This window comes from Rhinopithecus roxellana, chromosome 6 (assembly GCF_007565055.1).
Source record: "Rhinopithecus roxellana isolate Shanxi Qingling chromosome 6, ASM756505v1, whole genome shotgun sequence".
NCBI lineage: Eukaryota > Metazoa > Chordata > Mammalia > Primates > Cercopithecidae > Rhinopithecus > Rhinopithecus roxellana.
This window is the reverse complement of record NC_044554.1, coordinates 96,179,340-96,289,956: the sequence shown is the minus strand read 5'-3', so window position 1 is coordinate 96,289,956 and position 110,617 is coordinate 96,179,340. Positions and strand designations below refer to the sequence as shown.

Sequence of the window (110,617 nt, the reverse complement as noted above, 5' to 3'; positions counted from 1 at the left end):
TCAAGCCAGAAGGCTTGGAAGCATCTTATTCCTCCCACACCCCACACCATTCCTTCAGACACCTCTGGCAGCTCTAACTTTGCCCAGATTCTACCACTTTCTCTGTCTCTCTCTTTTTTTTTCTGCTATGTGTGTTGGGGGGAGAGGGACTTGCTGCGTCACCCAGGTTGGAGAGCAGTGGTACAATCATAGCTGACCGCAGCCTCAGCCTCCTGCACTCAAGCAGTCCTCCCACGTCAGCCTCCTGAGTAGGTGGGACCCTAGGCGCACATCACCTCACCCGGCAAATTTTTAAAATTATTTGGCCAGGTGCAGTGGCTCACGCTTGTAATCCCAGCACTTTGAGAGGCCGAGGTGGGCGGATCACGAGGTCAGGAGTTCAAGACCAGCCTGGCCAACATGGTAAAACCTTGTCTGTACTAAAAATACAAAAATTAGCTGGGTGTGGTGGCAGGCGCCTGTAATCCCAGCTACTCAGGAGGCTGAGGCAGGAGAATCTCTGGAACCTGGGAGGCGAAGGTTGCAGTGAGCCAAGATCACACCATTGCACTCCAGCCCGGGCAGTAGAGCGATACTCCATCTCAAAAAAAAAAAAAAAAAAAAAATTATTTGTAGAGGCTGGGTGTGGTGGCTCACACCTATAATCCTAGCACTTTGGGAGCCCAAGGGGGTTGGATTGCCTGAGCTCGGGAGTTTGAGACCAGCCTGGGCAACACGGTGAAACCCCGTCTCTACTAAAATACAAAAGAAATCAGTGGCAGCAGGCGCCTGTAGTCCTAGCTACTCAGGAGGCTGAGGCAGGAGAATTGCTTGAACCCAGGAGGTGGAGGTTGCAGTGAGCCGATATCACACCACTGCACTCCAGCCTGGGTAACAGAGCAAGACTGTCTCTACGAAAAAAAAAATATATGTATATATTTGTAGAGACAGGGTCTCCCTGTGTTGCCCAGGCTGGTCTCAAATTGCTGTTCTCAAGGGATCCTCCTGCCTCCTTCCTCAGCCTCCCAAACTGTTGGGATACAGGCATGAACCACCGAGCCTGGCCTCTACCACTTTCTGATGGCCCCCACTACCACCTCACGAGTCCAAGCCAACACTGTCTCTTGCTATAGACTCCTAATTTCTCTCCTTAATTCTGCCCTTAACCCTCTTCCATTCTCAACACAGTAACAAGAAGAATCTTGTAAAATGTAACTCATTTCACTCTTCTCAAAAATGTCCATTTCAGAGTAAAGGTCCTAATTTACGCTTCTGTCCAAGACAAAGTAACAAAGACCAGATTTACCCTCCCAGCTGCAACAATAAACAAAAAAATGCATGAAACAATGTGTTTTTCAAGACACTAGACATGAGGTGACAAAAGATAGTGTTGGAGAGATGGTAAATGTGAGGTGAGCTCTGCAATTGCTTAGCTGGAGAACTAAGAGGCCAGCTGACTTCTTTGGTTGTAACAGAGCTGAGTCCAGAAAGAACAAGGTAACTGCAGCTTATAAGGAAGGGTACCACAGAGAGAGTTCTGCACAGAGAGAGAACCCTAGAGATCTGCAGAGAAACCCCTGGATATGTAGCAGAGTACATCAGCACACACGTGTGACATACTTACTTGCTTCTAGGGAAAGAACCATCTGAATGCATTGAAATAGTGCTTGACACTCAGGGCCAAGAATGGTGCCTGTTCAGAATTCACAGGTCATTGGGTAGAGGACTAAGCAAGGTCTTGCCTCATTAGAGGGGAAAATTAGCCTTAGGTTGCACACTGCCTAATACCCACCTAATGGCATAACAGCAATAATTGAATGCGTCAAATGGTTCCCAAGTAATTTTTTTTTTTTTTTTCTGAGACGGAATCTCACTCTGTCTCCCAGGTGGGAGTGCGGTGGCATGATCTCGGCTCACTGCAACCATTGTCTCCCAGGTTCAAACGATTCTCCTGCCTCAGCCTCCCTAGTAGCTGGGATTACAGATGTGCACCACCATACCCAGCTTTTTTTTTTTTTTTTTTTTTTGAGACAGAGTCTTGCACTGTTGCCCAGGCTGGAATGCAGTGGCTGAATCTCAGCTCACTGCAACCTCCGCCTCCCACGTTCACGCAATTCTCCTGCCTCAGCCTCCCAAGTAGCTGGGATTACAGGCGCACACTACCACACCCGGCTAATTTTTTGTATTTTTAGTAGAGACAGGGTTTCACTATGTTGGCCAGACTGGTCTCGAACTCCTGACATCGTGATCTGCCCGCCTTGGCCTCCCAAAGCCAGCTAAGTTTTTTGTATTTTTAGTAGAGACGGGGTTTCACCATGTTGGCCAGGCTGGTCTCAAACTCCTGACGTCAAATGATCCTTCTGCCTCTGCCTCCCAAAATGCTGGGATTACAGGCATGAGCCACTGTGCCTGTTTCCAAGTAACTTAACTGTATTCCAGAACAAAGCTCAAGAAGAGTTATGGTAATACAAATATACCCAGCTTCAAGAAAGGTAAAATTCACAGTGTCTGGTGTCCAAGCAGATTACTGACATACAAAGAAACAGGAACATGTGACCCGTAATGAGGAGAATAAACAATGTAAATCAACCCAGAACTCACCCAGATATTAGTATTAGCAAAAAGGACATTAAAACAATCATTATAACTATTTCAAATGCTCAAAAGTTAAGTAGAGGCATGGGAAATATTAAGAAGACCCAAATTGAACTTCTATAGATAAAACCTACATGAGGTTTTTTTTTGTTTTTGTTTTTTGAGACACAGTCTCGCTCTGTTGCCCAGACTGGAGTGTAGTGGCATGATCTTGGCTCACTGCAACCTCTGCCTCCCGGGTTCACGCCATTCTCCTGCCTCAGCCTCCCAAGTAGCTGGGACTACAGGTGCCCGCCACCACGCCCGGCTAATTTTTGTATTTTTAGTAAAGATGGGGTTTCACCATATTGGCCAGGCTGGTCTTGAACTCCTGACCTTGTGATCTGCCTACCTCAGCCTCCCAAAGTGCTGAGATTACAGGCGTGAGCCACCGTGCCTGGTCAAGGTTTTTTTTTTTTTTTTTCTGCAGCGGAGTCTATCTCTGTTGCCCAGGCTGATGTGCAGTGGTGCAATCTCAGCTCACTGCGTCCTCTGTCTCCCAGGCTCAAGTGATTCTCCTGCCTCAGCCTCCCAAGTAACTGGGACTACAGGTCATGCCACCACGCCCGACTAATTTTTGTATTTTTAGTAGAGATGGGATTTCACCATGTTGGCCAGACTGGTTTCAAACTCCTGACCTCAAGTGATCCTCCCGCCTCAGGCTCCCAAAGTGTTGGGATTATAGCCGTGAGCCACTGCACCCAGCCTACAACGAGATTTTTTTCTAAAAAGTACACTGGATGGGATTAATGACAAATTAGACATTGCAGAAGAAAAGGTTAATGAACTCGAAGGCACAGCAATAGTAACTATCAGAAAGAGAAAAACACACAGAGAAAAAAGAATTAGAAAAGTAAAAGCATTAATGAGCTTTGGGACAACTTCAAGTAATCTAATACACAAATAATTGAAATCTGCAGAGGAAAGGAGAGACAATTGTCTGAACATAATAAAAACTATAAACCAGGCCAGGTGCAGTGCCTCACGCCTGTAATCCCAGCACTTTGGGCGGCTGAGGCGGGCAGATCACTTGAGGTCAGGAGTTGGAGACCAGCCTGGCCAATATGGTGAAACCCCGTCTCTACTAAAAATACAAAAAATTAGCCAGGCAAGCGCCTGTAAGTCCCAGCTACTTGGGAGGCTGAGGTGGGAGAATCACTTTGAAACCCAAGAGGTGGAGGTTGTAATGAGCCAAGATCACGCCACTGTACTCCAGCCTGGGGAAGAGAGTGAGATCCTGTCTCAGAAAAAAAAAAAAAGAAAGAAAGAAAGATAAAGAAAAGGAAAGAAATTAATAACAGAAGGTGCTTGACAAATCCCCAAATATTTGGAGATCAAATAACACACTTCTAAATAAACTATGGAATAAAGAAGAAATGAAAAGGGATATTACAAAGTCTTTTGAACTAAATGAAAATAAAAAAACACGCACACGTCAGAATTGGTGAGATGCCGCACAGAACACCTATATTAGGAAAAAGGAAATGTCTTGAATTAATAAATTCAGCTACTTAAGACACAAGAAAAATAAGAGAAAATTAAATACAAATTAAGCAGGAGAGAGGAAAGAGACTCAATAAAGGTAAAATCTGAACTCGATGAAACAGAACACAGAAAAAATAATAGAGAAAATCAGTGAGCCCAAAGCTGCTTTTGTGGGATGGTTTATGAAACTGACAAACTTCTAGCTAGACTGGACAGAAAAGAAAATGAAGACACAACTTACCAATTTTAGGAATTAAAGAGATGAAATCACTGCAGATTCTACAGACATTAAAAAGATAATAAGGGAAAACTATAAGCAAGATTATGGTATTAAGTTCAACAACTTAGATGAAACGGACATATTTCTTGAAAGACACCAATTACCAAAGCTCACTCAAGAAGAAAAGGATAACCTGAATAGCTCTATAACTATTAAAGACATTGAAATTATAGTTAGGCCGGGTGCGGTGGCTCACACCTGTAATCCCAGCACTTTGGGAGGCCAAGGCAGGCGGATCACCTGAGGTCGGGAGTTCAAGACTAGCCTGACCAACATGGCAAAACTCCATCTCTACTAAAAATACAAAATTAGCTGGGTGTGGTGGCGCATGCCTGTAATCCCAGCAACTCAGGAGGCTGAGGCAGAAGAATTGCTTGAACCTGGGAGGCGGAGGTTGCGGTGAGCTGAGATCGTGCCATTGCACTCCAGCCTGGAAAACAAGAGTGAAACTCTGTCTCAAAAAAAAAAAGAAATTATAATTAAAAACCTTTCTACAGGTCAGGTGCGGTGGTTCACGCCTGTAATCCCAGCACTTTTGGGAGGCCGAGTTGGGCGGATCACTTGAGGCCAAACTGGCCAATGTGGTGAGATCCCATCTCTACAAAAAACAAAAACAAAAATTAGCCGGGCATCGTGGTGGGTGCCTGTAATCCTAGCTACTCAGGAGGCTGAGGCACAAGAATTGCTTGAACCTAAAAGGTGGAGGTTGCAGTTAGCTGAGATAATGCCACTGCACTTCAGCCTTGGCAACGGAGTGAGACTCTCTGTCTCATAAAAAAATGTGTATGGAATCCCAAGGGATGATGAATAGCCAAAATAGTTTCTAAAAGAAAACACAAAATTGGATGTTTCACAGTTCCTGATTTCAAAACTTATTACAAAGCTACTGTAATCAAAACAGGTTGGTACTGGCATAAAGGCAGACATATGGAATAGAATAGAAATCCAGGATATAAACCCTCACACGTATGGTCAGATGATTTTTGACAAGGTTACGAAGACCATTCAATAGAGAAAGGACAGTCTTTTCAATAAATGGTGCTGGGAAAACTGGATAGCCATATGCAAAAAAATGAAGTGGCATCTTTACCTTACCTTGAATGATATATAAAAATTAATTCAAACTGGGTGAAAGAGCTAAATGTATTAGCCAAAATTACAAAACTCTTTCCCTCTCTCCCTTCCTTCCTTCCTTCCTTTCTTTCTTTCTTTCTTATTTTTTTTTCTTTTTTTGAGACAAGGTATTGTTCTGTCACCCAGGCTGGAATACAGTGGCACTATCATGGCTCACTGCAGCCTCAATTTCCCAGGCTCAAATGATCCTCCCACCTCAGCCTCCTGAGTAGCTGGGACTACAGGTGTGTGCCACCATGCCCAGCTAATTTTTATTTTTGTTTTTTATAGAGATGGGGTCTCACCATGTTCCCAACATTGGTCTTGAACTCCTGGGCTCAAGTGATCTGCCCACCTTGGCCTCCCAAAGTGCTGGAATTACAAGCTTGAGCCACCATGCCCAGACTATACAACTCTTCAAAGCAAATGGGGGAAATTTTTGTGACATCAGATTTGGTATAGGTATATTGAACTTCATCAAAATGGAAAAATTTGTGCATCAAAGGACACCATCAACAGAGTCCCACAGGATGTGAGAAAATATCTGCCAATTTTATATCTGATAAGGGATTAATATCCAGTATATATAAAGAACTCCTATAACTCAACAACAGCAGAAACAACAATACCCCACACAACCCAATTCTAAAATGGGGAAAGGGGCTGGGAACGGTGGCTCGCGCCTGTAATCCCAACACTTTGGGAGGACAAGGCAGGAGGGTCACCTGAGGTCAGGAGTTCAAGGCCAGCCTGGCCAACATCGTGAAACCCCATCTCTACTAAAAATACAAAAATTAGCCTGGTGTGGCGACTCACGCCTGTAATCCCAGCTACTCAGGAGGCTAAGGCTGGAGAATTGCTTGAACCTGGGAGGCAGAAGTTGCAGCGAACTGAAATTGTGCCACTGCATTCCAGCCTGGATGACAGAGTGAGACTCCGTCTCCAATAAAATAAAATAGGCAAAGGGTGTGGTGGTTCACGCCTGTAATCCCAACACTTTGGGAGGCTGAGGTGGGCAGACCACTTGAGCCCGGGAGTTCAAGGCAGGTGGATCGCCTGAGCTCAGGAGTTTGAGACCAGCCTGGGCAACATGGCAAAACTCTGTTTCTGTTTAAAAATACAAAATTAACCTAGCGTGGTGGTGCTTGCCTGTAGTCCAAATGACTCGGGAGGCTGAAGTGGGAGGATGGCCGGGAGTGGTGGCAGGAGACCGGGAGGCAGAAGTTTCAGTGAGCTGAGATTAAACAAAAAAAGGAATGAAATTGTGCTACATCTTACAACATGAAAGCACCTTGACAGCATTATGCCACATGAAGTAATACAGACACAAAAGGACAAATGTTGCTTTGGGAGGCTGAGATGGGAGGATTGCTTGAGGCCAGGAGTTTGAGATGAGCGCGGGCAACATATCAAGATAACATCTTTACCCCCGCAAAAACTTTATCTATTTATTTATTTATTTATTTATATTTTTTTGAGACGGAGACTTGCTCTGTCGCCCAGGCTGGAGTGCAATGGCTGGATCTCAGCTCATTGCAAGCTCCGCCTCCCGGGTCCACGCCATTCTCCTGCCTCGGCCTCCCAAGTAGCTGGGACTACAGGCACCCGCCACAGCACCCGGCTAATTTTTTGTATTTTTAGTGGAGATGGGGTTTCACCGTGTTAGCCAGGATGGTCTCGATCTCCTGACCTCGTGATCCGCCCGTCTCAGCCTCCCAAAGTGCTGGGATTACAGGCTTGAGCCACCGCACCCAGCTATTTATTTATATTTTTGAGATGGAGTTTTGCTTTTGTTGCCCAGGCTGGAGTGCAATAACACGATCTCGGCTCACTGAGGCCTCCGCCTCCCAGGTTCAAGCAATTCTCCTGCCTCAGCCTCCCGAGTAGCTGGGATTACAGGCACCTGCCACCATGCCTGGCTAATTGTTTGTATTTTTAGTGGACACGGGGTTTCACCATGTCAGCCAGGCTGGTCTCAAACTCCTGACCTCAGGTGATCTGCTTGCCTCCACCTCCCAAAGTGCTGGGATTACAGGTGTAAGCCACCGTGCCTGACCAAAAAAATTTATTTTTAAAGTTAACTGGGTGTAGTGGTGTGTGCCCATAGTCCTAGCTACTTGAGAGGCTGAGGTGGGAGGATCCCTTGAGCCCAGGAATTTGAGGCTGCAGTGAGCTGTGATCGTGCCACTGTACTGCCTGAGCAACAGAGCAAGACCCTGTCTCTTTAAAAAAGAAAGAAAGAAAGAAAGAAAGAAAGAAAGAAAGAAAGAAAGAAAGAAAGAAAGAAAGAAAGAGAAAGAAAGAAAGAAGTGTTATTTTACTTATATGAAGTATTTAGAATAGGCAAATTCATAGAGACAAAAAGTAGATTAGAGGTTACCAGGAACTGGGTAGAAGAGGAGAAAGGAAATGTTGCTCAGTGATTACAGAGTTTCTATTAGGAGTAAAAAGTTTTAGTTTGTTTTTTTTCCCTGACTGGTCTCGAACTCCTGGTCTCAAGAGATCCACCCACCTCAGCCTCCCAAAGTGCTGAGATTACAGCTGTGAGCCACTGCACCCGGCCACCACTACTGTTTTTAATGAGAGCAAATGGATTAAAAACCACAAGAAAATATTTGCTTTAAAATTATTTTTTTCTTTTCTTTTTTTCTTTTTCTTTTTTCTTTTTTTTTTTTTTTGAGGTGGAGTCTCGCTGTGTCTCGCTCAGGCTGGAGGGCAGTGGTGTGATCTCGGCTCACTGCAGCCTTCACCTCCTGTGTTCAAGGCATTCTCCTGTCTCAGCCTCCTATGTAGCTGGGACTACAGGCATGTGCCACCACACTCAGATAGTTTTGTATTTTCAGTAGAGACAGGGTTTCACCATGTTGGCCAGGCTGGTCTCAAACTCCTGACCTCAGGTGATCTACCTGCCTTGGTCTCCCAAAGTGCTGGGATTACAGGCGTGAGTCACCGCACCCGGCCACCACTACTGTTCTTAATGAGAGCGAATGGATTAAAAACGAAAATAAAATATTTGCTTTAAGACTATTGTTCCTACAAACATTTAAAATAAAAATACTTTTAAAAGAAAAAATAAAACTATTATTTATTTAATATTTATCATATTTAACATATTCCTTTGTATATTTTATAAAATATGTATTAGTATAATAGTGTATGTAAATAGTTTATATGTATTTTTTCATGCTTGCAAATTTTACTCATAAGGATCAATTTAGCCAGGTACAGTGGCTCACATCTGTAATCCCAACACTTGGATCATGAGGTCAGGAGTTCAAGACCAGCCTGGCCAACATAGTGAAACTCTATCTCCACTACAAATACAAAAAATTAGTGGGGTGTGGTGGCAGGTGCCTGTAATCCCAGCTACTTGGGAGGTTGAGGCAGGAGAATTGCTTGAACGCTGGAGGCAGAGGTTGCAGCAAACGGAGAGCACACCACTGCACTCCAGCCTGGGCAACAGTGCGAAACTCGGTCTAAAAAAAAAAAAAAAAAGAATGAATTTAAGCTCCCCCCCGCTTTTTTTTTGAGACAGAGTCTCATTCTGTTGCTCAGGCTGGAGTGCAGTGGCACAATCTTGGCTTACTGCAACCTCCACATCCTGGGCTCAAGTGATCCTCCCACCTCAGCCTCCTGAGTAGCTGGGACTATAGGCTAATTTTTGTATCTTTCTGTAGAGACAGGATTTTGCTATGCTGCCCAGGCTGGCCTCAAACTCCAGGGTTCAAGGTATCCACCTGGCTTGGCCTCCCAAAGTGCTGGGATTACAGGTGTGAGCCACCACGCCTGGCCAGGAATGTGTAATCAAAATAATTTGGAGACCACTGTCCTAAAAAATAGGCAGATTATGTTCTCAGAAAATGGAAATAATTTATCTACAAGCAGAGACTTGAATCCACTGAAGTAGAAGACTGAAGCCAATCTTAACATGTTTCTTTTTTCTTTTTTCTTTTTTTTTTTTTTTTTTGAGTCAGAGTCTCTCTCTGTCACCCAGGCTGTAGCGCAGTAGCACAGTCTTGGCTTACTGTAACCTCCTCCTCCTGGGTTCAAGTGATTCTCCTGCCTCAACCTGCCGAGTAGCTGTGGTTACAGGTGTGCCCCACCACGCCTGGCTAATTTTATTTGCATTTTTGGAAGAGACGGGGGTTTCACTATGTTGGGCAGGCTGGTCTCGAACTCCTGATCTCAAGTTGTCCACCCACCTCGGCCTCCCAAAGTGCTGGGATTACAGGCAGAGCCACCACCAGTAGGTACCACATTTCTGAATGGGAAGACTGAAGATTGTAAAACGTGATTTCTCCTAGTTAATTTCTTGCAGTGAGCCAATGAATTTAATGTAATTTCAATCAAAATCCCAGTGGGATTTTTAATGCAGTTTGTCAAGATGATTTAAAAATTTATATGAAAGTAAATGTTATGAATAGCGAACGCATTTTTGTAAAAGAATAGACAGGAACAAAGAAGACATTTGACTGAATAAAAATCAGAACATATTATAAAGTTGCAGCTGTTGAAACCTCATCACATTAGTATAAGAATAAAGCAGTAGAAATAGTTTCCATAAAATTGACCTATGTATTTTTGGAAATTAGCCATATGTTATAAATGGCATCTTGAATCTTCAGATAAAGTCCTTACTAGCCAATAAATTATTTTGGACAATCTGACATGCCTTTGGAAAAGCTATTAATAAGTGTGCTGCCTGGCATCATGTCATTCATAAAAGTCAACTCTAAACCTGAATATAGCCAGGCGTGGTGGCTCACGCCTGTAATCCCAGCACTTTGGGAAGCCAAGGTGGGCGAATCACAAGGTCAGGAGTTCAAGACCAGCCTGGCCAACATGGTGAAACCCCATCTCTACTAAAAATACAAAATATTAGCCGGGTGTGGTGGCGGGCGCCTGTAGTCCCAGCTACGCAGGAGGCTGAGGCATGAGAATTGCTTGAAGCCAGGTGTCAGAGGTTGCAGTGAGCCAAGATCACGCCATTGTACTCCAGCCTGGGTGACAGAGCAAGACTCTGTCTCAAAACAAACAAACGAAACTGAATATAAGAAATGAAAGTAGGTCAGCCACAGTGGCTCAGGCCTATAATCCCAACACTTCGGGTGGCCAAGGTGGGAGGATTGCTTGAGCCCAGGAGTTTGAGACCAGCCTGAACAACATGACGAAACCCTGTCTCTACAAAAAATACAAAAATTATCTTTATACATTGGGTAATAGACATCCTTCATTAACATGATACAGAAAACCAAAATGCTAATGAATAGGATTAATAATGCTGACTACATCATCAAGATAAAATTTTCTACGACAAGAGACAAAATGAATTAAGTAAAAAGTGCTGGGTGCAGTGGCTCACACCTGTAATCCCAGAACTTTGGGAGGCCAAGGCGGGCAGATCACTTGAGGTCAGGAGTTCGAGACCAGCCTGGCCAACATGGTGAAACCTGTCTCTACTAAAAATACAAAAAAAATTAGCTGGGCGTGGTGGCAGGCGCCTGTGAACCCAGCTACTTGGGAGGCTGAAGCAAGAGAATCGCTTGAACCCAGAAGGCGGAGGTTGCAGTGAACCAAGGTCGAGCCACTGCACTCTAGTCTGGACAACAGAGTGAGACTCCATCTCAAAAAAAATAATAATAATAAAAAGACAAAATATTTAGACAGGTAACAAAGGGGTTTATGGAAATATATCAAGTACTCCTACAAAGTAATAAGAGACAAACAACCCAGTCTGGGCATGTTGGCTCATGCCTGTAATTCCAGCACTTTGGGAGGCTGAGGCAGGCGGATCACCTGAGGTCAGGAGTTGGAGACCAGCCTGGCCAACATGGTGAAACCCCGTCTCTGCTAAAAAATACAAAAATTAGCCGGGCGTGGTGGTGCACACCTGCAGTCCCAGGTACTTGGGAGGCTGAGACATGAGAATCGCTTGAACCCATGAGGCGGAGGTTGTGGTGAGCCGAGATTGGCACTTCAGCCTGGGCGCTGGGCCACAGAGTGAGACTCTGTCTCAAAAAAAAAAAAGAAAGAGACAACCCGATAGAAATGTCACCAAGGATATGAGTAGATTTGCAATTCTCAGTAGAGGAGACATGAAACTATAAGATGTTCAACTTTTCCAGAGATTACAGAAATATAAAGTAAATAAAAAATGAGATATGTTTCAGGTAGCACACTGGCAAACATTTAAAAAGTGTGGGCCGGGCGTGGTGGCTCACGCCTGTAATCTCAGCACTTTGGGAGGCCGAGGCGTGCGGATCACGAGGTCAGGAGATCGAGACCATCCTGGCTAACACGGTGAAACCCCGTCTCCACTAAAAATACAAAAAATTAGCTGGGCGTGGTGGCGGGCGCCTGTAGTCCTAGCTACTCGTGAGGCTGAGGCAGGAGAATGGCGTGAACCTGGGAGGCAGAGCTTGCAGAGAGCCGAGATGGCGCCACTGCACTCCAGCCTGAGCGACAGAGCGAGACTCTGTCTCAAAAATAAAAAAAAGTGTGGGCCGGGCACAGTGGCTTTTGCCTATAATCCCAGCACTTTGCGAAGCTGAGTCAGGAGACTTGCTTGAGCCCAGGAGCTGGAGTCCAGCCTGAGCAACATAGAGAGACCCCTGTCTCTGCAAAAACTTTTTTAAATGTCCAGGTGTGGTGGGGCGTGCCTGTAGTCTTGTAGCTACTTGGGAGGCTGAGGTAGGAGGATCACGAGAGCTGGCGAGATTGAGTCTGCAAAGGCTGCAGTGAGCTACGATGGCACCACTGTACTCCAGCCTGGTTAACAGAGTGATACCCTGTCTGAGAAAAAGAAAAAAAAAGTCGTGTATCAGGTTTTTTGGGGGATATGTAAAAACAAATCCCACTCATAATATTGAAGCACAACTTATGAAAAACAAATGGAAAACATCTATTAACGTTTTAAAAATTATTTTTATTTTTTGGTCATCTCTTAGAATATGTATATTAACATGTTTATTTATCATTGTTTTTAAATTTTTTATTTTACTTTATTTATTTAATTTCTTTCTTTTTTTTTTTTTTTTTTTTTTTGGAGACAGAGTCTCGCTCTGTCACCCAGGCTGGAGTGCAGTGGTGCGATCTTGGCTCACTGCAAGCTCTGCCTCCCAGGTTCACACCATTCTCCTGTCTCAGCCTCCTGAGTAGCTTGGACTACGGCGCCCGCCACCACACCTGGCTAATTTTTCTGTATTTTTTTTTAGTAGAGACAGGGTTTCACCGTGTTAGCCAGGATAGTCTCGATCTCCTGACCTTGTGATCTGCCCGCCTCAGCCTCCCAAAGTGCTGGGATTACAGGCGTAAGCCATCGCACCTGGCCTATTTTACTTTATTTTTTGAGATGGGAGTCTTGCTATGTTGCCCAGGCTGGTCTTGAATGCCTGGGCTTCCCAAGTAGCTACAGGCACACACCATCACACCAGGCCGACTAAAAAATTTTTTTTAGGGACGGAGTTTCACTGTTGCCCAGGCTGGTTTCAAACTCCTGGCCTCAAGCAGTCCTCCAGCCTTGGCCTTCCAAAGTGTTGGGATTACAGATGTGAGCCATGACACCTGGTCAAAATAATGTTTTTTATATGGCAAGATGTATATGTGAGACTGTGGTTAAAGAAGCCTTTAGCCATACCCATATATAATGTTTTTAAATTTATTATTATTATTATTTGAGATGGAGTCTGCTCTGTCGCCCAGGCTGGAATGCAGTGGCGCAATCTTGGCTCACTGCAACCTCCACCTCCCAGGTTCAAGTGATTCTCCTGCCTCAGCCTCCCAAGTAGCTGAGATAACAGGCGCCCACCACCACGCCCAGCTAATTATTGCATTTTTAGTAGAGACGGGGTTTCACCATGTTGGCCAGGCTGGTCTTGAACTCCTGATGCAGGCTGATCTGCCCGCCTCAGCCTCCCAAAATATTGGGATTACAGACATGAGCCACTGCTCCCGACCAATTTATTATTATTTTTAAACAAGGAACTGCATGATACATTAATTGTATAAAGTCAATAGTAATACAAATTGAAACATGTAAGGTTAGGCTGGGCACCATGGCTGACGCCTGTTATCCCAGCACTTTGGGAGGGCAAGGCTGGTAGATCACTTGAGGTCAAGAGTTCAAGACTACCCTGGCCAACATGGTGAAACCACGACTCTGCTGAAAATACAAAAATTAGCTGGGCGTGGTGGCAGGTCCCTGTAATTGCAGCTACTTGGGAGGCTGAGGCAGGAGAATCGCTTGAATCCTGGAGGAGGAAGTTGCAGTGGGCCAAGATCCTGCCACCACACTCCAGCCTGGACAACAGAGTAAGACTCTGTCTCAAAAACAGAAAAACAAACAAATGTAAGGTTAGTTAAGTTCACTCTTTCCCAGACTAGAGAATTTCAGCTACATCAAACGTCAAAATAATTAGAATGTGTACAGGAAAGTATCATAAGTGGTGAAGAAATTAGCTTGGCTAACATTAGCAGACATTTGGATACTCTGAAATAGCTGATAGTTTGACAGTAGTACCATCTTTTCCAAGCAAAAATTTGGACAGAAATGCAAGTATTTTCTAGCATAGAACTAGTCTATAAAACTAGTCAAGTTTTTTTCATTTTTGTTTGTTTGTTTTTGAGCCGGAGTCTCTCTCTGTCACCCAGGCTGGAGAGCAGTGGCGCGATCTCAGCTCATCGCAACCTCTGCTCCTGGGTTCAAGCATTTCTCGTGCCTCAGCCTTCTGTGTACCTAGGATTAAAGGCGCCCGCCACCACGCCCAGCTATTTTTTTTTTAGTAGAGATAGCATTTCATCATGCTGGCCAGGCTGGTCTTGAACTCCTGACCTCAGGTGATCTACCTGCCTCGGTTTCCCAAAGTGCTGGGATTAGAGGCGTGAGCCACTGCGCCCAGCCAGAAAAGCAAGTCTTTTCTTTTTTTTTTTTTTGAGACGGAGTCTTGCTCTGTCGCCCAGGCTGGAGTGCAGTGGCCAGATCTCAGCTCACTGCAAGCTCCGCCTCCCGGGTTCACGCCATTCTCCTGCCTCAGCCTCCTGAGTAACTGGGACTACAGGCGCCCGCCACCTCGCCCAGCTAGTTTTTTGTATTGTTTTTAGTGGAGACAGAGTTTCACCGTGTTAGCCAGGATGGTCTCGATCTCCTGACCTTGTGATCCGCCCGTCTCGGCCTCCCAAAGTGCTGGGATTACAGGCTTGAGCCACCGCGCCCGGCCAAAAAGCAAGTATTTTCTAGCATAGAACCAGTCTTCAAAACCAACCAAGTTTTGATAGCAAAATAGAAAAGTCCAGCTGGATACAAATCCAGCTCTTTATTGGCCAAATAGACGTTTAGGATGTTTTATCCGTTCTTAAGAGACAGAATTGGTGGGTAAGTATTGCCACCCCGTGGCTGTCGTTCACATTGCAGTTTGTCCTTTTGTCTTCAAAATACTAAACCAAGGCTTATGTCCTTTGGATATCCCTTAATAGTAAAATGTTTTAGAAATTTGAGAGACTCACATAGGGTTATTAAAATATTGACAAATTGGCCGGGCGCGGTGGCTCAAGCCTGTAATCCCAGCACTTTGGGAGGCCAAGACGGGTGGATCACGAGGTCAGGAGATCGAGACCATCCTGGCTAACACAGTGAAACCCCCTTCTCTACTAAAAAATACAAAAAACTAGCCGGGCGAGGTCGCGGGCGCCTGTAGTCCCAGCTACTCCAGAGGCTGAGGCAGGAGAATGGCGTAAACCCGGGAGGCGGAGCTTGCAGTGAGCAGAGATCCGGCCACTGCACTCCAGCCTGGGCGACAGAGCGAGACTCCGCCTCAAAAAAAAAAAAAAAAAAAAAAAAAATATATATATATATACACATATATATAGACAAATTAAAAAAAAATTAAAACCTACTATCCTATCGTCATTATGAGTTTGTAAAAGACCAGACGTTGGGCCAGGCGCGGTGGCTCATACCTGTAATTCCAGCACTTATGGAGGCCAAGGCAGGTGGATCACCTGAGGTCAGGAGTTCGAGACCAGCCTGGCCAATATGGTGAAACCCTGTCTCTACTAAAAATACAAAAATTAGCCAGGCGTGGTGGTGGGTGCCTGTAATCCTAGCTATTTGGGAGGCTGAGGTAGGAGAATCACTTAGAACCCAGGAGGCGGAGGTTGAAGTGAGCTGAGATTGTGCCACCGCACTCAAGCCTGGGTGATAGAGACTCCGTCTCAAAAACAAACAAAAAAACAGATGGCACACTTGACACAGCAGCTATGAGTTGGACCATGCACTTATGCACTCGCCTAAATGTATGGTGGTCCCCTGTTCCCTACCACAATCCATCTTTTTTTTTTTTTGAGACGGAGCCTGGCTCTGTCGCCAGGCTGGAGTGCAGTGGCACGATCTCAGCTCACTGCAAGCTCCGCCTCCCAGGTTCAAGCGATTCTCTTGCCTCAGCCTCCCGCATAGCTGGGACTACAGGTGCATGCCACCATGCCCAGCTAATTTTTGTATTTTTAGTAGAGACAGGGTTTCACCATGTTGGACAGGATGGTCTCCATCTCTTGACCTCGTGATCTGCCTACCTCAGCCTCCCAAAGTGCTGGGGTTACAGGTGTGAGCCACTGTGCCTGGCCAATTCATCATTTTTTTTAGGAGCCAAACAGGTGAACTCAATGGAGTTCATTGGATAGGAATCACCATCCCTCTGAATCCTTTACATCTTTGAAGGTGGCACTAGCGTCTACAATTCCATGTGGCAAACAGTGTGTGTTTTGATTGAATACTGGCTGGGTCGAGACAGGGTAAGGGGACCAATGTGAGCGGCTAAGTGTATCTATCCCAAATGTGTCCTTGGGTGCCAGGGGACTTACTACCAGGTGGGTCCATGGACACATTTATTTTTACTTTTATATTTACATTTAATTTAATTTTTTTTTTTTTCAGAGACAGGGTCTCACTCTGTTGTCCTGGCTGGAGTGCGGTGGTGCAATCATGACTCACTGCAGCCTCAAACTCCTGGGCTTAAGCCATCCTCCTCCCTCAGTCTCCCAAGGAGCTGGCACCACAGGTGCACATCATCACGCCAAGCTAATTTTTAAATTTTTTTGTAGAGAAAGGGTCCACTATGTTGCTCAGGCTGGTCTCGAACTCTCAAGTGATTCTCCCACCTTTGTCTTCCAAATTGCTGGAAGACTCGGTCTGCCGCAGAGAAAAGATTTCATAGCCAGGCAGACTGGTGGTTTCAGTGCCTTCATGAATTTTACTCCCTGTAGTAAGAGGCTTTCCATGAGCAGTCTTGCGGTCACCACATTTTATCAGTGGGTGTTCCCCAGTCACCTTCCATAAAACAGGCCTGCACAGGCCGGGGGCGGTGGCTCATGCCTGTAATCCCAGCACTTTGGGAGGCCGAGGTGGGTGGATCACTGGAAGTCAGGAGTTCAAGACCAGCCTGGCCAACATCGTGAAACCCCCGTCTCTACTAAAAATACAAAAATTAGCCGGGTGTGGTGGCGTACGCCTGTGGTCCCAGCTACTCGGCAGGCTGGGACACGAGAATCACTTGAACCCGGGAGGGGGAGGTTGCAGTGAGCTGTCTGTCTAAAGGTGAGTAATAGGTTTGAGGGGACCTGGGCAGGGGAAGCGAAGGCAGCAGGGAATCGCCCACTCCAGCTCGCTGTGGCTGGAGGACGGCCTGGGGCGGCGTGGGAGCAGACAGGAGCACGGACGGCTGCAGCAAGGCCAGGTGAGAAATGTCGAGGGGCAATAGCAAGGGAGCAAAACAAGACACGGAATTTTCCTAAGGGACAAGAATCCTAATCACGCCCCTAACCCCGCCCCTCATCATCGCCACGCCCCTCCTAGCCCCGCCCCGCCCCCTGAGTCTTGGGCTGCCGTCAGCGCCTTTGCCTTCAACCAGGAGTAAAGGTGGCCGCAGCCTCTTCCGCCGAGGCGTGGTGTCAAGGGTCACGCAAGATGGCGGCGCCCAGAGGCTACTGAGGCGTGGAGCGGAGGATGGCGCTGGTGGCGTTGGTGGCTGGGGCTCGGCTGGGGCGGCGGCTGAGCGGGCCCAGGCTGGGGCGAGGGCACTGGACGGCGGCCGGGCGCTCGCGGAGCCGGCGCGAAGCGGCAGAAGCCGAGGCCGAGGTGCCCGTGTTCCAATACGTGAGCGAGCGCGCTGCCCGCGCCGATCGCGTCTTCGTGTGGGGCTTCAGCTTCTCCGGGGCGCTTGGCGTGCCCACCTTTGTGGTGCCCAGCTCCGGGCCCGGGCCCCGCGCCGGCGCCCGGCCGCGCCGCAGGATCCAGCCCGTGCCCTATCGCCTGGAGTTGGACCAAAAGGTGCGGGCCGCGGCTTCCTCCCTCCCTTCCTCTGTTGCGCACTCCCGGCCTCCCTCGACCTATTCGGCTCTCTTCAAGAAGCTGGCTCTTCTGGGTGGCCAGACTTCGGGGAGGACGACTCTCGAGCTGGCTGCAAGCCCGGGAGGGGAAGGCGTTAGGGTGGCCATCAACATTTATTGGGTGGCAGTGCCAAATGTTGTGCCGGGTCGTGTCATTCGCTTAGCACCCACTGAGTCGACAATTGTTATCCCCAATTACAGGGGAGGAAGGAGAGGCCCAGAGAGGTTGAGGCCCGAGGCCCCACCGCTGCTAGGTGTTTATATGCAGTGGGATTCTCACTCAGGCCAGCGTGACTGCAGGAGTTGTGATGTTAGGAAAGCAAAATTCGAAAGTCCATTGAAAATGTATACCAGCTGAGGTGTTTCGATGAACAACTCAGAAAGGGGATTTTTTTTTTAAATTTAATTTTTAGAGACAGGGTCTCGCTCTGCCACTCAGTCTGGAGTGTAGTGGTGTCATAGCTCATTGCAGCCTCGACCTCCTGGGCTCAAGAGATCCTCCTGCCTCAGCCTCCCATGTAGCTGGGAATACAGGTGTGCGCCAACATGCCGGGCTAATTTTTAATTTTTTTTTTGTAGAGATGGGTCTTGCGATTTTGCCCAGGCTGGTCTCGAACTCCTGAGCTCAAGTGATTCTCCCGCCTCAACCGCCCAAAGTGCTGGGATTATAGGTATTATAGGTATGAGCCACTGCACCTGGCCTTTTTTTCTTTGTTTCTTAGACTGGCCAATCTCAGTTGGCCTATTTTCAAATTCACTGATTCTGATTCTTTCTTTTGCCTGCTCACATCTGCCGTAAAGCTCATTTAGTAATTTTGAGGTTTTTTTGAAACAGGGTCTCACTCTGTCACTGAGGCTGGAGTACGGTGGCTTGATCTCTGTTCATTGCAACCTCTGCCTCCTGGGCTCAAGTGATCCTCCCCCCTCAGCTTCCTGAGTAACTGGGATTGCAGGCGCATGCCACCACACCTGGCTAGTTTTAAATTTTTTTTAGAGCTGTGGGGCGGGGGGTGGGGGGGTGGGGGGGGGGGGGGGGGGGCAGGTCTCATTATGTTGCCCAGGCTGGTCTTGAACTCCTGGCCTCAGGTGATTCTTCTGCTTTAGCCTCCCAAAGTGCTGGGATTACAGGCGTGAGCCACAGTGCCTGGCTGACTTTCCTCTTTTCTGTGTTTCTGAATGCATGGCAAGGGGCTGTCTCCTGCCTCCCACATAGATTGTTTTGGTGGTACTGGAGCCATTCCAGAGGTGTAGGGGGGCTCTAGGAGGCCAGAGAACTGAAGTTTTTTTGACTAGCACAATTATGCAGGCCTATATATTATATTCCAAATGCGTATTACAAGGGAAAATATCACTCTTGGATGACTTGATTAAACAAGGTGTCAACACATCAAATTTAAAGAAATATTTAGCTAGCTTTCTTCAAGAAATGCTGGAATGAAAAAAAAGAGTTCTTGCCGGGCGCGGTGGCTCAAGCCTGTAATCCCAGCACTTTGGGAGGCCGAGACGGGCGGATCACGAGGTCAGGAGATCGAGACCATCCTGGCTAACACTGTGAAACCCCGTCTCTACTAAAAAATATAAAAAACTAGCTGGGCGAGGTGGCGGGCGCCTGTAGTCCCAGCTACTCGGGAGGCTGAGGCAGGAGAACGGCGTGAACCCGGGAGGCGGAGCTTGCAGTGAGCTGAGATCTGGCCACTGCACTCCAGCCCCGGCGACAGAGTGAGACTCCGTCTCAAAAAAAAAAAAAAAAAAAGAAAAAAAAGAGTTCCCAGCGTTTGTTCATGATTAGTGCTGAAGTGGCGTTTTTCCAGCAGGCATTTTGGTATGGGTTTACCACTGATCATGTTAGGATTAGGTTAGATTTACATATGGTCCCTGAGAGACACTACAGAGGCCTCTGATCAACTGTAAACAGCCAAGAGGTAGCAGGGGATGGTTAGTGTGACCATATAATTTGTCATCCAATTTGAGAGTGAACACCGGGACATCATCTGTAAACCAGGACTGACCCAGGCCAACCGGGAATATGGTCACTCTGGGTGGTATGGAAAGAGGGTTTATTTTATTTATGTATTTATTTTTTTGAGATAGAGTCTCACTCTGTCGCCCAGGCTGGAGTGCAGTGACATGGTCTCTGCTCACTGCAACCTCCACCTCCTGGGTTCAAGAGATTCTCCTGCCTCAGCCTCCTGTGTAGCTGGGATTCCAGGCGCCTGCCACCTCGCCCAGCAAATTTTTGTATTTTTAGTAGAGATGGGGTTTCGCCATGTTAGCTAGGCTGGTCTTGAACTGAACTCAAGTGATCCACCCGCCTTGGCCTCCCAAAGTGCTGGGATTATAGGCGTGAGCCACTGTGCCCGGCCAAAAGAGGGTTGATTTTAAAATCAAACCATCTTTGGTCTGTATCCAACCCCACTGGAAGCCCTGGTTTTCTCATCAGGTCAGTGAAGGTGAGGATTGATGAGAGTGTAGTTAAAACACCCAACAAAGACCTTGGGGTTGTCACTGTGTTAAATTCACAGTAGCTGTAGTACTGAATTTTCCTTTTCATGGTAATAGCCTGAGAATGTAACGGTGCAGTGTCAGGGTGAAAAGCATGTAGTCAAGTTACTCAACCTCTAGGAGCTACACTTTCTCATCTGCCTTATACTACTGCTGCTAACAGCAATAAGAAATAGAACATAGAAAAACAAAAAAAGCAATTACAAAAAAAAACCCTATTGCATTGGGGAGTTATACATGATATAAATGATGAATTGATGGGTGCTGACGAGTTGATGGGTGCAGCACACCAACATGGCATAAGTATACATATGTAACAAACCTGCACGTTATGCACATGTACCCTAGAACTTAAAGTATAATAAAAAAAAAAAACCCTAAACAACAATAAAAATGAAACGTAAAATATAGGCCAGGTGTGGTAGCTCATGCCTGTAATTCCAGCACTTTGGGAGGCCAAGGCGGGAGGATCATTTGAGCCCAAGAGTTTGAGACCAGCCTGGGTAACATAGTGAGAACCCTCTCTCTCTCTCTCTCTCTCTCTCTCTCTCTCTCTCTCTCTCTCCTCTCTCTCTCTCTCTCTCTCTCTCTCTATGTGTGTGTGTGTGTGTATGTGTGTATATATGTGTGTATATGCATATATACACGTGTCTATACACCTATATGTGTGTATATATACGTATAGACCTATATGTGTATATGTGTATATATATACCTATGTGTGTGTATATATATATAGCTTTTTTTTTTTTTTTTTTAATCTGGCTCTGTTGCCCAGGCTGGAGTGCAGTAGCATGATCATGGGTCACTGCAGCCTCGATCTCCTGGGTTCAAGTGATCCTCCTGCTTCAGCCTCCCATGTAGCTGGGACCATAGGCATATGCTACCACGCTCAGCCTAAATTTTGATTTTTGCATAGAGACAGGTTGTCACTTTGTTGCCCAGGCTCAAAATATAGCTCTTACATTGAGTTGGGTACCATTCCCTATAAGGGCTTTAGCTATGTTAACTCGTTTAATCTTCACAACAGTTCAATGAGAGAGATGGTACTATTATCATCTTCACTTTTTAGAGAAGGAGAACAGATACAGAGAGATAAAGTAATCTACTTCAGGTCACACAGTTGGTCAGGATGGAGCCAGGATTCAGTCTAAAGGAGATCTGTCAACTTACCTACCACGGTAAGAGATGGTGATGTTTTTTTTTTTTTGTTTGTTTGTTTGTGAGACAGAGTCTTACTCTGTCACCCAGACTGGAGTGCAGTGGCACCATCTTGACTCACTGCAACCTCTGCCCCTGGCTTCAAGCAATTCTCCGGCCTCAGCCTCCCGACTATCTGAGATTACAGGCACACGCCACCATGCCTAGCTAATTTTTGTATTTTTTTTTTTTTTCTCGAGACAGAGTCTGTCTCTGTTGCCCAGGCTGGAGTGCAGTGGCGCGATCTCAGCTCACTACAAGCTCCGTCTCCCAGGTTCATGCCATTCTCCGGCCTTAGCCTCCCGAGTAGCTGGGACTACAGGTACCCGCCACTGCGCCCAGCTAATTTTTTTCTGTATTTTTAGTAGAGACGGGGTTTTACTGTGGTCTCGATCTCCTGACCTTGTGATCCGCCCGCCTTGGCCTCCCAGAGTGCTAGGATTACAGGCGTGAGCCACCGTGCCCGGCCAATTTTTGTATTTTTAGTAGAGATGGGGTTTCACCATGTTGGCCAAAGTGGGTCTCGAACTCCTGACCTCAAGTGATCTGCCCGCCTTGGCCTCCCAAAGTGCTGGGATTACAGGTGTGAGCCACTGTATTCGGCTGCTAGAGAGTGTCTTGGTTTTGGTGAATGGGGATGGTAATACCTAGTGGTGAGCTGACATTTACCACTATATTTATCGTCTACATGTGAATCACCCTTCATAGAGTGATTATAAAGATTAAATGAGGCCGGGCGCGGTGGCTCAAGCCTGTAATCCCAGCACTTTGGGAGGCCGAGACGGGCGGATCACAAGGTCAGGAGATCGAGACCATTCTAGCTAACCCGGTGAAACCCCGTCTCTACTAAAAAGTATAAAAACTAGCCGGGCGAGGTGGCGGGCGCTTGTAGTCCCAGCTACTCGGGAGGCTGAGGCAAGAGAATGGCGTAAACCCGGGAGGCGGAGCTTGCAGTGAGCTGAGATCCAGCCACTGCACTCCAGCCTGGGCGACAGAGCGAGACTCCATCTCAAAAAATAAAAAATAAAAAAAAATAAAATAAAGATTAAATGAGATAATACTTGTCAAACATATAGTAAATGCTCAATAAATGCTAGTTGCTGTCTTAATATGTGTTCTTGGGCCGGGCATGGTGGCTGATGCCTGTAGTCCCAGCACCTTGGGAGGCCAAGGTGGGCAGATCACTTGAGGCCAGGAGTTCGAGACCAGCTGGGCCAACATAATGAAACTGTCTCTACTAAAAATACAGAAGTTAAGAAGTTAGCCAGATGTAGTGCACACACCTGCAGTCCCAGCTACATGGGAGGCCTGAACTTGGGAAATGGAGATTCCAGTGAGTCAAGATCACGCCGCTGCACTCATCCTGGGCAACAGAGTGAGACTGTCTCAAAAACAAAAACAACCCCCCCCCAAATAGTCTGTGTTCTTGGATTTGATAAATAACCTGTCACTTATTACTGAGCAAACTTGACATTACAAATCAGTTCATGCTTTGTGGGAACTGCTTTTCAGATTTCGTCTGCTGCTTGTGGCTATGGATTCACACTGCTGTCCTCTAAGACCAAAGATATTACGAAAGTCTGGGGGATGGGACTCAACAAAGATTCTCAGCTTGGATTTCACAGGAGCCGGAAAGATAAAAGTGAGCATCCCTACCTTGTCTCATCTCTGCCAGGATTGGTCTGAGAAAGCTCTTATTTTTTGAGACAGAGTCTCGCTCTGTTGCCAGGCTAGAGTGCAGTGGCAAGATCCTGGCTCAGTGCAACCTCCACCTCCCAGATTGAAGTGATTCTCCTGCCTCAGCCTCCTGAGTAGCTGGGATTACAGGCGCACACCATTATGACTGGCTAATTTTTATGTTTTTAGTAGAGTTGGGGTTCCACTATGTTCACCAGGCTGGTCTCGAACTCCTGAACTCAGGTGATCCACCCTCCTCGGCCTCCCAAAGTGCTGTGATTATAGGCGTGAGCCACAGCACCCAGCCCTCCCTTTGGTGTTCAAGAATATGGTTTCATAAACCAAACCATAGCAAAAAAATAGACGAAGACTTAAAGGGATGTTGTTTGAAACCATCTGGGCTAGATTATTTTTTAGCCTCTTTGGTATCGATGTTGAACCATCAGGCAAAGGGCAAGCACCTGGCCTTTGCAGATAAGTAAAGATGTTCTTTTGTGGCCTAAAAGAGATGACCTTTTTTTTCCTAGCTTGGAGACAGACAGCCTGAAGTACTCTGCAGTGCCTAGAATATGTTTTTTTGGGGAAAAGTCAGTGAAAACATTAACATGGAGGCTTTAGTTCAAATGTTTGAGCCTTGGATTGTAAAAATGTTAGAAATAACTTATAATGGCATTTTAAAAAGTAGACATTAGCCCGGCTAGGCGTGGTGGCTCACGCCTGTAATCCCAGCACTTTGGGAAGCCGAGGAGAGCGGATCACTTGAGGCCAGGAGTTCGAGACCAGCCTGGCCAACAGGGTGAAACCCCGTCTCTACTAAAAATATAAAAAATTAGCCGGGCATGGTGGCACGCGCCTATATAGTCCCAGTTACTTTGGAGGCTGAGGCACGAGAATCTCTTGAACCCGGGAGGTGGAGGTTGCAGTGAATCGAGATCATGCCACTACACTCCAGCCTAGGTGACAGAGTGAGACTGTCTGAAACAAACAAACAGACAAACAGAAAAGTAGAAATTAACTAAAAATTACTATGAGAACAGTATGAAATATTTCCTAGGCCAGGCACAGGGGCTCACACCTGTAATCCCAGCATCTGGGAGGCCAAGGTGGGAGGATTGCTTGAGACCTGGAGTTCCAGACCACCCTGGGTAACATAGCGAGACCCTGTCTCTGAAAAAAAAATGAAAAAGAATTAGCTGAGCATGGTGGCATGCACCTATAATCCTGGTTACTCCAGAGGCTGAGGTAGGAGGATTGCTTGAGCCCAGGAGTTTGAGGCTGCAGTGAGTGGTGACTACGCCACTGCACTCCAGCCTGCGCAACAGAGCAAGACCATGTCTCTTAAAAAAAAAGGAAAAAAGAGGCTGGGCACGGTGGCTCACGCCTGTAATCCCAGCACTTTGGGAGGCCGAGGCAGGTGGATCACAAGGCCAAGAGATCAAGACCATCCTGGCTAACACAGCGAAACCCCATCTCTAATAAAAAATACAAAAAAAAAATTAGCCGGGTGTGGTGGCGGATGCCTGTAGTCGCAGCTACTCGGGAGGCTGAGGCAGGAGAATGGTGTGAACCCGGGAGGCGGAGCTTGCAGTGAGCTGAGATCGGGCCACTGCACTCCAGCCTGGGGCATAGAGCCAGACTCCGTCTCAGAAAAAAAACCAAAAAAAAAGGAAAAAAGAAAGAGTTCCTAAAATAGGGAGGAAATTACCCAGAAATACATACTGGACAAACCTCTCATTTTTTTTTTTTCCTGTTCCCTTGTTCACAGACAAATACATTTTTACATAATTTTAATTGTAGCATATATTTTGTTTTCTGTCTTTTTTCATTTATTTTATATCAGATGTCTTTTTTTTTTTTTTTGTTTGAGATGGAGTCTTGCTCTCGCACAGGCTGGAGTGCAGTGGCATGATCTCAGCTCACTGTAACCTCCGCCTCCCTGGTTCAGGTGATTCTCCTGCCTCAGCCTCCTGAGTAGCTGGTACTACAGGCACCCGCCATCACACCTGGCTAATTTTTGAATTTTAGTAGAGATGGGGGTTTCACCATGTTGGCCAGGTTGGTCTCGAACTCCTGACCTCAAGTGATACACCTGCCTTGGCCTCCCAAAGTGCTGGGATTATAGGTGTGAGCCACCATGCCCAATCTATGTATCAGATGTCTTTTATGAGTCAGTATTAAAGTCTTTATTAGCTGTAAGATGTTACATTACATTTTTTTTTGAGTCAAGAGTTTCACTCTTGTTGCCCAGGCTGGAGTGCAGTGGCATGATCTCAGCTCACCGCAGCCTCCTCCTTACTGCAGCCTCCTCCTCCTGTGTTTAAGCAATTCTCTTGCCTCAGCTTCCCGAGTAGCTGGGATTACAGGCATGTGCTATCACACCCGGCTAATTTTGTATTTTTAGTAGAGATGGGCTTTCTCTATGTTGGTCAGGCTGGTCTCAAGCTCCCGACCTCAGGTGATCCGCCCGCCTCAGCCTCCCAAAGTGCTGGGATTACAGGCATGAGCCACTGTGCCTGGTCTGTATTACATTTTTTATACCTTTTATCCAGAGCAATTTTAGATGTCCAGAAGTGTACAGAGGCTGGGTGTGGTGACTCATGCCTGTAATCCCAGCACTTCGGGAGGCCGAGGCAGGTGGATCATGAGGTCAGGAGTTCAAGACCAGCCTGGCCAAGATGGTGAAACCCCGTCTCTACTAAAAATACAAAAAAATTAGCCAGGCGTTGTGGCAGGCGCCTGTAGTCCCAGCTACTCTGGAGGCTGAGGCAGAGAATTGCTTAAACCTGGAGGGGCGGAGGTTGCAGTGAGCCGAGATCGCGCCACTGCACTCCAGCCTGGGCGACAGAGCGAGACTCCGTCTCAAAAAAAAAAAAAAAAAAGTATACAGAGTAGTATGATGTAGCATCACCAGCTTCAGGCGTCATCAACTCATGCCAGTCTTGTTTTCTTCATTTTTCCCACCTTCCCCCTCAATAAATTTGAAGCAAATTCCAACAGTTTAATTTTTTGAGGGGGTGGGGGCCAGGGTTTTGCCCTGTCACCCATGCTAGAGTGCAGTGTCATGATCACTGCTCACTGCAGCCTTAACCTCCCTGGCCCAAGTGATCCTGCCACCTCAGCCTCCCATGTAGCTGAGACCACAGGCATGCACCATAATGCTCGGCTGATTTCTGTATTTTTGTGTATATATATATATATATATATATAGTTTTAAACCGTGTCTCGCTCTGTCTCCCAGGCTGGAGTGCAGTGGTGCAATCTTGGCTCACTGACAACCTCTGCCTCCTGGGTTCGAGCGATTCTCCTGCCTGAGCCTCCTGAGTAGCTGGGACTACAGGTGCCCACCATAATGTCTGGCTAATTTTGTATTTTTAGTAGAGACGGGGGTTTCACCATGTTGGCCAGGTTGGTCTCGAACTCCTGACCTCAGGTGATCCGCCCACCTTGGCCTCCCTCCCGTGCTGGAATTACAGGCATGAGCCACTGTACCCAGCCAAGATTTCTTTAATAAGAAGACCAAGTATGCTTCCCCACCCCCTACTTCCCCCCTCCCCGCCGCACCCCGCATGAAGTCTCAGCTCTTTTTCCCCAGGCTGGAGTGCAGTGGCGCCATCTCGGCTCACGGCAACCTCCGCCTCCCGGGTTCAAGCATTTCTCCTGCCTCAGCCTCACAAATAGCTGGGATTACAGGCGCCTGCCACCACGCCCGGCTAATTTTTGTATTTTAAGTAGAGACAGGGTTTCACCATTTTGGCCAGGCTGGTCTCGAGCTCCTGACCTCAAGTGATCCGCCTCCCTCGGCCTCCCAAAGTGCTGAGATTACAGGCATGAGCCACTGCGCCTGGCCAGAAGACCAAGTATGCTTTTCTGGAACCTGCTTGTGTAACTCCCATGGCATGAGCTGGGAGTTGGGCTGCTGGTACTTGCTCTGCCCGTTACTTACCTGCCTTGATGAGTCTTTCCTACCTCCGACTCTGTTTTTTCCAGTGTAGTAGTGTGGAGTTGGACAGTATGATTCCCAGTGTTAGAAATGCATGCCTCTCAATCAGTGTCCTGTGTCTTTTCCAGCGAGGGGCTATGAGTATGTGTTGGAGCCCTCACCCGTCTCCCTGCCACTGGACAGACCTCAGGAGACACGGGTGCTGCAGGTCTCCTGCGGCCGAGCTCACTCTCTTGTGTTGACTGACAGGGAAGGAGGTAAGTTGACCTACTGAAGGGTGGTGGAAGAGTGTGGGGACCATTTCACTATGAACTGGAGCCTCATATCAGGCCTGGTGGCTTGTTCGATTGAACCACATCTAATGAGTGAACCGTGGCATTTCCTGAGCAGATCGGTGGGATTGCTCAAGACAGCTGGGCACAGCTTGTTGATTCTTATGTGGTCCACTCTCAGGTTCTTGGAAAATCGTATGTATTTATAAATATAACTGCACACAAGGCAGCCTGATCCATTTGCTGTGAAGTCACTGAACTGGGTGGTGTGTAGAGGTGGCTTTTTCTATTTTTTCTTTCTTTTTTTTTGTTTTTTGAGACGGAGTCTCGCTCTGTGGCCCAGGCTGGAGTGCAGTGGCACGATCCCGGCTCACTGCAAGCTCCGCCTCCCGGGTTCCCGCCATTCTCCTGCCTCAGCCTCCCAAGCAGCTGGGACTACAAGTGCTCGCCGCCACGCCCGGCTAATTCTTTGCATTTTTAGTAGAGACAGGGTTTCACCATGTTAGCCAGGATGGTCTCGATCTCCTGACCTTGTGATCTGCCCGTCTCAGCCTCCTACAGTGCTGGGATTACAGGCGTGAGCCACCGCGCCCGGCCTTTTTTTTTTTTTGAGACAGTCTCGCTCTGCTGCCCATGCTGGAGTGCAATGGCATGATCTTGGCTCACTGCAACCTTTGCCTCCCGGGTTCAAGTGATTCTCCGGCCTCAGCCTCCCGAGTAGCTGGGATTACAGGTGGCCGCCACCACGCCCAACTAATTTTTGTATTTTTTGTAGAGATGGGATTTCACCACGTTGGCCATGCTGGTCTTGAACACCTGACCTCGGGTGATCCGCCTGCCTTGGCTTCCCAAAGTGCTGGAATTAGAGGTGTGACCCACCATGCCCAGCCAAAGGTGGCTTTTTCTGTTGGTATTGAAAGAAGCTTATTTGCTAACGTATCTTCTAAGTGGTTGGGGGCTTTCAGAGTCTGGGCCCCTGGGTAACATGGCCCCTTTTTAGAAAAGGGGTTCTTTCCAGGGAAAGGTCAGTGTGAATTACATTTTTCACATTTCATTTTCTTTTTTTCTTTTTCTTTTTTTTAATCTGTGACAAAGTCTTGCTCTGTCACCCAGGCTGGAGTGCAGTGGCAGGATCTCGGCTCACTGCAGCTTCTACCTCCTGGGTTCAAGTGATTCTCCTGCCTCAGTCTCCCGAGTAGCTGGGATTACAGGCACCCACCACTGCGCTCAGCTAATGTTTGTATTTTTAGTAGAGACGAGATTTCACCATATTGGCCAGTCTGGCCTTGAACTCCTAACCTCAAGTGATCCACCTGCCTTGGCCTCCCAAAGCCCTGGGATTAGTCATGAGCCACTGTGCCTAGCTTCAAATTTCATTTTCTGGCTGAGTGTGCACTGTAGGAGAAGGCGGAGGTGGCGTTTAGGAGCTCTTTCTAGAGAGGATTGGTGTTAAAGGCAGCCTGGTGACAGGTACAGGGAGTGCAATTCTAGCCTCAGAAGGTGGAATTCCCAAGAGGTGGATCTAGGGCCAGGAGGGGAGGGTGGATCTAGACCTCCACACGCCTTTTGGGAGTTTCTGCAGAGCCTAAGAAAGTTGGAGAAGGAAACCCAGGGGCTGTTGGAGGACGGGGGTGAGCTAACCAGGACGGGACCACCAGTGAGACCCCTTCCAGTCCTCACATTCTAGGATCCCACAAACCTGCAGAACTGATTTAATCGGTGGTGGTATTTTTAGTCTTCAGCATGGGAAACAATTCTTATGGACAATGTGGAAGAAAGGTGATTGAAAATGAAATTTACAGGTGAGTTCCCAGAAGGCCTACCCCTTCCCCATGTTGGGTTAAATGTCAAACATTTCTAGGGAGATGACTGTGGTAAACCCATGGGACGGTCAGAGGCATGCCTGAGAGGGGGCCGTGAGAACTCAGCAGAAAGCTGGGGGAGTCCTGTCTGTTTCAGGTTGAGTGCCATGCATTAGCTTGGTGGGAGAAGAAGGGGCGTGAGCATTGGTTTTGATGTGTAAAACTTCTTTGGATAAATCTTTTTTTTTTTTTTTTTTTGGGATGGAGTCTTACTCTCTCTCCAGGCCAGAGTTCAATGGCGCGATCTCGGCTCACTGCAACCTCCGTCTCCCAGGTTCAAGTGATTTTCCTGCCTCAGCCTCCCAAGTAGTTGGGACTACAGACACACACCAGCACACCCAGCTAATTTTTGTAGTTTTAGTAGAGACGGGGTTTCACCATGTTGGCCAGGATGTTCTCCATCTCTTGACCTCACGATCTCCCCACCTTGGCCTCCCAAAGTGCTGGGATTGTGGGCGTGAGCCACCGCTCCCGGCCCTCTTAGGATGAATTTTTACAAATTGAGTTTTTATTTTATCAAATTGATTTTTAAACATTCCCCTTTATTTCCGGTTTTTTCATTTTATTCATTTTTTGTTTGTTTGAGACAGAGTCTCACTGTGTCACGCAGACTGGAGTGCAGGTGAGATCTCGGCTCACTGCAACTTCCACCTCCCAGGTTCAAGCGATTCTCATGTCTCAGCCTCCGAAGTAGCTGGTATTACAGGTGCCTGCCACCACACCTGGCTAATTTTTTGTATTTTTAGTAGAGATGGGTTTTCGTCATGTTGGCTGGTTTCAAACTCCAGACCTCAAGTAATCCACCCGCCTCGGCCTCCAAAAGTGCTGGAATTACAGGCGTGAGCCATCGTGCCCAGTCAATTCTTTTCATTTTAGTGTTTAAAAACATTTCCCTCTAGTTCCTTGTATGATGTTGGAGGGCCTCAATACCACTCTCAACTTTGGCCGCGTGTCAAAATCACCTAGGATTTTGTTTTGTTTTACTTTCATGCCCAGGCCTGACTTGGCCTCAAATTTGACCTTGAGAGTTACCATAACAGTTACTGTGTGTGCGGAGGGGACAGACCATCAGTTGGGGTGACAGGGAAAAGGCTGCACAGTGCTTGTCATGACCGCATCCCTTGCTTCTTCCCAATTTGTTCCTGGCTGTAGTGAAAGTCACAGAGTCCACAGAATGCAGGACTTCGATGGCCAGGTGGTCCAGGTAAGAGAGATGGGCCGAGAGCTGCTTATTCTGTTCCTGGGGTGCTTTTGAAAAGTTGAGATTTGGGTCGGGTGATGGCAAATTTGTTAGGGGAATTTTCTGAATTAAATTACTTTAGTAAAAATTATAGCCTACCTACTATAGGCCAGGATTTATACTAGATTCTAGGGATACCAAGTTTAATAAGATTTTGGGACCAGACGTGGTGGCTCATACCTGTAATCCCAGCACTTTGGGAGGCCGAGGCAGGTGGATCACCTGAAGTCAGGAGTTCCGGACCAGCCTGGCCAACATGGCGAAACCCCATCTCTACTAAAAATATAAAAATTAGCCGGGTGTGGTGGCGCATGCCTGTAATCCCAGCTACTCAGGAGGCTGAGGCACAGGAATTGCTTGAACCTGGGAGGTGGAGGCTGCAATGAGCCAAGAGATTGCACCACTGCACTCCAGCCTGGACAACAGGGCAAGACTCTGTCTCAAAAAAAAGATTTTTGGGGATGACGCTCTAGTGGGTGAACAAGTTAAAAAGCTCACTGAGGCCAGATGTGCTGGATCACGCCTGTAACCTCAGCATCTGGGGAGGCTGAAGCAAAAGTATCACAGCACTTGCTGTATTCATGCATATATGCATTTAAATATTTATTATAGGTACCTACCATGAGCCAGGCACTATTCTGGGGATGTGAATAAAATGGAGAGCAAAATACAGCTGGCCTAGAACACCACAGCACTAATTATACTGTGATATGGCTTTTTGGTTTTATTTGAAAAAAATTTTTTTTTTTTTTTGAGATGGAGTCTTGCTCTGTCGCCCAGGCTGGAGTGCAATGGCACCATCTCAGCTCACTGCAAGCTCTGCCTCCCGGGTTCATAGCATTCTCCAGCCTCAGCCTCCCGAGTAGCTGGGACTATAGGCGCGCACCACCACGCCCGGCTAATTTTTGTATTTTTAGTAGAGACAGGGTTTCACTGTGTTAGCCAGGGTGGTCTCGATCTCCTGACCTCATGATCTGCCCGTCTTGGCCTCCCAAAGTGCTGGGATTACAGGCGTGAGCCACCGCGCCTGGCCATATTTGAAAATTTTTTAGAGGCAGGGTCTCACTCTGTTGCCTAGGCTGGAATGCAGTGGTGCGATCATAGCTCACTGCAGCCTTGAACTCTTGGGCCCAAGTGATCTTGCCTCAGCCCCCTGAGTAACTGGGTCTACAGGCATACATTGTCCTCGGCTAATTATTTTATTTTAAAGAGAGAGATTCTCACTCTGTTGGCCAGGACTCAAACTGGTCTCAAACCCTTGGCCTCAAACCATCCTTCTGCCTTGGCCGTCCAAAATGTTGGGATTATGGGTGTAAGCCACCATACCAGGCCTCCTTCACCTATTAGACTGAGTGACTTTGTACAAGTTACCGGACATCTCTAAGACTGTTTCTTTTTCTTTCTTTTTTTTTTCTTTTTTTTTAGTGCAGTGGCGCGATCTCAGCCCACAGCAACCTCCACTTCCTGGATTCAAGTGATTCTCGTGCCTCAGACTCCCGAGTAGTTGGGATTACAGGCATGCGCCACCACACCTGGCTAATTTTTATATTTTTAGTAGAGATGAGGTTTTACCATGTTGGCCAGGCTGGTCTTGAACTCCTGGCCTCAGGTGATCCACATGCCTCAGCCTCCCAAAGTGCTGGGATTACAAGAGTGATTCGCTGTGCCCAGCTGAGATTCAGTTTCTTACTCGGTGGTTTTGGATATTGACTTAGCACAGTGCCTGGTATAAAAATCGTTCAGTAGATGGCGCTTTTCATTAGGCAGTTAGAAAAATGAGTCTGGAACTGGGGAGAGTGGTTGAGACCAGAGATCACAGTGCAGAGGCCACAGTTAAGCATTGGGAGTGGCTGCCATCTCCCAGGGTAGCATGAGGAGTGAGGAGAGGGGAGGGCAGGAGACAGACCCTGGAGAGAGATCCCAACAGCAAAGGGTCTGAAGTAGAGGCTGAGTGCACGAGCAAGGCTGGAAGCTGTGAGAGAGTAGAAGAGAGGGCTGGGAGGAGAAGGGTTATGGAGGAGGGGTGGTTCTTTGGAGATGGTGTGGGATGGACGGCAGAGCTCTTGGATTTGCCCCTTTGGAGATCTGCATTTTACTTTAACGAGCAGTTTCAATGCAGTGGGAGACTGGTGGATTGACAAGGAGTAAGATGAGCGTGGAGCAGCCTGCCTGGCCCGTGCTCCAGGTCCCCAGGAGTGGCAGGCGATGGTGCTGGTCCTTCTTTGGATGAGGACACCAGGGTTCTAAGCATTTCTTCTCATCCCCCTTACCTCTGTTTGTCTGCTAGGTCGCCTGTGGTCAGGATCATAGTCTGTTCCTGACCGATAAAGGAGAAGTCTATTCTTGCGGATGGGGCGCTGATGGGCAAACAGGTAGAGTTCTTTTCATGCACTGGGGTCGTGAAAGTTCTTGGTCCATGTCATGTGGAGCTGTGAGCTGTAGGGCATTTATGGAACCCTTCTTCCTTTTTTTTTTTTTTTTTTGAGACGGAGTCTTGCTCTGTCGCCCGGGCTGGAGTGCAGTGGCCGGATCTCAGTTCACTGCAAGCTCCGCCTCCCGGGTTCACGCCATTCTCCTGCCTCAGCCTCCCAAGTAGCTGGGACTACAGGCGCCCGCCACCTCGCTCGGCTAGTTTTTTTGTATTTTTTAGTAGAGACGGGGTTTCACCGTGTTAGCCAGGATGGTCTTGATCTCCTGACCTTGTGATCCGCCCGTCTCAGCCTCCCAAAGTGCTGGGATTACAGGCTTGAGCCACCGCGCCCGGCACCCTTCTTCCTTAATTCAGCTCTTACCTCTTATCACTTTCTGAGGAACACTGTTCTTGGCTCCATCGCCCAAGCTGGAGTGCAGTGGCGCGATCACATCTCACTGTAGTCTCAAACTCCCAGGCTCAGGTGATTCTCCCACCATAGCCTCCAGAATAGCTGGGACAGCAGGCGTAAGCCAACAAGCCCAGCTTATTTTTTGTAGCAACAGGGTTTCGCCATGTTGCCCAGGCTGGTCTTGAACTCCTGACCTTAAGCAGTCTGCCTGCTGTGGCCTCTTGGTGTGCTGGGATTCCAGGTGGGAACCACTGTGCCCTCCTGTAATACTATGTTTTTGCATCTCTTCCATTCCCCTCAGCACTGGCTCCCACAGAAATAAACTGAGAGAAGGCTGGGTGTGGTGGCTCACACCTGTAATCCCAGCACTTTGGGAGGCCAAGGTGGGTCGATCACTTGAGGTCAGGAGTTTGAGACCAGCCTGGCCACCATGGTGAAACCCTGTCTCTACTAAAAATATAAAAATTAGCCGGGCGTGGTGGCGCATGGCTGTAATACCAGCTACTAGGGAGGCTGAGGCAGGAGAATTGCTTGAACCTGTGAGGCAGAGGTTGCAGTGAGCCAAGATCTCACCACCGCACTCCAGCCTGGGCAACAGAGCGAGACTCCATCTCAAAAAAAAATGAACTGAGAGAGCATTGGGGTATCTTTGGCCACTCAACAGAGGAGTTCTGAGTCTTTTAGCAACAAGAACAAGCTGTTTGAGGCTTTTAAAAAGTTTTAAAAATTTTATTTATTATTATTATTATTTTTTTTTGAGACAGTGTCTCATTCTGTCACCCAGGCTGGAATGCAGTGGTGCGATCTTGGCTCTCTGCAAGCTCTGCCTCCCGGGTTCACGCCATTCTCCTGCCTCAGCCTCCCGAGTAGCTGGGACTACGGGCACCCGCCACCATGCCCGGCTAATTTTTCGTATTTTTTAGTAGAGACGGAGTTTCATTGTGTCAGCCAGGATGGTCTCGATCTTACCTCATGATCCGCCCGCCTAGGCCTCTCAAAGCACTGGGATTACAGGCATGAGCCACTGTGCCCGGCCCCAGTCTTTTTACTATCTGCATAGTTTGTCTTTTTCAGAATGCCGTATAGCTAGAATCCTATAGTATGTAACCTTTTCAGATAGGCTTATTTTAATCAGTATCATGTATTTTAAGTTTCCTCCATGCCTTTCCATGGCTTGGCAGCTTACTGCTTTTTAGTGCTAAATAACAAACATTACATTGTCTGGATGCACTATGGTTGATCCATTCACCTGCTGAGGAACAGGCCCCTTTGAGGACCCCGGTTGAAGGCAGGAGTCTACAGTTCAATGTTCTGCCTTGGGCTGCTGCCCAGGGGTTACCCCCATAGCAAGTGCCGCTAATGACTTTTGCTTTTGGGCAGGTCCTGCCTGTCCTTTTCTCTGCTGTTTTTGTTTGTTGGTTTGTTTGTTTTTGAGACGGAGTCTCACTCTGTCACCCAGGCCAGAGTGCAGTGGCGTGATCTTGGCTCACTTCAACCGTTGCCACCTGGGTTTGAGTGATTCTCCAGCCTCAGCCTCCCGAGTAGCTGGGATTACAGGTGCCTGCCACCGCACCCAGCTAATTTTTGTAGAGACGGAGTTTCACCATCTTGGTCAGGCTGGTCTTGAACTCCTGACCTCATGATCCACCCACCTCGGCCTCCCAAAGTGCTGGGATTACAGGTGTGAGCCACCACGCCCGGCCTCTCTGCTGACTGTTAACCATGCCATTTTAAGTTCCCTGTTTTTTGGGAGTGGTGTTGGGGATGGCATGGGCTCTTAGAGATTTTCTTTATTTCTAGCAAGACCACCAGTGCATTAGAAATTGCTTGTTGTGATCAGGCAGGTGGTGCACACCTATAATCTCAGCACTTTGGGAGGCTGAGGCAGGAGGATTGCTTGAGCCTAGGAGTTCGATACCAACCTGGGCAACATAGTGAGATGCTGTCTCTATTTCAATAAAAAAAAAAATTTTAGACCAGGCACTGTGGCTCACGCCTATAATCCCAGCATTTTGGGAAGCTGAGATGGGCGGATCACCTGAGGTCAGGAGTTTGAGACTAGCCTCGCCAATATGACAAAACCCCATCTCTACGAAAAATACAAAAATTAGCTGGGTATGGTGGTGCGTGCCTGTGATCTCAGCTTCTTGGGAGGCGGCTAAGGCACAAGAATTAAAAAATTGCTTGAACCCAGGAGGTGGAGATTGCAGTGAGCTGAGATCACGCCACTGCACTGCAGCCAGGGCAACAGAGTGAGACTCTGTCTCAAAAATAATAAATAAGTTGTATGAGCATGCAAATAAGCAGATTAGGATTTCCTTCCTTCTTTCCTTCCTTCCTTCCTTTCTTCCTTCCTTCCTCCTTCTCTCTTTTCTTTTCTTTCTTTTTTTATTTTTTGAGACAGTCTCACTCTTGCCAAGGCTAGAGTGCAGCGGCACAATCTCGGCTTAACTGGAACCTCTGCCTCCCAGGTTCAAGCAATTCTTGTGCCTCAGCCTCCTGAGTAGCTGGGATTACAGGCATGTACCATTATGCCCTGATAATTTTTGTAATTTTTTTTTTTTTTAATAGAGACAGGGTTTTGCCATGTTGACCAGGCTGATCTCGAACTCCTGACCTCAAGTGGTCTGCCCACCTCAGCCTCTCAGTGTTGGGATTGCAGATGTGAGCTACTGCACCCAGCCCAGATTAGGATTTCTGAGCTGATATTTGTTAAGTGCTTAAAACTGCACTTGGCATATAGTAAGTCTGTGTATGTGTTTGTTAAAAGAGCAAATAATTAAAAATCCGTCTTTTCCACTGTGTTAGGTCTGGGTCACTACAATATCACCAGCGCGCCCACCAAGCTGGGTGGAGACCTGGCAGGAGTGAACATTGTCCAAGTTACCACCTACGGTGATTGCTGCCTGGCCGTGTCCGCCGACGGAGGAGTTTTTGGTTGGGGAAACTCGGAGTACCTGCAACTGGCCTCTGTCACTGACTCCACACAGGTATGCGGTCACCGACGGCGTGGTGCTGGGAGGTTTGGAAACATTAAAATGTTAAGGGGCCGGGTGTGGTGGCTCACACCTGTAATCCCAGCACTTTGAAAGGCCGAGACAGGCAGATCGCTTGAGGTCAAGAGTTCAAGACCAGCCTGGACAACATGGCAAAACCCCATCTCTACAAAAAAAATACAAAAATTAGCCAGGTGTGGTGGTGCATGCCTGTAATCCCAGGTACTCAGGAGGCTGAGGCATGAGAATTGAATCGCTCGGAGAGTGCAGTGAGCTGAGATCGCGCCACCGCCTTCCAGCCTGGGTGACAGAGCAAGACTCTGTCTCAAAACAAAGCAAATAGGCTGGGCACGGTGACTCATGCCTGTAATCCCAGGGGCCAAGTCGGGCAGATCACCTGAGGTCAGGAGTTCAAGACCAGCCTGGCAAACATGGTGAAACCCCGTCTCTACTAAAAAAAAATACAAAAATTAGCTGGGTGTGGTGACAGGTACCTGTAATCCCAGCCACTCAGGAGGCTGAGGCAGGAGAATCGCTTGAACACAGGAGGTGGAGGTTACAGTGAGCCGAGATTGCACCATTGCACTGCAGCCTGGTGGACAAGAGCAAGACTTCGTCTCAAAAAAAGAAAAAAAAGAACAACTAAAGGAATAAAGAATGACTACTCCATAGCAGGGCAGCCGCCCCACACTTTTTTTTTTTTTTGAGACAGTGTGTCACTCTCTTGGCAGGCTGGAGTGCAGTGGCGCAGTCTTGGCTCACTGCAACCTCCACCTCCCGGATTCAAGCAATTCTCCTGACTCAGGCCCCCGACTAGCTGGGACTACAGGTGCCGGCCACCATGCCCGGCTAATTTTTGTATTTTTAGTAGAGACGGGGTTTCACCATGTTGTCCAAGATGGTCTCGATCTCTTGACCTCGTGATCTGCCCCCCTCAGCCTCCCAAAGTGCTGGGATTACATGCCACACACTTTTAAGTGACCAGATCTCAGGAGGACCAAAGTGGATGAGGTTAAACCATGAGAAACCACCCCCCGTGATCCAGTCATCTTCCACCAGGCCCCACCTCCAGCATTGGAGTTTACATTTTTTTTTTTTTTTTTTTTTGAGACAGAGTCTAGCTCTGTCTCCCAGACTGGAATGCAGTGACCCGATTTCAGCTCACTGCAAGCTCTGCCTCCCAGGTTCACGCCATTCTCTGGCTCAGCCTCCCGAGTAGCTGGAGGCTGCCAACACACCCAGCTAATTTTTTGAATTTCTTTTTTTTTTTTTTTTGAGACAGAGTCTCGCTCTGTCGCCCAGGCTGGAGTGCAGTGGCCGGATCTCAGCTCACTGCAAGCTCCGCCTTCCGGGTTTACGCCATTCTCCTGCCTCAGCCTCCCGAGTAGCTGGGACTACAGGCGCCCGCCACCTCGCCCGGCTAGTTTTTGTATTTTTTTAGTAGAGACGGGGTTTCACCGTATTAGCCAGGCTGGTCTCGATCTCCTGACCTCGTGATCCGCCCATCTCAGCCTCCCAAAGTGCTGGGATTACAGGCTTGAGCCACCGCGCCTGGCCTGTATTTTTTTTAGTAGAGACAGGGTTTCACCATGTTAGCCAGGATGATCTCCTGACCTCGTGATCCGCCCATCTCAGCCTCCCAAAGTGCTGGGATTACAGGCTTGAGCCACCGCGCCTGGCCTGTATTTTTTTTAGTAGAGACAGGGTTTCACCGTGTTAGCCAGGATGATCTCCTGACCTTGTGATCCGCCCGCCTCGGCCTCCCAAAGTCCTGGGATTACAGGCATGAGCCACCGCGCCCAGCCAGGGTTTACATTTCAACGTGAGATTTGGGTGGGGACACAGATCCAAACCATGTCAATTGTGTAACTAATCTGTTTCGTCCCATCACTCATGTTCCACAATTACCAACTAACGGCCAATTCAAAAAATAGAGATATGATTCACACACCGTAATTCACCATTTTAAAGTTTACAATTTAGTGGATTTTAGTATTAACATATTCACAAAGCTGTGCAACTGTTACCACTATCTAATTTCAGAACATTTTAATGACTCCTCCAAACAACCCCATATTGCTAATGGCTAGTTTTTTGTTTATTTGTTTGTTGGTTTTGGTTTTGTTTTTTTTTAGACATAGGGTCTCACTTTGTTGTCCAGGCTGGAGTGCTATCATAGCTCGCTGCAGCCTCGAACTCCTGGCTCCAGCAATCTTCCCAGCTCAGCCGCCCTAGTAACTGGGACTATAGGTGCACACCATCACACTCAGCTAATTTACAAAAAATTTTGTTGTAGAGACAGGGTCTCGCTTTTTTGCCCAGCCTGGTCTCAAACTCCTGTCCTCAAGCGATTCTCCCACTTCAGCCTCCCAAACTGCCGGGATTATAGGCATGACCACTGCTGTACCTGGCTGGTGCAGTGCTGCGGTTTGAGATTGCAGTGTGTTGTGATCATGCTGCTTTGAATAGCTGCTGGACTCCAGCCTGGGCACCATAGTGAGATCCCATCTCTAATAAATAAACATACTACATTCCTTGATATGATCAAATTTCTGACAACATACAGCAGGGTTTTAAATATGTGTTAATAGAGAAATCTGCACAAAGGGAAAGTAAAGGTCAGCTAATAAGATTTTAAAAAGCCTCCCCTGTGGTCAGGTACAGTAGCTAGAAGTGGTTGCAAATTTGGCTATGAGCTTCCTAGTAGGGAAAGCAAAGAAGAAACATGGCCATTTAAATGATTCTTTGTTTCCGTAAGATAAACGGCAAATAAGGTGTTGGGGAGAAGTATGGCTCTCCCAGCTACCAAGACCTGAGAGAAATGTCACTCATGGCCTTCCTGTGGGGGACAGATCCAGTGGCATGCCATTGTTATATATTGCCACATAACAAAAGGCCCCAATACTTAGCGGATTAAAACAATACACTTTATTTATTTATTTAGAGATAGGATCTTGCTCTGTCACCCAGGATGGAGTGCAGTGGTGTGATCACGGCTCACTGTAACCTCCACTTCCTGGGTTCAAGCGATTTTCCTGGCTCAGCCCTCCGAGTAGCTGGGACTACAGGCACTTGCCACCATGCCCAGCTAATTTTTGTATTTTTAATAGAGACGGGGTTTCACCATGTTGGCCAGGCTGGTCTTGAACTCCTGATCTCAAGTGATCTGCCTGCCTCGGCCTCCCAAAGTGCTGGGATTACAGGCGTGAGCCACCACACCTGGCCACAGATGTCATTTCATGTTAACTTTGGTTGACATCTGCCTCCTCCACTAGACTACAACTCTCTGAGCGTGGAAACTGGGTCTCTTTTGCTTACCATTATACCCCAGCCCCTAGTATAATGCTTGGCATGTGATATTCAGGAAGCATCTCTGGAGTGAATGAATGAACTGGGACTCAGCTACTCTGTACCTAAGACCAGAACACTTCCCGGTCCTTACTGGTTTGCTTTCCTAACAGTGTGGCTCCTTTCTTTGGTTCAGGTGAATGTGCCCCGGTGCTTACACTTCTCAGGAGTGGGGAAGGTGCGACAGGCTGCGTGCGGTGGCACGGGCTGTGCAGTGTTAAACGGTGAGGCCTTCTTTCCGGTGGTTCATTGGGAAGCTGTAGGTAGATTGCATAGGGAGTGGTCAGTGTCCATTGGATTTGCAGGCTGTAGACCTCAGCCTCAGGAGGGTAATGTGGCTGGGTGTGGTGGCTCACATCTGTAATCCCAGTACTTTGGGCAACTGAGGCAGGAGGATCGCTTGAGGCCAGGAGTTCCAGACCAGCCTGGGCAACATAATGAGACCCTGTCTCTACCAAAAAGTGGAGAAATTAGCTGGAAGGCTGGGTGTGGTGGCTCACACCTGTAATCTCAGCACTTTGGGAAGCCAAGGCAGGCGGATCACCTGAGGTCAGGAGTTCAAGACCATCGTGGCCAACATGGTGAAACCCTGTTTCTACTAAAAATAGAAAAATTAGCCAGACATGGTGGTGCATGCTTGTAATCCTGCTACTCGGAAGGCTAAGGTGGGAGAATCACTTGAACCCAGGAGGCAGAGGTTGCAGTGAGCCGAGATCGCACCACTGCACTCCAGCCCGGGTGATAGAGCGAGACTCTGTCTCAATAAAAAAAGAAAAAGAAAAAATGAAAAATTAGCTCGGCATGGTGGTGCAGGCCTGTAATCCCAGCTACTCAGGAGGCTGATACAGAAAGGTCTCTTGAACCCAGGAGTTCGAGCTGCAGTGAGCTATGATCATGCTACTGCACTGGGCAACAGAGCGAGACCCTGTTTCAAAAAAGGAAGGAACTATGGCCATGGGAAGATGTCGTTGGATTGAGCTCAGTCATTACAGGGTGTGAATAAAGTTCTTAACAAAAAGCAGATAGCCTGCTATTTATCTTTAGACACATGACCACAGAGCTGAGTCATCCTAGAGCAAACCTCTGGAGTGGAGAGCGAACTACTTCATTCCCCTCCTTTAACCGGGGCCCAAGAGACTCCAGCTCTGCCTTCTCCGGCCAAAAAATCAAAGGCAGATGGGAGAACAGCCTTTAGCTTTGGATAGCGATGAAATGTCTGGCACCACTGATGAATATTAAACTTTCTGTATCCAAAACATCATTTCTAAGAGTTTTAAGAATCTGGCCAGACATTGTTGATGTGTTTGGCTTTGCTCTTCCGATCAGTGCGAAACACAGAGCTGTCATTAGGGAGAGAAGACATCCTCCCTTCTCTGGTATTCGTATGGGTTTTCTGGCTGATTTATGCACTGATCCCCTCCAGGTTACTAACCCTCAAGATGTGGGAAGTTTGTGTTCTGAGCCAGGAGAGCTGGCGAGACAGACTCCCCCAGCAAGAATTTAAGCAGGGGAGAGTGAATTATTCTAAATCTCTGTCTGCACATTCTTGCCAAGCAAGGAGGAAAAAAAAAAGAACAACAACAAAAAAATTCGTGTGGATGTCATAAACCTTGGTGGTGTAGTTGGAGTTTCTGGTGAGGGAGGGTTCTTATTTGGATGGACTTGCTGACCCTTGTTTTTACTGTAATGTAGGAGAAGGACATGTTTTTGTCTGGGGCTATGGAATTCTTGGGAAAGGCCCAAACCTAGTGGAAAGTGCTGTCCCTGAAATGATTCCACCCAGTCTCTTTGGCTCGACGGAATTCAACCCAGAAATCCAGGTTTCCCGCATCCGATGTGGACTCAGCCACTTTGCTGCACTGACCAGTAAGTGACCAAGCCCGATGGCCCCGGTGTAAGCCCGGCAGAGGTTCTCTCTCTCTCTCAAGTTCAACCCCAAACTGAGGCAGCTCTCAGGTTCCACCCATCCAACAGAACGGCGCCTTTGTACTGATAACTCAAGCGAGGGCTAAACGAGAAGTTGTTTGCCTCGAGGTTGTATAATGTTTCCTGTTTTCCCCCCTGGAGTTTTGGGTTTGGTTTGTTTGGTTTGTGGGTAGGCTAATGTGAACATGCGTTTTCTCAAGAGAGCACCCGTCGGTGGTAGGAAGGGGCACCGCGAGTACGTCGGGTGCCGGAGGAAACCAGCAGAGGCTTGGCGGATCCACGGGTGGGTGATTAGGAAGTGATTGTGTGGGGCTTAATCCCACTATTCCCCGGCCGAGCCCAGACCCTGAGCTGACCCAGGATATGGGATGGCAAAAGGCCGATTTGTCACACTGTCCCGTGGTTTCACGGAGGTAAATCTACTGGTTTCTCCAAAGTGCTGGGGCAAAGAATGATGAAAGGGGAGAGCGAAATGGAGGTTTTTCCCAAAGGCCTGCCAGATTACAAAGCCACAGAATATCCGCTTACCCTGCAGGGTAAGGGTAAGGAATGTGTCCTTTTCTTGGTTAAATCTCCTACTCCACCACGGTTACTGTGGATTCAATTTGCTGCTCTCTAGTTGACTTGAATAGTCAAACTGTCCTGAATTAATTTCATTCTGTGATTCTCAAGTAAATTAGTTATTTCCTTGCAATTAGAAGAATCTTTTCATCTCATGGCAAGTAATTGTTTTCTTTTCAAACATCTGGGCCGGAACAGTCAGTTCGTGTCATCTTCAGTTGAGTTCTCTGGCCTCATTCCCACGTGGGGCCTGTCCCAGTTGCCTGCCCTCTGTACCAGGGTCCTAACTGCTATTCCCTTATTGTCTGAATTCCAGGCTTCAGAGGCCGTCAAACAGGCAGGCCTGGGTTGTTACGGCTGTCAGCTGGAGTTTTGTCTGGATCTAGGTTGAAGCACTGAAGTCGCAGTGGTCATGACTAAGCCAGAGAATTCCTTGCCACTGCCCCGCCAGAGCAGCCACTTGCATTTGCAGCTGAGTGTAGGTCTCATGAATTCTTTTTTTTTTTTTTTTTTTTTTTGAGACAGAGTCTCACTCTTGTTGCCCAGGCTGGAGTGCAATGGCACGATCTTGGCTCACCACAATCTCTACCTCCCGGGTTCAAGCGATTCTCCTGCCTCAGCCTCCCGAGTAGCTGGGATTACAGGCACCCTCCAACATGCCTGGCTAATTTGGTGTCATGAATTCTTAAAGCTATTTTGATTTGGCAAGTAAGAGTCGTATGGACTAATTTTTGGAGAAACAAATATCTACTTTCCAGAAAGTTCTTAAGGCCTAAACTATGGGCAGCGTCATGTGTTTAGAAATCTGTGTGAAGTGTTTGATTAGAGCAGAGGCTTTTCTATTTGCCCTCATGCCATGTAGCCATTTCAGGTCACAGCAAAATGAAATTCCTTTCTGGATTTCTCCCCGAGACCCAACAGGCCTCCTTCTAAGGGTGAGTTACTGCCTGTTGGTAGACAAAGCGTGGCTGTCTTCCTGCCTGTGTGCCTGGCATTTGCAGATAGCCATCTGGGAATTGGAGTTGATTGGTTTATCCTGTGGTCTGCTAGCATTTTGGGGAGCCAGACCAAACTGTTCTGTTCAACACCCGAGGTCTAGCTGGATGCAGTGGATCATGCTTGTAATCCCAGCACTCCTCGAGCCCAGGAGTTCGAGACTAGCCTGGGCAACATAGTAAGATTCCGTTTCTACAAAAAATACGGTAGTGAGCTGGGTGTGGTGGTGCACGCCTATGGTCCCAGCACTCTGGAGGCTGAGGTGGAAGGATTGCTGCTTGAGTTTGAGACTTCAACGCTGCAGTGAGCGGTGTTTGTGCCACTGCATCACAGCCTAGGCAATAGAGTGAGACCCTGTCTCAAAAGCAAACAAAAACACACACACACACAAACTATCTAAAGGTCTGAGTGTGGAGGACAAGGGGCACGCTCAGATCAGGGGGGCTAAGATAGCTTGTAATTATTCCGTACTTCATCAACCCCGGGTCTTGTAGTCTTGGCTTTTCCATGTCACTTCTTCTGCCTCCCATGACCCAAGCCTTTTGCCCGACAGCCGGTGGTGACATGGGCCCAGGAGTGCCCCAGCTGGTGCAGACAGAGTCCCACCTGAAGGCCGGGCTAGGAGAGGCCATCTCCTGGGTTGACCTCTTACAGCATCCTGTACTTTTTCTTCCTGACAGTTTTTACAGTTTGTAAACATAAATTAAAATCATTTGTCTGTTCCATCTCCAGCCTGTCCCCAGCTCCTGGAACACAGACCTAGACCCAGCACAAGCAGGCACTCGGTCATTAGATGCCCTGTGGCCAAATGCTCCCAAGATATGGACAGTCAATCCAGGAATGACAAATTGTCCTACTTTTCACTGTCAAATCAGGAAGCCTAGGGTGTCGCCAGGATTTGTGGAGGGCAGAGTTTGGTGGCACATGATTGTGGGCGGGGCACAAGGGGTGAGCAGAGTGGGCTGTGTGCACCAGTGACCTCCAGCCCCGTCCACTACCCACATACCCCAGCTCCATGCACCACCCCCAGCCCTGTCCACCACCCCCAGACCCCAGCTCCATGCACCATCCCCAGCCTCCATCTTCATTTACATGCTCCTGGGCGTGGACCTGTTTTCGATATGGAGACAGCATCTCAGACCCTTACTTTTGCCTTCAAAGACAGCATGAACACCTGGTGAAAGCTGAACAGTGGGCTCTGTAGGTATCTGGTTCTAGAAAGCCTGTTCTCATGACCCATCCTCTCCTTGGAGACTTGTTCTTCACACAGTGCCAACCAACCCGTTTTCCTCCCTATGCAGACAAAGGAGAGCTGTTTGTATGGGGCAAGAACATCCGAGGCTGCCTGGGAATCGGTCGCCTGGAGGACCAGTATTTCCCATGGAGGGTAAGGCTGACCGGGGTGGTCTCGAGAATGGATACTGAGAGTAGAGTCACCTGACGTCACCTCAGGCACCTCGCATGCAGCTGGGCCAGGACGAGGGCCACGGGACCTGCTCCCCCTTCCGGGTCCTGGCTACGCTCCTCCAGTGCAGCATGCCATGCCATAGCACACTCTGTGGTGACACCCATGAGATACCCGTGGGACATCTGCATGGTGTGATGGGCGGGGGAGTGACACCAGGCTCTTGGGGTGCAGGAGCTGGGTCAACCCATCCCGGCCTGCTGAGTGGGAGGTTGGAGGCAGTGGCTCACCCAAGCATCCAGTCCTGTAAGAAGCCCCATTGGAGGCCGTCCTTGGGGTGGATCAGGGAAACAGAGGCACGATGGTGCAAGGCTCTGGCAGGGTGCCGTGAGGCTCCAGAGAGGGGGAGATACTCGATGAAGTCGGCACACTAGGAGCTGTTTACAGAAGCCCACATAGGGGAATGCTTCACAATGAATTTAAAAGAAAGCAGGATGTTTAATATTTAGATGGTCCAACCGCAGCCATGAAGTGAAAAAATACAGTCGCTTCCTTAGGGGCGGTAGTATGCAATTAGACAAAAAGGCTCCTTCCAGAATTACAGGGGAAGAGAGACTCGTTCTAAAATTGTAGTTTACCTTTGCGTTGTTTACTAAGTCAGTTCTTTAAGGCATTCTAAAAAAGGAGGTTTTTGGGGTTTTTTGAACATGAAACATATGTTCATGGTACAAAAAAATATACTATGGAAAATAAGTCTCCCACCACCCAGTTTTGTTCCAGGGTTTTTGTTCCAGTTTTGGTCCTGGTTTCTTTTTCTTTTTTTTTTTTTGAGACGGAGTCTCGCTCTGTCACCCAGGCTGGAGTGCAGTGGCCTGATCTCAGCTCACTGCAAGCTCCGCCTCCCGGGTTTATGCCATTCTCCTGCCTCAGCCTCCCGAGTAGCTGGGACTACAGGCGCCCGCCACCTCGCCCTGGCTAGTTTTTTTTGTATTTTTTAGTAGAGACGGGGTTTCACCGGGTTAGCCAGGATGGTCTCGATCTCCTGACCTCGTGATTCGCCCATCTTAGCCTCCCAAAGTGCTGGGATTACAGGCTTGAGCCAGGTCCTGGTTTCTTTATGTTCTTTTCCAGAGATAGTCTCTGCGTAGAAACTCGTATGCGTGTGTGCGTGTGTGTGTGTGTCTGTGAGTGCATCCATGTGTGTGCAGTATGCATATGGGTGTACTTTATCAGGTTGCATTTTAATTTGTTTTGAAATTGTGAAAAGCATTTTTAAAAAGGACTTGCACTGGGTGTGGTGGCTAATGCCTGTAATCCCAACGGCAGGCTGAGGCAGGCAGATCACAAGGTCAGGAGTTCGAGACCAGCCTGACCAACATGGTGAAACCCCGTCTCTACTAAAGTACAAACAAATTAGCCAGGCATGGTGGCAGGCGCCTGTAATCCCAGCTACTCGGGAGGCTGAGGCAGGAGAATCACTTGAACCCGGGAAGCAGAGGTTGCAGTGAGCCGAGATCGCGCCACTGCACTCCAGCCTGGGCGACAGAAGGAGACTCTGTCTCAAAAAAAAAAAGACTTGCAAAAGAAATGTGTGTGTGTGTGTATATATATATATATATATATATATATGTATGTATCTGTGTATGTGTGTGTGTGTATATATATATATATATCTATATATCTTTTTTTTTCAAGACCATTGGTGGAGGCTCTGAGAAAGCAAGTTGAAATGGAGACTTTAACTTTGTTTTTTATTTTTGCTTTTTTTTTTTTTTTTTTTTTTTTTGAGACGGAGTCTCGCTCTGCCGCCCAGGCTGGAGTGCAGTGGCCGGATCTCAGCTCACTGCAAGCTCCGCCTCCTGGGTTTACGCCATTCTCCTGCCTCAGCCTCCCGAGTAGCTGGGACTACAGGCGCCCGCCACCTCACCCGGCTAGTTTTTTGTATTTTTTAGTAGAGACGGGGTTTCACCATGTTAGCCAGGATGGTCTCGATCTCCTGACCTCGTGATCCGCCCGTCTCGGCCTCCCAAAGTGCTGGGATTACAGGCTTGAGCCACCGCACCCGGCCTATTTTTGCTTTTTGTGAGACAGAGTTTCACTCTATCACTTGGTGGATTACAATGATGTGATCACAGCTCACTGCAGCCTTGACCTTCCTGGGCTCAGGTGATCCTCCCACCTCAGCCTCCTGAATAACTGGGACCACAGGCGTACACTACCACACCTGGCAAATTTTTGTATTTTTAGTAGAGATGGGGGTCTCGCTATATTACCCAGGCTAGTCTCAAACTTCTAGCCTCAAGCAGTCTGCCTCCCTCAGCTTCCCAAAGTGCTGGGATTACGGGCATGAGCCATCACACCCGGCCGACTTTAGCCTTGTTGGAAAAGTGTTTGTATAATAGAGTTGTTCCCAAGGTGGTGGGCCTTGCCAGCTTTCTCCTGGGCCTGGAAACTGCCGGTGTGAGGAACGGAGAGTCGGGCAGTGGACGCAGCTCAGATAATGTGAGCGTCAGTCATCTACATGCCCACTGCTTTCTCACTGACTCCTCTCTTCTCTCACTTAGCCCTTCCTTTTGAAAAGGACTTCCTTCTGAGGGCGGGCTTGGGAAACAGTTAAAGCAGCCGGGTTTTGGGTGAAAGAATGCTGACGAGGGTCTGCCCCCTGCCCTCATTTCCTTCAAAGCAGAGTGATCAGCCTGAGATTTGACTCAGGTCATGTTGCACCTGCCACAAGGGGCTTGTGCAAAGTGCTGGTCCCTGTGCAGGCAGGGAGTGGCTGGAGCCCGATTCCCTTGACATTCCGTCTGGGTCACTTGCCCTGACTCTCCACACACCAAGTATCCTTCTGGTCATTTGCTTTTTATTTTTATTTTATTATTATTTTTTTGAGATGGCGTCTTGCTTTGTTGCCCAGGCTTGAATGCAGTGGCACGATCTCAGCTCACTGCAGCCTCCACCTCCCAGGTTCAGGTGATTCTCCTGCCTCAGCCTCCCTAGTAGCTGGGATTACAGGTGTGTGCCTGGCTATCATTTGCTTTTTAAACACATTTGTACCGTTGGGAAAAGAGCAACCCAGCCTGTCCCCGTGATGGCGGCATTTGGCGCCAAACCATTGTCCTGCCTCTTGCACATTCAGGGAGCCCCTAAGCGTTTGTGCAGGAAGTGGCCTCGACCCCTGTCCTCTTTGGATTGGGGATGGGAGGGTCCAGTTCCTTCAGATGTCTCACTTAAAAAAAAAAATTACAAGTGATTTTTCTTTTCTTTGTTTTGTTTGTTTGTTCTTTTAGACAGGGTATTGCTCTGTCACCCAAGCTGGAGTGTGGTGACAGGATCTAGGCTCATTGCAGCCTCTGTCTCCCAGGTTCAAGTGATCCTCCCATCTCAGCCTCCCAAGTAGCTGGGATTACAGGCTTGCACCACCACACCTGGCTAATTTTTGTATTTTTTGTAGAGATGGGGTGTTGCTGTGTTGCCCGGGATTTTTTTTTTTTTTGGAAACAGGGTCTTGCTTTGTCGCCCAGGCTGGAGTACGGTGAGATTACAACTTACTGCAGCCTCAAACTCCGAGGCTCAAGCGATCCTCCTGCCCCAGCCCCCCAAGTAACTGAGATGTGGGATGGGATGACAGGCACGTGCCACCACATCCAAATAATTTTTTTTTTTTTTAAGAGATGGGGTCTTATGTGTTGATCTCAACCCCCTGGGCTCAAATGATCCTCTTGCTTCATTCAGCCTCCAGAATAGCTGAGATTACAGGCATGTGCCACCACACCCGGCTTATTTTATTATTTATATTTATTTGTTTTATTTTATTTATTTATTTAAGAGATGGGGTCTCACTATGTTGCCCAGGCTGGTCTCAAACTTCTGGCCTCAAGCGGTCTTCCCACCTTGGCCTCACAAAATGTTGGAATTACAGGGGTGAGTAGCTGTGCCTGGGTGATCTTTATTCTTTAAAACAACTATGTTCAAATTAATGGTCCGTAGGGGATATATTACATCATTTAAGAAGTATTCCAGAAAAGAAGAGAAAAAAAGAGTGAAACTTAACTTGTAGCTCGTACACTGGTACCAACTAGTTATTCTCAGACTCACAGTATTTGGCCTTTTCTGAGTATGTGGGCCCGGGAGGTGACATCTGAGCCACCTGATTCAAACCTCTGCTTCCAGAACCTTTCAGGACCTGTTTTTTTGCTACATGTTGAGACTCATCACTCAGAGAGGTTCAGTAGTTCCCCCAGGATCACACATCTAAGTCGGAGTCAGAGCCAGGATTTGGACTCAGTTACCTCTGAGTTTTAAGATAATGGTCTTTCCGGCCGGGCGCGGTGGCTCACACCTGTAATCCCAGCACTTTGGGAGGCTGAGGCAGATGGATCACAAGGTCAGGAGATCGAGACCATCCTGGCTAACACGGTGAAACCCCGTCTCTACTAAAAATACAAAAAAATTAGCCGGGCGAGGTGGCGGGCGCCTGTAGTCCCAGCTACTCGGGAGGCTGAGGCAGGAGAATGGCGTGAACCCGGGAGGCGGAGCTTGCAGTGAGCCGAGATCACGCCACTGCACTCCAGCCTGGGCGACAGAGTGAGACTCTGTCTCAAAAAAAAAAAAAAAGAGAATGGTCTTTCTACAGTCACCCACCTCCCTGGGCAAACCTGAAGCTGGTGTGGAGATAAGACAGCACGCAGTGGCAGGGAACTTTCGACCAGATGTTGTCTGGCCTTTCAGGACCCTCCGACCTAAGTGGGGTGCTGTGGACCCGTGGCAGGTGACGAGGGAGCGTGGAATGGCCGTCATCCCTCATCCCCCAGGGAGCACCCTGGCTTTCTACAGACAAGCATTCCAGCCTGGCTTCGGGGAGGACAGGGCATGGACAGCGTGCTGGGCACCTGACGTCCATTCTCTCTTATCCTCCAGACACCTTGAGGGTGGGGTTGCTCCCTCCACAGTGCGCACACGGGGACACCGATGTCAGGAGCGAAGGGGCTTGCCCCAGGTCTCACGGCCCCTGAGCGGGTTGGGTACAATTTGAACCTGCGACTCTGCCTATAGACAGTGCTTCCCCTCCCCGTGGGCCCCGCAGGTCAGGACTGATGGGGTCTGGAGACACAGCTGGGGAGCTCGCTGACTTCCAGCCTCGCTTATACGACTGCCTCCGTGGCCCCGGGTCTTAGGTGGTGGTTCTTTTTGTTTGTTTGTGTTTTGAGATGGAGTCCTACTCTGTCACCCAGGTTGGAGTGCGGTGGCACGATCTCGGCTCACTGCAGCCTCCGCCTCCCGGATTCAGACGATTCTCCTGCCTCAACCTCCCTAGTAGCTGGGATTACAGGCATGTGCCACCATGCCTGGCTAATTTTTGTGTTTTTAGTAGAGACAGGGTTTCACCATGTTGCCCTGGCTGGTCTCGAACTCCTTACCTGCCTCGGCCTCCCAAAGTGCTGGGATTATAGGCGTGAGCCTCTGCTCCTGGCTGGTGGTATTTTTTTTTTTTTTTTTTAAATTATTGGCCAGGTGCGGTGGCTCATCCCTATAATCCCAGCACTTTGGGAGACCAACGCGGGCAGATCACGAGGTCAGGAGTTCGAGATCAGCCTGACCAACATGGTAAAACCCCATCTCTACTAAAAATACAAAAATTAGCCAGGCATGGGGGTGCACACCTGTAATCCCAGCTACTCAGAAGTCTGAGCAGGAGAATCACTTGATTCTCCTTGAACCTGGAGGCAGAGGTTACAGTGAGCCGAGATTGCACCACTGCACTCCAGCCTGGGCAACAGAGTGAGACTGTCTCAAAAAAAAAAAAAAAAAAAAAAAAAATTTTTTATTCGTCTATGTATGTATCCACCTAGGTGGTTCTGACTAAGCCGGAGAGGAGTGAGGTTAAAAGCTGGGCACAGGCCAGGCGTGGTAGCTCAGGCCTATAATCCCAGCGCTTTGAGAGGCAGACGCGAGAGGATTGCTTGAGGCCAGGAGTTCGAGACTAGCCTGGGCGACATAGTGAGACTCCATCTCTACAAAACACAAATGACCCAGGTGCAGTGGCATGTGCTTGTAATCGCAGCTCCCTGGGAGGCTGAGGCAGGAGGATCACTTGAGCCCAGGAGTTGGAAGCTGCAGTGAGCTATGATCACACCACTGCACTCCATCCGGGGCAACAGAGCACGACCTGGTCTCTAAACAAAAATTTAAAAATACAAAAGTGGCCGGGCTCACGCCTGTAATCCCAGCACTTTGCGGGGCTGAGGTGGGCGGATCACGAGGTCAGGAGTTTGAGACCAGCTGGGCCAACATGGTAAAACCCTGTCTCTACTAAAAATACAAAAATTAGCCAGGTGTGGTGGCACGCGCCTGTAATCCCAGCTACCTGGGGGGCTGAGGTAGGAAAATTGCTTGAACTCGGGAGGTAGAGGTTGCAGTGAGCCGAGATTGCACCTCTGCACTCCAGCCTGGGTGACACTGAGACTCCTTTTCATTGAAAAAAAAAAAAAACATACATACATATATATATATATATATATATATATATATATATATGCAAAAGCTGGTGCCATTGAACCGCAGAACTGGGCGCCAGAGCAATCTCCCTTTCCAGGGCTCTCTTGTCCCCACGAGGGACTCACCGCTCAGGGTTCCTTCTTCCCGCACCCCTGTCTTTCACCTGATGGGCGTTTGTTTTAGCAACTTGTAATTGTGGATAGGAATGTTCCTAAATGGATTCTGCTGAGACTTTTAAGAGAGTCACTGAGACTAAATATGGTTCTGGTTTTTGGATCTGTTTCCCTCAGCAGTGGAGCTGTGAGTGTAAATTGGCTTAAAAGAAAAACGCCATTTAACCTTGCCTAGGACAAAAATAAAACATGGTTGAGGGCGGTCTCCTCTTGGACTCAGTTCAGAGACTGAGTTGAGACTCCCCCTGATTGTCCGCCAGGGGGAGCTGGAACCTTGGGGAGCCTCTCACTGGTCCTCAGGGAGGGCTCCCAGGAGCCTAGCCTTCGCTGCCCACACCAACCACAGCAGAGACCATCCTGGCTTCCTCTGCTTTGGGCTTGAATGGCCAGAGCCCTAGGGGAGCAAGGACCTGGGGGCTTAAGTGCAGCCGATGAGTGAGGAAGCGCACTTTCCCGGGAAAGGTAAATAAAGTGCTCCCTAATGGCTGGGGAGGTTGCTAAGAGGCGGTCGGGGCCCAGTCACCGCAGAGGCAGCCTGTTGTCTTCTCCCGCCGGCCTCGCACGCTTTCTGCATCTACGTGCCTTTGTGATTCACTGGGCCCCGTTCTTGTTTGTTTAGTGATTCCTGTAATAGGTTCTGCTAAAGACATTCATTTGTTTAGGGACAGGGCTAGGGGCGGACAGCATGACTTGGTTTCCAGCATCCATCTGCCTGTGGCCAGGAGTCCCTAATGGTCTTGTCTCCTGGTGTAGGCACAAAGCTCCAGGGTCGGCGCCTGCTGCCTCTCGGCTTTTAGGGCCAGGCCATCTGGATTAGGCGGTTTCCCTCTTAAGCTCGGTAAACTCCATAGACTGTGACAGATCCCCTTTCCAGCTGTCACACCACCTGGCTGCATGCTGCCACCAGGGGAGGGTGGTCGAATTTGGACCTGGTCAGTCGATCAGGTGCCAGCATCCTGGCAGGAGTCTTCGGGCCAAGCCAGGCAGGGGCACTTTCTTTGCAGTCGGCACTTAAAGGAAGAGAAGGGGCACGGTGGCTCACGCTTGTAATCCCAGCACTTCGGGAGGCAGGTGGCTCACGAGGTCAGGAGATCGAGACCATCCTAGCCAACATGGTGAAACCCCATCTCTACGAAAAATACAAAAATTAGCTGGGCATGGTACTGCGTGCCTGTAATCCCAGCTACTTGGGAGGCTGAAGCAGGAGAATCGCTTGAACCGGGGAGTTGGAGGTTGCAATGAACCGAGATCATGCCTCTGCACTCCAGCCTGGCAACAGAGTGAGACTCCGACTCCATCTCAAAAAAAAAGAGACGCATATCTGCTTCTGTGCATAAAGAACCTCTGGAAGGCCAGGCCTGGGGGTCACGCCTGGAATCCCAGGACTGCGGGAGGCTGAGGCAGGAGAATCACTTGAGCCCAGGAGTTCGAGACCAGCCTGGGCAACATGGCAATACCCTGTCTCTACAAAAAATACAAAAATAAGCTGAGCGTAGTGGTGCACGCCAGTAGTCCTAGCTACTTGGGAGGGTGAGGTGGGAGTATATCTTGAGCCCAGGAGTTCGACATTGTGGTGTGAGCTACGGTTGTGTCTGTGTACTCCAGCCTTGGCAACATAGTGAGACCCCTGTCTCTACAAACAAACAAAATTAGCCAGGCATGGTGGCACATGCCTGTGGTCCCAGCTACTTGGGAGGCTAAGACGGGAGAATCGCTTGAGCCCAGGAGGTTAAGCCTGCAGTGACTGCACCACTAGACTCCAGCCTGGGCAATAAAGTGAAGCCCTGCCTCGTTTTTGTTTTTGAGCCAGAGTCTTGCTCTGTTGCTCAGGCTGGAGTGCAATGGTGCGATCTTGGCTCACTGCAACCTCTGTCTCCTGAGTTCAAGCAATTCTCCTACGTCAGCCTCCTGAGTAGCTGGATTACAGGTGTGCGCCACCACGCCCAGCTAATTTTTGCATTTTAAGTAGAGACGGGGTTTCACCATGTTGGCCAGGCTGGTCTCAAACTCCTGCCCACCGCGGCCTCCCAAAGTGCTGGGATTACAGGTACGAGCCACTGCACCCGGCCTAGATCCTGTCTCTTAAAACGAAAACAAACCTCTGGAAAGTTAATAAGAAATCAGTTAAAAGTAGTTTTCAGTTCAGAGGCAGATGGGACTGGGGCAGCTGGTGATACGGGTGGTAAAAAAAAAAATTTTTTTTTTTTTTTTTTTTTTTTTTGAGACAGTCTTGCTCTGTCACCCAGACTGGAGTGCAGTGATGCAATCTCAGCTCACTGCAATCTCCATCTCCTGGGTTCAAGTGATTCTCCTGCCTCAGCCTCCCGAGTAGCTGGGGTTACAGGCATGTGCCACCACACCCAGCTAATTTTTAAATTTTTAGTAGAGATGGGGTTTCACCATGTTGGCCAGGCTGGTCTTGGACTCCTGACCTCAAGTGGAGTCTGCTTTGGCCTCCCAAAGTGCTGGGACACAGTTGTGAGCCACTGTGCCCAGCATAAAAGCCATTTAATAGCTTTTTCTTCTTTTTCACTGAATGTCCTTTTATCTTGCAGCTATGTGAATGCACTGCCTAGTCATAATAAACAAGAAAGAGAAAGCAGAGCACCCCTTTCCTGGATAGCTGGCTTGGCCATGACCCTGGGCACACCTGGAGTTGTTGGGGGTGTCTGTTTCCATGGCGAAGTTATAGAACAGTGGGCGCCCTTCAAACGGGCTAGAGTCTCCATGTCTCAGCGAGGCCATCTTCTTGCTCTTTTGAGGTTTTGGGCTGTCCTCTGATGCCATGTTGTCAGCCCAGACAGGCAGTGTGGTCAGGGCTCCTGGCAAGGGCCTTTGAGACACAGCCACTGCCCCTCCTTGGTGGTGGTGACTTGGGATGCAACCTGCCTGTGACTGGAGCTGGGGTGACGGGTAAGATGAGTGGAGATGTGGCCTGGCGTGGGGACTCACGCCTGTAATCCCAGCGCTTTGGGACGCCAAGGCGGGCGGATCACGAGGTCAGGAAATCAAGACCGTCCTGGCTACCGCGGTGAAACCCCATCTCCACTAAAAATACAAAAAAATCAGGAGGTGGAGACCATCCTGGCTAACTCGGTGAAACCCCATCTCTATTAAAAATACAAAAAATTAGCCGGGCGTAGTGGCAGGTGCCTGTAGTCCCAGCTACTCAGGAGGCTGAGGCAGGAGAATGGTGTGAACCCGGGAGGCGGAGCTTGCAGTGAGCCAAGATCACGCCACTGCACCCCAGCCTGTGCGACAGAGCGAGACTCCATCTCAAAAAAAAAGAAAAAAAAGAGATGAGTGGAGATGCTGGGCCAGTGAGGTCTGGTTCCCAGACTGGACCTGCAAAGCAAGAGAAAGGGTTTCTGGAGCTTTTTTTTGACACGGAGTCTCACTCTGTAACCCAGGCTGGAGTGCAGTGGTGCAATCTTGGCTCACTGCAGCCTTCACCTCCTGGGTTCAAGCGATTCTCCCACCTCAGCCTACCGAGTAGCTGGGATTACAGGTGCATGCCACCATGCCTGGCTGGTCTCAAAACTTCTGACCTCTCGTGATCCGCCTGCCTCAGCCTCCCAAAGTGCTGGGATTACGGGTGTGAACTACAGCGCCCGGCCCCTGAAGCTTCTTAGTGAGCCATAGCGGTAGCTTCCAGGAGAGATCTCTGAACACCTGGTCTGGGGGCATGGAACCTGGTGGGGTTAGGGTCAGAGGGGAGCAGCCCTTGTGGGGTGTGCAGGTTCCAGGGATGCACACAGGCCTGTGTTCCTGCCCAGCGTGGCCTCTCAGGCTGATGTGAATGGCGATGGCTGCCGTTCACTGGAGGGAGTTGGGATGGCCTTATCCACATGACCAAATGCAGTTGTCCTGATGGACCTGCTGGGAAGGCGTAAGCGCCCCCATTCCCAGAGGGGAGGGAACCACGGCTCAGAGAAACTGTCTCCTCCTGAGAGGTAGGGTCAGGTCGGCCAATACCAGTGCCTGCCTCCTCCGGGTGCACCACCCCCACTCATGGTATGCTGGGTCTTATTTTTCAGGTAACGATGCCTGGGGAACCCATGGATGTGGCATGTGGCGTGGACCACATGGTGACCTTGGCCAAGTCATTCATCTAAACCTCCCTCACCTGCTTGGGTGACCCTGGCCTGGGAACCACTGGCACTGCTTGGCAGAGGCCAGTGTGTGACCAGCCCCCCAGAGTTCTTGGATGGTGGTGGCAGAGGACCCTGCGTGCAGTGTGATGCTGTCTCCTGAATCCCTTAGTGGGTACCTCCCAGGAGGATTGGGGTAAGGTCCCTCTCCAGTTGCGGGTGAGGCCTGCGGAACTCAGCACAGGACAGCAGCCTTTAGTGGGTCACTGTGGCCCGCGTGTCTCTGCTCTCTCCAAGTAACATGCGACGGTGTCTGGTGTCACGTCTGGCCTGAGAAGCCCGTCTTAGGAAAGCTTAGCTTGAAGGCAGTGCTCGGGAGGTTTCTCGTCTCTCTGTCATGGCAGTCTCTTGGTTTGTGTCTGGCCAAGGCCATGCGTGTGCTTCGGACCGAGCCCCAGCTTAGGCGAGGGAGCCAGGCTGACTTCAGCCCTCGGTTTTCATTCAAGCCAGTCTGCTTATGGCCCTTCCTGGCCGCCTGCCACACCGCAAGCTCACTGGGGGGACACCAGAAGCACCATGGCCTGGGATTCCATCTGGAGCTATCTGCGGGTGCCAGCCCCAGCCTCCCACCACGCTCACTGCCTGGCTTGGAAAAGTTAAGAATCCCCTCAGGAAGAGAATCGAGGCCAAGTTCTTGTGGGCCAAGGGCCCCGAGCACATCCGCCAAGGCTCAGCTGCAGTGCCAGGCAGAGAAGGGAGATCCAGAAATTGTGAACAACGTTTGATTCAGTAGTGTGACTTGCCTTTCCCTTTAAAAACATCTTTTACAAATCTGTCTTGGAATAAAGTCTATTTTCTGTCTTTTGGATTTTAAGATCTGAGGAGGTCTTCTTAAAATCTTACTTGATCATTTAGAGTTTTGCTTTTATAAACAAGCCTTTTGATACGGAGGCAGAAGCCAGTGAAAAATACTTTTATAGAGATGAGGTCTTTTGATTTTATTTTTTTTTATAGAGACAAGGTCTTGCTATGTTGCTTAGGCGCAAACCCCTGGCCTCAAGCCATCCTCCTGCCTAGGCTTCCCAGAGTGCTAGGATTATAGGTGCAAGCTACCGTGCTCAACTGAAAAATAGTTTAGAAGACAGTCCTACTTGACAAATATTTTCTTTTTTCTTTTTTCTTTTTTTTTCTGAGACGGAGCCTTGCTCTGTTGCCTAGGCTGGAGTGCAGTGACTCAATCTCGGCTCACTGCAAGCTCCGCCTCCTGGGTTCAAATTATTCTCCTGCCTCAGCCTCCTGAGTAGCTGGGTCTACAAGTATGCGCCACCACACCCAGCTAATCTTTTTTCTTTTTTCTTTTTCTTTTTTTTTTTTGAGACGGAGTCTGGCTCTGTCGCCCAGGCTGGAGTGCGGTGGCCGGATCTCAGCTCACTGCAAGCTCCGCCTCCCAGGTTTACGCCATTCTCCTGCCTCCGCCTCCCAAGTAGCTGGGACTACAGGCGCCCGCCTCGTCGCCCGGCTAGTTTTTTGTATTCTTTAGTAGAGACGGGGTTTCACGGTGTTAGCCAGGATGGTCTCGATCTCCTGACCTTGTGACCCGCCCGTCTCGGCCTCCCAAAGTGCTGGGATTACAGGCTGGAGCCACCGCGCCCGGCCATCTTTTTTTTTTTTTAGTAGAGATGGGTTTTGCCATGTTGGCCAGGCTGGTCTCGAACTCCTGACCTCAGACAATCTGCCTGCCTTGGTCCCCCAAAGTGCTAGGATTACAGGTGTGAGCCACTGCACCCAGCCATACTTGACAAATATTTTCTGAACAGATTCTACTCCCATAATTCGGTTGGAAGAAAATATTTGGTGCTCCTGTCACAGGCTGGACTCCCATGCCCTGTCTGCCTTTATCCTGTTCCTTTTATGCGTTCACAACAGATACTTGTCCTGTGCCCCTTCGGTGCTCGGTACTGTCCTCATGCTGGGGAATGTGGTGACAAAAAATCCCCGCACTGTGAAGCTTACGTTCTAAGGAGGGAGACAGGAAAAACGAGAAGCAGCATGTGAAATGATTCTGTGGTCCGTGGAGAGAAAGCAGGAGGAGGGGACAGAATCTTGGGAGGGCTACACTTTATTTATTTATTTATTTATTTATGAGATGGAGTCTCTCTCTGTCCCCCAGGCTGGAGTGCAGTGGCACGATCTCGGCTCATTGCAACCTCTGCCTCCCGGTTCAAGCAATTCTCCTACCAGTAGCTGGGATTACAGCACCCGCCACCACACCTGGCTAATTTTTGTATTTTTAGTAGAGACAGGGTTTCGCCGTGTTGACCAGGGTGGTCTTGAATTCCTGACCTCAGGTGATCCGCTCACCTCGGCCTCAAAAAGTGCTGGGATTACAGGCGTGAGCCACCGTGCCCGTGTACAGCCTAGAGCTGTACATTAAAGTAGAATGGTCACCCAGCCAGCGGTGTCCTTGCGGCCATGAGAACTAGCTACTTAGATATCCAGGCCAGGGGCCCTTCACCGGGGCTGTGAACCCTATTCTTAGGTTTATTACAGTCAAGTTTTCTCATATACTTGAAATAGAAATTGAAAACCGTGTGTCATTTTTCCTTCCTGAAACTTCTACTGGGGCCAGCTCTAAAGTCGCCCCTGCCATGAAGCAGGGTAATCCGACCTCAGTGAAATTCAAGCCGCGAAGTGAAGCATGTATTCATCTAGAGATGGTAAGTGCCCCTGGAGGTCAGATGCAGGTCACACTGGGCGGGGTTCAGGATGGCAGGTGAAGATGGCGGATGGAGGGTCTCTGGAGAAGTTGGGTTTTTAATCCTCCCACCCTAATGGCAACCAAGATACAGATCTAGTAATGATCTTTTTTGTTTGTTTGAGACAGAGTCTCTCTGTTGCCTAGGCTGGAGTGTAGTGGCGTGATCTCAGCTCACTACAACCTCCGCCTCCTGGGTTGAAGCGATTCTCTTGCCTTAGCCTCCCGAGTAGCCAGGACTACAGGCATGCACTACCACGCCTGGCGAATTTTTGTATTTTTAGTAGAGATGGAGTTTTGTTATGTTGGCCAGGCTGGTTTCGAACTCCTGACCTCCAGGGATCCGCCCGCCTTGGCCTCCCAAAGTGTTGGGATGACAGGCGTGAGCCACCAGGTCCGGCCCTAGTAATGATCTTGACTTTGGACATAGCAACCAGTGTAGAAGCAGGGATGTCCTTGAGCTTGTCTTTTCTTTCTCTTCCAGCTGGGCTGTGTCTGCCCAGGAGGGCTGCTTGGCTGTGCCCTCTATGGGTCACGAGGGCTCCTGGTTGGAGCTTTTCTGCCGTGAACCAAGCCCTCTCCCCAGTTGTCACCAGTGCCTGTATCTCAGCGTCTGTCCTGTCTTTCCCTAGTGCCCTCCCCGACCCCAAACCCCAGCATTTGACACACACATCCATAGAAACCCTACTATGCCATTAGCTCCGTTGCTAGGCTCGATCATCGTGTTCCCGTGAAAAATCAGTGTTTGCAAGCTCCTGTCTCCTCTCGCTTTAGTGAGCATGTGAACAGCACCCGCGATGAAGTGAGCCTTGTACCAACCCCATGTGTCCCCAGGCCATTCTCCATATACGCGGACTCTGTCCCTTTCTCTCTGATGAGGTCGGTAACCAAGGTCAGAGAGGCACCCGGGTGGAAGACGTAGCGTGTCCTGGTTGTCAGGCTTGAGGAGGCCACCCCCATCTCCCTTGGACAGTTGCAGGGGCCGTAGGTCCAGTTTTCCATCCTCTTTGCCCCTGCAGGTATGTAGGCCACCACTCCGCACTGATTTCTGCGGGGAAGAGCTGGGCCTTGCTGGCATGAAAACCCTTCACAGCTCATCAAAGCTTAGGTTGTCAACCTCAATAGAATGCTGTCGTCACTTGTTTCTTGAATATATGGTCAGCTCACGTTTTCATTAATTCAGGAAATACGCACTGACTGCTCTGCATGACAAAGTCAAATCCTGACAAATATACCCTAAGGAGAATGCTCGGTCATGGCCCAGCAGGTTGCAGTCCAAGGCCAAGTGCTCAGTACCATGCCTGGGCCAGGATCAAAACTCAGGATGCGCTTATGAAATCCCACATTTCTCTCGCCTCCCACCCGGTGCCAACATCTAAAGGAGGCCTGGCCTTCGCCTGGACGGCAGCAGGAGCTGCTTAAACTGTTACGGGAGGCCGGGTGCAGTGGCTCACGCCTGTAATCCCAGCACTTTGGGGGTCCGAGATGGGCAGAGCACTTGAGGTCAGGAGTTTGAGACCAGCCTGGCCAACATGGCAAAACCCCGCCTCCACTAAAAATACAAACATTAGCTGGACGTGGTGGCACGCACCTGTTGTCCCAGCTACCTGGGAGGCTTAAGCGGGAGAATCATTTCCCTGCCCTACTCCACTCTTTGACCTTGGGAAGAGGCGTTGCTCTCCTGAGACTGGGTTTCCCCATGGAGGCAGGGTGTCATCTGCCACTGGCACAGGCAACTTCACAGGGCTCAGTGAGCTGCCTCCCAGGGACCCACCCTTGCCATGGAGCCATGTTCTGAGCTCTTCAAGGGCCGCCTGGTGGGTGCCAGTCTAACCACTGCAGCATCTGAGGATGCAGTCACCAGACTACCCATAGGCCCTGATCCAGTTAGTCCCAGCTCATGGGCTGTCGTCCATCCACCCCTGCCTGGTCTGACTTCCCATCTAGGCACTCCTGTCCCTGCCCGTGGAGTAGGAATGAACCCTGGTCTGTGCACGGAAAAAAAAAAACAGAAAATGGCGGGAGGCGGAAGTTGTAGTGAGCCAAGATCACATCCCTGCACTCCAGCCTGGGTGACAGAGCAAGACGCTGGCTCAAAATAAATAAAATTAGCCGGGCATAGTGGCATGTGTCTGTAATCCCAACTACCCGGGAGGCAGAGGTGGGAGAATTGCTTCAACTGGGGAGGTGGAGTTTGCAGTGAGCCAAGATTGCACCACTGCACTCCAGCCTGGGTGACAGAGTGGTGAAACGCTGTCTCTACTAAAAATACAAAAATTAGCCGGGCGTGGTGGCGGGCATCTGTGGTCCCAGCTACTCGGGTGGCTGAGGCACACCCTCCTGGGTGTGAACCCAGGAGGCGGAGCTTGCAGTGAGCTGAGATTGCACCACTGTACTCCAGCCTGGGCATCAGAGCGAGACTCCGTCTCAAACAAACAAGCAAACAAACAAATAAACTGTTCTGGGGTCTTCTCTATGCAATCCATGGCACCAGGACTGACCTAGTGGCCCATCTTAACCGCCTGATGGGACAGACCCTTTCAGAGATGGCCATGAGGGCAGCACCCGTCACTGGCCTGGCCCCGCCCCAGGCAGCATCTGCTCTAGGCCCTGTCCTGCCTGTGATCGTGCACCAGGTACCTGTCCCTGCTTCCAGGACCCCACACTTGCTTTCTCTCTCCCAGGGGGCACTATGCGGCTACCCAAGACACTACTGCAGCACCAACCAAGGGGTCCGAATTCATTAAACACCAGCCCCGATATTTAACATGGAGACAGCAGCAGCCCGGGTTAAGCCTGAGCTGGAGACAGTGTTGGGAGTCCTGATAGCTGTGCTTTTCTAGGATCTGGGGCCACAATGAGGTGCATCCTCTATGGTCATGTTTAAGCAGTTAAACCATGGCTGGGCGTGGTGGCTCACATCTGTAATCCCAGCACTTTGGGAGGCTGAGGCGGGCTGATGACGAGATCAAGAGTTCAAGACCAGTCTGACCAATATGGTGAAAGCCTGTCTCTACTAAAACTACAAAAATTAGCTGGGTGTGATGGCGCGTGCCTGTAGTCCCAGCTACTTGGGAGGCTGAGGCAGGAGAATCGCTCGAATCTGTGAAGCGGAGGTTGCAATGAGCCAAGATTGAGCCACTGCACTCCAGCCTGGGAGACAGACCGAGACTCCGTCTCCAAAAAAAAAAAGGGATAAACCATGGCTGGGCTCAGTGACTCATGCCTGTAATCCCAGCACTTTGGGAGACCGAGGTGGATGGATCACCTGAAGTCAGGAGTTCGAGACCAGCTTGGCCAACATGGTGAAACACCGTCTCTACTTTTTAAAAATATTAAAATTAGCTGGGCGTCATGGCGTGCACCTGTATCCCAGCTACTTGGGAGGCTGAGGCAGGAGAATTGTTTGAACCAGGGAGGTGGATGTTGCAGTGATTCGAGATGACACCACGGCACTCCAGCCGGGGTGACAGAGTGAGACTCTGTCTCAATAAATAAACAAACAAATAAATAAATGGGTAAACCTAGACACTGTTGTCACCTCCAACCAGAAGGTAGCTGTTTTGCTGGGGAAACATCTCGCTCTTGCGCTGGTAGCAGGTTGCAGCTGAATGCCAGGAAGCCAGAGTGGAGCATATGAAGTCATGCCGGTAGGAAAGATGCCCCGTTTGAGGTCCCTCCTTGGGGCCTCAGACTGGTTAGGCTCAGGCTAATGGTGGTAGCTGGTTCCACAACTCCAGCAGTTGGTGTGCATTCCAGGAGGAAAATTACATATATATATTTTTGAGACAGAGTCTCACTCTGTCACCCAGGCTGGATCAGTGAGATTGCAGTGATGCTCCCTGAAAGCTCTGCCTCTCGGGTGGTTCAAGTGATTCTCCTGCCTCAGTCTCCCGAGTAGGTGGGACTACAGACGTGCACCACCAGGCCCAGTTAATTTTTGCTTAATATTTTTAGTAGAGACGGGGTTTTACCATGTTGGCCAGGCTGGTCTCGAATTCCTGGCCTCATGTGATCTGCCCACCTCAACCTCCCAAAGTGCTGGGATTACAGGCGTGAGCTACCGCGCCTGGCCCCAGGGGAAAATACTGAAGATGAAGAAGATGATTGATAAACCACGTGCTCCCCAGCACGTCCTGTATGTCAGGAGTTGCAGATGGGGTGGTGAGAAGGATGCCTGCATTCAAGGGTGTGTATCTTGGGGCTGGTCCACCACCTGCCCTGCAGAGCAGCCAAGTGGTTCACACCAATGGTGTTCATAAGAGGGACTTTGGGCAGGGTACGGTGGCTCACGCCTGTAAATCCCAGCACTTTGGGAGGCCAAGGCAGGCGGGTCACCTGAGATCGGGAGTTCGAGACCAGCCTGACCAACATGGACATGGAGAAACCCCGTCTCTACTAAAAATACAAAATTAGCTGGGTGTGGTAGTGCATGCCTGTAATCCCAGCTACTCAGGAGGCTGAGGCAGGAGAATCGCTTGAACCCGGGAGGCGGAGGTTGCAGTGAGCCGAGATTACGCCATTGCACTCCAGCCTGGGTAACAAGAGCAAAACTCCATCTCAAAAAAAAAAAAAAAAAAAAAAAAAAAAAACGACTTTGGGATTCCTTGGAGCAGATTCTATCCCTCAGACCTGGGGTTCTCATTCTCAACCCTGCTTGTATAATACTATTTCATAGAATCATCTGGAAGCTTTTATTTTTTGAGACAGTCTTGCTTCTGTTGCCCAGGCTGGAGTACAGTGGCGCGATCATAGCTCACTGCAGCCTTGAAGTCCTGAGCTCAAGCGATCCTCCTGTCTCAGCCTCCTAAGTGGCTGGGATTACAGGCACGCTAGGCCATGCCTGGCTAATTTTTAAAATTTTTTGTAGCGATGGGGGGACCTCACTATGTTGCCCAGGGTGGTATTGAACTCCTGGGCTCAAATGATTCTCTTGCCTCAGCCTTCCAAAGTGTTGGGATTGCAGATGTGAGCCACCTCGCCCAGCCTTTTTTTGTTTTGTTTTAAATATATGATGTTTTGCATATTTATTCATCGGTTGCTGGACATTTGGGTTAGTTTCACTTTTTGACCATTATAAATAATGTCAAAACATTCATGTATAAGTTTCACATTGGCCCAGTGTTTTGTTTCTGGAATGTTTTTGTGTGAACATAAGTTTTCAATTTTCATGAATGTATACCTAGGAGTGGAGTTGCTGGCTCATTCATTTAAATTTTTTGAGTTTTGACATTTGCATCATTTAATCTACAACACCCTCTGTAAGTTCCAAGATACAGAATATTTATTTCCCTGCGTACAACTTGGGCTATTCCTTACAGGCTCTTGGCAGGCTTTCTGCCTGCTTTTCTTGTGTTTCTGCCTCTAACCTAGGGACCCAGGCGGGGCGCGGTGGCTCATGCCTATAATCCCAGGGAGTTAGGGAGGCCGAGGCAGGTGGATCACTTGAGGTCATGTGTTCGAGACCAGCCTGGCCAACATGGTAAAACCCCATCTCTACTAAAAATACAAAAATTAGTCAGGTGTGGTGATGTGTGCCTATAGTCCCAGCTACTGAGGAGGCTGAGGCACGAGAATCACTTTAAACTGGGAGGTGGGGGCTGCACTGAGCTTAGATTATGCCACTGTACTCCAGCCTGGGTGACAGAGCGAGACTCCATCTCTAAATAAATGTAAATAAATAAATTAGGGACCCCTCTTGGTGCCCAGTAGTCATCAGAGCTTATAATGACCATGTACATAGAAATGGGCCCTGGGCATGGTAGCTGATGCCTGTGATCCCAACACTTTGGGAGGCTGGGGTGAGAGGATCACTTGAGCTCAGGAGTTCAAGGGCAGCCTGGGCAATATAGCAAGACTCCTATTTCTACCAAAAAAAAAAAATAGCCAAACGTGGTGGTGCACGCCTATAGTTACAGCCACTCTGGAGGCTGAGATGGGAGGATTGCTTGAGACCAGGAGTTCGAGGCTGCAGTGAGCAAATACATTTAAAGAAAAAAACAAACAAACCAGGCCCTGGGTCTAGCTGATGCTGCTCGAGTTTCCTGCTCGGGTCAGGTAGACATCTCTTGGAAAAACATCTCAAATGTGATGTTCTGCTACCAACCTTTACAAGGTGAAGACCACATTCAGCTGCCAAGAACCATCAGAGCAATCACCTGTTTTGTTTTTAGAGATAGAGTCTCGCTCTGTTGCCTAGGCTGGAGTGAAGTGGCGTGATCTTGGCTCGCTACAACCTCCGCCTCCCTAGTTCAAGCGATTCTCCTGCCTCAGCCTCCCAAATAGCTGAAATTACAGGCACACATCGCCATGCTCGGCTAATTTTTTGTATTTTAGTGGAGACGGGGTTTCACTGTGTTGCCCAGGCTGGTCTTGAACACCTGAGCTCAGATGGTCTGCCTGCCTCGGACTCCCAAAGTGCTAGGACCACAGGTGAGTCACTGTGACTGGTCACAATCACCTTTCTTTCTCAGCTGTCCTCCACACATGCATCCAGACCTATTGCTTTTTCTACCACATTCCTTCTTTAAAACATCAAGATGTAACTCACATAACATAAAACCATTTACAGCACACAGCTCAGTGGTTTTTCGCAAACTGTGTTGTGCAGCTGTCACCATGATTTCATTGCACACATTCCCTTTTGGTGCATATTTGTTTTCCGCTTTCTTTACCATGTGAGCTGACCCGACACTCCCTCCCCTGCCCCAGTCAGCTGAAATTCACATGACAAAACCAGGGTCGGCAAAGTGACCAAAAATGATGCCCTTTCCTTTTGTGGCCTTTGCTTTAGTTTTTAATTAATTAATTAATTAATTAATTAATTTATTTATTGTATTTGTTGCTTTTTAGAGACAGGGTCTTGTTCTGTTGCTCAGGCTGGAATGCAGTGGTGCCATCATAGCTCACTGGAGCCTCCAACTCCTGGGCTCAAGTGATCCTCTGGCCTCAGCCTCTGAGTGATTGGGACTACAGGTGTGCACCACCACACCTGGCTAATTTTTTTTTTTTTTTTGGGGGACAGACTCTCATTCTGTTGCCCAGGCTGGAGTACAATGGCATGGTCTCGGCTCACTGCAACGTCTGCCTCCCGGGTTCAAGCTATTCTCCTGCCTCAATCTCCTGAGTAGCTGGGATTACAGGCATATGCCACCATGCCTGGCTAATTTTTGTATTTTTAGTAGAGATGGGGTTTCGTCATGTTGGCCAGGCTGGTCTCGAACTCCTGACCTCAGGTGATCCGCCCGCCTCGGCCTCCCAAAGTACTGGGATTACAGGCGTAAGCCACCATGCCTGGCCTAATTTTTTATTTTTTGTAGAGACAGGGCCTCCCTATGTTGCCCAGGATGGTCTTGAACTCCTGGGCTCAAAGGATCTGCTCACCTCGGCCTCCCAAAGTACTGGGGTGACGGGCATGAGTCACTGCACCTGGTCCACCCCACTTTTTTTTTTTTTTGAGATAGTGTCTCACTCTGTCGCCAGGCTGCAGTGCAGTGGCATAATCTCTGCTCACTGCAACCTCTGCCTCCCAGGTTCAAGTGATTCTTCTGCCTTAGCCTCCCAAGTAGCTGGGATTACAGGTGGCTGTCACCACACCTGGCTAATTTTTGTATTTTTAGTAGAGACAGGGTTTCACCATTTTGGCCAGGCTGGCCTTGAACTCCTGACCTCGTGATCTGCCTGCCTTGGCCTCCCAAAGTGCTGGGATGACAGGCGTGAAGCACTGCACCTGGCCCACCCCACTTCTGAGTTCCCACTACGGGTCCTTCTTTGCATTCTACCCGCTGTGTTTCTTGTCTCACTAAGTCTAACTCCTCTGTCCCTCCCTGCTTCTCAAAGTCCTCCCTCTACTATTGGCTGGCGGCTGGTCATTTCCTGGTCCAAGCACAACACCCCCTTGTGGTCCATCCTAGCACTGCACCCCCTGTAATGCTCAGGGACGGACGCCTGGTGCAGGGGATATGGTGGGCCCCCAGCACCAGCACAAGGGGATGGTTTTGAGAGTTCTGGGACAGTCAAGATCCCCCATGGATGTTCCTGCTCCAGTGGAATTATCTTTTTTTTTTTTTTTTTGTCTGAGACAAGTCTGATGCCCAGGCTGGAGTGCAGTGGCACAATCTCAGCTCACTGCAACCTTCACCTCCCGGATTCAAGCCAATCTCCTGCCTCAGGCTCCCAAGTAGCTGGGATTATACAGGCACCCACCACCACACCCAGCTAATTTTTGTATTTTTAGTACAGATGGGGTTTCACTATGTTGACCAGGGTGGTCTTGCCCAACCTCAGGTGATCCTCCCACCTCCACCTCCCAAAGTGCTGGGATTACAAGTGTGAGCCACTGCACCCGGCCCTCCTGTGGTATTATCTGAAGGCCAGAGTGACAGGACTTGTCTTCAGACCCCAGGCATAAAACTTTCCCAGCAGCTAGAACTCTCCTGGGCTCGGGGTGATGGAAGAATATTCAGATTCCATTTTCACTATGGTCTCCAGGTTCTGTTCCTGTGGCCAGTGGTGAGGCAGGGCTGGGGCGGGCGCTGATGGGGCCTAGGGCAGGTATGGGTCTTCAGCACTGCCCTGCTCATAGCTACCCACCATGGAAAATCTCAGAGAGGAGAAGGGGAAGGGTGTCAGGTCTAGAACCTGCTGGTCTCAAGCCCATCTTTTCTTGCTGGCACAGCCCCAGTGCCCCGCCTACCAAGAGGGCAGGAGCCAGAAGCATGGTGCCCCCTCTCCTGCCCGCAGGGTATCTAATCTGGAGGTATCAGCTCCTGGGCTTCTGGAACTTACCTCTTGTTGTGATGTCCATGGCAGGGCTCCAGGTTTGGGTCAGAGACTCTTCGGCTGGGCAACCAGCCCCTGACCTTCCCCTACCATCAGAAAGGCCCTGTCCAACTTCTTCCCCGCACTGTCCCCAACTCCCAGGCCTGCCTCTGCCCAAGGTCTGGGTGGAGATGCTGGGCATAGTAGTTGGTCTCCGAGATGGCCCCCAGTCATCTTTACCTCCTGGTTTCTACCCACTTACGTAGTTCCCTCCCATGTCAAATCAGAGCTGGGGTGTATCACACCAGAGCATGATGGAGGCAATGGTGTGTTAATTCTGTGGCTAGGAATAAAAATAACACTTTGGTTTCTAACCTGGACCCTTGCATCTCTTGCTCTGGGGGAAGCCAGGCGCCATATTGTGAGGACACTCAAGCAGCCCCGTGGGTTGGCCCACGTGGGGAAGGACTGAGGCCTCCTGCCTACAGCCAGGCCTAACTTAAAAGTGCATCCTTCAGTCCTTAGCTAAGATTTCAGACAACGGCAACCTCATGAGTGACTCTGAGCCAGAATCGCTCAGCCAAACTTCCTGAATTCCTGACGCACAGAAAATGTGATCCATAAACAATGATCATATTAAGCTGTTAAGTTTGGGGACAATTTGTTATGCAGCTCAGGTAACTAATACAACCCTCTGGCTCTGGGGGCCCTTCCTCAGATTCTGCATGTTTTTCTACCCACCTCTAGCCCCTGGTCTGTGTTCCCCCGACTAGTGTGGAGGAGAAAGTTGAGACCAGGTTCTGGCTACATCAGCAAAAAACCAGACAGCCACCAGCCAGCATCGTTTTTTTTTTTTTTTTTTCTTTTCATTTTAATTAACACTTTACAAAGTACAAAATATACTGTCTTTTTGGGGGGAACATTAGGTAATTTTTTTTCTCTCCAACATACAGTACATGAATCTCGAGGGTTTTGTGTTTCTTCAACAAAATAAGCTTGAGGGCCCCGGCGGGTAGGGATAAGATGGTGGGTTCTCCCCTTCACCCAGATCTTGGGACTGACAAAACGCCGCTGCAGCTGCTGGTGACCCGGGCAAGCCAGGTGAGGGCTGGAGGGGGCCGTGGGCAGGAAGTCCCCTGTCCCCACTACGATGGGGGGCTCTGGGCAGGGCAGAGGTCCCTCAGTACACCATTCATCCAATCACCCCCATCTCAGGATAACGGAAATGATTTTGGCATAGAGAAAGAGGAGGGCTTGGGACTGTTATCAGCTCCCTACTCCTTTAGAGGGAACTCTGCTCAACTCCTCCTGGACCGTCTTCTGAATACAGGTAAACTGAGGCAGTGGAAGGGAAACCGCATTGGCCTTGGCCTGTCTTGGGACCTGAACTTGGTCTGCTGTTCACTCTGCCACCTCCAAAGTTGGGTGAGGGGCGGGGGTCTCCAATTCTTCTGGTCCTTCTTCCAGAATGAGCCCCAGTAGATGAGGGAGCGCCGAACCCCAAAAACTCTCCCTGTGAACACCATCTTCAGGATGGACCTTTGGAGAGTCGGCACGGGCAGCCCCAGTCCCTTCAAGTCAGAGCTGGGCTGTATCACACCAGAGCATGGTGGAGGAAACAACGTGTGAATTCTGAGGCTAGGGATAAAAATAACACTTCGGCTTCTACCCTGGGCCTTTGAATCTCTTGCTGTGGGGGAAGCCAAGCGCCATATTGTGGGGACACTCAAGCAGCCCCGTGGGTTGGCCGACATGGGGAAGGACTGAGGCCTCCTGCGTTCAGCCAGGCCTGACTCAGAAGTGCATCCTCCAATCCTTAGCTAAGATTTCGGACAATAGCAACCTCATGAATGACCCTGAGCCAGAACTGCTCAAACTGTTCCTGACACCATTTGCCCCCCTCCAGAGTAGTTCTGACAAGTGGGGTGAGGCCATCCTACCAGAGATGCCCCACCCTCTCCCCTGGAGCCAGGGCCTGCATTCGAGTCCTAACCTCACTCACCTAATTTCTGCACTCGAGGCCCGAAAGCAAGACTGCTACTGAGAACTCAAGAAACTCCAAGAGCCAGTCCCATTATCTCAGGTGTGGGCTCGGCACGCGTGCACGCACACACTCTAAATGCATAGGAACACATCCGCGCTCACACGTACATGCACACGCGTGTGCACAAACCACCCAGACCTGTGTCCCCACTCCTAGCACACAGGCCGCCCTGCACTTCCAATTTCCATAGCTCCTCTTCCTTTGTAGCGACAGCCACAAGCTCTCGGCCACCAGGCTGCCCCCGGATGCCAGGGCTCAGGCCTCAGGCTCCTGCCTCTGCTCCAGGCTGCACCTGGCTGGCTTCCTTCCCTGGGGCCTCTTGTTATTTTTTGTAGAGGCAGGGTCTTGCTATGTTGACCAGGTTGGTCTTGAACTCCTGGCCTCAAGCTCTCTTCCTGCCTTGGCTTCCCAAAATGCTGGGATGACAGTCCTGAGCCACCAGGCCTGGCCTCCTTTGAATGGGCCCCCGCCAGGCCTAACCCCCTCCCTCAGCATGGTACCCAAAGCCAATGTATTTTCTCTGTTGGAGAAGCCCACCGGCCTCACTCAGGCTCTGCCTATTACACCATTCACTGTCTCCACTGCTCCAGGCCTGCTCAGAGCGGGTTAGAAGGTTGGGGGTGCTTCTTCCCATCCCCATGCAAAGTGCTTCACTCAGAAAGTAGTGTGAAAAATCCCATTGGCTGGGCGCGGTGGCTCACACCTGTAATCCCAGCACTTTGGGAGGCCAAGGTGGATGGATCACCTGAGGTCAGGAGTTCGAGACCAGCCTGGCCAACTGGCGAAACCCCATCTCTACTAAAAATACAAAAATTAGCCAAGCGTGGTGGCAGGTGCCTGTAATCCCAGCTACCTGGGAGGCTGAGGCAGGAGAATCGCTTGAACCTGGAAAGCAGAGGTTGCAGCGAGCTGAGATCGCACCATTGCATTCCAGCCTAGGTGACAGGGTGAGACTCCGTCTCAAAAAAATAAAAAAAAAAAAAGACCCCCCCCCCCATTGCAGGGCTGGGGTGCTCTTGCCTTAAAGCCCCCTCTCTTAGCTGGGGCTGGGAAAAGCCCTGGTTGTCCCCACATCCAGATCTCAAGGCTCAGAAAGGGGCTCAGGGTGGCCTTAGGACTCCCCAGGGCATCCCTGGAAAATGTGGCCAGGAGGAGGGGGCTGGTGGGAGGGGGTTGGGGTTCACCTTTGAAGATCACCAGGCAAATAGTGCCTTGGGCTTTGACAGGGGCCTGGCCCTACCTGTCTTCCCAGTCTTCTCTCCTGACCTCCAGGGCATCCTCTGTCACCTCAGAGGGGCAAGCCCCTCCAGACCAAGCCTCCTCCTGCTAAACAAATGTCACTGTGGCTATGCTGCTGCTTCCGGAGGCTACACTGGGAGCCTCTGATCTCCCAGCTCCTTCCTTTCCTACCAACAGCCTGGTGCCTGGAGGTGAGAATGCCGGTGGTTTGGAGTGAGGCTCTGGGCCCCCGCCTCTGAGTCTTGGGGATGGGAGGCTACCGGGGTCAGGCCTGCAAACCTCTCCAGCTCGGATGCATGCCCTGGGCTGAGGACAGTGGCATGGGCAGTGCCCCTTGAAGGGGGGCGGTCCTAGAGATGCCCATGGAGGAAGGAGGTGCAGAGTCAGCAATGCCCAGATCTTTGCTGGATCAGGATGAGGGAATGAGGGAAAAAGGGGTGTCTTGGAAACCAGGGGAGCCCCACAACGAGGCAGAACTTATCAGTGGCAGGGAGGGGGTGGTCACTACTCTGTTCCTCCCCATCCTTCAGTTCCCACTGGTACTCCATGTGCAGCAAGGGAAGAGGGTGGGGTTGAGACTGTCTGAGCTCTTCCTACTGGAGAACCACATAGGGGCCAAGACACACACTCCAGGAGCCCAAGTGGCAGCCCCAGGGTCACCTGCTCGCCCCTAGAAATTCCACGAGGCCAGGCACGGTGTCTCACGCCTGTAATCCCAGCACTTTGGGAGGCCGAGGTGGGCGGATCACTTGAGATCAGGAGTTCAAGACCAGCCTGGCCAACATGGTGAAACCCCGTCTCTACTAAAAATACAAAAATGAGCCGGGCGTGGTGGCAGGCGCCTGTATTCCCAGCTACTCGGGAGGCTGATGCAGGAGACTCGCTTGAACCCAGGAGGTGGAGGTTGCTGCAGTGAGCTGAGATCGTGCCCCTGCACTCCAGCCTGGGCGACAGAGCAAGACTCCATCTCAGAAACAAAACAAACAAAAAAATCCACATCATGGATGGAAAGCCCTCTTCCTCCCCGCCAGGCACCTGCCCCATCCGCCAGCACCAAGATAACGGGCCCACTCCTCTTGATTACCTCCGAGGGATGGACAGCAAATAGGTACAGAGTTCCATGCAACTGCGGATGGAGCCCCTCTGAGAAACACACCCACCTCCAACTAGGGTCTGGGGCCTGGAGAGATGCTCCCACCCAGCAGACCAGGAGATGGCTGGGGGACAAGGGCAGACGGCCCCTGCCTAGGAAAAATCACACTCACGCCCCACTCGCGAAGAGCTGTGGAGACCAAACCAAAACTACACTACACACAGAACGCCGAGAAGATCAACCAAGCTTTACATGAGCAGGATGGGGACGGGAAAACTAAAGCGGCCCCCTGTGACCGAGGAGCGGGGTCCCCGGGGGGCAGCTCCCGTGGATCGGGCTGGAGCAGGGACCACCCCTGCAGAGCCAGCCAAGGCAGAGAGCCATACCCTGGCCATGGCGCGCCCCGACATGCGTGCTTTTCTCCATTACACGAGGCCAGTCCCGAGGAGGAGCCCCGGGAGCAGAACCTGAGATTTCTAAGCTTGCAGGTTACAAAAAACAACAAAAAAACAGATAAGCCACCTGTGTAAAAACTGCCACCCACGGAGGCGGGATGCAGGCAGCGTGTGGCCCATTCAGTAGGCCCAGGTCTTCAGGGTGAGGCCACTGGTGGGGGGCAGGGGAGAGGGGGTATTCTGATTAAAAGCAAGAAATTCCAAATACTCCTCCCATGGGATCAACGTCCCCCCAAATAAAACAAGGGTACCCAGGGACCTTGGCTGGGGAAAGCGGGCTGCGGGAGGCATGACCCACGCCACAGCGGGCTCTCAGCACCCATCCCACGTCCCGTGTCGCAGGCTCTTTGAGCTGCTGGCTTTGTTCTCTCCAGTCAGGTCTGAGGGAACCTGTCGGCTTCTGTAATAATCGTATTGCCTATATACTGGAATTAAAAATATATGGTGGCTCACGTGCCCACGTGCATGGCAGACTGGCGCGGGGTGGAGGCCATCACGCCCACACACGTGTGCACACACAGCAGGGAGCTGTGTCCACGGACTGCGCACACAGTATATATTAACATATATATTGCTCAAGTATATATGCTATTTACAGTATATATCTCTATCAACATAAAACACAGTATTTATAGGTGTGTACAATAGATACGTCCTAGGAAGTCTAGGGGACACACGACTCGGGGGTCACGGGGCCGACACACTTGCACGGCAGGAAGGAAAGGCAGAGAAATGACACCGTCAGGGGTAAATGACAGAAAGGAAAATCAAGGCCTTGCAAGGTCAGAAAGGGGACTCAGGGCTTTCACCACAGCCCTGCCCCACTCAGCCGCCTCCCTTTTGGGACCAGTAATGTACGAGTTTTGTTATGGAGTTTTGTGCAAAACGAATTAACTTTAAAAAAAAAAAAAAAAAGTTGGTTTCTAATTCATGTGGTGGGTCCCGAACACCCACAAGGATCTTAAAGAACAGCTTCTCTATCTGGTAGGCTTCCAGGGCACAAAGGGTCCCACTCAGCTCAGAGCAGCAGGGAGCACTTTGCCAGGACTAGAAAATATCCCATCTCCTCCGACCTCAGAAACAGCACAACTTGGCTGGGTGCAGTGGCTCACGTCTGTAATCCCAGCATTTTGGGAGGCCGAGGTGGGTGGATCATTTGAGCTCAGGAGTTCAAGACCAGCCTGAGCAATGTGACAAAACCCTGTCTGTATTAAAAACACAATAACTAGCCAGGTGTGGTGGCACGTGCCTGTAATTCCAGCTACTCGGGAGGCTGAGGCAGAAGAATCACTTGAACCTGGGAGAAGGAGGTTGCAGTGAGCCAAGATTGTGCCACTGCACTCCAGCCTGGGCGACACAGCAAGACTCCCATCTCAAAAAAAAAAAAAAAAAAAAAAAAAGCACAATTCAACTGCCAGAGCTAAAGCCACAGGGGCCCTTGGTCCTCCTCATCCAGAAAACCACCCCACTGGAAGGGACACCCTGGCTAACCCCATGCCTCCTGGACATGAACACTGAGCTGGCCTGCCACCCGGCTGTCCACCTCCCCATGGCCCTCGGGTTCCCTCACCCCTTCCGGTGCTCAGACAGAACCACAGCTGGTTGGGGGGGTCCTATGTGGGCTGCCAGCGGCTCCAGCGTCTTGCAACAAATCTCTGCTCCCAGCTTCCCTTCAGAAGACAGGGCCAAGGCTCCTGTGACATCTCCCCACTCCTATGCCTGTCCCTGGAGCCACAGACCACCAGCCTAGTGACACGGAGCCTCCAGGCCCCCTTGACAGAACTCAAATAGGTCCTATCCTGGCCAAACAGAAACTACCGCCAACAGCAGCCTGGGTGCAAATACATTAAATAAAAAACTAAAACAAAGTATGGTTTTCTCTATTAAGGCTCAGTTAAGCTGCCTCCTGGGTCAAGTACTCATGAATGCCACAGCCCCCAACCGAGGGGCGGGCGGGCAGGCAGGTGAGTTGGGGGCACGCGAGGGAGGAGGACGGCGGGGAGTCCTATGCTGGTCTAGTTGTCTGTTGGGGAGGTGGGACACCACCTAAGAGACCCCAGGCCCGGAAAGCCAGGGATGTCCCTGCTGGGGGAAACTGAGGCCCCACCTGCCCAAGTCTGGTCCAGGAAGAGCCGAGGGGACAGGAGCTGGTGCTCCAGGCTGGTGGGTCTCCTGGGACCCTCCCTCCTCCCCACAAAGACTGGGTGCTTGTGGGGGAGGGTCTGGACAGGGCCCTCTTGGCAGTCTTGCTGGGAGTCGGGCCCAGGCCCTGTGGTTGGCAGGGGAGGTACAGGGGGAGTCTGGGTCCTTCCCAGCTCGAGGATCCCACCTGGGCTCCTGTCTGAGCCTCACCAGCCCCGATGACCTGAGGGGGCCGCGCTGGCCTCCATTCTGAGGGAACCAGCCCTGAGCTGATGGAAGCAGAGACCAGTGACCCCAGTACTCACCCCCAAACCCTCCCGGGCGCCCCAAACTCGGCCCCACCCTGCCAGCTCCAGCCCTGCAAGGTGACATGACAGCTGGCACGCCGGTGTCTCGGAGGAGGGACCGGCTTCCCTCGGCATCTGCTCCTGGCCATGGGTGAGGCCAGATGAAAAGGCGCATCAGCTCACAAGCTCCCTGGGCCTCCGAAAGCATTTTCTGGGGTGGGGAGGCGGGGAAGAGAAAGGTCGTCCTCTGGAGGGCCCGGGGGGCTCCGGGAAGGCAGGAGGGCATGGGGAGGCCTCGGTGTGGGCCCCTGGCCTGGAGGGATTGGCAATCGACAGAGTCTCCCGGAGATGCCCCTTTCTCAGGGTCCCCAGGCCGATTTTCCAGTCTGTAGAGAAATACTGCAAGATCAATCTTCGGGGTTAGGGCTGGGCCTGGGCGGTGGCAGGGAGGAGCAGAAGAGGTCCTTCTAGTGCTTCTCTGCTTGGCTGACCTTCAGGGCACTGATGACACCATTGATGTTCTCTTCTGGGACCTGTGCGGGGGGAGAGGAGGCAGATGCCTGCCTGTGAGCCCAGGAACCCGCTTCCCCACCCCGGCCCTGCCCTGGAGGGGGCTGGGTCTGGACACTCACAAGTGCATGATCAAACTTGAAAGTACTGATGTAGTAGGCTGGGATGTCCGCAGCGGCCAAGGGCTCCGAGATCTGGGCCACGATGCCACACTCATCTAGGGATAGGGGAGACCGTCCTTAGCCTCTGTGTAACCTGGCTACCCTTGCCTATGTGGCTCTTCAGCCTCTACCCTCAGTGGGCAATGCCTACCCTGCACCCACCATCCTCCTAGAGATTCTCATCTGCCATCCCTTTTATTTTTTTTTGAGACACGGTCTTGCTCCATCACCCAGGCTGGAGTGCACTGGCGTGAGCTCACCTCAGTACAACCTCTGCCTCCTGAGTTCAAGCAATCCTCGTGCCTCAGCCTCTCAAGTAGCTGGGATTATAGGCGTGCACCACCACGCCCAGCTAATTTTGTTTGTATTTTTAGTAGAGATGGGGTTTCACCATGTTGGCTGGGCTGGTCTCGAACTCCTGACCTTAAGTGATCCATCCACCTCAACTTCCCAAAGTGCTGGAATTACAAGCATGAGGCACCGCGCCCGGCCTCCCACTTGCCATCCCCATCCCTCTTGAAGGCTTAACCCAGATGTCCCCCATCCAAGAGTCTTCTCTGGTTGCTGGCCAGTGACATAGTTTGGCTTTGTGTTTCTGCCCAAATCCTCCAATTGTAATCTGAAGTGCTGGAGGTGGGGCCTGGTGCGAGGTGACTGGATTATGGGGGTGGATTGCTCATGAATGGTTTAGCATCATCCTCTTGGTACTGTTCTTGTGACAGTAAGTTCTCATGAGATCTGGCTGTTTAAAAGTGTAGCACCTTGGCTGGGCGTGGTGGCTCATGCCTGTAATCCCAGCACTCTGGGAGGCTGAAGCGGGCGGATCACCTGAGGTCAGGAGTTCGAGACCAGCCTGGCCAACATAGTGAAATCCCATCTCTACTAAAAATACAAAAATTTGCCGGGTGTGGTGGTGCATGCTTATAGTCCCAGCAACTAGGGAGGCTGAGGCAGCAGAACCACTTGAACCTGGGAGGCAAAGACTGCAGTGAGCCAAGATTGTGCTATTGCACTTCAGCCTGGGTGACAGAGCAAGATCCTGTCTCAAAAAGAAAAAAAAAGCAGGCCGGGCGCGGTGGCTCAAGCCTGTAATCCCAGCACTTTGGGAGGCCGACATGGGCAGATCATGAGGTCAAGAGATCGAGACCATCCTGGCCAACACGGTGAAACCCCATCTCTACTAAAAAAAAATACCAAAAAAAAAAAACCTAGCTGGGCGTGGTGGCGGGCGCCTGTAGTCCCAGCTACTAGGGAGGCTGAGGCAGGAGAATGGCGTAAACCCAGGAGGCGGAGCTTGCAGTGAGCTGAGATCCGGCCACTGCGCTCCAGCCTGGGCCGCGACAGAGCGAGACTCCGTCTCAAACAAAAAAAAAAAAAAAAAAATGCTATCCACCAAAGACACTGTCTGGACAACTGTGGAAACAGAGGAAAGACTGAGTCTGAGGGAATGACTGACAATTTTCTCCTGTGGAATCCTGTCATTGTGGTTATACAGGAGAAAGTGCTTCTTCCCAGGATAGAAAACGTGAGGCATTTAGGGGTAAAGTGGTGGGTGTCAGACTCTCTGGGAGATGTCTGACAATTACATGTATTTATGTGAAGAAAACACATTAAAAAGTTGCCAGCAGCTATTATCTTTGAGCTGTGGCACTAAGTAGTGATTTTTTTTTCTCTTTAATTTTTATCACAGCCCCAATTTATTCTTTTTTAAATTTAATTTATTTTTTTTTTTTTGAGACAGAGACTTGCTGAAGTGCAATGGCATGATCTTGGCTCACTGCAATCTCCACCTCCTGGGTTCCTGCAATACTCCTGTCTCAGCCTCCTGAGTAGCTAGGATTACAGGCGCACGCCAGCATGCCTGACTAATTTTTTGTATTATCAGTAGACACGGGGTTTCATCATGTTGGCCAGGCTGGTCTCATACTTCTGACCTCAGGTGATCCACCTGCCTCGGTCTCCCAAAGAGCTGGGATTACAGGCACGAGCCACCTCGCCCGGCCTCTTTAATTTTCAGAGACAAAGATTTGCTCTGTCGCCCAGGTTGGAGTACAATGGCATGATCATGGCTCACTGCAGCCTTGAACTCTTGGGCTCAAGTAATTCTCCTGCCTCAGCCTCCTGAGTAGCTGGGATTACAGGCGCCGGCCACCATGCCCAGCTAATTTTAAAACTTTTGGTAGAGACAGGGCCTCGCTGTTTCCCAGGCTGGTATAGAACTCCTGGGCTCAATGGATCCTTCCACCTCGGCCTCCCAAAGTGCTGGGATTACAAGCATGAGCCACCGTGCCCAGTTGTTTAATTTTCTAATAATAAGCAACACATTAATTTTCGAGAGGGGGCAAAATAAAAGCGCTCTGATTGAAGCCTGCTCCCCCCCGTCCCCAAGAGGCCTGTGTACACCTGCCGCACCCTGGGGAGCAACAGAAACTTCAGGCTCCCCAAGTCTCAGTCTCCCCATCTGTACCCCCCAGCAGGGGCTGAGTCACCGCGGACAATGTATGTGAGTGAGCTCAGCAGTGCCAGCTCCCCTCAATCCCCCGTGCAATACCCCCAGGACTCACCAAACCCCAGGGGCTGTCCTCCAATCCGGACCATCTTCCAGAGCTCTCCGGATGCGCTTGTGAACAGCAAGTTACTAGGAAACCTTCGAAAGGATCGAGAGAAGAATCCCCGAGGCTGATGTAAATTGCGCTCCCTCCTTGGCGTGCTGGTGCACCAGCCAGGGCGAGGCATGGGGCTGGCCAGGCAGGTGGGCGGGTTGGGCAGAGCTCAGGACCCCCCAAAGACAAGCCCTGCCAGACACCCTGGACCCATTCGGCCTGCAGCCTCCTCGTCTTGCCGGGAGGCAGATGGGGAGGGTGATGTCAGGCTGGGCTTTGGAACAAGACCAAACCCTTGCTAAGGCTGGTCTAGACACCTCTTCCCAGGTCCAGAGCAGAAGCTGAGGGAGAAATAGCACCGGGGCTGCGGTTCAAATCCCCACTTTGCCACCACCCCAGAGTAGACCTCGGACAACCGCTGCACCTCTCTGAGCTGAGGGGCCAGTTCACTTATGATGAAGGGCCGTGGTGAGGGTTTATTAGAGACAAAGTGGCCGGGTGCGGTGGCTCACGCCTGTAATCCCAGCACTTTGGGAGGCCGAGGCTGGCAGATCACTTGCGGTCAGAAGTTCGAGACCAGACTGGTCAACATGGCGAAGCCCCATTTCTACTAAAAATACAAAACCCGGCCAGGCGCGGTGGCTCACACCAGTAATCTCAGCACTCTGGGAGGCTGAAGTGGGTGAATCACTTGAGGTCAGGAGTTCACGGCCAGCCTGGCCAACATGGTAAAACCCTGCCTCTAGAAAAAATAAAAAAAAAATAGGGTATGGTGGTGTGCGCCTGTAATCCCAGCGACTCAGAGGCTGAGGCAGGAGAATCACTTGAACCTGGGAGACAGAGGTTGTAGTGAGCCCAGATCACGCCACTGCACTCCAGCCTTGGAGACAGGGTGAGACTCCGTCTCCAAAAAATAAATAAAAATACAAAAATTAGCCAGGTGTGGTGGCAGGCAACTGTAGCCCCAGCTATTCAGAAGGCTAAAGCATGCGGATTGCTTGAACTCGGGAGACAGAGGTTGCAGTGAGCTACGATTGCACCACTGCACTCCAGCATGGGTGACAGAGCAAGATCCTGTCTCAACAAAAATAAAAATAAAAAAAATCACACCTGTAATCCCAGCACTTTGGGAGGCTGAGGTGGGCGGATCGCCTGAGGTCCAGAGTTCGAGACCAACCTGGCCAACGTGGCAAAACCCTGTCTCTACTAAAAATACAAAAATTAGCTGGGCATGGTGGTACGTGCCTGTAATCTCAGCTGAGGCAGCAGAATTGCTTGAACCTGAGAGGTAGAGGTTGTGGTGAGCCGAGATTGCACCACTGCACCCCAGCCTGGACGAGAGAGCGAGACCTCGTCTCAAAAAAAAAAAAGAAAAAAGACAAAGTGGGTGATGTGCCCTCACATAGTCCTCCCAGATCCTGGGGCCCACCCTGGGTTGAACGTTCACCCCAGGGCCTGGCTCACCTCTGCTGTGTCTGCACGTCCATCACCAGGGAGATGTAGCCCTCGATGAGGGAGAAGGAGAAGAAGCGGATGTGGTCACAGTCATCCCCGGTGGCCATGGGGTCCTTCACTCTGGGGACCGGGGACAGCTGGTAAGGATGGGGCCCCTGTGGCCCCTGCACATTCACACCAGCCCAGGGAAGCTGGGCCCTGCCCAGGCTTTGATGCCACCTGGGTGACCCTGGGTCAGCGTCCTTCTCATCCTGCTTGCTATGCAACGGGGATGATTTCATGGCATTCACAGAGGCGGGTGCTCCACCTTGCAGTGCTGGAGGCCCGGCTGGCCTCCCACGCAGGCTACAAGGGCCCCTTCCCAGGTCTGCCCGCATCTCAGAGCACAGGCTGTGGTGGCTATCAGCATGCTGGACCCCGGCCCGCCCCACCTCGTGTTGGCCTCAACTTTACAACACCCGCGGGGGAGTGACACAATGTCTGCTGTTCACCAAATGAAACAATCTGAGCTCTCAGCTCCTCAGCAGACTGGGCCTGTCCTTGGAGCTCAGTGGGGAGTGGGGAGTTGGTTACAGCTCCCAGTGTGTCTTTGGGGCTTCACCAAATTTTGGGGTTCCCAGGGTAGGATGTCTCCCCCCTCAGACTGGGGCTTTTAGGTAGAGCTGTGTCTCCTCCTCAGCCTCAGGCAGGTCCGTGTCTCCCCCCTCAGACTAGCTCCAGGGCAGGTCTGTCTCCCCCCCCAGACTAGCTCCAGGGCAGGTCTGTCTCCCCTCTCAGACTAGCTCCGGGGCAGGTCTGTCTCCCCCTCAGACTAGCTCCAGGGCAGGTCTGTCTCCCACCTCAGACTAGCTCCGGGGCAGGTCTGTCTCCCCCTCAGACTAGCTCCGGGGCAGGTCTGTCTCCCCCTCAGACTAGCTCCGGGGCAGGTCTGTCTCCCACCTCAGACTAGCTCCGGGGCAGGTCTGTCTCCCACCTCAGACTAGCTCCAGGGCAGGTCTGTCTCCCTCCTCAGACTAGCTCTGGGGCAGGTCTGTCTCCCTCCTCAGACTAGCTCTGGGGCAGGTCTGTCTCCCACCTCAGACTAGCTCCAGGGCAGGTCTGTCTCCCCCCTCTGACTAGCTCCAAGGCAGGTCTGTCTCCCCCCTCAGACTAGCTCCAGGGCAGGTCTGTCTCCCTCCTCAGACTAGCTCTGGGGCAGGTCTGTCTCCCCCTCAGACTAGCTCCGGGGCAGGTCTGTCTCCCACCTCAGACTAGCTCCAGGGCAGGTCTGTCTCCCACCTCAGACTAGCTCCAGGGCAGGTCTGTCTCCCTCCTCAGACTAGCTCTGGGGCAGGTCTGTCTCCCTCCTCAGACTAGCTCCGGGGCAGGTCTGTCTCCCACCTCAGACTAGCTCCAGGGCAGGTCTGTCTCCCCCCTCTGACTAGCTCCAAGGCAGGTCTGTCTCCCCCCTCAGACTAGCTCCAGGGCAGGTCTGTCTCCCTCCTCAGACTAGCTCTGGGGCAGGTCTGTCTCCCTCCTCAGACTAGCTCTGGGGCAGGTCTGTCTCCCACCTCAGACTAGCTCCGGGGCAGGTCTGTCTCCCCCCTCTGACTAGCTCCAGGGCAGGTCTGTCTCCCCCCTCAGACTAGCTCCAGGGCAGGTCTGTCTCCCCTCTCAGACTAGCTCCGGGGCAGGTCTGTCTCCCCCTCAGACTAGCTCCGGGGCAGGTCTGTCTCCCACCTCAGACTAGCTCCGGGGCAGGTCTGTCTCCCCCTCAGACTAGCTCCGGGGCAGGTCTGTCTCCCCCTCAGACTAGCTCCGGGGCAGGTCTGTCTCCCCCTCAGACTAGCTCCGGGGCAGGTCTGTCTCCCACCTCAGACTAGCTCCGGGGCAGGTCTGTCTCCCACCTCAGACTAGCTCCAGGGCAGGTCTGTCTCCCCCCTCTGACTAGCTCCGGGGCAGGTCTGTCTCCCACCTCAGACTAGCTCCAGGGCAGGTCTGTCTCCCTCCTCTGACTAGCTCCAAGGCAGGTCTGTCTCCCCCCTCAGACTAGCTCCAGGGCAGGTCTCCCCCCTCAGACTAGCTCCGGGGCAGGTCTGTCTCCCACCTCAGATTAGCTCCGGGGCAGGTCTCCCCCCTCTGACTAGCTCCAAGGCAGGTCTGTCTCCCCCTCAGACTAGCTCCGGGGCAGGTCTGTCTCCCACCTCAGACTAGCTCCAGGGCAGGTCTGTCTCCCACCTCAGACTAGCTCCAGGGCAGGTCTGTCTCCCACCTCAGACTAGCTCCGGGGCAGGTCTGTCTCCCCCCTCTGACTAGCTCCAAGGCAGGTCTGTCTCCCCCTCAGACTAGCTCCGGGGCAGGTCTGTCTCCCCCCTTAGATTAGCTCTGGGGCAGGTCCATGTCTCCCCCCTCAGACTAGCTCTGGGGCAGGTCTGTCTCTCTCACCTCAGACTAGCTTCTGGGTGGGTCCGTGTCTCCCCGCTCAGACTAGTTCCGGGGTGGGTCTTTGTCTCCCCCTTTAGACTAACTCTGGGGCGGGTCTTTGTCCCCCGTCTCGGACTAGCTGCGGGACGGATCTTTGTCTCCCCCCTCAGACTAGCTTTGGGGCGGATCTTTGTCCCCCTCTCAGACTAGCTCTGGGGCAGATCTTTGTCCCCCCCTCAGACTAGCTCTGGGGCAGATCATCGCCCCCCCCCCCCCACCTCAGACTAGCTCTGGGGTGGATCTTTGTCCCCCGCCTCGGACTAGTTGCGGACTAGCTCTGGGGCGGTTCTTGTCCCCCGCCTTGGACTAGCTGTGGGGCGGGTCTTTGTCCCCTGCCTCGGACTAGCTGTGGGGCGGGTCTTTGTCTCCCCCATCAGACTAGCTCTGGGCTGGGTCCTTGCCTTCCTACTCAGACTAGCTCCAGGGTGAGTCGTCCGTGTTTCCCCGCTCAGACTAGCTCTGAGGCAGGGCTGTATCTCTTCCCTCAGATGAGCTCCTGGCAAAGCCTCCCCTCTCAGACTAAGACTCCTAGGCGGAGCCGTGTCTCCCCTGGCCCACCCTGCGGCCTCTCATGCCCAAGGTGGCCCTACCCATTGGAGTAGAACATGACATCCATGAGGAGTGTGGCAACAGCAGGCAGCGTGTCGGGGTCCAGGCTGGTGACACAGAACCTGTTGCTTGGGCTGGACAGTGGGTGGATGACCGGCCTCTGGACTGTAAGAGCACAAAGATATCAGGCACTGAGGCTGGGACTGAAAGCAGCAGCTTGGGTGGGTGCAAGGCCTGGGAAGAGGGCTGGGGAGGGCTCAGTCGCAAGCCCCGAGAGACTTAGTCACTGCTGCTTCTCCAGCCTCTACCACCAATTACCACTGTCTTCATTCTCCATCTCACCCTCAGGCCCACGGGCCTTTGCACATGCTATGCTGGCTGTCTGGGATGCCCTTCCCAACCAGCACCACCTGGCTCCGTTCCTATCTGTGTTCCAGGCTTCAGCACCACCCAGCACCACCTGGCTCCGTTCCTATCTGTGTTCCAGGCTTCAGCACCACAGTCCCTGCCCAGAAAAACCCACCCTGACGCCTGGGCTGCAGCAGGAGTGGCCTCTGGCCATTGCTGTCTGCGTGCACGTCCACCACCCTTGCTAGACATGGCAGCAGGGCCTGCCTAGGACCTTTGCGTCACATTTTTTTTTTTTTTTTTTTGAGATGGAGTCTTGCTCTTGTTGCCCAGACTGGAGTGCAATGGCACGTTCTCGGCTCACCGCAACCTCCGCCTCCTGGGTTCAAGCGATTCTCCTGCCTCGGCCTCCTCAGTAGCTGGAATTACAGGCATGCACCACCATACCCGGCTAATTTTGTATTTTTAGTAGAGACGGGTCTCTCTATGTTGGTCAGGCTGGTCTTGAACTCCCGACCTCAGATGATCTGCCTGCCTCGGCCTCCCAAAGTGCTGGGATTATAGGCATGAGCCACTGCGCCAGGCCCTTTGCATCCCGTTCTGCCTGGCACTCCATTCACGCTCAGTGGGCAGAAGCCTGTGCTGAGAGCAAGGCTGGTCTGCGGCTGGGTCTGGTAACTTCGTGAGGTTTCTCCTGCACAAACCCCTGCCCCCAGCTCACCCAACTTGGGCTTCACGAAGCCATTGGTGATGCCAAGGTTCTCGGCTGCCACGGTCTCGCCGTTGACGACCCGCAGGATGGTGAACTCTGATGACAACGTGTGGGTGACAAAGGGCAGGTCCCGCTCACGCACCTAGGGGCAAGAAGTTGAGGCCGTGTGTGCCTGGTGGCCCTGGGGGATGTGGGCCTGGGGCACCGGCCTTTCACCCTGAGACTCTGCCCCCACCCTGGAGTAGCATGGAAGGGCGAGGCTGCAAGGGGTGGGAGATGGGAATGAGTGTGTGTGTGAGAGGCGGGAGTGAGTGTGTAAGGTGTGCCTGTGATGGTCGGCTCACCAGGATGAAGTCTGTCTGATACGTGGACAGCATGAACACGGAGATGTTCTGGTCGGCCAGTGGGGCGATGACTGACTTGGCGATCTTGGTCACGCCGATGGGCTGGGAGCTGGAGAAGCTGCCACCGCCGGACACCACGTTCAGGGCCAGCCAGGTGGCATCCGCCACACTCAGGTGCTCCGAGGAGGGCAGCTCTGGAGGGAGACACGGAAGGCAGCCCTATGACTGCTGGGGTTCCAGCTGTCCCAAGGGCAGGGCAAGGCAGGCCAGAGAGGTTAGGAGTGAGGCTCTGGGGCCAGCTCCACCTTGTGCCTTGCCTCACTTTCCAACAGGATGGGACTTTTTTTTTTTTTTTTTTTTTTGAGACAGAGTCTTATTCTGTTGCTAGGCTGGAGTGCCTGGAGTGGCACAATCTTGGGTCACTGCAACCTCCACCTCCTGGGTTCAAGTGATTCTTGAGTAGCGGAGATTACAGGTATGCAGCATCACACCCAGCTAATTTTGGTATTTTTAGTAGAGATGGCAGTTTCCCATGTTGGCCAGGCTGGTCTCGAACTCCTGATCTCAAGGGATCCTCCTGCCTTGGCCTCCCAAAGCGCTAGGATTACAGGCGTCAGCCACTGTGCCTGGCCTTCAACACGATGGGATCTGAATCAAAGGCTGCTTCCTGGGAGGACTGGGTAGGGAAGGCCCTCAGATGACGCAGGACATCCCAGGCAGCTTGGCAGAGCGGGAGCCACGTGGGCAAGTGGTTGATCTGAGCCGAGCCTCAGTTTCCTCAGCCATAAAATGATGGCGTCAGTAGTGGGTAATGCCTTTATCTTTAGTTCTTACACCCCTTTTGTGGGTCTGGTGCTGTCATCACGCCCAGTGTCCCACATGCAACTGGCTTTCAAACTGGGTTCCTGGAGACCTCCCAGGGAGGCTCTGGGTGGAGATGAGGCCAGGAGAAGGCTGGGTGGGGCTTTGGGGTTTCTCTTCCTGCTTCAGCCAGCCCTGCACGTTGGGCTTCTCTGGAAGAACAGGCAGCTCCAGGAGGGCCCCCGAAGATGCTGCATCATGGGGGGCAGTGACTGTCACCCATGTTCCTGCTGAGAGCCTGGAAGTCCCGGGGGCTGGCACTGACTTTGGCAGCGTGGGGAGGCCAGAGCAGCAGCAACTAAGGCTCCTTACCTATCTCATGAAAACCCAGAATCCAAACGTCTGAGCCATCCCTTCCACCCTGTCCTGCAGACAGAGTCCCTGAGTAGCCCTGAACATGGGACACAGGCACACACTATGTGTGTGTCCACACACAGCCGCAGACTCGAGCCCAGGCTGCACACGGGACTCTTCATACATCACCGGGCACCTGCCTAAACCCACCCAGTTCCAGGCCCTGAGTGGGGAGGGGGCACGGCACAGGGAGGTGGATTCTGACACTGCAACCCACAAGGAGGCAGGGTTTTTTTTTTTTTTTTTTTTTTTGAGAAGAAACCTCACTCTGTCACCCAGGCTGTAGTGCAGTGGCATTATCTCGGCTCACTGCAACCTCTGCCTCCTGGTTCAAGCAATTATCCTGCCTCAGCCTCCCGAACAGCCGGGATTACAGGCGCCCACTACCATGCCCAGCTAATCTTTGTATTTTTAGTAGAGAGGGGGTTTCGCCATGTTGGCCCGGCTGGTCTCGAACGCCTGGCCTCAAGTGATCCACCCGCCTCGGCCTCCCAAAGTGCTGAGATTACAGGTGTAAGCCACCGCGCCTGGCCAAAGCAGGGTTATTTTGCTCACTGTACACTCAACAGTCCAGAAACCCTGGAAGGCTCAGGGATTTGCCTAAGTTCACTTAGGAAATAACAGAGCCAGGATTCCAGTGCAGGTCTGACTCAAAAACCCAGGCTTGTCTTGGGCATCAAATGAAAAGTACCAAGTCCCTAAGAAAACAGGGGGCTAAAAAGAGAGGGGCTGAGGCTGGAGGTGGTGGCTCATGCTTGTAATCCCACTGCTTTGGGAGGTCAAGGTAGGAGGATTGCTTGAGGCCAGGAATTTGACACCAGCCTGGGCAACGTAGCAAGACCCCATCTCTAAAAAAATAAATAAAAAATAAATGAGCCAGGCATGGTGGCACTTGCCTGTGGTCCCAGCTACTTGGGAGGCTGAGGTGGGAGGACCGCTTGAATCTAGGATGTCAAGGCTACAGTGAGCTATGACCGCACCAGTGCACTCCAGCCTAGGTGACAGAGCCAGATCCTGTCTCAAAAAATAAATACATAAAAAGGGAGAGAGGGGCTCAGAGATGGGCAAGCTAAGGTAGCTGTGATGATGAAGATTCCTGGGGAAAGGCGAGCTGGGCTCTGCTGGCAGGCAAGATGGCCTGAGAGGAGGGAAATTGAGTGAGGCCCATGGCTGTTCCTACCTGCCCAGCTCTGGTCACCATGGTGACCGCAGCCCAGGGAGCCCATTGGTCCTGCTGGCTGAGAAGGATCAGTGGTCAGCCAGTGGGTGGCTAGAGAGGCAGACGGCTGCACAGAAATGGGAAAAGGCAGCCCCAATCTTGAGCAGTGGAAGGCCTATCTCTTATCAAAGGCACAGGTTTCGGGCTCTGAGGGGCCAATCCTGGCTCTGTCCTCCCCAGCGGAAGCGGTGGCTGATACAGCCTCCGAGGCGGTGAAGTGCTGGGGTGCATATGTGCACCCTGAGGGGGTGCTTACATAACCAGGATTCTGCCCCTAGGAGTCTCTCAGCAGGTTTGGACGATTCCCAGAGTGGTCTTGGGGAGAAGCCCAGGCCTGAGACCAGCTGGAAACATGGGTGTGGGGGAAGAGCAGCTGCTGCTGGCTGGAGAATTTTAGGTCAATCAGCAGCTGGCCAGAAGCAGGCAGCTTGTCTGATGGATTGGTCTACCCGCCCTGCTCACGGCCTCAGCCCTGGGCGGAACCCAGAACTGCTGTTTTTTTTTTTTTTTTTTTTTGAGACAGTGTCTTGCTCTGTCGCCCAGGCTAGAGTGCAGTGGCACAATCTTGGCTCACTGCAAGCTCTGCCTCCTGGGTTCAAGCGATTCTTGTGTCTCAGCCCCCTGAGTAGCTGGGACTACAGGTGCATACCACCACGCCTGGTTCATTTTTTTTTTTTTTTTTTTTTTTTTTTTTGTATTTTCAGTAGAGATGGGGTTTTACCATGTTGGGCAGGCTGGTCTCGAACTCCTGACCTCAAGTGATCTGCCCACCTTGGCCTCCCAAAGTGCTGGGATCACAGGTGTGAGCCACTGTGCCCAGCCCCAGGTGTTATTTTAAACAACGGGGCTGACCTTCCAAATGCAGGTGTGCAGTGAGCCCTGGTTTGTGCTCACGGCCAGGGCTGGATTCAGGGTACAGTAAGAACCACCGGCCCTGAGGCTTGGCATCCATTCTGACCAAAATGCAAGCTCCTTTACTGGCTTGACTCTCACGTAGAGGTGACCCTCGCCGGCGATGCAACTTTGCACCTTGGCTTACTGACACAACAGATTTCGGGCTAGAGCTCGGAGGAAGACGCAGGAGCTCTGATGTGCACTGCTACTGGATGCAGAGAATGAACTTGACAATTCCCGGGCACTTACTGAGCATCTACGGAGTTGCAGAACTGAGAGGGAGGTGCGGTGATCCCCGTGTCACAGACAAACACACGGAGGCTCCAGGTTGTGGAGCAACTCGCCCAGATTCACATGCAGGGAAGGCTGCAGAGTTTCGATCTGAACCTATCTCTTCCCATCTTAGCACGAGGGGAGGCCAGGAGTTCTTTTTCGAGCTTCCTCTCTCTACCTCTTTTTCTTTCCTTCTTCGTTTTTTGTTAGCGTCAGGGTCTTGCTTTGTTGCCCAGGCTGGAGTGCAGTGGTGCAATCACAGCTCACTGCAGCTCAAACTCCCAGACTCAAGCGATCCTCCCACCTCAGCCTCCTGAGTGGCTGGGACTTCAGGCGCACGCCATCACACCTGGCTGATTTCTAATTTTTTTGTGGAGATGGAGTCTTGAGATGTTGCCCAGGCTGGTCTCAAATTCCTGGCCTCAAGCGATCCTTCTGCCTTGGCCTTCCAAATTCCAGGGATTGTAGGTGTGAGCCACCTTGCCTGACCACCTCTCCACCTTTTGATTGGTCACTGCCTGCTGACCATGCCTTGCCACACGTGGCATGGACCACAGTGATGTACCGCTGTCCCCAGTTCACAGGCAAGGGGACTGTGAAGGGTGAGGGCTGGTGATGTGGAGACCAGATGAGCACTGGGTCCCTCTAACTCCAAGTCTTAAGCTTCTACCCACTACCCAGAGGCTTCTAACATTTTTCTGAATCTGTCAGGACACCTAGCGCTGCAAATGGTGCTCATTAAATACTTAAAAGAGGCCGGGTACAGTGATTCAGGCCTGTAATCCCAGTAATTTGGGAGGTCAAGACAGGCGGAATCACCTGAGGTCAGGAGTTCAAGACCAGCCTGGCCAACATGGGTGAAACCTTGTCTGCCCTAAAAATATAAATATTAGCTGGGCGTGGTAGTGGGCACCTATAATCTCAGCTACTCAGGAGGCTGAGGCATGAGAATCGCTTGAACCGGGAGGCAGAGGTTGCAGTGAGCAGAGATTGTGTCACTGCACTCCAGCCGGGGTGACAGAGCGAGACTCAGTCACACGCACAGACACACACACACGTAAAAAATCAGAATATACACATGTACAACCCCTCTGTCTGCCACACAGACATACTGCATCCATCTGAGCCAAGATCTTCTTTTTTTCTTTTTTTGAGACAGGGTCTTGCTCTGTCACTCAGGCTGGAGTGCAGTGGCACAATCATGGCTCACAGCAGCCTCAACCTCCCAGGCTCAAGTGATCCTCCCACCGCAGCCCACTGAGTAGCTGGGGCCACAGCCATGCGCCACCACACCAGATTAATTTTTGTATCGTTTGTAGTGACGGGGCTTTGCCACGTTGCCCAGGCTGATCTTGAACTCCTGGGCTCAAGTGATCTACCTGCCTCAGCCTCCCAAAGGGCTGGGATTTCAGGCATGAGCCACTGTGCTCAGACCAAGAATCCCTTAACAACGTTCACACTGAACAAGGAAGGCACTCTGCTGGTTAGTGTCATTTACAAGCCATCCTCCGCCCTCCCAGGAAAGACCCAGGGTCCACTGAACCATGGCCAGCTGCTAGCTTCTAACTGTCAAAGCTGCCCGTGAACATGCACCCCGGCTCATGTTAAGAGTGGCAGAAGTGGCCCTTTCGTGGGAAGCAATGTCTGTCGCGCTGCAGGTTAGTAGAACAGGGTGACAGGGCACTGGCCTTCCTTCCCCATGCTAGAGCCAGCATCCTTCTTCCTGCGGTCACGCCTGTAATCCTCCCACTCTGGCAGGCCAAGGTGGGAGGACTGCTTGAGGCCAGGAGGTCCAGACCAGCGTAGGCAACACAGTGAGACTCCTCTACAAAAAAACACAAAAACTAGCCAGTGGGGCCGTGCACAGTGGTTCACGCCTGTAATCCCAGCACTTTGGAACTCTGGAAGGTTGAGGTGGGTGGATCACTTGAGGTCGCGAGTTCGAGACCAGCCTGGCCAACACGTGAAACTCTGTCTCTACTAAAAATACAAAAATTAGTTGGGCATAGTGTTGCATGCCTGCAGTCCCCGCTACTCAGGAGGCTGAGGCAGGAGAATTGCCTGAACCCAGGAGGCGGAGGTTGCAGTGAGCTGCGATCGCACCACTACACTCCAGCCTGGACAACAGAGTGAGACTCTGTCTCAAAACAAAACAAAAAAAGAAAAAAAACCCTAAAAACTACCCAGTGGGCCAGGTGCAGTAGTTCACATCTGTAATCCCAGCACTTTGGGAGGTCGAAGCGAGACGATCATCTGAGGTCAGGAGTTCAAGACCAGCCTTGCCAACATGGTGAAACTCTATCTCTACTAAAAACACACACAAAAAAGTAGCCAAGTGTGGTGGTGCACGCCTGTAATCCCAGCTACTCAGGAGGCTGAGGCAGGAGAATTGCTTGAACCCAGGAGGTAGAGGTTGCAGTGAGCCGAGACTGTGCCACTGCGCTCCAGCCTAGGGAACAGAGCAAGACTGTCTTGAGAAAAGCAAGCAAACAAAAACTAAACTCTCCTTCTGAAACAGAGCCTCCAAGGCGATGAGGGGTAGAGCTTGCCCTCCTAGCCTCACACTGCAGTGCCTAGGCCCACCCCAAATCCTGCCGCAGCCAACTGGGAGTCCTGGGCCACACACGGTGGTATACCCTTCCTTCTCACATTACTTTCCGGCAGCCCTTTCTCCTTATTTAAGCTAGAGACGCCCTGAGAGCATTTCCTACTTTCCATCCTGGCTTGGTTGTCACTAACTCTGGGCAAGTTAATGTCTGCTTTCTCGCTTGTAAAATGGGTCCTCACTCTTTTTTTTTTTTTGGAGACAGAGTCTCGCTCTGTCACCCAGGCTGGAGTGCAATGGCGTGCTCTCGGCTCACTGCAACCTCCACCTCCTGGGTTCAAGTGATTCTCCTGCCTCAGCCTCCTGAGTAGCTGGAATGATAGGCATGCGCCACCACACCCAGCTAATTTTGTATTTTTAGTAGAGACGGGGTTCCTCCACGTTGGTCAGGCTGGTCTCGAACTCCTTTTTTTTTTTTTTTTTTTTTTTTTTCCAGATAGAGTCTTGCTCTGTCGCCCAGGCTAGAGTGCAGTGGTGTGATCACGGCTCACTGCAAGTTCTGCCTCCCAGGTTCATGCCATTCTCCTGCCTCAGCCTGCCGAGTAGCAGGGACTATCGGCGCCCGTCACCACGCCTGGCTAATTTTTTTTGTATTTTTAGTAGAGACTTGATTTCACCGTGTTAGCCAGGATGGTCTCGATCTCCTAACCTCGTGATCTGCCCGCCTCGGCCTCCCAAAGTGCTGGGACTGTAGGCATGAGCTACCGTGCCTGGCCTCGAACTCCTTTTTTTTTTTTTTTTTTCTTTTTTTGAGATGGAGTCTTGCTCCCTCGCCCAAGCTGGAGTGCAGCAGCATGATCTTGGCTCATTGCAGCCTCGAGCCTCGGCCTCCTGGGTTCAAGTGATTCTCCTGCTCAGCCTCCTGAGTAGCTGGAGCTACAGGCATGCGTCACCATGCCTGGCTAATTTTTGTGTTTTTAGTAGAGACGGGGTTTCACCATGTTGAGCAGGCTTGTCTTGAACTTCTGACCTCAGGTGATCTGCCCGCCTCAGCCTCACAAAGTGCTGGGATTACAGATGTCAACCACTATGCCTGGCCAAAATGCTAATATTTTGGCAGCACTTTGGGAAGTCAAGGCAGGTGGATCAGTTGAGTTCAGGGGTTTGAGACCAGCCTGGCCAACATGGTGAAACCAAACCCCATCTCTACTAAAAATTCAAAAAAATTATCCTGGCGTTGTGGTGGGCGCCTATAATCCCAGCTACTCAGGAGGCTCAGGCAGGAGAATCGCGTGAACCTGGGAGGTGAAGGTTGCAGTGAGTCGAGATCACGCCACTGCACTCCATCCTGGGTGACAGAGTGAGACTCTCTCTCAAAAAAAAGAAAAAAAAAAAAAAAGAAAAGAAAGAAAAAACAAATGCACTCAATAATTGTTTTGTTTCTTGGGCAATAATGGATTTCCAAGCAGCCTGGTTTGCTAAACAGAAAAGCACCCTGGAAGGGAAGCCCTTACCCTGAAGTCACAGAGGTAAGCCTGGCTGGCTAGCCTCAGGCCTTGCTGGGCTAACTGAAACCTGCTTTCCCAGTGCTCCGCGTTCCTCACTGAGCCTGCGCCTGTGCCTGCTGTGCCTGCGGCTGGGAAAGGCTCAGGGAGGGGCAGGGCAAGGCAGTTTCAAAAGTCACAAGGCCATTATGGATGCCTCTGGGGAATGGCAGGGTTGAGGGATAGAGGGCAATTCCTTCCCTGGGCCAGCTGAGGGTCTCAGCCTGGGCCCAAGGACCTCTATTTGAACAGAGCTTACTCACCCCCGGGAATTTCCTACTTCACTCCCTGTTCCCTCTCCTGCACACACACCTCAGCAGACTCTACCCCAATTCAGCCCTAACCCAGCCCAACAACCTTCAATGGCTCCCCAGTACCTAAACAGTAAGATCCAAACTTTCCCTGCCTACCTCTGTCTTCTCCTTTTTTAGAGACTGAACCTGGCCCTTGCTTCTGCTCCTGTACTTTCTCATTCAACTCTCCTCTGACATGCTTTCTTCCTTCCCCACAAGGCCAGCAAAAATATCACCTCCTCCAGGAAGTCCTCCACGACCATGTGAGCTCACCAGGAACTTCCTCTTTTGAGCCCCCAGAAACAGCCATGCTGCAGAAGTCTCCCCATGCTTCTTCTAACCCAAATAAAGTATAAGAGGGGAGTTCAGGAAAAAGTCTAGAGCCAGGCACGGCGATACACGCCTCTACTCTCAGCTTCTCGGGAGGCTGAGGTGGGAGGATTGCTTCAGCCCAGGAGTTTGAGGCTGCCATGCACTATGATCACACCTGTGATTAGCCACTGTACTCCAGTCTGGGCAACATAGCAAGAACCTGTTTCTGGGGAAAAAAAAAAAAATTTCAGTGCCCACATGCCAGGTAGAAACCACGAAGGAAGGGGTGCTTTCCAGTCAGAGAAGCCCATGTGTGTACAGCCACATGAAGGAATCTTTCCTGATCCCCCCTCCTCCAGGCAAGCCCTGTTCTCCTATCTCTCTTCTCACACTGTAGTTCCCTGGGGATGCCAAGTGTATCCCCAGTACTGGAAGCTGTGGCTGTACACACATGGGGCCTGGAAAGTGCCCCTCCATTAATGTTTTCTACCTGGTGGGGGGGCACTTATTTTTTATTTTTTTTTATTTTTTTTATTTTTTATTTTTTTTTTTTTTGAGACGGAGTCTCGCTCTGTCGCCGGGGCTGGAGTGCAGTGGCCGGATCTCAGCTCACTGCAAGCTCCGCCTCCCAGGTTTACGCCATTCTCCTGCCTCAGCCTCCCGAGTAGCTGGGACTACAGACGCCCGCCACCTCGCCCGGCTAGTTTTTTTGTATTTTTTAGTAGAGACGGGGTTTCACCGTGTTAGCCAGGATGGTCTCGATCTCCTGACCTCGTGATCCACCCGTCTCGGCCTCCCAAAGTGCTGGGATTACAGGCTTGAGCCACCGCGCCCGGCCATTTTTTATTTTTTAAGAAACAGGTTCTCAGGCCGGATGCAGTGGCTCATGCCTATAATCCCAGCAGTTTGGGAGGCCGAGGGGGAGTGGATCACCTGAGATGAAGTGTTTGAGACCAGCCTGGCCAACAGGGTGAATCCCCATCTCTACTAAAAAAATACAAAAATTAGCCGGGTGTGGTGGCGGGCGCCTGTAATCCCAGCTACTTGGGAGGCTGAGGCAGGAGAATGGCTTGAACCTGGGAGGTGGCGGTTGCAGTGAGCCGAGATCGTGCCATTGCACTTCAGCTTGGATGACAGAGTGAGACTCCATCTCAAAAACAAAACGAAAAAAAAAAAAAAAAACACCAAGTTCTCATTACGTTGCCCAGGCTGGAGTGCAGTGGTTATTCACAGGTGTGATCATAACACACCACAGTCTCATACTCCTGGGTTTAAGCAATCCTCTCGCCTCAGTCTCCCAAGTAGCTGGGAGTAGAGGCGTGCACCACCATGCCTGGCTCTTTACTCTTAGCTGTGTTCACTGCAAGTGTTGCCTTCTCCGGGAAGTCTTCTTAAACTGTGTCCTTGCCATCTAGACACTTCTCTCTCTCTCTTTTTTTTTAAGAGATGGAATCTCGTTCTGTCTTCCAGACTGGAAAGCAGTGATTTAATAACAGCTCATTGCAGCCTCCAACTCCTGGGCTCAAACAATCCTTCTGTCTCAGTCTCTCAAGTAGCTGGGACCACAGGAACATGCCAGTTAATTTAAAGTAACTTTTTAGTAGAGATGGGGGGGGGGGGTCTCACTATGCCCAGGCTGGTCTCGAACTCCTCGGCTCAAGTGATCCTCCCACCTTAGCCTCCCAAAGTGTTGGGATTAAAGGCGTAAGTCACTGCGCCCGACTGAGGATATTTTAAGGCACTTTGCAGGCTTCAGTGAAACATGTTCCTTTTCCTTCTTGGTTAATCTAATTCTCAGCTGGGTAGCGCCATACCAACTAACTCTTTTAGCTCAGAAGTCTTTCCTGGGGCAATCTCAAGAGCAGGAGGGGAAGGGACCCTCCAGAACCCAGGGAGAGCAGGAAATACACTCTGCTGTTTTTCTAGCCGACCGGTAGATGGGGGAAGAAATAAGGAAGTAGGTGAGAGCAGAAATAAGGAGGTGGGCAGCCAGCCCTGACTTCAGGGCGTGGTCCAGCCGAGTCTCTAGGGAGAGGAGCACTTACCTAAGAATCCCTCCTCATCGACAATGATAGTGTAATCCTCTGGCGTCTCAGTCAGACTGAAGAACTTGCACCTGGATGGACGGACAGACAGACACAGAAGATCTCATTAGTCCAGGCAGGTCCCCTGGGGCAGCTGCCCACCCGTGCCCCGGGGATGATGACTCAGTTTACCCAGAGCTCCGGCCCCAGGCTGCTGGGTGACTTCAGGTAAGTTGTCTGTCTCTCCCTTCATGTCCCCCTACTCAGTGCTGACTCTGGAGAGGCACAGAGATGTCAACTGTCCCCACTCTGCCACCCCCCAATCTTTGGGGACCTCTGAGCCAGTCAGCCCCTGTGATTCTGTCCAGGCCTGAGGGCCTGAGATCCCACATTTTCTCGGAGGGAAGAAGTGGCCGAAGGGTGGCTCCAGTGTGGGTCAGGCAGAGCAGCCGTCTTTTCCACGGCCCTGCCACTGTAACCTCTAGGTGTCTGTCCCCATCTCCCTTCCCAATGTCTTGGCCTCCAGTTCAGCAACTCTGGCGCTCCCAGTCACAAAAACGCCTAATTCCCACCAGCTGACTGACAGCCCAGCCTTTGGTTTACTTTCCATCCCTGAAGAGGGAGGAGTGCGGCCACCCGTGACATTTCTGGGACATGGATCTCTGCCCCACCTCACATCACCTCTGATATCACCGCTCAGCCTGGGAGGTATGTTGCTCATCTACCCCCAAAACGAGACCATCAATTCCCCAAAAACAGGGGACAGAACCCTGACCCTGCTGGCCTCGGTCCTGGGCATGCTCTTGGTACCCAGGTCTGTGTCCAGGTGGCCCTTGGGCTGGGCTTCAAGGCTTTTGGTCCTTGGGTGATTGAGGGGGGTCATCACCCTCTCAACGCCCGTGTCCCTGTTCCCCATTTAGCCAGAACCACCCCCACTGCACCCTAGAGAGTACTGCAGGCAGAGATGGCAAGTCCAAGCACACACAGGCAGAGGCTTGCAGGAAACTGACCCCTGGTCACTTATCTGGTGTTCCAGCTCTCCAGCACAAAGCCAGGCATGGGCTCTGCACGCCCACCCGTTGAGGGGAGCCGGGACAGAAAGAGGTCCATGAGTAACCCAGGTGTATTCGTCTGTTCTCATGCTACTAATAAACACATACCCGAGACCGGATAATTTATAAAGGACAGAGGTTGAACGGACTCACAGTTCCACATGGCTGGGGAGGCCTCACAATCATGACAGAAAGCCAAGGAGGAGCCAAGGCACGTCTTACATGGCAACAGGCAAGAAAGCATGTGCAGGGGAACTGCCCTTTATAAAACCATCAGATCTCATGAGACTTATTCACTACCATGAGAACAGTATGAAGAAAACCATCCTCATGATTCAATTATTTCCACCTGGCTCCACCCTTGACACGTGGCAATTATAACAATTCAAGGTGAGATTTGGGTGGGGACACAGCCAAACAGTATCACCAGGCAAAGGGCAAGGATCCCTCTCTCAAAGATGCAAATGGAAATGGGATCTCTGAGTGGACAGTGTTGCAGGGGATGGGGGTGGCTGGTGTATCCATGGGTCGCCCTCCTTCCTGGCCTCCTCTCCTGCCAGCTTCCCTGCAGCCCCCTCATCTACAGAGCCTCTGCAGCTCCGTTTTAAAATTTATTCCTGAAAATTTTCACAAGGATGTGGAGCCACTGGAACTCTCTTATACTGCTGTGGGAGTACAAAATGGCCCGGCGCTTCAAACATTCATTTGGCAGTTTCTTTCTTCTTTTTAGAGACAGGGGCTTGCTCTGTCACCCAGTCTGGAGTGCAGTAATGCAATCACAGCTCATGGAAGCCTTGAACACCTGGGCTCAAGCATTTCCCCTGCCTCAGTCTCCTGAGTAGCTGGAACTACAGGCACACAATACCATGTCCGGCTAATTTTTTTTTTTTTTTTTTGAGACAGTCTCGCCCAGTCGCCCAGGCTAGAGTGCAGTGGCACGATCTCAGCTCACTGCAACCTCTGCCTCCCAGGTTCAAGTGATTCTCCTGCCTCAGCCTCCCAAGTAGCTGGGCTTACAGGCGCTCACCACCACATCTGGCTAATTCTTGTATTTTTAGTAGAGACAAGGTTTCTCCATGTTGGCCAGGCTGGTCTCGAACCCCTGACCTCAGGTGATCCACCCGCCTCGGCCTCCCAAAGTGCTGGGATTATAGGCATGAGCCACTGTGCCCAGACTGTCCAGCTAGTTTTAAAAGTTGTTTGTAGAGATGAGATCTTTGCTACATTCTCTAGGCTGGTCTTGAACTCTTGTCCTCAAGCGATCCTCCCACCTTGGCTTTCCCAAGTGCTGGGATTACAGGCGTGAGCCACTGCATCCAGTCGGCAGTTTCTTATAAAGTTCAGCACACACTGACCATCCACAGCCTCAGCTATCCTGCTCCTGGGTATTCATCCAAGAGAAGTGAAAACAGGTGCCCACACAAAGACCTAGATGCAAATACGTATTGCCTTTGTTTGTATTTACCCTAAACTGGAAACGACCCAAATGTCCTTCCTTCAACTGGAGAGAGGATAAACTACAGCACATCCACATGAGGAAATACGGGTCGGTAATTAAAAGGAATAAACTACTGATTCATGCATTAACACAGGCGGATCTCAAGTGCATTTTGCTAAGTTAAAGTAGCCAAGCTCAAAAGATTCCATACTGTATGATTCTATTCATACGACATTTTGGAAGAGGCCAGACTATAGGGGCAAATGATTAGCAGTTGCCAGGGGACGGGTAGGTGCGGACTAGAGAGGGGCACGGGGAAATTTTGGGGGGGATAGTCCTCTTGATTGTGGCGGTGGTTACAAGATCATATAAATTTAGGCCGGGTGCAGTGGCTCACGCCTGTAATCCCAGCACTTTGGGAGGCAGAGGTGGGCGGATCACCTGAGGTCAGGAGTTCGAGACCAGCCTGGCCAACATGGTGAAACCCTGTCTCTACAAAAAATGCAAAAATTAGCCGGGCATGTCTGTGGGCGCCTGTAATCCCTAGTTACTTGGGAGGTTGAGGCAGGGGACTCGCTTGAACCTGGGAGGTGGAGGCTGCAATGAGCCAAGATCACACCACTGCACTCCAGCCTGGGTGATAAGATTTAGACTCCATCTCAAAAAAACAAAAAAAAACCTCACAAGATCATATGAATTTGTCAAAACCCGAAGAACTGTCTGCTAAAAAGGGGTGAATTTTGCTGTATGTCAGTCATCCTTTGATAAACTTGAACGTAAAGAAAATCCTTGGCCTGCCGGGGTGGCTCAGGCCTGTAATCCCAACACTTTGGGACGCTGGGGTAGGCAGATCACTTGAGGTCAGGAGTTTGAGAACAGCCTGGCCAATATGGCGAAACCCCATCTCTACTAAAAATATAAAAGTTAGCCTGGCATGGTGGTGGGCGTCTGTAATCCCAGCCGCTTGGGAGGCTGAGGCAGGAGAATTGCTTGAACCTGGGAGGTTGCAGTGAGCTTGGATCGTGCCACCGCACTCCAGCCTGGGCAACAGAGCCACTCTATCTCCAAAAAAAAAAAAAAAATTGCCTGTGCTAGGGTCATCCATGAGGTGGCTTCTCCCGCCCTGGGAGGGGTGTAAGGCGTTCTGCTGGAACAACAGCCCATGCTCATCAATTTCCCTCCGGCTCTTTGGTTTTCAAATTACATCTCTGTCCCTGCCTGTCCCATATCCAATTTGCAAGTATTGCCTGGATACATGAAATCTATAATTGCTTCGAGGACAACAGCAAATTATCATCACAGTAAGTGGCAATCACTGGTCAGGCCTGGACCCTTCCTAGGGACCCCCATGCACTCAGAAAGAGCCTTGGACCCCCTCCCCAAGTCACCAGATTGCCATGAGCTGGTACTCCCTGGGTGGGGCGGGGCTGCCCAGCTGCCCGAGAGCCCCAGGGAGGCAAACAGACGCGGCCCTTGCTCTCGGCGCCCTCGGCTGTGAGGGACGCTCCAGAAATAGACCACACAAATTATTCCGGAGGGCATACACACCAGCAGAAGGCAACAGCGGCCTGAGTGTAAATGGAGTATAAATATGTTGTTGAAGTGACCTGTCCCCAGGGGCTGAGCGATTCTGTGGCTCTGCCAGCTATGGGACATCTCAGAATGTGCACCTTGGCATGGGCAGGCTTCCGGGAGGGCAGATAAGCTGGAGGCACCTGCTGCCATCGCTCTGGTCACTACCCTCAGGAGTCAGCCCCCAGACTCCTCCCTCTCCTTGACCTCCATGTCGGGTTTTTTTGTTTTTTGAGACGGAGTCTCACTCTGTGACCCAGGCTGGAGTGCAGTGGCGCGATCTCTCGGCTCACTGCAAGCTCCACCTCCCAGGTTCATGCCATTCTCCTGCCTCAGCCTCCTGAGCAGCTGGGACTAAAGGCGCCCGCCACCATGCCCGGCTAATTCTTTGTATTTTTAGTAGAGACGGGGTTTCACTGTATTAGCCAGGATGGTCTCGATCTCCTGACCTTGTAATCCACCTGGCTCGGCCTCCCAAAGTGCTAGGATTACAGGCGTGAGCCACCAGCCCGGCCTTTTTTTTTTTTTTTTTTTTTTCTTTTTTGAGACAAGCTTTTGCTCTGTTGCCCAGGCTGGAGTGCAGTGGCGTGATCTTGCCTCACAGCAGCCTTGACCTCCTGGGCTCAAGCAATCCTCCTAGCTCAGCCTTCCAACTAGCTTGGACTACAGGTGTGCACTATCACGCCTGGCTGGCTAATTTTTTATTGTTTTGTAGAGACAGGGTCTCACTATGTTGCCCCAACTGGTTTTGCACTCCTGAGCTCAAGTGATCCTTCTGCCCTGGCCTCCCAAAGTGCTGGGATTACAGGCGTGAGTCACTACACCTGGCCCACACCACTTCTTAATTCAAGCTACAGGTCCCCCTTTGCCTTTGAATTACATCTGCTGCGTTTCTTGTCTTACCAAGCTTACCCCTCCTATCCGCGCTTCTCGAAGTCGTCCCCATACTGCCAGGCAGTTGGCCATTCCCCAGTCCAAGCACAGCACCCCCTTGTGGGCCATCCTTAGCCTCCCAAGTACCCGGGATTACAGGTGCATGCCACCACACCCGGCTAATTTTTAAAATTGTTATAGAAATGGGATCTTGCTATGTTGCCCAGGTGGGTCTTGAACGCCTGACCTCAAGCGATCCTCCCACCTCCACCTCCCAAAGTGCTGGGATTATGGGCGTGAGCCACTCCACATGGCCCCATGTCTTCTTTACTTGAAGGTCACTCAGATCTGTTTTTGCCTCTCCATAACTCCCTACAAAGCAAACTCAAGGCTGGACTACCCTCCTGTCGTGTCTCCCTCTTCCATTCCTGGGCTCAATGCCCCTTGCTCTTGTTGCCCAGGCTGGAGCGCAGTGGTGTGATCTTGGCTCACGGCAACCTCCGCCTCTGGGGTTCAAGCAATTCTCCTGCCTCAGCCTCCCAAGTAGCTGGGATTACAGGCGCCCGCCACCATGCCCGGCCAATTTCTTGGAATTTTTAGTAGAGAGAGGGTTTCATCATGTTGGCCAGGCTGTTCTCAAACTCCTGACCTCAGAAAATCCACCAGCCTCAACCTCCCAAAGTGCTGGGATTACAGGCATGACCCACTGCGCCCGGCGTGAATGTTCTTTCAACTACCCGGCATGGCCTCCCAACTTTGTTGGCTGAAGACTTCATGCTCATCCTTTAAGATCCAGTTCAAACATCTCCTCCGGGATAAAACCTCTCCTGGCCAGGCATGGTGGCTCATATCTGTAATGCCAGAACTTTGGGAGGCGGAGGTGGATGGATCACTTGAGGCTCAGAGTTCGAGACCAGTCTGGCCAACATGGTGAAGCCCTGTCTCTACTAAAAATACAAAAAATAAAATAAAAAAACCTTGCCTGATCAACAACACCAGCCACTTCCTTTCCCTCATCTCCCATCATCGAGGTTGTCCTCCTTTGACAGCCTACAGCCCCACACTACATCTATGAGATGACTTTCCTGCCACTATGGACAGCGGGGCTGTTGGTGCATCACAGCCCTAGGAGATAGTTCATCTCACAGTCTATGTGAAGTATGCCCTTAGAGTTGTGCAGTGCACAACCCGTGCAACTGTGCATGACGGTGCCAAGTGCTTCCCACGATCTATTACAAATTATACTTTAAGGGTCTACTTCCCTCAGTAGACGATCACAGCTCTCAGAAGCAAGGATAGACGGTCCTCCGTACATACACCTCATATCTGACACTGGCTGGGCATGGAATCAACACTCAAGGATTGCTGAGCAAAGGGATGGACTGTGGCCACACACTTGCCTTCAAATTCAGAGACGTGTCAATGAGAACAAACCCTGCCCGCCCTCGTGTGGTATCACCTTGACTTAATCCTCCTCTGGGACAGGCTAAGGTCTCCAGTTATAATTCTCTCTCTGCCTTTTCTAATGAGTCATGGCCGGGTCCACATCCCAGATTCCAGGCCCCTGGGGTTTGTGGCCTCTCTGTACTCTGTCTACAAAGAACTGGAAAGAGGAGCAAATGCCAGAAAGTACCCAGTGTGGTGCTAAGTGCTGTTAAGAAACTCCAAGCGGGAGGCCAGGCCAGGGGGATCACTTGAGTCCAGGAGTTTGAGACCAGCGTGGGCAACATGGCAAGACCCCATCTCTACAAAAAAATTTAGGCCGGGCGCGGTGGCTCAAGCCTGTAATCCCAGCACTTTGGGAGGCCGAGAAGGGCGGATCACGAGGTCAGGAGATCGAGACCATCCTGGCTAACACGGTGAAACCCCGTCTCTACTAAAAAATACAAAAAAACTAGCCGGGCGAGGTGGCGGGCGCCTGCAGTCCCAGCTACTCGGGAGGCTGAGGCAGGAGAATGGCGTGAACCCGGGAGGCGGAGCTTGCAGTGAGCTGAGATCCGGCCACAGCACTCCAGCCTGGGCGGCAGAGCGAGACTCCGTCTCAAAAAAAAAAAAAAAAAAAATTAAAAATTACCTGAGCATGGTCGTGAGCCCCTGTAGTCTCAGATACTCAGGAGGTGAAGGTGGGAGGATCACTTGGGCCTGGGAGGCAGAGGTTGCAGTGAGCCATGATAGCACCACTGCACTCCAGCCTGGGTGACACAGTGAGATCCTGTCTTAAAAAATAAAAGACGCAAGTCTGATTCCTGCAGGGTCACTATGCCCTGTGTCAGCCAGACTCTGCCAAGGTCACCTACTAGCTTGTCTGGGAACAAGCCAGGACCTTTGGAATTAACAGCCTGGCCTGCCGGGTGCGGTGGCTCATGCCTGTAATCCCGGCGTTTTAGGAGGCCGAGGCAGGCGGCTCACCTGAGGTCAGGAGTTCAGGATCAGCCTGGCCAACATGGTGAAAACCCCATCTCTACCTCTACTAAAAATACAAAAAAATTAGCCAGGCATGGTGGCGCGCACCTGTAGTCCCAGCTACTCGGGAGGCTGAGGCAGGAGAATTGCCTGAACCCCGGAGGTGGAGGCTGCAGTGAGCCGAGATCGTGCCGCTGCACTTCAGATTGGGTGACAGAGCAAGACTCCCTCTCAAAAACAAACAACCAAAAAAGAGCCTGGCCAGCGGGGTTTTGAAACAAGCCCAGGGCCTTCACTGCTCAAGTCACCCACCCACCCAAACCAGAGAGGCTCTGCAAACAGGCCTCAAGACAGGCATCTTGGATGTTACGGGCACCTGTTTACAAAACCTTCTCGGGACTTACTTAAAGCAGGTCCTTTCTCAGCCCACTTGGGATCACAGCACAAGCGTGGAAGGACAGGGGTGTTTCTTGCAAAGTGTGGCCTGTTCTGTCTGGAATGAGGGAGGTCTGGCCACATCTCCTACAGCCTGTGCAAGTGAGGGAATGAAGGGATCAGGGCCTCACCTGCTTCCGGAGACCGCCCACCCTTGCCCCTGCCAGCCAACTTCTGGCTGTCTCCCTGCTGATGTTTTTCTGATGTGGCTAATAGTAGCGTTCATTCATTCATTCATTCATTCATTCCTTTAGAGACAGGGTCTTGCTCTGTCACCCAGGCTGGAGTGCAATGGCATGATCATAGTTCACTGTAGCCTCCAACTCCTGGGCTCAAGCGATCCTCCCACCTCAGCCTCCTGAGTAGCTGGGATTATAGATGTATATCACCATGGCTGACTAATTTTTAAAATTTTTGGAGATGGGGTCTTGCTCTGTTGCCCAGGCTGGTCTCAAATTCCTGGCCTCAAGCAATCCTCCCAAGCCTCGGCCTCCCAAAGTACTGGGACTACAGGTGCGAACCAGCGCGCCTGGCTGACAGGGGCCTTTTAAAACATGCAGTGAGCAGCCGGGAGTGGTGGCTCACGCCTGCAATCCCAGCACTTGGGGAGGAAAAGGCGGGAGGATCACGAGGTCAAGAGATGGAGACTATCCTGGCCAACATGGTGAAACCCCGCCTCTACTAAAAATATAAAAATTAGCTGGGTGTGGTGGTGCGCACCTGTAGTCCCAGCTACTCGGGAGGCTGAGGCAGGAGAATCACTTGAACATGGGAGGCAGAGGTTGCAGTGAGCCAAGATCACACCACTGCACTCCAGCCTGGTGACAGAGCAAGATTCTGTCTCAAAAAAAAAAAAAAAAAAAAAAAAAAAAAGCAGTGATAGAAGTGTTTCAGGGGCCACCGTTGTTCATGGGGTTTTTCTTCCCAGAGGAAAATCAGGGGGAGGGTGAGTGCCTGGCTTTGTTCTAACCAGCTGCAGTGTTTTAATGTTTCTCCCGGGTTTTCAATGGGTCTCTCATGTTATTTACATTTCATTTCTCCTGTCTTCGTAGCAACTAGAAGCTGCCCTTTCAAGTTTTACTTAGAAAAAAGCCCTTAATTGGATCTGCAATTGGAAGGGCGATCCTGAACAGGAGTTATTTTCCTTAAGACAGAAAATAAGGCCGGACGCGGTGGCTCATGCTTGTAATCCCAGCACTGGGGGAGGCCGAGGTGGGCGGATCATGAGGTCAGGAGATGGAGGCCATCCTGGCTAACATGGTGAAATCCCGTCTCTACTCAAAAAAAGAAATACAAAAAATTAGCCGGGCTTGGTGGTGGGTGTCTGTAGTCCCAGCTACTCAGGAGGCTGAGGCAGGAGAATGGTGTGAACCCAGGAGGTGGAGCTTACAGTGAGTTGAGACGGCGCCACTGCACTCCAGCCTGGGCGACAGAGCAAGACTCTGTCTCAAAAAAAAAAGAAAAAGAAAATAAAATGTGCTTGTGTCACAGGTGACCAGGAAAATCCAATCAGACAGTGTGGGTGATGGTGCTTGGCAAATTCCAGGGTGATTATGGAGCAGCAGGACTACCAAAGGGGACGGATAGGGCAGAAGAAATCACAAATATCTGGGGAAAGCCCCGGGGACCCAGGCTTCCTCCCAGGAGAGTATACCTTCTGCTTGTCGGCTCTTGGTGCAAAATGATCACTGATTTCGGGTCTCCCCAATTCTCACAACCCCCAGCCTCACTTCCTTTCACCCCCACCAGCCTATCGCCTCCCCAGCCATGGCGATATCCATCATAGTACTGAGATTAATCATTTCTAGGTCTGTCTGCCTCTTTTTTTTTTTTTTTTGAGATGGAGTCACTCTGTAGCCCAGGCTGGAGTGCAGCGGTGCGATCTCGGCTCACTGCAACTTCTGCCTCCCAGGTTCAAGCAACTCTCCTGCCTCAGCCCCCCAAGTAGTTGGGATTACAGGCGTGCGCCACCACGTCCGGCTGATTTTTATATTTTTAGTAGAGACAGGGTTCTGCCATGTTGGCCAGGCTGGTCTCCAACTCCTGACCTCAGGTGATCCACCCACCTCAGCCTCCCAAAGTGCTGGGATTACAGGCATGAGCCACTGCGCCTCATTTCTGTCTTGGCGAGCAAGAGACAAGGCTGCATCTCCGCCCTCCAGGACCCGCATGCCCAGCACAGGGCTTGGTATGAGGTCTGTAATCAGTGTGACCTGAATGAATGTGCTGTGGAATGATTCCCATTTCACAGACGGGAAAACCGAAGCTTAGCTAGGTTAAAGCAGTTAGCTGCCTGGGGTCTGCCGAGCCGGGGCTGAGCTGCCTCTACGGGTTGGGGGCTTCCTGAAGGCAGGTGGGACTTGTAGCATACGCACCATGACTCAGCGTTTCCATTCTGAGACATCCACCCTTTACAGATGTGTAACGAGAGACACGGACGAGAGGATCTGTGACAGCCTGTTCTCGGTAACAAAAACCTGGCCACAGCCCAGACGCCCATCGGCAGGAGAGGACATGAAGAATGGCAGAATATTACCCAGCAGGCAACATGAACCATCCAGTGTTAAGCAAACAGATAAACAAGTGTCAGCAATATCACAGCACTGAGGGTGGAAAAACAAGTCCCCAAACATTGTGTAAGGCAGGGTACACTTTTTACAGAGTTACAAGTACCTATGATTAAAAAAAAAACAAAAAAAAACACTTGGCCAAGCACAGTGGTTCATGCCTGTAATCCCAGCACTTTGGGAGGCCAAGGCAGGTGGATCGCTGGAGGTCAGGAGTTCGAGGCCAGCCTGGCCAACATGGTGAAATCCTATCTCTACTAAAAATACAAAAATTAGCTGGGTGTAGTGGCACATGCCTGTAATCCTAGCTACTGGGGGCAGAAGAATCGCTTGAACCTGGGAGTTCGAGGCTGCAGTGAGCCGAGATTGTGCCGCTGCACTCCGGCCCAGCGAGACTCTGTCTCAAAAAAAAAAAAAAAACAAAAAAACAAAGCAATGCTTTGGAGTTGGCGATCCGATCCTGTGGTCTTGGGCATATTTACACAGCTCCTGAGCCTGTTCCCCAAACTTCCTATATACTGTCTGCCTTCAGGAACCAGGGTGGGGAATCGGTATCACTTTGTAGATAAAAGCACCAGGTGACTAGCCTGGGCAACATAGTGAGACCTTGTCTCTACAAAAAGTAATCTAAAAAAGAAAAAATTAATAGGGCCTGGTAGCATGCACCTGTAGTCCCAGCTACTCAGGAGGCTGAGGAAGGAGGATTGCTCGAGCTCGGGAGGTCAAGGCTCCAGTGATGAGCTGTGACTGCACCACTGCACTCCAGCCTAGGTGACAGTGTGAGACCTTGTCTCAAAAAATAAAAAATAAAATAAAAAAAGCACCAGCCAGCCGGGCACAGTGGCTCACACCTGTAATCCCAGCACTTTGGGAGGCCGAGGGGGAGTGGATCACCTGAGGTCAGGAGTTTGAGACCAGCCTGGCCAACATGGTGAAACCCTGTCTCTACTAAAAATACAAAAAAAAAAATTAGCTGGGTGTGGTGGTGGGCACCTGTAATCCCAGCTACTCAGGAGGCAGAGGCGGGAGAATTGCTTGAACCTGGGAGGCGGAGGTTGCAGTGCGCCAAGATCGCACCACTGCACTCCAGCCTGGGTGACAGAGCGAGAATCTGTCTCCAAAAAAAAAAAAAAAAAAAAAAGCACCAGACATGCTGTGGTTGCTTTCATAAACGGCACCATTTCTGTTTTTGGATAATAGCACGACACTTCCCTGGTCTTCTCCCGACATAACCGGAAGCTCATTCAACCTTCTGTGTTCCTTACACCACAGCTGAGAACACACACCGAGACACACAACCTCTGACCTTTCCAAGCATGCAGACAGTTTGTGTCAACACGCTGAAGACCACAATGGAAATATTTGACCCTAAAGCAACCTGCAGTCCTGCCCTGACACTATGAATTGGGACGCAACATTCTCTGGAGGCCTCGCTATTAAAGGACTTAGGGGACATGCTGGGGCATGGGCTGGAGTTGTTGTCCTGTCACCTGGTAACTCTGGGAGTGGCCCTGGTTCCTGGTCACACTCATCTCCTGCGGCCACCACCACTCCAACCCTACCGTGTACTGCTGGCCTGTGGGGCTGGGTGTTCCTGGGAGCCCCCTCGGCTGGACCCATCCTTAGATGACCCCTGCCCAAACCACCCTCAGCAAAGCCCTCCAGCTCAGAAATCCTCCTCCCTGCCACCGGGGCCCATCCACCCCTTGCTGGGTCAGCTTAACCCTCCTTCCCCCAGACCTCTTCCACCCCTGCCCCTCTGCCACACTCAGCAACCCCAACACGCACCCCAGATTTCCTAAGACACAGGCCAAGTGGGGAGGGCACCCTCTCAGAAAGTCTCGCCCTTTTTTTTTTTTTTTTTTTGAGATAAGGTCTTGCTCTGTTGCCCAGGCTGGAGTGCAGTGGTACAATCACAGCTCACTGCAGCCTCAGACTCCTGAGCTCAAGTGATCCTCCCAACTCAGCCTCCCAAGTTGCTGCAACTACAGGGACACACCACCATGCCTGGCTAATTTTTTTTTTTTTTTCTTCATTTTTTTAATAGAGACAGGGTCTCACTTTGTTGCTCAGGCTGGTCTCGAACTCCTGGCCTCGAGTGATCCTCCCGCCTCAGCCTCCCAATGTGTGAGCCACTGTGTCCGACCTGTCCATCCATCTTATCCCTTCCCTTTGGCCTCAGGAATCAGCACCCTGGCAAACTCCTTCCCCTTTTTGTGACTCTCCCAAGCACCTCCCTGAACTGTCTGTTTCATACTTGGCTTCTTAGTCTTAACAACAAACAGGATCAAGTTTCTTCCGTCCTAAAAAAAAGTCTTCCTTCATCCCCTTACCCTGACCCTCTGCCATTGAGTCAGCTCCTCAAGCCCTCCAGGGCATCCCGCTCCGTTCATCAGTGACCTCCCTGAGCCCAGCCCGATGACGTCTTCCCTCACGCCTTCCTGCCCTTGACCTGTTGCCTGCACCCACATGGCTGGTCAAGGCCTCCCTGGAATCTGCAATCTCCCGCACAGTCTCCTCTGACGTCTTGGACACTGACAATCCTCTTTTGCTTCCTGTGGTGGCTGCTCTTCTCCTCCCCAGTGTAGGCAGCTCTCAAGGGGTCCTCTCTCATCTCCTATTACACCCTCTCCCCAGATTCTCACTCCTGGGCTTCCAACCACTGCGGCCCAGGCTCTCCCTGCAGACTTGCACTTCTCTGCCTGCACCCTGGCTTCAATAACCTTGGTTCATTCTTTTTTTTTTTTTTTTTTTTTTTTTTTGAGACGGAGTCTTGCTTTGTTGCCCAGGCTGGAGTGCAGTGGCGCAATCTCAGCTCACCGCAACCTCTGCTTACCGGGTTCAAGCAATTCTCCTGCCTCAGCCTCCCAAGTAGCTGGGATTACAGGCGACTGCCACCACGCCCGGCTAATTTTTGTATTTTTTAGTAGGAATGGGGTCTCAAACTCCTGATTTCAAGTGATCCACCCTCCTCGGCCTCTCAAAGTGCTGGGATTACAGGCATGAACTACCACACCCGGGCGGTTGATTCATTTCTCCCATCAACTCTCTGACATAGTTGTTGCTGCCCATTTGACAGATGAGGAAACTGAGGCTGAGAGACTGAGCCACCACCCTACAGATGACCCAGGTCACAGCTGGTCCCCTCAACCCTACCAGAGTTGTTGACATGTACCCTTACCCTGACGGGGTGAAAGAGAATTGCACACCAGTCGCTGACTCTCAAAATCCATTGTTTCCCCCAGCACCCAACCCTGGGCTTGGCCCGGAGCCAAGTACCAGGGCAGAGCTGAGGCCCAGGGCGGCCCCTGATCTGGGCTGAGAAGCTGAGTAGCTGAGTCATCTCTGAGAAGAACATTCCCATCTTCAATCGCTGCGGCTGCCTGTTGTGGACGCCCGGCTGACACGGGTAACTTGATCTGTTTACTCTGGGATTCCTAAGCCCGCAGAGTGAGGCCCTCACACGGGGCCTCTCCCCGGGCATCCTGGGCGAGGAGCCCTGGCCCAGCCAGAGCCCTGTTCCAGCAACAGACCTGAAACCCCAAGGCAGACGGGGAGGGCGGGTGCAGCAGGGGAGAGACACTTCCAGGTAAACTTGCCTGGCAAAACCTTTTCTGAGACGTCAGATTTAACCAGCTAAAGTAGCAGACAGAAGAGAATTACAAGTGTTTTTTGTTTAACCTGTGGCACAGTTCGCCATCAAATAAGAAAGGGGGGTGCCAGGCACGGTGGCTCACACCTGCAATCCCAGCACTTTGGGAGGCTGAGGCAGGTGGATCACTTGAGACCAGGAGTTTGAGACCAGCCTGGGCAACATGGTGAAACCCTGTCTCTACTAAAAATACAAAAATTAGCTGGGCGTGGTGGCAGATGCCTGTAATCTCAGCTACCCCAGAGGCTGAGGCAGGAGAATCGCTTGAACCGAGGAGATGGATGTTGCAGTGAGCAGCGATCACACCAGTGTACTCTAGCCTGGGTGACACAGTGAGACTCCGTCTCAAAAAAAAAAAAAAAAAAAAAAAAAAAAAAACCAAAACACAAAGGAGGACCTTCAGGGAGCCACCCAGATGTAGGGGTGGGGCACGAGGAAGCCCAGAATCAAGTTTGGAAAGCTATTCTGTGTTGCCTCCTCCAGCAATGCAATCCTGAACAGACAGTGGCCCAGCCTGCATTTACATACACCTAGGGATGGGGAACTCACTTCTTTCTGGAGCAATTAATTCCATCTTGGGGAGATGATTTCTAGAAGCTCTATGTGGCTTCCGTTTTTTTCTTTTTCTTTTTTTGAGACGGAGTCTCGCTCTGTCGCCAGGCTGGAGTGCAGTGGTGCGATCTCGGCTCACTGCAACATCCACCTCCCCCGGTTCAAGCGATTCTTCTGCCTCAGCCTCCCAAGTAGCTGGGACTACAGGTGCGTGCCACCACGCCCGGCTAATTTTTGTATTTTTTAGTAGACATGGGGTTTCACCATGTTGACCAGGATGGTCTCGATCTCTTGACCTCATGATCCACCCACCTCGGCCTCCCAAAGTGCTGGGATTACAGGCGTGAGCCCCGCGCCCGGCCCCTTTTCTTTAAGAAACAGTGTCCCACTCTGTCGCCCAGGCTGGAGTGCAGTGGTGCTATCATAGCTCACTGCAGCCTTGCACTCCTGGGCTCAAGGAATCCTTCTGCCTCAGCCTCCCAGGTAGCTGGGACTACAAGCATGTACCACCATACCAGGCCAATTAAAAAAAATCTTCTCATGTGGAGACAGGGTCTCACTATGTTGCTCAGGCTGGTCTTGAATTCCTGGCCTCAAGCCATCCTCCTACCTTTGCCTCCCGAAGAGTTAGGATTACAGGACTGAGCCACCATGCAGGGACCCAGAGTCCCTTGATCAGCACCTTAAGGGGCAAGAATTTTAGCATGGAATAGATCATCTTTAGACAAAAACCCAGGATCAGAGAAGGGATGGGATCTGCCAGAGGTCACACCCTGCATAAGCCAGGACCAGAACTGGGAAGATCTTTCACCTCCAGCAGTGACCCATCCCCCTGACCCCCATCCAGACTCTTCCTGGTGTCCACCTGCTGTGTGCCACTCGATTCACCACGCCCCTAGACTGCCCTTCACCAAACCCTCTTCGATCGACCCCTTGGGGACCTCAAATCCAGCCTTTTTCATCCCTGCTGTCATCTCCCAAGCCTCTTCCTGGGTCTCCTGAGACCCTGTCCGTCCACGCTGTACAGTACAGGCAAAGGCACTTCTCAAAGCACATATGTGATGACCTCGCTCCTTGGGTCAAGCACCTCCCATGGCTCCCACTGCCTCCGCGAGAACACCAAGGGCCCCAGCATGGCTCCCAGCTCTGTGATTTAGGTTGTTTCCGTCCAGCCCCCATGTGGCCACTGCTGGGCCCCTCCTCGTTCCTTAGTGTGCCATATCCTCCCCGTGGGACCCTCACTCCACTCCCCAGCCTTCAGGTCTCAGGGTGGAGACCTTCACGAACCACGCTCCACTACGTCCCCTCCTCAACACTGCCCACATCTCCCCTCCAACCATCAGTGCCTACGTAGGGAGGTTTGGCCATTAGGTCACAGCTGAAGTTTACCAACTCCACCCTGGCCTCAGCTGCTGAGTGGGCAGAGACCAAGGCAGCTTCATCACTGCTACCCCAGCTCCCAGTTCTGGGTGAGCCTTGCAGTATTTGCTGATTGACTCTGCACCTGCCTTGGGTGCCAGGGGGTGCTCCTGGCCTGTGGTGATGTGGGTGGGGGCACTGGGGGCTGGACAGGAGGGTGGTGCACCAGGCAGACAGAGCATCCTCTGTTCACTATGGCACCTTGGCCCAGTCCTTGTCCTGGCTTCAGTTTCTCCAGCTGTACAGTGAGATGACTGGTGTGGGCAATCCCCGAGGGGTCACGGTCCCATGCTTCCCACATATCCAATTACAGAGAATGTGATAAAGGCCACTGAGTCTCCCATCACCAGGCAGGCAGGGCACCTTCATGGGCTGAGGACCTACAGACGATCACACCTTCCAGCTCGCCCAACTATTGTGTGGCTGGTGGTTAGGTGCGTGGGAATTTTATTTTTCTTTTCCTTTTTTTTTTTTTTCCAGACAGGGTCTTGCTCTGTCACTTGGGCTGGAGTGCAATGGCACCAATTATAGCGCAGTGCAGCCTCTAACTCCTGGGCTTCCGTGATCCTCCTGCCTGAGTGGCTGGGACTATAGATGCGTGCCACCACACCCAACTAATTTCTTATTTTATTTTATTATTTATTTATCTCTGAGACTGGATCTCACTCTGTCACCCAGGCTGGAGTACAGTGGCACGATCTCAGCTCACCGTAACCCCTGCCTCCCGCATTCAAGCGATTCTCCTGCCTCAGCCTCCTGAGTAGCTGGGATTACAGGCACCTACCACCAAGCCTGGCTAATTTTTTTACTTTCAGTAGAGATGGGATTTCGCCATGTTGGCCAGGCTGGTCTCAAACTCCTGACCTCAAGCGATCCACCGCCTTGGCCTCCCAAAGTGCTAGGATTACGGGTGTGAGCCACCGCATCCAGCCTAATTTTTTTTTTTTATAGAGACAGGATCTTGCTATGTTGCACAAACTGGTCTTGAACTCCTGGCTCAAGAGATCTTCCTGCCTTGGCCTTCCAAATTGCTGGGATTA

At 51.0% G+C, this 110,617-nt stretch overlaps 2 protein-coding genes across 6 annotated transcripts; one reads left to right on the top strand and one right to left on the bottom strand.

Annotated features, from left to right (window-relative positions):
- Nucleotides 1-17,344: 17,344 nt before the first annotated feature.
- RCC1L (RCC1 like) lies at nucleotides 17,345-56,256 on the top strand. 5 transcript variants are annotated; one of them, XM_030932484.1, is made up of 11 exons: nucleotides 17,345-17,810; nucleotides 23,084-23,213; nucleotides 27,317-27,445; nucleotides 29,196-29,262; nucleotides 30,475-30,526; nucleotides 32,850-32,934; nucleotides 36,193-36,374; nucleotides 39,865-39,952; nucleotides 41,421-41,594; nucleotides 44,513-44,598; nucleotides 55,322-56,256. In XM_030932484.1, the coding sequence occupies exons 1-11, from the start codon at nucleotides 17,487-17,489 to the stop codon at nucleotides 55,397-55,399; spliced, it is 1,395 nt and encodes a 464-aa protein (XP_030788344.1). In that variant the 5' UTR covers nucleotides 17,345-17,486; the 3' UTR covers nucleotides 55,400-56,256. The 5 variants fall into 5 exon arrangements, with proteins under 5 accessions (XP_030788344.1, XP_030788345.1, XP_030788346.1 ...); XM_030932486.1 differs by having other exon boundaries at nucleotides 17,391-17,618; XM_030932487.1 differs by lacking the exon at nucleotides 17,345-17,810 and adding an exon at nucleotides 21,448-21,552.
- Nucleotides 56,257-67,745: 11,489 nt separating this feature from the next.
- Nucleotides 67,746-94,530, bottom strand: CASTOR2 (cytosolic arginine sensor for mTORC1 subunit 2). Its single transcript, XM_010387711.2, has 9 exons — nucleotides 94,425-94,530; nucleotides 93,636-93,737; nucleotides 83,296-83,489; nucleotides 82,961-83,093; nucleotides 81,933-82,056; nucleotides 78,889-78,999; nucleotides 77,386-77,468; nucleotides 74,783-74,877; nucleotides 67,746-74,683 (listed from the first exon to the last, which is right to left on the bottom strand). Exons 1-9 carry the CDS (start codon nucleotides 94,528-94,530, stop codon nucleotides 74,618-74,620), a joined length of 1,014 nt encoding a protein of 337 aa, XP_010386013.1. The 3' UTR covers nucleotides 67,746-74,617.
- Between the last annotated feature and the right edge of the window lie 16,087 nt (nucleotides 94,531-110,617).

Bases quoted from the DNA above. Each gene is read 5' to 3' on its own strand.
- RCC1L (XM_030932484.1), top strand. From the start codon at position 17,487: ATGGCGCTGGTGGCGTTGGTGGCTGGGGCTCGGCTGGGGCGGCGGCTG. The intron at 23,214-27,316 runs GTGAGCATCCCT...TGTCTTTTCCAG, and splicing joins CAGGAGCCGGAAAGATAAAA to CGAGGGGCTATGAGTATGTG. The intron at 44,599-55,321 runs GTAAGGCTGACC...CTTATTTTTCAG, and splicing joins ACCAGTATTTCCCATGGAGG to GTAACGATGCCTGGGGAACC.
- CASTOR2 (XM_010387711.2), bottom strand. From the start codon at position 94,530: ATGGGGAACAGGGACACGGGCGTTGAGAGGGTGATGACCCCCCTCAAT. The intron at 79,000-81,932 runs GTAGGGCCACCT...CCCGGTCCCCAG, and splicing joins GTCATGTTCTACTCCAATGG to AGTGAAGGACCCCATGGCCA. The intron at 74,684-74,782 runs GTGAGTGTCCAG...CCCCCCGCACAG, and splicing joins TCAAGTTTGATCATGCACTT to GTCCCAGAAGAGAACATCAA.